The sequence below is a fragment of the Amphiprion ocellaris genome, chromosome 22 (genome assembly GCF_022539595.1).
Source record: "Amphiprion ocellaris isolate individual 3 ecotype Okinawa chromosome 22, ASM2253959v1, whole genome shotgun sequence".
Lineage (NCBI taxonomy): Eukaryota > Metazoa > Chordata > Actinopteri > Pomacentridae > Amphiprion > Amphiprion ocellaris.
Window position 1 is genome coordinate 6,971,842 of NC_072787.1, and position 121,896 is coordinate 7,093,737.

The window sequence follows — 121,896 nt, forward strand, 5'->3', positions numbered from 1 at the left end:
TGGTAAGATCTGCAGAATGATGGAAAGATAATGTATTTTTAGAGCAGGTCCATGATATTTCAAAATTCTAGCCATAATATTATAATTACTCAGGTAAATTTATATAATAAATACAATTGTACCTTAATATTTCAATTTGATAGGTAAATTGTAATGTTAATCTTATTTATATCTTCAAACACACTCTTCGTACTGTTTAAATCTGCTGTATGAATAACATAACTTCACTTGAACAAAAAAAAAACAGCAGTCTGTTATTTTTGAGGCACATCGCTAGAAACTTTTGTAAATGTGGATTTACGTTCATAGTTCATGTTTCTAAAGTGTTAACGAAGAGGCGGCCAGTGTCCATTATGTGAAAGTGAGTGAAGGTTTGCTGGGGTGGTCTCAGCCCTGAGACAACACCTCGACACCCAGGACATTGTCCCCTGTTTTGTAAGAAGGCCTCGCTGAATTAGCCCCTCGCAGCCCCCTCTGCTCCGTCACACCACCATGAATAGATCTCCATTGTCGCTCCATATAATGCAACAGTCTCATTATTACCTGATTGCAGCGGCTTGACTCACTAGCTAAACCCCAGCAAGGCGGCTGCAATGCTCATGCAGGCAGAAGGAAGGCGTCCAGGGGTGTGAGGATGTAGCGGTGGCCGGAGTCAGTGCAGCTTACCTCTGAAGGCTGTTCTATCAGCCTCCAATTAGATCTAATTGGATTGATAGTCACCCCTTAAATTAGCTTGCCTAATAAGGTTTCCTGCTGTCAGACAACTGTGTGCAAAATAATGAATAAATACTGTATTTGAGGTGTGAAGCTCTGTTGTTTCACACTCGGAAAAGCTCAACAGAAACACCAATTAAGCGGAAGCCTGGGCATCAGAGTCAACAGGAGAGAAGGGAAGAGAAAGAGAGAAAGAAAGCAGGGAGGCCGGGAAGCAACAAGACAAAGCCACAACTAAAGGTAAAGGAATGTAGCATTTGTCTTTCCGAGATTGAATATTTAACGAAGCGCATGGTTAAAAAGTAACACAATACTCAGGCGTTGACATTCCTATTAATTTTTAACCAGCTGAGCAGTGTATTCCGCGGTGTGTTCTCTGGAATTGGTTTTGCATATAGAATCAGGATGCAACATGAAAGCAGGAGATTTAAAAATTAATCACACGTCCAAATGGACATGTAGCACGAATCAACTAATGTTAAGCTGCAACAGTTACATTACAGCGTTTAGCAATAAGCAGTCAGCTGAGGGCATGTGTGTGTGTGTGTGTGTGTGTGTGTGTGTGTGTGTGTGTGTGTGTGTGTGTGTGTGTGTGTGTGTGTGTGTGTGTGTGAGTGAGTGAGTGTGAGTGACCCCAGCGGCCAGTGAACCAGAAGATATTCCACTGACCTCCACCCCTCCCTGGATGGATGTTTTGTCTTTACACACATTTGTGTTTTGACACGGTGAAGTAAAATGCCTCAAGCAGATGCAGTGAGATATGTGTCACAGGAAGCAGCAGCTGAAAAGCAGGTAGCCCACAGGGGAAGACGATTCAAACTGCTTCCCATTGGTCCCATTTCAAAATTCAATATAGGTTTAATTTTATTGGACATTTTTCAGGACACTACCGCGGCAATTGTGTGGAAATGTCTGCCCAGTTCCTCTCAAAATTCTATGCAGGAATAATTCAGAGAAAGAGGAAATAGTCATGCATTTAACAACTATTGTGCACGGACACGGAGGCTTAGTGCATGAGCTGTAGAACCCTCGGAGCCCGCGAGGACGTGCCATGCAAGCACAGCCTTTTCAATCAAATCAAATCTCCACGCACCATGGCAGGAAACTTTGGCCTTCACCACCGAGTGAGAATGTCGTATTCTGATAATTACGTTGGGATACAGAGATTGCATTGCCACAGGGCCGAAATACTCCCATCGCTGGAACTTCTCAGCGCTGCAGAAGAAGGATGGGTGAGCCTGGCGAAGCAGCTACAGTCTGACTGTGTTTGATCCTTGTAAAATAGGGGGGGAAAATTAAGCACAGGCATGAAGGGCTGAAATCCTCTTCAAGCTTTCATTGCTCGTGAGCTGGGAGAACATGTGTACATGTCAATGCATACGAAGGGGCTGCTTTAATTTAACTAAAGGCCACTGCAAAACCACTAGAAAGCACCCAGGGTGAAGGGAAAGTCTGGCTTCTGTAAATGTGAATAACTTTCTGATCAACTATTTAAAGAACACTGAAAAAATATTGTCTACATTCAACTGGGAAGCTGAAAGAGTGTAAATTAAAGCATATACAGCTTTATTTAGGTTTCCAATCTGAGTGAGATCAGCACTTTCTGGCAGTTTTAAAGCTCTAAACAGACCAGTGCAGGAGGTGCTACATGTGCCTGATGTTAACTGAATGTGAGACTGTCCTCTGTAGAGGTGAAATGTATCAGATAATCTGTTCATACAGGACAGCAGCATTAGCAAGACAATAGGTGATGTCTGCAGTGTCAAATGAGGTACGTCGTTAACACTGCCGCTAATCATTTGTTTGCACTAGCACTCAGTCAAGGAGGAGTGATAAGGTGACCATGTGATTCCTTCAATCTTGAGACACAGTTGAAATCAGCTTATCCTGATCTTGTTGCTTTTTTAAAGTCACATTTAAAGTATTTCAAAATAGAGAAACCCTAAATGAATAGGTAGATGTTTTTAGGAATAGAATGATAGCATTCAGTCAAAAAGACAAGTAATTTCTACAGTAATGTTCCTTCCAGGTTCATTCAGACATACTGAGTGATATAAAGAAACAGAGTCCATGCATGCTATTTGTTATACAGTTAAGAAGCGACAGAACATCAAGTGACAAAATGAATAACAAAGCACTCATTTAGAAACCAATACCCAGCTTATCAAACTGTCCAAACTCCTAATGACCATAGCTACAACCAATATTAGCCATTATGATTTCCTAAACACTGAAACCTCTATCCATGCATGATATAATCACAGAGCAACAACATGCAGTTCAGATTGTGTTGTGTCATGAACCAGGGTGTTCATTCAGACATGGAGTTGACACATTCAGGTGCCATCAGACTGGCAGAAAGGAGTGCATGTCTGAAAAGGACTCTATAGTTAAATCTGCAGGGAAAAAAACGCTTTGCTAGTAAGTCAGTGTAACAACATGATTCACTGGATGTTTCCCAATCTGGCTGTGATAAAGTATGTGAAAGGATTCCTGGGTAGATTTCTATTCAGGATGTTTTAAGTGGTGAGTTCTCCCTTGATAATGTCTCTGTATAACCAGCAGCTGATTAGCTTTGTTTAACATAACACTAGGATACAAAATATACTGGACACTTACTTTATGCATTGTATATTTGGTCTTACTCGTGTTAAGGAGTCACACACTTTTTCACACTGTTCAGACATTACAGTCAGAAGGTCTCCATCATGTCATTCAGAGGTCATTGTGTTGTTAGGTGAACCCCTGATTATAGACTGTATAGATGCATGTGTGGATCTGCAGTCTGAATGCAAGTCTGCAACTGTCCCAGTTTGTCCTCAAAAATGATGGAGGCTTCAACATCTTCAGACCCGTCCAGGAAGTCACTGCTCCCAACCAGAAACATTTCAGTGCACAACAGACTTTTTATCCACAACTTGTTCTTCCTCTTTGATTTTTGTGCTGATTAAACAAACAGGATACAACGCATTACTTAGAGAGCTTTAGAAGTCCTGCTAGATGGATTTTGTTGCTTTTGGACTGAGCCCAGCTATTTGTTTCCTCCTGCTCAGCTAAGCTAGCTGCTGATTGTAGCTTCATATTTACACACAGCAAGAAAATCTGCATATTTTCCAAAAAAGAAAATATCACTGAAGAGAAGTACAAATACAACACATGCACATTTCTTATTCTATAATTAGATTATATAAACCACCATCTACCTCTGCTTACAAACTTCATATTATATTGTTGTTTACACTCCTATGTCCACATGAACTGTAACCAGAAACCACCTGAAACTTTTCTGACTTTCATGTTACATTGTGAGAGGAAAATGGCTAGAATATCAAAATTTTAAGAAGAAAGAAAAAATGTTATATACATTTTATGACATGCTCTGGTTTGCACTGCGATAAAAGTAGTTGATTGGCAGGAGCCTTTACTTTTACTGTCCACTCCAGAGTCCACTAAAACTATTAAAGTGCCAATAACTGATGCTGCTGGACTAATATTATTCCCTGTTTGAGATAGCTGGAAACTTAACTAAAATATACACTACCATTCAAAAGTTTGGGGTCATCCAGGCAATTTCTTGTTTTCCATCAAAACTCACACTTTCATTCGTGTACTAACAGTATTGCACAAGGGTTTTCTAATCATTAATGAGCCTTTCAACACCATTAGCTAACACAATGTAGCATTAGAACACAGGAGTGATGGTTGCTGGAAATGTTCCTCTGTACCCCTATGGAGATATTCCATTAAAAACCAGCCATTTCCAGCTAGAATAGTCATTTACCACATTAACAATGTCTAGAATGTATTTCTGATTAATTTAAAGTTATCGTCATTGAAAAAAACTGCTTTTCTTTCAAAAATAAGGATGTTTTTAAGCGATCCCAAACTTTTGAATGGTAGTGTACCTCTTCAGCCTGGATTGTGGCTAATAAAGGTTCATAGACATCATTTACTAATTATTGCCTTATCTATCATCTGTGAAGTACTTTGAACTTCTCTAAACTGTATGAAAGGTGCTGTAGAAATAAAGTTTGACTGATTGATTGATTCTGGTTTGACCGTCTATTAGTCCACTGTGTAAAGGCAGTGTGTGTTTGCCGCCCAGGTCAGCGTTCATGTGTGATGTAGCCGCCTAATGAGGCATGGAGGCCCCAGGTTATGGGAACCCGGGATGTGGTTATACCCTGGAACTGTGGACAAACAGGAGGATGCATACAACAGGTGAGATCTGATCCCGGCCCCATTCACTCAGAAAGGCCAGAGGAGACGACATTACAGAGCAACGGAAACTTGACAGTCTTTGACCCTGATGACGCTTCCTCCTTACTTAAAAGTTCAAATTACCCTTACTTCCTCTGTGAACCTTGAGTAGCTAAACTGCTCTGGTATGATCCAACCCAAACCATTACATCCTTCTGTGTATCTTTTGGTTTCCTGAGAGGGAGTTTTGCTATTTCCCTTCCTGTCATGCCTCACTTTCCCATATAAACACCCAAAAGGAGAGAAAGAAAATATTGCAGCTTAAAAGTAGTTAATATCTCCATTCACTTAGGCAAAAACCACATCTTCTGTCAGTTTATACTCCGTCTGCAGCTCTGCCTGCTCTGGATCCCTGCCTCGGTGTCAGATTAGGAGCGAGTTGTTCATGAATATACAGCTGGTTACCCTCATTTCGTAACATTAGTCCCTGTTTGGCTTAGAGCCAGTACAGTAGGGTAAATAGAGTAAATACAGACAGGCCTTGCAGATGCTAATGTACTTAGCGTTAGCGGTAAACAAAATGAGATTACTGGGGAGGGAAGGCAAACTCTGAATTTGATTTACTCAGGCTTAGCGTAAACAGCTTGTCAAACTCCTGCTCTGCTGCTATGAAAAGGCTGCAGAATGTGTATTTGACTAACAAGCACAGTAAGTGTTTCTTGCTATTCATAAAATTACCACAGCAATTGTCACTGTAATTGGAAGTGAATGCGAAAGGAGAATATGTGGGCGCATCTCCCCAAAATATTGTTTGCTTTTTTTTTTCCCCTGCTTCAAATTGTTGCTGTGTTTTGAGTGATGGGGGATTACTGTGAATAGAGTTAGGGATCAATCTGTTCAGTTATTACAATAATGGAATCTGCATAATGCAAAATGAGAACAGATAGAGAAGTTTAGCACATAGGCACGTACAGCAGGGAGAGATCACCTAAATGTTCGTGTGTCCGTGTGTCTCTGCCACATTAACATAATCCACAGTATAATCCAGCAGCGGCAGCACATGCAGGCCTCTCCATAACGAAGCAGATAACGAGCGCAAGACACCACTCCTTATGGGAATAAAACTCAGCTAAATGAGATGGAACCAGGCTTGGTGCTCTTATTATGTGATAAATAGGATTTTCCAAGTTTGAATTTTCTGGCATGTTATATTTTTTTCTACACTTTCCTATTTTTTTTTTCGTTTCTGATGACTACAGCAGTCATATTATTTTTTCCCTCTCGCTGCAGGGAGAAAGTTCTGTCTGCCCACAAAAAAAAAAAAAAAAAAAAACGGCAGGCTAATTGCATGTCAATAATTCAATGCTTAATTTTAATGACCAGGAGAGTTCATTTATTCTCCATCGAGGCTGCCTGACGATGTGATTAATAGGGATGAAAGATAAAGCTCGCAGAGGGGAGAGAGGAGAAGGAGAAAGGCGAGAGGAGAGATAATGTTGGGATCTTCTATTCTCTTCTTTCCTCCACCCTTCCCAGATGGCAGAAAGGTCTCGCAGACTCCTGAGTCGACAGTTTGGAGGAGCGCGTGGGCTGCCGGGGCACATACCGAGGAGGAGGAGGAGGGAGGAAGTGGAGGAGGGACAGCGGGGGGTAAAAGTGACTCTGGATGCACTTGACGTCGATGAGACCAACCAGCTGGGATATACTCATTTAGAAAAGTGGCATATTAGCGCTTTATGTGGATCCACAGCACAGTTGTCTCAACACAGTGCAGGAAAAAAATAATTAAAAGTTTTGTTCTGTTAGAGCCAGGAAATCCACTGTTGAGCTTGCATAATCCAGAGCAGGATGCAACCTTTGTTTGTGCTAAAAGCTGGAGGTATTACAGGCACATTGTTATGAACTGAGCAGTAAAGGTGGAACAACCCCCCGAAGGTTTCTTCCCCACCCGCACTGGAGGGAGATGAAGGCATCGCAGACCACTCCTTACAATGGAAGCACTTCCTCCAGGCCTAATGGCCTCTGAGCCGCAGCTTTTGTCCCCTGATTAGCCGGCCTATTCAAGGCTCAGCCCCCTAATTGCGTAGCCTGTTTAGCTACCCGGCATTACAGTAAGAATTAATGAGACACAATTATTGCACCCAGGAAATCTCCCGTCCCAGCGACCACTCCGATCTGCAGAGGGACCTCACTGAATAAAACCTCCTTGAGCCTAGAATTCAACCTACTGTCAAAAAAATGTGGAGTACAAGGATTTTAGGCCCCCTTCACAGGAGAAGAAATACATGTATTTATTCGGAGCTATCTCATAATTAGGCCCTAGAGTGAATGAGTGAGTGAGTGAGTGAGTGAGTGAGTGAGGGAGGGAGGGAGGGAGGGAGGGAGGGAGGGAGAGCAGGGGAGGAGATGGGAGAAAGAGAGGGGTGTGGGGGTGGGAGAGAAAGCAGCATTCAATAGCAAAAAGGCCCACAGATACAAAAGGCAGAAGAATGACAGGCACAAGAGTGAAACCTGCTCAGAGAAACAAGGAGGAGGGAGATGGAAAAGATGGACGAGAGGGGGGAAGGGGAGACACAGATTCAAACCTACACTTTAGCTACAGATAGCATTTCATCACTGTGGCTTTGTGGGAGGCAGCCCGGGGTGAGCGGCTATGCTAATGGTGCACGGTGACACTTTAAAGCACCTTTGAGATGGGACCGCAGGCTCAGGGGTCCCCTTCAGCTGGGAGCCCAACGTTATTGCTCAGGGCCAATACAGGATCTGTGGGCACAAGCAAGGGACAGACCTTTCTACAGCCCTCTTCCAATTTTCCGATTTCAGTTTAGCCGGACGGGTTAAGGTCTGTGAAAATAATCAGCATAGGGTCCCCATTCGCAGCGTCCTCAGTGGACCATTTATGCAGCCACAGAAAGTACTGAAGCTGCCTGTTCAAAACTGTGAGCAGATTTTAGATTCACTGCCATGATTGGATATTCTGCCAGTCCATTTAAAGGCTGTTTCTTCTACCTGAGGCTGAGAGAAATACCTTTCTACAGCATAAAGAGAAGATGGATAAAGAGTAGCTGTAAATATTCAGCACTGGGACATCGAAAGTAAAGTTGTGGAGGTTCATATGCAGGTGGTTGGATGTGGTTACTTGTGGCTAACCATGACTCACACATACCAAATGAAAATTACTGTAGTTTTTGAAAGGGATTGTTTTCTTGAATTAGCTTCCTTGCTAAAACATATATGAAGCTACAGCATTAAGACTGCAAGCCAAAGGGACATAGCATGTTTGGCTTTGTCCAAAGGTTAAATAAATAAATAAATAAAATCACCTGTCAGTATCTCCAAATATTCTAAAAGTGCTCAGTTTAATTTGCACAGTAAACTAAGCCTGAAAGATGGCAATAACAAGACTCCAGAAAAAAGCACCTGGCCAAGAAATACTGTGACACAAAACCCTTCATAATCACAACTTGTGGTTTTTACAACATAGGGTTTTTTTTGTATGAAGTCATCAGATACAACCTTGTAATTAAGTTGTCACCTTTGGATGTCATCAGGCTGTCTGTTTACACTCTTCATGCTAAGCTAACTATCTGCTAGTTGCTCCAGTAGAGTGGCATCAGTTCAGAGCTCAAAAGTTAAAAAAAAATATAACTCCCAGCTTCTGCTCTAACAATTACCAAAAGTTTATATTCCTCTCCTAACTTTCCCCAAAGTTGTTTTTGTTACTTTAGCTTAATTTGTCCAGGTAAAAATGATATTCATTCTCTCTCCGTGTTTGCCTAACATAATTTTATTACATTAGAAATAGTTCATGTAAGTGGAAAGAAATTCTGCAAATGAGTTTTTATACTTACTTGAGGTGGTCATTGACTATTTTACCTGCCTTTTTAAAGCAGTCATTGCACATATTGTAAGTTGAAAACATCATTTTTGAATACGTTCTGATGTAGCGAACATTTATCTCATGACTGATCAGCTGTTTCTGCTTCTTTGTTGTCTTTGTCTACGGACAGCATGAAACATGTCTGATAACAGTGACATATAGAATAGTTACAACTTGCCAAACTGAAAAACAATTCTTGAAAACATCTATCCATTTTTCTATTGTAGATGGCCAAAGTGTTGTTTGTTTCTTCTTCATTTACGTTTTTAGCAGTTGGCAAACAACTAAGTTTGTTCTACTGTTACCAGACTGTTAGAATGGTATCAGTGTATGTTAATGTATATTATGTTTACAAGGTGCTTCTTTTTCTCTGACAGATAATTGTAAAGTTGCCATCCTTCCTTTCTTAAATCTTTTTGAATTTCACACTGTGGACAAACAGACTTTTTGGACTTTTGTGGACAAACTAGAACTCTGAGGCTTGGATCCAAGAACAGCTGAAACCTGACATTCTTGTCTGTTGGAGTGAGAGGAAACCAGAAAATCAAGTAACACAAACACACACATATACAGGGAGAATATGCTAACAGAAGACACAAAGGTGTCAGTTGGCCATGGTCACTTTGGAAGCCAAAGTGTTTTTGTGATGCGTTGCTAACTTTTCCCCTTTGGAGACATCTGCTCTTATCAGAATGACTCCATCAGCTGTATCTGCTGCAGCCATGCAGTCCTTAAACAAGAGCAGACCAGTCAGGTAGATGAGATAAGGTTAAATTTTTCCTGCTGCATTTAACATGGACGTCTGAGTCACTCATCACAGTCCGTCTGCAGCATTTTGCCGAAGCGGTGCTAATCAAACACAAAGTATATCGATTCCCTGCAAAGAGTCGTGTGGTCCACAAATGCTGTTTTGGAGTGAGCGAGCGTGGGGAGAGCTTTTCAAGTCCTCTTATGTGGTTTGTAAGTTCTGAATTTGCCCAAGATTAGCCTCCATAAAGAGGATTACTACTTTTGTATGGAATATTTTCAACACTAGCATAGTCATTTCAGGAATGTTCAGTGGGGCTTTCAGAGCATTGCGTTTACTCACCTGTCAGTCTGTTTTTCCTTTTCTTTCACTGATTGAAACAACACCCCCACCACCACCAACCCACTCCATCCCACCCCCGCCTCCCCCCTCGCTGTGGCTGAGTCTGGTGCCATTGACTGTGCAAATGCTAGTACATTAGCCTCAGTGTTATCTGTGCTGGGAGCCTGTCTGTCTCAGGCCAGCTGAGAGCGCTTTACCTGAATGGCCTTTGTTTCCCCGTGACCCCCCCTTAGAGCAGGTCGCAGCCTGAAGCCATTCCACCCTGGATCAGGCTCTCCTCAGGTTTCCCCGCTCTCAGAAAAATAGAAAAAAAAGGAGAGAAGGAGGGAGGAGAGGAGCCACAGAGATGTAAAAAGGGAGGTCAGAGGCTCAGGTGAGCTTAGCGTGTAGCCTGTCAATCAGACATCACACAGCATAGCTCAGGGGAGGCTCTCCCTTCCACTTCACTGCCCTCTCTCCTCAACCTCTGGTGCTCAGTTCACCTTTATGTCATTTTTTTCATGGCACATTAAAATGTACTCAGATTCATCCAGAGTTTTACTTTCTTTTATTTGCAATTGGCAGCAGGGATTTATTAGTTTTCATACTACATCCAGGCTGAGAATGACTGCTTAACATACATCTGAAGTCAAATATATGACTTTCTCCATAAATTCTTAGTCCTAAGATAATATCAGAGAATTTTAGTAGTTGTATGTCAAATATATCATACTAAGCCGCACGAACTCTGCACAAATCAGCTGGAGTTGCTAAAATGTCACAGATTAACTAAAGCTAATCATTAGCCAAAACAGCCAGCAGGTCACACAAAACAAGCCGCAAGGCCACACTATAATTTGTGTGAAATCTCAATAAGAATGTGGTCACAACCTTCGTGTTTATCCTTCCCGATTGTGCAATTAGCTTAGCAGCCCAGTAAGCACACATGCTTTGTCTGGAGATGCCAATCTAAATGGTGTCATTGGCTGATAAAGATGTCCTCAGTCTGTTTGAGGGGAGATAACATCAGCGGCTGGAGAGTCGAGGCATTAATATCCAGAGCCTTACCTGCCTGATGCAATCAGGGAAAATAAAACAAAGTACCCTCAAAGGAGCTCAGTCCAGTCCACTCACATCATTTCAGAAACACCATGGTTTCAATTGATCCAATTACCATTTGCTGGAGAAACAGCCCTCCTAATGTAGGAGGTGGAGGAGACTGTCAGGAGCTTTAATCTCCTGGTTTGGACATTACACAGTTAGATCGAAAGCACGACCATTACATCATGTAGGAACAATACATTAACTGTGTGCATTTCCTGCATGCAAAGGTTATCAGTCAGAAAAGCCACTGCCCTTAGTTAAAGAAAAGAATATAGAGAATCAATACACCTATGAAACAAACAGCATTACATTAAATATTTACCATCTGTGGTGATATAGCATCTTCTTTTCACTGACTCTGCTAGACCTCTGAATCATCGTCAACATCTTTTTGTTCGTTGAAGTTGTACACACTGACAGCTTCCTGCTTTGGTTAGAAAACAACTGACCAGTCAGAGCTTGTAGGTGAAATTATAAACAATGATCTAACTTCTTACACTCACAAAGAAATTTCAGTAGAAGAATAGCAACAAAGGAGGATTGTTGTGTCAATGTCTCATTAATTTTTGTTTTCTTTCTGCATTGCATATTGCTGTATGTAGGCAATACTGCCAGAAGAACTGTTTAAGAACAGCATAATGCTTTTTTGTGTAACCCTCAACTGAATAAAAGTCTGAAATGGTTGTGATAGTTTTGTAATTGTTGATAAATCTCATGAGATAGGTACAATTTAGACGCTTATGTCAAAAGTGTCACTCTGTTCAGGACAACCACCCAGATGAGACATCACACTGTGTCCATCCAGCCTTTAGTTTCCTTCTGTTGGCTGCAGGTTCTGGGTCAGTTCTCATTGTTTAGCAGTTGTTTCCAGAATCTTCAAAGTAGGTTTCATCCCTACAGTCTTTAAGCGTCTATAAAAGAGCGTCAACTAAATCTACAGCTCAACCTGAATCATACACACTTTAACAAATAAAAATATGTACAGATTTGATTTTATACTGTCTACATTTTTGACAATGACACAAAATGTTTGAAAACAAAATCAGCATAAAACATTTTCTGGTTGGTCAAAACTACTTGTTTGTATGTGGTTGAATGAAGGGGGAGGCTGTGCTGTTGAAAAGCATCTGCATGGGAACAATGACTGAAAAGAAATGTTTCCACTAAAAAAATTCTGTCGGAGAAGTAATAGTTACTAGGTGTAACTCCAATTCTGTAAAATCATGCAGAGCTCTTTAACCAGTTCCACTGTTAGTTGTGTGGAGTTTATGACCTTGGTTTCACCTCTGGTTATAAGTTGGCTTAGAGGACTAAACACTATTCAATTCACATAATTCTTCAGTGTGAAAATGTTAAGTTAACTGTTCCTAGCAGGTGTTTCCACAGCTTCTGTAACAATGAGGTTGGCAGGATGGATATGGAAACTTGTTATAAGACATCAGCTGACATTAACATTTTCAGCTATCAAATCATTATGATTTTCCTTTTCATGAACACAGAAAGACCCTAACTGCTTACATTTGCAACTGTGGGAAATGTATACTACCGTTCAACAGTTTAGGGTCACCCAGACAATTTCATGAAAACTCACACTTTTATTCATGTGCACAAGGGTTTTCTAATCATCAATGAGTCTTTCAACACTATTAGCTAACACAATGTAGCATTAGAACACAGGAGTGGTGGTTACTGGAAATGTTCCTCTGTACCCCTATGAAGATATTCCATTAAAAATCTGCTGTTTCTAGCTAGAAGAGTCATTTACCACATTAACAATGTCTACACTGTAATTCAATGTTATTTTCATTGAAAAAAAATGCTTTTCTTACAAAAATAAGGACATTTCTAAATGACCCCAAACTTTTGAACCGCAGTGTATGTCCATGACCCTATATATTGATGCTCCATTGTCAGAATCTATATTTATTATATTTACATCACGTGTTGGCAACATGACGAGACACCTCCATTCTTACCTTATTGATGTTGATGCACCTCACACCTACAGTGGAAAACAATCCGAGTATCTGTGACACAGTATGAGCACCTTACGAGGGTAACTATGTTGTTCGTTATCAACTCGTATTAATTATTTAGGTAGAAATGAGACGCCTGTCAGTGTTTATATGAAGGGGGTTGGTAAAGCTTGTCGACATGAGGAGGCGATCCACTCCATGGAGAGATGGAGGGGCGGGAAGCTTGTAGCAGATAAGGTCATCAATGTCCCACTATCTGGCCTTGGGGAGCCTGATTTTCCTCTCGCTGACACACATTTACACAAACACCACCCACCCAGGAGTCTCATCATGCCCCTAGCTTGACGCAGATGTTTGTCAGAGAGCTTCAAAAAATATTCCTTATGCCAAGAACTGTTCCCCAAATCAAATCTGTCTGACAGTATCCCATGTAAGCGCAGTGTGAAGGCTAGATTAATACTGTAAATACAGCCTGTGTTTACATAAATAAACATGTCTTAATCAGACTGCTAATGAGCAGTATGGGATGCCCAGGGTAGCTCACCAGGGGCATCGCTCAGCCTCTGATGTGCACAGCGAGAGCAATCGGGGGTTTGATCGGAGCCCGCCAAGAACGAGTCGCAAACTCCACAAGGTCGTTTGCGTTTTACACATCTGCTGCCTCTCTGCTTCTCCGTCTCTCACCTTCTGGATGTGGTTTCCCACTTCCCTACCTTGTCGTTTTCTGCCTCTCACTCTCTCCCTCCTTCTGTCTGGCGGTCATCCTTGCCCTCGCCATCTGTTTCCCAGCACGCCACACACAGAGACGCAGGGAGGCAGGGAGAGGGAGATGGTGCTACAGAGAGGACGAGTGAGGAAGGAAAACATAAAGGATGAACTGTACATGCCTCCATAGACATTTCTAGACCCTTTGGAGTCGTGCTCTGGGAGTGCTTTGACTGAGACTTCATATAGATGGATAAGTTTAACTGTGGCACAAAGTTAAGTCTGGACAGTATTTGACAATTTAGAAGAAACTTACTGAGAATTTTGGACAGTTGAAATAATTTGTGCTACAGGGTTGGCCGTTCTTCCTGCTTTCAGCTTTTATGCGAAGCTAAGCTGCTAGCTGCAGTTTTACATTTAGCAGATATCCAACTGCTTCATTCCAGCAGGAAATTCATACCATGTGGAGGACTGTTACATCCATATGGACAAGCTACTGCTGGTGATTAAAAACTAGCTACTTCCAGGGCAGCCTGCCAGCTAGCCAGACTATCTACCTGTCCATCTGCATACAATGGTTTGTTTGCACCAGTCAGCCATAGCATTAAAACCACTGACTGTTGAAATGAATGACATTGATTATCATGGTACAATGAAATGTTCTGCTGGCAAACCTTAGGTGCACCAGCAGCTTCCCTCAGCAGGACAGTGCACCCTGCTACACCACAAAAACTGCTCAGGAACAGTTCAAGGAACAGGACAAGGAGCCCAAGGTATCGATGAACAACTCTAAACAAGCCATATTCTAATCCAATCAAGCATCTGTGATATGCGCCAAAAAGTCAGACCCACAGAGGCCCTTCTCTGTTGACCAGAGAACCCAAAGGATCTGCTGCCAGTGTCTGGTGCCAGTCACCACAGAACACCCCAGAAGTATTGTGTTCATGTGCACATGGGTCAGAGCTATTTTGGTGGAATGATATTAAGCAGGCGGTTTTAGTGTTGTGGCCAATCGATGTCTATGCAGGTCTGCGGGTCACTGTAGATTTAGAATGTGAGCAAATGAAGATTTTATTCCATTTATAAGGTTGAAAGATGCTACAACCAGCTGCTGTTGAGTTCACTTGTGATTTTACGTATTTGTATGAACTTATATAGGTTTTAAATCCACCAGAACTGCTTAACATGTGTTTTATACACCATGACTCCTTCCCATTGGGGATTGTTACAATTTTATCTATATGATAAAAAAATTCTACATCTGACCAGGTACCCAAGAGTTTGTGGCAATACCTCTGCAAATACAAACATGGGGCCCAAAATTTGTGTCCTCAAATGACTAGAGTAGAGCAGCAGTGCTTGCACTCAATAATAGTGTGACTGCACAGGATTTGTATGTATAACGTATTGCATATGTATTTTATGGAGTCCTCCAAGTGGACTAGAAAAGTAGTGTAATTCAAAAAGTATGTGTCCTTTGTGTCCTCTGGTGTCTGTGTATTTGTAACAGAGTATAGTCGAGGTCTAACAGGACTCCAGCAGGACACCAAGAGGTCCTGTGTAATACGCTTCACACTGGCATCCATTTTGGCCAATCTACATCATACAGTAGGATTAAATGCATAACAGCACCTATAATTGAGCTCCTCACATACACACACCACTGTATTATACTCGAGCTTGCGCCAGACTAGGGCAAAATCTCTCAACAAAAAATGTCAGATGTCTGTGAAACGTTCAGGTTATGAGTTCAGGGACGTCGTACATACTAATGCCTCCATCATTGTGTTTAAACAGCAGAAATGCTCAATGATAGAGCTCAAGACACATTCCCAGAGTCCCAGCTGACAATGCAAGATCTTAAAGGGTTTTTAGCTCATAGCAGTTGACATGAAGAGACATTAATATCTTGAGAAGGGGTTGAAGGAGCACAGGTAAAGGTGGAATGGGATGTACTCAAAGACTGCATGAATAGTAATGAGACGAGTTAATTAGCAGGACTTGCTTTCTTTTTCCTCCCTGCAGAAATGAAGGCGGACACCTCGTGACCCCTCTGCAGTCTGGTCAGAGTCAGCCCTGAAGCAAGCAGGCCTGCCCATCCACAGTATCCCACCGCTGTGTGCTACAACAACAACGACAGGCAGTGTGGCGAGAAAATGAAATTAAGACCTACAGGATCGGAAGACAAGTGTTCCACCCCATGTGTTGGAACCAGATGGCAAGTCTACCTGCTTAAGGACCGTCCATGTGTCGTTTCAGGCACGCAGGCCTCGTCTCTCGTTACACGCAGGGTTTAAAAGAAATAGCTCCCGCTATTATATGGGTTAGCATGTGTGTGTGTGTTTCCTGAGCAAGACAACCCTCTGTGGGCTCACTTACCTTTCTGGACGGAGAGAACAAGTTGCACGCTGTTTTACAAGAGGGGAGATAAATCTGACAGGAGTGTCAAGTATCAGGCGTCATAGCAGCCAAAAGCAGACCTCTGCTGGCTGGCCAGATTCTCGCTGCATCGGATGGCTGAAAACTCCAAACAATCACACGATAACACACACACAGACACACACATTCACTCAGTCACTTGGCTCAGGGACAGCAGCCAACAACAGTGGGTTCTTTGGCTGCAGGAGAATGGTACAGAACCTCCTCATGGAGGCAATGTTGTTTTTTAATTAGTTGAGTAAGTGAAAAGTAGATCTGCTTTTCTTAGAATTTTAGACAACCACCCTACAGATGTTTGTGACAGTATGTAACTGATTCACATCATTGCTTAGCAACTTAATTTCACTGTTTATGTCAAACGAATAGTAGTTAGTATTAATAAAATGTATTTTTACAGGATTAAAGCTCCACCAAGCATGTCATTTACATAAAATATACAGTGTTATAATCAGCATTTAAGTGCTGGTTCACCTAAAATTGAACTATAAATTGTCCAGATTATGCCTGAGATTTCTGATTAGTACCTCCTGGATAAGTCCAGCTCTGAATTTCTTTCCCGGTACTTCCCTGGCTGCCGCCCAAAACAGGGGTTGTAAAGTGGAAGTTTTGGTGCCACTTTCTCAAAAGGCAACTTTACAAAGCATTTATATGGTGCAGTTTCTTTATCACTGGTTAATAAACAATTTACAACTATTTTGTAGCCCATTTATAGCCTGATAACTTCTGAATTGCCAGGGTGTAAAAAATTAGGCTTCGGTTGGTGTTTAGGATTTCCATGTGGTTATAATGTTACTGTCCTGCACAGACCACCAAGCATGAAATATCCCCTATCTAAATAAATTATAGTAATGGTTTATTATTCTTGAAGACCACCTCCAATTAAAACTTGTTTTTTTTTTTAAAAACCTTGTTAAGCTGTCTATATGGTGTTTTTTATATGCTGCGAAACATCATGACTGAAATAAGCAGTCAACTCTATTGCCGTAACAATGCATGCTGCTGATGACAGTCCATAAAAGACCAATTCAGACTTCCAGGGTTTCATATGTAACAAACGTTAAGAACTTATCTTACCAACTTCCTGGGTAGACATTTTTCTTAAATCATTGTCCTTCTTCAAAATGTATAGCTGAATTTCTCAAATACTATAGCAAGCTTTTGTGTAATGTAGAGTAGTTTTACAATATTTTGGTTGATGGTGAACTGGTGCGCTTGAGCTGTTGCAGGCAGAGGACTGGTGGGGTGAAAGAAGAAATAGCTTCATAGATGTGTGCATTCTAGATGAAGCAACAATGCTGATGCACATCTAAGTCATTCTAAGGCAACAAAAAGAATTGGGTTTTTTGGGGGGAAAAACCACAGAGATGAACAAGAACAGCAATTAGAGAATGCAGTACCCTGCCAGAGCTTCTCAGTCTTTGTATGATTTCCAACAAATGAAATCTTTAAAACATTTGTGATCTACAGCAGTCGATTTTTTTGTAGGATCGCAATCATGTGATCGTCAGCAGGCAGCTGATGTAGTGTTCACTTGTTGTCATGGTTACAGTGACCCCGTGTCGCTATCTCGCAGTGATAAAGAAGTCTAACAAATCCATGGATCCAGACTATAAGCCACATCACTGCCAAAATCTGATCAAATGGTCCTTGTGTCATTTCTGACCTTCCCTGTAAATTTCATCCAAATCCATTAGTTCATTTTTGAGTAATGTTGTACACAGACAAATAGACAAAGCAGCGCCGTTCATCACATAACTCCACCAAAGAACGTGGAGGAGTAATTATGAGGGGTTTAATCTACAACTACAGTGGGACTTTATTAGAGCAAATTTTACGAAAAAATAAGCAATTTTCAAGATACTTATTTTGCTTTGGACAGCAACAAAATATTTTTCATTTACAATTAATGTTTTCTAATGAGAGTTTAAATCTGCATCTGGAAATAACAAAAAAAAACCACATCTTTAGTAAATGTGTATATTGGTATTGACTCATATGAATTTGTCACAACCTGTTGACCCAAAAGATGTTATTACATATAATTGATAAATGAGAAGTATTTATAAGTATTTATTTATGACTAGCAAGCGACTAGATATAATAAATCTTTTATACACAAGGCACCATTAGAAAATTGGAGCACATTTTGTCTGTGGGGCATTAAAACATTAAAAAAGAGAATCAACACCAACATCTCTCTCTAAGATGAATAGGACCACGTTGTGATACGTCAGTAGAAAGTTGACACACTTCATTGTCTATAATTCTCCGACTCAGATGAGTTGGTTGATTATTTTGCCCAAATGAAATCTGGATTATTATGTGGGTATTTTTCATTCTCTTGCCTCTTTTACCCCTTTTGTCTCTGTTAGCAAGATGCAACCTAATCTGTTACAGCATGTAAACATAACTTCACTGTCATCAGGCGGCTCATGTCAAGTCCTGTGACCTCAAGGAAATGAAGTTCAGTTTTCACAAGAAGCTTCCTCTTGCTGTAATGAAAGTTGCCTTGTTAAGACAAGACTCGATTGTCCCACTTAGTTTGGAGTTGTCACTCTGCACCCACAGAGAGGGATAGTAGCTAGGGAAGGAAGGATTTACAGAGGCTGCCTGTCCTCCCAGCAGTAGGCTGATTGGAGGGGCCGGCTCTGTTTGTTAAGGTAATGGGCCCTAGGTGAGTTAATTCACAGGGTACACGCTGCACGCTCTGTCACCTCAGGACTACCCCGGTGGAAAAGGGGGTTGCTGGAGGGGGCTGGGACATAGAGGGGGAGGGAAGGTGTCCAACTCTCTCCAAAATCCCCTCAGCCTTGCTCCGTCTCCTCCAGCTCCACCTGAAAGTGATTACCAGGCCAGCCGTGAGCAAACAAGCCCCATATGGAGGGTCTATAGTGGGGCTGAGGCTGGAGCCTGGGGAGCCCTCTTTGGAGAGAAGAGGCCTGAGCAAACACAGCTAATGAAGTCTTAACAAGCAGCCCCGGGTTAGCGTGAGCCCGCTAAATGCCACCGAGGCTCTTGGAATTGTGTCCAGCAGATTGGCTAAATCTCCTCGAAGCTTTCCTTTACAAGATAAAGTTGCATTAGCATATCTCTGTCTCACCATCTCTGAGGTAAGGCCAGGATCTGGCACACACTCGCACTTGATGGGCTTCCTTTCTTCAGCGGCAGCACTTGATTCTGACAGAGTGGGGCTTTAAACTGAACACATTAACTCTGGATCTTGACATGATTGTGGATTTTATTCATTGGTTGCAGTGTTTCTCTAAGGCTCGGCTTGTGGAGATATTTTCTCACAGCTCTGCGTTGCAAACAGGAGATGAGTTGCACTTCCTCCGAGTAAATCATTATCTGTGTGCAGAAGAAACCCGGCGCCCTTTCTTGCCCTCATCTATCCTCCCTCTGCTCCCTCCATCACTCTCCTACACTGTGACCAGCACCTTACCCTCACTCCCTTTTTATTATGTGTCCTTTTTCACACGTCTCAGATTCCAGAGTTTATTATTGGGAAAATATCACACCGACCATCGTGTGCACAAACATACACTCACATACCTCCACGGCGCTGGCTGGCCCAAGTCTTGTTTCCTAATCAAAAGCAAACAGCCATTAACAGAGCTCCTTCCTTGTTATCTCACACCAGCGAGTCACTTAATCAATCTGGGTTCTCCTGATGCTCAGCTCACGCCGGCTTATTTTATTCTTTCAGTTGGTTGAGGCTGTTAAAAAAAGAAAGAAAAAGCTGCCTAACATGATAAAGACTTGGCTCCTCTCCAAACACAATACCACTAAACTTAAACTCCAACACCACCACACCCCGGCCCCCGCACACAGCGCTGCATTATGTTTGGATGGGAAACTGGGAGAAAGATGCTCTTTTTTTTCTTTTTTTTTTTTTTTTTTGGTATTGTGAGACCACACATTGGCTTTTTTGCACACTGCAGGAGCTGTGTGTGTGTGTGTGTGTGTGTGTGTGTGTGTGTGTGTGTGTGTGTGTGTGTGTGTGTGTGTGTGTGCGCGCGCGAGTGTGCACAGTAGAGAACAAAATGTCTATTCAAAAACACATCTCTCTTGTTGGTGAAATGACTATCGAGTTTCGAACAGATGTGCTGATCACATGTCTGCCCTTGCCTGTCTCGTTTTACCAGAAGCTGCGTGATTTTCCATCCAAGGAATAGTCTGTTGTAAATGATAATAATGACACAACAATTAAATCTCAATTGCACATCTGTTGAGTTTATTGGAGAATAAAAAAAAAAGAAAAGCTTTCTAAAGCCACAGACAAAGTAATCCTGAGCAGCATATTAGAATGAAGTGTGAATATCGCTCTGGGTTCTGTGGGAAATTACAAATATTCGTTATTGCTGTGTGAAATATGGGGAGACTATTTCTAGTAGGATGTTTTTGGAGATTTTAGCTCAAGTTCTGCTCTTGTATATAAAAGCTTTGGTATTTGTGTAGTATTTAAAGAAGGATTCCAGACGACTGCATCAGCTCCTCAAGTAAAAGCAGATAAGTATCAAGAGGAAAACGTCCTGAAGGTATCAAAAGTAAAACTACACATTATGCTGCAGAATGGCCCCCGAGCTATATTTTTATGTATATTTTATTATCGGATTTGATTACTTATGCATTAATGTGAGTGAGGCATTTTCATGTTGTAGCTGGTGGAGGTGAAGCTGAGTTTAACTAGCTTATACAGCCATCAGCCACAACATAAAAATCACTGACAGGTGAAGTAAAAAACAGATATTACCTTGTTACAAACCAGTGTTCTGCTGGCAAACCTTGGGACCTGGCATTCATGAGGATGCTAAACTAAACTTTACTGCAGACCAAGCAAACCTCCATCTGCTTTTATGTTGAGCATCTATGGGATCCACTGATGCTCCACCTGCATCCCACAGGACCCAAAGGATCCGGTGCCAGACACCACAGGACACCTCCAGAAGTCCTATGTCCATGATTTCATAGGTCAGAGCCGCTTTGGCAGTCAGTTTTAATGTTGTATATACTACTGGGAGCTTAGTCTCCAGTATTACATCATATTTCAGCCTGATATCATTAAAAATCATGTAAATTTCATGTGAAATCACTTCACACATTATCTTTTTTTTTGCATTTTGCGTGTCAGTGCACTGAATGCAGTACTAATAACTCCCTCCCCTTGACTTTACCATAACATTAACTATTCTGCATGTTATCTTAACACTGTAAAATGACACATAAAAGTTTAAAATGCCAAGATGTGTCACTCAAAATGTGCCTAAAGGTGTCATGATGTTTATATATAATCCCATGATATCATGTTACATTGCTGGGAAGCTCATCATATGTTTTGTATGTCAAGTTCAATTCTTGTGATTTTACATATTTGCTTGAACTTATATAGGTTTCAACTCGAACAGAACTGCTTAATGTGTTTTAAACACTGTGGCTCCTTCCATAGGACAGTGGAATTCTGTGCCTACAAGTCTGTATGATAAAAATTTCTTCATCTCCCCAGGTGCCCAAGAGTTTGTGCCAATACCTCTGAAAATGCATGCATGCAGCCCATAGTTTGTGTCACAGAATTTGTATATACAACGTATTGCATATGTATTTTAAGGAGTCCTCCAAGTGGACACCCATCGACTAGAAAAGTAGTGTAATTCAACAAGTATACATAAGCTTGAAAATGCCAAGACATGTCACTCAAAATGTGCCTGAAGTGTCATGATATTTATATATAATCCCATAATATCATGCTACATTGCTGGGAAGCTCATCATATGTTTTGTATGTCAAGTTTAATTCTTTAAGAATGGTGTTGTTGGACAAAATAACACCGCCTCTTTCTAAAATGTAATGGAGAAGATGCATAAATCAGCAGAAACGGACAAAAGTAAAGTACTTCACATTTTTACTGGAGTGAATGTATTTTGTTATACAATCAATGCAGAAGTGTACTCAGAGTATATACGCAACCAGTCAAAAGTCTGGAGTCACGCAGACAATTCCATGTTTTTTATTTATACTTTTATCCATGTGCAAACATAACTGCACAAGAGTTTTCTAATCATCAATGAGCCTTTCAACACCATTAGCTAACACAATGTAGCATTAGAACACAGGAGTGATGGTTGCTGGAAATGTTCCTCTGTACCCCTATGGAGATATTCCATTAAAAAAATCAGCTGTTTCCAGCTACAATAGTCATTTACCACATTAACAATGTCTAGACTGGATTTCTGATTCATTTGATGTTATCATCAGTGAAAAAAATGCTTTTCTTTAAAAAAAAGGACATTTCTAAGTGACCCTAGACTGTTAAACAGCAGTGTAGATACAAAGAATGTGATGTTACCTTCATTGAAAAACTGCTTTTCTTACAAAAATGAGGACATTTCTATGTGACCTCAAGCTTTTGAACGGTAGTGTACATATGAGCCCACAACCTAAGATCAGGTGTGTATAAAAGAGACACACAGTCATCTCTGAGGGTAGAACCGAGGATACAGTGAGTTTAATAAATACTCTCTGCAGCGAGTCTTTGTAGAGAAGTTAGAGAAGAGAAATAGTGGTGAAAAAAAGACATCTACTAAAATGAGATTACTGTCGCATCACTACTGAGATCCCCAGACAGCCGCTGTAAGCACGTTAACACTGATATGAGTTCTCTGCCACTGTCTCAGTGCGCTCTGCTGCTTGGTCTTTGCCTCGCGCAATTACGCCTCCCGCGGAGCTCTATGCAAGCGTTAAACGAAACATTAGCACCTCATTTAAAAAATAAAACAGCTTTTCACAAGGACAGACAGCTCCCTGGGTAGTCTTATCATGCGCAAATTAGCCAATTTACCAAACTGGCCTCTCTCTCACACACATACAGAAACAATCATCTGGAGCTGGAAGCATCTCTGCTCTGCCTGCTGTGTGCTGTGGTACCATTGTTGTGACACTATCAAAGATTGTGTGTTAAAGAAAGTTACAAGACAGTGAACACTGCAGAAGACGGTGAAAAGAGCATAAAATATTCCTGTTTACTGCATTTCTGGTGTAATTTGAATGATTGTGCTGTTAAAAAGAGTTGTTTCGAGACTTTTTTAAGACATAATGACAGCGTTATTACAGTTTATGAAAGCCACGAAGAGGCTGAGGGCATTATAGAAAGTCATAAATACAAAGTCTAAAGTCTGCACACTTGTATGATGTGCATATAAAAGCGCTGATTTCTTCTCAGTTTGTTGTTTCCAGCTGTGATCAGGTAGAAACTGTATTAAACATCTGCTTTTGCGCATCATCCACATCACCATCCTGGACCCCGCAGCAACATCAAGTGACAGAACCAGTGTGATCATGAGCTATATAACAAAACATTTAGGTGAAAAACTTGATTGACGGATGGGAAGCACCGCCCATGCCGCTCTGTGATTGGAGCAGCGGCTCCGGAGGCGTCTCCAGCCAGCCGCTGGTATATATCGGCACCGCTTCGTCTCCAAGCTGATGATTTGTATGGGAACCGGGACCGAGGTGGGACGAGCCGACTGAATGTAGTCGCTGTGTTTTGAAGAAAGAAAGGAGGCCCACATTTTCCCGTTTGTAGCGATCGGACAGCAGCACTTGGATTTTTGTTCTTTTTAAACAGACTGAGGACTGAGAGCAGCTTCCACAAGAAGCTGGATTCTCCTCTCAGCCATCTTGACTGCCGCTCGCCGCCCTGAAGGCTGTTTTCTCTCCTCCTCCTGCTCCTCTTCAGCTCAAAGTAAACACGGCTTGCACATTGCTTGCAACTCCGTGCAAGATCCCGAGAGAAGCGAGATGGGCTCGCCGCGCAGCGTCTAACCGGACTGGGGTCGAAAGCAGACGGCTGAGAGGATTTATTGCTGTTTGTATCAGAGCAGAAGAGAGGGGACACGACGCGCCGGAGAGATGGACCTGTTTGGGATTTACCTGCTCCTCTCACTCGCTCTCCTTCCCCGATCCAGCTGCACCACGGCCAAGGAGATCACCTGCCAGGAGATAGCCGTGCCCCTGTGCAAGGGGATCGGCTACAACTACACCTACATGCCCAACCAGTTTAACCACGACACGCAGGACGAAGCGGGACTGGAGGTGCACCAGTTCTGGCCTCTGGTCGAGATCCAGTGTTCCCCGGACCTGAAGTTCTTCCTGTGCAGCATGTACACACCGATCTGCTTGGAGGACTACAAAAAGCCTCTGCCGCCGTGCCGGAGCGTGTGTGAGAGAGCCCGGGCTGGCTGTGCGCCTCTCATGAGGCAGTACGGCTTCCCCTGGCCGGACAGGATGAAGTGTGACCTGCTGCCGGTGCAGGGCAACCCAGACACGCTGTGTATGGACTACAACAGAACCGACTCCACCACGGTCTCCCCGGTGCTCTCCAAACCCACCAACCACCCCGGTAAGGGTTACAACCCTCCTAAAAATAAGCCTGGCAGACCCGGCGCGCCTGGGAAATACAAGCCGCCTGCTGCTCCGTGTGAGCCGGGGTGCAAGTGTCTGGAGCCCATGGTGCCGGTGAACACGGACCGACACCCGCTTTACAACCGGGTCAAGACCGGACAGATCTCCAACTGCGCCATACCGTGCCACAACCCCTACTTTACGCACGACGAGAGAGCGTTCACCGCGTTTTGGATAGGACTTTGGTCCGTGTTGTGCTTCGTGTCAACTTTTGCCACCGTCGCCACTTTTCTCATCGACATGGAGCGTTTTAAGTACCCAGAGAGACCCATCATCTTCCTGTCAGCTTGTTACATGTTTGTTTCTATCGGCTACATTGTCAGACTGATCGCCGGTCACGAGAAAGTGGCGTGTAACCGGGAGTTCGACCTGGAGCACATCCACTACGAGACCACCGGCCCTGCGCTCTGCACCGTGGTCTTCCTGCTGATTTACTTTTTCGGCATGGCCAGCTCCATCTGGTGGGTCATCCTGTCTCTGACCTGGTTCCTCGCGGCCGGGATGAAGTGGGGCAACGAGGCGATCGCCAGCTACTCCCAGTACTTCCACCTGGCCGCCTGGCTCATCCCCAGCATGAAGTCCATCGCGGTGCTGGCGCTGAGCTCCGTGGACGGAGACTCCGTGGCCGGAATCTGCTACGTGGGGAACCAGAACCTGGACAATCTGCGGGGCTTCGTCCTCGCCCCTTTGGTGATTTATTTATTCATCGGCACTATGTTCCTCCTGGCGGGATTTGTGTCCCTCTTCAGGATTCGCAGCGTCATCAAGCAAGGTGGCACCAAGACTGACAAACTGGAGAAGCTCATGATCAGAATAGGGATTTTCACTGTTCTCTACACGGTGCCAGCCACTATTATAGTCGCGTGTTACTTTTACGAGCAGCACAACAGGCAGAGCTGGGAGATCACACACAACTGCTCCAACTGTCTGTTGGAGCGGGACCGCAGAGTTCCGGACTATGCAGTTTTTATGTTGAAGTACTTTATGTGCCTTCTCGTGGGCATCACGTCCGGGGTGTGGATCTGGTCTGGGAAAACTTTGGACTCTTGGAGGACTTTCTGCACCCGCTGCTGTTGGGGCAGTAAGGGCACCAGCGGCTCCATGTACAGCGACGTGAGCACCGGACTGACGTGGAGGTCGGGCACGGCCAGCTCCGTGTCTTGCCCCAAGCAGATGCCATTGTCCCAGGTTTGAATGGCAAAAAAAAGCAGCTTATGAGGACTGCTAATTGTTTGGGAGATAACCCATCACTCTGTGTCTCCAGCAATTTGCATAGTAATGAACTGCTGCTGAGGTGTCCCCCTCTCCACCCACACACACCTCTGTGGGGAGAACAGAAGTACCTGCATTCACACAGGTCATCTCCCCCCTCTGTCCTGTTTATATGTATTAGAGGTACAGACTGAGGCTTTTTACGCAAACTGGGCATTACTTGCTTAAAGGCAGAGACACAGTTTTTTGGATTTTATTACCATTTTATCTACATAGTGCCAGATAGCATTGTATAATTCAATCACGTCAAAGATGGTTTAAATTAAGCCTTAATAGTGCCCAAGTATTTTACGGGTCATTCATTTTTTTGTAATTTCAAATGTATTTATATAAAAGTTCCTGTAAAAACCTGTAAATTTGTGTATAAAAGAAAACTTTATAAGATATTGTAAATTTGTACAAAGTGTAGATGTCTCTTTTTGTGAGAAAGCAAATATGACCTCTATTTTGACAATAAAACATTTGATAAATCTGAAAGATCTGTGCAGTGTTTTCCCATTCAGGGACAGGGCTTATATGTTTTTCCCGTGTCCCAGCCTGTGCAGGCATATTTTGTGGTTCCTTGTGGTCACCGTGTCGAGGATGGCAGCGGCAATAGCAGCTTTTGAGAGTCCCGGCTAAAAAGGAAGCCCTTTTAACCATCAGAGACTGGTAATTAGAGGCAGGGGTTGAGTTGGAGCATCTCCATAATTGTTAAAGTCCTCTTCACATGCCTGCCGAAGCCTGCTTTCTTAATTTAGTAAAAGAGGGAGTGGGTGAATGGGGGTATAAATGCAGGGAACGGACCCTTTTCATCTGCAGAAACTTTGATCTTTCTTTTTTAGCAGCGTAGAATAAAGGTGGTGTGTATTAGGAGTGTCTGTCTGATGTGCCAAGGTTCCCTCTAAACGTCCCCATTTGGATGCTTTGATGGACGTCCTACAATTGAAAGAGCATTTTGGAACCCCTCGCTTTTTTTTCGGGGAGGTTTGTCAGAGCTGAAACCTGCCAGAGCCCCTGCGTCTTGTGTTTGGTTTTTTCGCCGGGGCCTGAATTGAAACATCTTCTCCCTCGGCTCAAGCTGTGTCAGCGAGTGCAGGGCCTTGACATGAATGATATTGAAATAGCAATGAAAGCCCCACAGGTGGTCTGTTCACATGATCTCACATCTTAGGGGCCCTTAATCGAGGCATTTTTTTGCTACAAATGTATCTGGTTTGGTCCCAATTAACCCAATGCGCTGGCATAAGATGATACACTGTAACCCAGCGTAGACATGCCTTTGATTTACTGGTCAATGGTGACAGTGGGCTTTGTAGTGACTGCTTTGTTCCTGCTTTATTCCTTTACACTCACACTGTAGATGTGAAGCCCAAAAAAACTCTTTTCAGTGCAGTGCAGACATGCATCTGCTGGCAGTGTAAATTACACATATAGTTCTTGCATCACTGCTGTCAGCGAGGCATTCAAGGCAGAAATAAGAACAAAAAAAAAAGCTTTCCTTACTTTTCTCTTTAGCATTATTCTTCCACATAGATAACCAGCAGTTCACTTTTAATGGTTTAGTCTCAAGTTTGAAAGAAGTTCGTGAAAAGTGTAAACATTGCACTCTTCTCTGTTTTCTCTTGCAATACACGCTCAGATTCTTTTTCTGTTATATTTCCATCAAATGGTTGCCTTCACTGCTGTGGCTTGTTTTTTCTGGTGTTTACCCCAAAAACCTCAGTGTGCAGCTGCAGCTTTCTCCTCTTGCCAGCTTCTCCTGCAAATGCCACTACTGTGCAGCCCCATCTAGTGGTGAAAGCAGCACCTCACCCCTCCAAGGGCCTCCACACAGGGGTGTCAAATTTGAAAGAATGCTGCTTCTAAAACCACGTCAAGGTGCTTCCAGATTTATTGCTCCGGCGGACCCGAGCAGCACAGGCAGAAGCAAAGAATGTGGAAAGTGTAGAGTGTGATTCCAAGTTGAGAACAAGAGCAGACTGTGATTCAGATTTTACAAACACGTACAAGTCACTGCAGTCTGCGTTTAAGAAACACTCAGATTGTGCAAAAAAGTCAGCTTCAGTTAAAGGTAAGTAGTACTTGGAACCATTTTTATGCATCTGCCTCTTCACACAAACCTAAAAGTGCCATTAACTGCTAAACACACACACTAAACTCACCATCCCAACTATATGGCCTCACAAACCAACTGTCCAAGCACTTAAAGCAGCATGTCCTGACACATGGGTTGTAATTATCAGCTAACTGCCTGTACCCTGCTCAGACTTCACCAACCCGTTTACCAGGAGAAAGTATGAGAGTGTTGTTGAGAGATGTTTCTCACAGAGCCCTCAGAGTGGTCAGGCATCCAAGCTAAATGTTTGCTTTTTATGCAGAAGTAATTCTGATCTTGTCAGGGCTCGCGCTCTCCATCCGTGTGGCATCACTGAGCTGCACCGGTGCAGAACGGTAACCAGGTTAAAACCGGTAAGACGCAAATCTCTGAAACGGTGCAGAAACCCAGCCACGCAGCTCCTCTCTCTGATTGAATTGTCTTGTTTCCTGATCACTCTCTGCAGCCAGGAGGAACATTCTGACTTGCTGCCTATCAAATATTAATGGCGGCGTTTGATGAAAGGCAGACAGAGGAGAGCGGAGGGGTGTTAACGCAGGTCACGCTTTTTAATACTATCGATCCCTCGGATTCACTTGGGTGAAGTTTTTCTTCGTTTAATCTCTTAATGCAGGAGAGGACGTGCTGCAGCTGTGGACGGCCTGCTGTGATCTGCATTAGTTGTTTTTGACAGACAAATCAGCCCATATTTATTTCTCCATTTGTTATATTTACTATAAAACTCCAGTTTAAAAGCAGATACACATGTGATTACAACAATGTAAACTCGGTTTCTATCATTTTTCCCTATTTTCCAGATTCCATTTGTCAGGGGAAGATGAACAATAGCAATAAAACCCCAGAGTTTCCATGGGTGTATTCTTCTATGCATAAAGCATAACAGTGACCTCAAGTTTCTGTGACCCATTTAGATTAATGTTGAAGCTTGTGACCTCCAGCTCAGGCACTTTATTCCCAGCTGGCCATTTGAGACGCCAGATGTTGGAAAATAAAGGGGCTCAGCGTTCTGAGGTCTGTCAGGCTGCAAGGTTATGGTTTCTAAGGGACGTGAGAGTCGTTAAAGTTGTTGCAGTTTGGTTTGCACATTTAAAAGTGAATTTAGGAAGATAGTTTAGGTCCGTTCTTATGGTCCTTTGCCCATATTTCTGTTGTCTTTGTGCAGGTTTTCTAAAAAACACACGGCCGGAATATATGCCAAGCAATGAAGGTCAAACAATAGTGATGTTAAAGTTAATCTTGTGTCAGCGGTGCAGCTTTAAACAATAAATGCATCATTTTGGGGTTTGCACTAGTTTAACAAAGATATCAGCAGTAATGGCTGGCTCCCCGTTGGCACGGCAACAATGCCTCTGTGGTTTAGTAGTCCTTACAGTGCACCCCTGCTGCCTCTTCCAATCCATGGACCCCCCACCTCCACACACACACACACACACACACACACACACACACACACACACACACACACACACACACACACACACACACACACACACACACACACACAGCAGGAGCAGAACACTGTGTTCCTTCAGTCCTTCACTGACTGACTGACATGTACACAAAAGGAAAACCTCTTTCATCTGAAGCGCCGAGTGTTTTCCCAGATTCGCTGAGGCTACGGGCAGGCTGGGAGAACCTCCAGCTAACAGTACCACACTCAGGGTCACGGTTCAGATGGTGGATAAATGTTGAGCAGAATAGTGAGAGAGATGACGTCAGCTTTGATGGCACCTGGAGATGGTCTCTGTGTGAAACAACGACTACAGAGATCTCTGCTTCTACAAGAATATGATACAAACTGTACAAAATATCCAACCAGTCTACACCCCTGTAACATTAACGGACATACAGTGGACAATTAAAAGCAACAAGTAAAAAAAAAAAACACTAAAGCAACAGAATCAAAGATATATAAACATCTGGTGCCTACATCACCCATGATGCAACTAGCCTTAAACAGGCCCAAAGAGCATGATATAAAGATCTGGTATGCTTACATACTCCTATATAGATTTTATTTAATTTTAAAGTTGTAGTTTTTAGACCCTGTTAACCTGCAGCAGCTCTACTGAGACTTTGTTTAAAATCTGTGCAGTTCCTCTTTAATACTAAAAGTCTGCTGAAATCCACACACAATACAGTGTCTGTTAGTATGTGTATCCCATTTACCAAAATGACAGTATACTCTACTTTTTATTACATCAATATAATCCAAATAAATGAATAAAATTAAAGTAATACATCACTATTTTAATGTAAATTCACTCATGAATCTTGCCTGTGCAACACTTACTCATAAACTTTAATCAATGCAGTACCCAGATCTGTACACTTGAGGGAGCCATCAAATAGATGTTGCTTTTTTTCTCCTGCAGATGGAGATGGACAGAAAAAAATATTTTTTAGTGTGTGTGTAAGACAATGTATCTTGTGGTGAATAGTACATGAACACAATGTATAACAAACTAAAGCTCACTAATTGTATTTAAAGATAAAAATGACTGGAAGTATTAATGCAACACAGTTTCTTTCACCCTGGCACTAACCTGTTGTAGCATGACTTTCTACAGTTTTTGAAACTCATGCCACAGTTTTACTTATTTGTTCTACATATTTATTCTCAGGTTTGTCTCTTCTTAGTGTGTTTCATCGTCAATAATGAAACACATAACCTATAATCTGAAATTCTCAAAAATTCTATTTAAAAAAAATAAATGGTTGCACAGAACAGTCCAGTGATGTATCCAGGGTATGTGCTGTTTTATCAGAAGTTGCTGGCTGCTTCTGACCATTCAGTAGATTTTCATCATAGATCATAGATCAGTTTCCTCTGTGTAACTACAGATTGTCCACCGTGTTGCCCTGAGCTGGACCTCCACACAGGATGTTTGGAAGACAAAGTGACTCAGTATCATGGTGTTGGGTTTGGTTGTCTAGGATGCTCAGGTCAGAGGAATTTTTGAGCTCCTTCAGCAGTCACCATGATGAGGAAATTCTTCATATAACCCAGACCCTCTTAGAGACACATGAAAGCACCTAAGATAATTTTTAAATCGGTCATACATCGTTTGTAAAATACAGTCTAGAGGGGTTTGGGGTCTCGTACCTGCAGTGAGGGTCAACAAACTTCCCCTGGTCATCCAGGAAGTTTTCAGGGTTGAATTCTTTCAGGAGTTTCTGCTGTTCCTCATCACTCAGCAACCAGCTCAGGTTTAAGATGATCGATGGAGGAAATGGAGAGAGCAGAGGGAGAAAAAAACATGCTCCAGTCCTTTGTAAGTTCATAGTTGAGCAGTAGCTGGGTAGAACAGTGGAACTGACTGGTTCCCTCATTCCATGGCTCAGGAATGTCCCATGAGCTTCATGTCCTTTGTTGTACAGTGGAAGACACTCAGAGGAAACTCTGGACTTCATCAGTCAAAGCCTGGATTAAAAGAGACTGGACTGAAGCTGTTTATGCTTTATCAGGCAGGGGAAGAAAGTTAGAATTCAGGCTTTGCAGGAAGTAAACTATAAAAAACAAAAACCTACTAAGCTTGTAGTATGAGAATCTTCCATGAAGATGCCAAATGTGTCAATTTAAACTAAGTAGAAAACTGAGTAAAACAAATCTGTATATTTTCATCTGAGGTGTTTCAGCAGTCAGTGAACCCTGATCTGCCAGAGAGTTGATAATGTTTTTTTGTGTTTTACTGAAATGTACAACGGTCATTCCAGGATTGGAGGACATTTAGGCTTCAAATTTTTTTTTAAAAATAAACCTTCTCTTTGACAGTTTTCTGCTACATATTCATCAATAATAGGTAATAAACTATCAAAGGCTTGATTGGCTCAGCTTACACATCAGCGGTACCATTTTTATTCCATGTTTTATTTGTTGTTTTCTAACCCTGTTCTAATCACAGTAACAGGGTTGCTAATCCATGCTAATGTTAGCTTTTTCTCAGGAGTAGAAGCTAGATATTTAGCTAGCTGTTAGTATCAGGACAACACTCGGGACAAGTACATTTACACAAAATTGCATGTTTTAGTATTTTGTTCATGGACTATTTTAAATTTGATGAGTGGGATGTAAAATATCTTCCAATTCTGGAATGACCCACAGTTCTGTCACACTTAAGTTTGCACAGCACACGCCTTATCCACATTGCTCAGAAGCATTGTGGTTTCAGGGATTCTGCTGTCTTTGTGCTCAGTAATCAGACAAGCTGCAAGGTTTTTGCAAGTGTGAGAAAGAAAACATGACAATGGCAATTAAAGCCCCTGTGTTCAGCATGAGAAAATGTTTGACTTTGGTGACTATCAGGGGGGTAAAAAAGACAGCAGAGCATGTGAATGACTCTATGAAAGAGAGTACATGAAGTGCTACAGGCCCAATGAAAATACCCATCTCGAAATTCTTAAAGGCCTTATGAAAGGTTCTGAATCAAGGGAAAGATAAACAGTTTTTTTTTTTTCAAATTGCATTCATTTTATGGTGGAAAAGATAGAAATGAGACAAACATTTGCTATCTCAAACAGAACCTGGCAGATGATGTTGGAGGCTGCATTGTGAAATAAAACTCAAGGACTCAAGGTTGTACCTGTGACTGTGACTGGAACACAGCACTGTGTAGAAGCTATGATTGTAAACAATCTGCTAACACTGCCCACTGTACACAGAGCAGCAGCCAATGCACCCACAGATGGAATACCAATGTTCTTCTCCAGTGTTTCCATTGTGCACTGCATTTCTCCCAGAATCCTTTGCTCCCGTACCAAAATACCTCGAGGTCATCCAAGTGAAGCCACGATGCTCCTTCCAGCTGGCTCTGTAATCTGCCAAAACCCTTCCAGTAATGGCTATGGACAAGGGCTTATGGTGCTTTGGCAGAGTATTTTAGAGCCAAGACAAATCTTTGGCGAACTGCAGTCACATGTGACATTTACAGCAGGCTAAATGCTGATCTGTGATTCTATTCTTTTTTATGTTTCTTTTTTACTCCATCTCTGCTACACTGGTTCTCGTTAAGATTGCTGACAAAAATCTTGTCCTTTTGGTGGTACAGCATAGCTTCTGTCATGACCTGGACCACATTGATAACTACTGCTGGACTGAGTCTAATGAAGAGACTGGGACATTTTGATAGCAGTTCTTCAGCTAACAAACAGATTGGCAACAAGCTCTTAATGCTATAAAAAGCCACTGCAAAGTGCAGCGAGATTTGCTTTTAATTCACAACAAAGGACACGATTTACTTTATTACTCCATCAAGGAATGTGGTGTAGTTATGTGACAATCGGCATTGGTCTGTCTGTCTGTCTGTCTGTCTGTCTGTTAGCAACATTACTCAAAAATGGACCAACAGATTTGGATGAAATTTTCAGGAAAGTTTAGAAATGGCAAAAGGACCAAGTGATTTGATTTTGGCAGTGATGCAGCTTACAGTCTGGATCTACAGACTGGTTAAGGATTTCCATATCACTACGAGATACAGCATCGCTGTAGCTATGACAACAACACTATGTCAGCTGCCTGCTGACGATCACATGATTGCGATCCTACTACAAATCCACCACTGCAGACCACAAATTGTTTAAAGATTTCATCCGTTGGAAATGATACAATGACCGAGCAGCCTTGGAGGAGTACTGCACTGCTGAGTGGTTTTCTTGTTATTTATACTACTACTGTACACACAGCAGAATATGATGGAATCACATGAAAATATTACAAACATTTACCATGAAGAAATTGCTGCTCTCAATCAGCCCCAGAATTTTTTTATTTTTTTTTAATCAGAAATCAATAAGTATCTTTTATAGTCACTGGAACCTTGAGGGGCTGCTGGGCTGGTCCTGTGATTCACAACCTTCATGATTTAATTCTGTAAAACTACACACCCTGGAAGTAACTCTGAGTTGAAGTGCGGCTCTTTTAACAAACACTGTATGTGCACTAGACAGCTCCCATGTATGAATGTTAAAAAAACAGCTGAATACTGTAACATTCAAAAATCGTAAAAATGTGAAAATAAAATGAAATATCTGTAAAATAACTGGGTGTTTTTAGCTGATTTAAATGCAGTAAAGCCATCATTTTAAGGTAACATATTGTAAAAGAACACATTACTATTTAAAATGCAGATTTTTGATGGTGACAGTAGGCACAGTTTTGGCTATTTCTTTGTTTCATTTTATCCTCTACATGTAAATGAATGCATTTTGTGTGGTTTTATGTGACATTATTTGTAACTTTACAAAGCAGGAAAAATCTATAAAATATGTTTTTAAAAACAATATTTTTAGTCTTTAATATAGATCATTTTTCTTTCATAATTTGCATAACTGCAAACATCTCATTTTGTTTTGTTAATTGAAATACAGTAAATAAAAAAAGAATGAAAAAGAAGAACTTAAACACTCCTCACTTTCCCATGAGCAAGTAGTTGATGACAGTTGGAAGCAATATTAGAGATGCAGATGGAAGAAGAAAACACAGATCCACTATAGAAAGACACAAACATAGTAGAATAGAAGGGGCAGATTTAAAGAGTCTTGTAGCTTAATTGACTTTAAGAGCATTGCTCCACTCTCAGAACTATTTCCTCTGGCTGTTCTAAATATAAATGAGCAAGCAGCCTATTGAGCACAATTCACTCATGCTGTTTTATTATCATGATTGGGAAACATCTCTATGAATATGTTGTTTAATAAAAGCATGTCATTATTGTTGGACCACTCACATTTGAAATATTTTATCTAAACAATGAAAAGTTTGGCCTTAAGGGTCAAAATTCATCATTACACACAAATGTGTACTTATGTATATTTGGGGGTGATGAGAGCAGCTCTTCTGCCTTGGAGCCTACAGGTGGATGTTGGGGTGGTGGAGGGGCCATAAGAGCTCATAGCAATGCAGGGAAACTACAGCACTGACATGTCAAAGATAGATCTATACATTTTGTGCAGCCTGAAAAAACAGCTAAATTGCAATGTTATGTATGGTAGAAACATACATCGAGTGTAGTGCAGCTCAATGTGACACCTATTGCAACTGAAACATGATTTATCTTCCTTCCTTTGGTTAAGTTTGGGCACTCAGGGGCTTGTTTAGGGGCTTTGTTGTTAGACAAAGATTGAGGTTTGGAACTAAAAAGGTTACAGTGATAAAGAAAAAGCAGGACACTGCAGGGGCTTGATTAGGCCAGACGGCTCATTTTAGCCCCAGGGCCTTTTGACAAATTAATCCCATCCTGTCTGTGACTCTGACTTGTAAGTCTGCATCAACAAAACAACTTTAGAACCCCTCAAAACTCTCTGTAATATCTTGCAAGTCATGGCTTATTCATTATTGAACTTCATATTTACTGTCAGTGACAACACTGTGAAATTAAGAAACTGAAATGATCTTTGCATGCAATAGATCATGATAAGTAACTTTGCATTTCCTGCTAAAGCCATTTCAGTGATGTTGAAGAATTCTGAAGCTCAGGAAATGCAGGAAAACCATATTACACATCAAAGTCCATCATCACAGTAGCAGAGAGAAGCTGATTTGAAGTGGTGGTTTAATATACGGCAGCATTTCACATTCTGTGTCACTGGAGGGCAGCATGATTTCACACTATAGTACTGGTGCATGGACTGCTACAGCACAACTGACTGGAGCGAGCAAGAAAAGCTACAATAAAGTGCTCTTTAGTGTTTTATATACTAGCATAGTGAATAAAACTCAGAATTGCTGATCAACAGTCAAATTTTACATTTGAGGCCACCCAGATAGCTCAGCTGGCTGAGCAGGTGACTCACAAACAGATGCGATAGTCCTCAATGCAGCGGTTATGGGTTTGAATCCAGCCCATGGCCATTTACTGTATGTCTTTCCCCCACTCTTCTACCCACGTTTCCTGTCTCTCTCTACTGTCTTACATATTACAAAGGCCAAAAAAATTATAATTTTACATTTGCGAGTCAACAAGTGAAACATAGAAAAATAAGAGATCAAACAAAAACTATGTATTTTCACTTTAAAAAGAAATCAACTTCACATTTAACAGTGTATGAAACTACATAAATTCATCTGATATTGTAGCAGTTGACAACATTAAAATGGAATTCAATGTTAACTGAGGACACAACATAGATCATTCAATATTAAAAAGTGGCACTTAGTGATATATGTTAGAAAGTAATTTTTTTACAGCTTCATTTTAGATTAAAAGTCAGTTGATCCAGACAACAGCTTTGGTAGAAGACATGTTTATCGTCCCTGCTTTGCTCTGATGAAAACCCCCTGTGGTCACCCATATGACAGTCAGGGTGCAGCACTCTGAGAGCAAGGTGAGATATGAGGCTGGAAGCTTTTGTTGTCATCTTCAAAAAGACCACAAGAAGACGAAGATCAAGAGCTATCCCTTTACACAGAGACCAGCCTCTCAGCCACAGGGCGACAGGTACAAGAGGGATGCCACTGATTTACTGTGGGAGACTCGCTGTCTCTGTGTGAGTTAGGCCACAAATTTTAAGAAACTACGCTGACAGGTTACACAGATTACAATGGACACATTTCAGCAAATGAACAAGTTATTATGGTGTTTTTGACTGGCATGAGCCAAAGTGGGACACTAATGTCTCACCCACATTAATCTGCTCTGCTGTGGCTTTGGTTTCACCTTGATCAAAGCTCAGAGTGCCGATATCCTGAAGGGCATCAGACAACACTTTGCACAGGGCTGCTGTGCTCTATTTCTAGTGTCAGTGTATGTTAAGGTTTGTATTCCTCCTAAGCTCCACGAGGCCCTGAAATAGAGTGACAAGCTGTCTCCATAAATACAGAGTCCCTATGGGGGAACATAATTGCTTTGTGATCCTGTGTCGGCTTTAGGGGCCTTCATAGTGTCCTTCACTTCTTAGGAGGAATCCAATTCCATTCGATGAGCCTGGTATGAGCACCTTCAGTGAGATTACTGCCTTTCATTCTGGACAAAGCCTCTCATTCTGAAAGGTCACCCAAACACCCGAGTGCACAACCCCAAGGCTGTCGATGTCCACTCTGACCCCAGTGACCTCCACACCAAAAGAAGAGCTCCATGTCGGTGTCATGTAGAGTAACTGTGGTGGGGGTGAGGGGTTTGTGTAGTTAGCACAGGTCAAGGCCTGCCTTTGTTTATGGACAGTGTGTTGGGGGAGGTAAAACAAACATGGGAGGAAACAGGTGGACTGCACTCTTTTAGATGTTTTTCAAGGTTGAGGTTTGCTTAAGGACGCTTAAGGCTTGAGTTTCTGTCATTCCTGAATTGTTTTGCTCAGAGGCTTTGTTGAAATCTTGTCACTTTGCATCGCTGGGCAAGTGCTGCTCAGAGGAGACGTGGTCAGATAGCCTGATAAAAATCACAGCAAATAGGATTATGCTTCATGAGTCTAAGGTGTCTGGTGAATGCATTGCCATTTTGGATTCTCCTCACGAGAGTGAGCAGCCTGCAGTGTAAAAAGAGGTAGAAGACATGGCAGAATGTCAGCCCCAGCAGCTGCTGTTTGCTTCACCTAACATTGTTCCCATATTTGCAACATTCTTATGTTGCCAAGTAAACTGGAAATAAAGCAATACAACCCTATCAGTCACACCCACTCTGATCTCTTATCCTGGCCATCATCGTTGCTCTGTAGCTCTGTGCAGCTGCCCAATTCAACCAACGTATACTGACCCACCCTCCGAGTACAGATTGCTGTTGCTGTGGAAACATTCCTGACTGGGGCTGCTGACACCCCAAGGGGCAGTCCAAGGTCCCGTCTGGGTGGAGGTGGGGGTTTGAGTCGGCTGCGTTTGCTAACACGAATGGACCTGGGTGTCCCCATGGGTTCCTGAGGGCAGAGAGCCACCTCACTGCCATCCCTGTCCGGAAGCTCCTCTTGGGAAACTGAGTAGTCATTGTTCCCGTTGGTGTTGCAGGCTGGAGGTCCTAGAGAGCGAGGCAAAGAGCAGCGCTCCAGAGAGGGAGGCTCCTGACCTGAATCAAGAGTTCCACCTGCACAAGAGCCCTTGCTGGCTCGCCTCTTCCTGAAACTCCCAACTTGACTAGATTGTACCTCTAGATCTGGCTGCACGAGGGAGGTGTTTGGGTCAGTCACCCTGGAGTCTCCTCCAGCTGAAAGGAAACACTGCTCTTCCTCAAATATTTTCTCCACCATCAACTTTCTTTTGCTCTTCTGCCTCACTGAGCGCTTGATGGCACAGATGAAATCCAGCACGTTTAGGAATAAGGACAGACCCGCCACACCAAGCATAAAGTTGAGCATCACAGTCTTCTCAGTGGGCCTGGAGATGTAGCAGTCCACCTGGGTGGTGCATGGTGGATTCTGGCACAGAAATCTTCTGGGGATGTAGAAACCAAACAGGTAATAGTGAGCTGCTCCAAAGCCTGCCTCCAGCAGCGTCCTGAACATCAGATGGAGCATATAGGCTCCGGTAAAGCACCGAGCCCATCCTGGCTGTTCAACCAGAGGCGTCTGGTTCACAGGCATCTTGTTGAAGGACTCCTGATGGATCTTGTACAGCTGAAAGGTTTTGATGTGTCCTGAGGAATTCAGGTCAACTGTGAGTGTGTTTGACACCTTATGGACCACGTAGATGACAAAGATGATGTAGGGGAGACACAAGGTGATGAGTTGCACCAGCCAGAAACGGAAGAGAGAGATGGGAGAAAACAGATCATAGCAGACATTTGCACAGCCCGGCTGAATAGTGTTACACACAAATCTCTCCTGTTCGTCCTGGTAGAGAGGATAACCAGCAAAGAGAAGGATCAGGATACGGAGGAAGATCATCACAATGAGCCACACTTTTCCTGTGAAGTGAAAAAAATGCAATAGTGGAATTTTATTGTGCTGATTTAACAATGACTCATGAATGACTATGAATGTGTGGCAAATTTAACAGACTTTAGGAAACCAAATTGACTGAGATTTCAATGCAAGGTTTTCAGTGCCATAGACAAGGCATCATATTTCATATAGAACTTATCTTTTAATTTACATTCAGTTAATCAAGCCAACTCACCCATCAAAGTGATGCTGTGATTGACAAAGATAAAGAGGACCTCTGAGGCACTTGATCCTGCCATGCCTGTTGTGCTCAAGGCCCTCTTCCAGAAGCTTCCCGTCCTCCAGTTCCAGTCCAGAGGGCAAAACCCTGAAGCCAGCACCTCACTGCCTATCCATCTACTTCTCGTCTTCTCCTCTTTCCATCTCCACCCTTTCTGTGAAGGCTCACAGCGGCCTCCAGCAGCACAGCAACCTCCAGGTGGACGGCAGGCAAACACTCCAGTCCTCTTGTAGAAGGAGCATGTGCTCGATCCCTTTAGGCAATATCCAGTCTGATCCACTTGAGTGACCCAGGTCTCTGAAAGACTGAATGAAGTAAAGCACGGAAATACTCCGTCTTCCCTCTTCTTCTGTCCCCTGCAGACAACCGTCTGTTCTCAGACAACAGAAGACGGGAGCGAGCCCCATTGTGGGTCTATTCTTAACACACTTCCAAAAGCATGTCGCCATCCTGGCATTGCAGAGATATTTTGGTGCTGCTGGTCGTCCTTACAGGAGAGAAACAAGCCTCCTGGCTTACTCATTCTAAATTGTTGTATTCAGTTCTCCAGCACAATGACAGGCGAGTTCAGACTGGCAGGTTCATAAAAATACAAGAACTTACTGATGCTTTGTTCAGTGATAAATCAAGATAACATGTAGCTATGCAGACTGCAGATTAGCTCTCATGAAACCTAAGTAGGTTGTAAACTGGATTTTCCCACAGCTGATGCCAGTTTATGACTGAAAAAGATTTACTGTATAGCCAAGTAGCATGGCTATAAAAATATAACAGTTTAATCATTAATCTGAGACGCAGCAGAAGTTTACATTATGATCAAGAAGCAAGCTTTAGATGCCTCAGATTAATCAAACAAGAGAGATTCTAAACTGAAAATATGGTTTAACAATTGCATATCATAATGAGATTATTTTCTGTGAGACAGTGAGATATTCTGATTTGTAATTTGTAAATTACAGATCAGATTCTTTTTCACAAGTTGCATCCACCCTCTCTCATGAACAGGTCTCTGGGGACACATGGCTACAGACATTTGGCTTGGCTCATAATCACTACAGATCAGCAGTCATTAGCACTTCCATGCTGGCTCACACTGAAAATCCCACATGCAACATTTACAATGGATGGTAGCCTCAGATTGGTACTATAGTTCATTCTGAACTATATAAAATGGTAAGGGACATTGAACTTGTCTTGAGGTAGAATAGGAAAAAGTATTACTTATTTACACCTGCAATGCATTTAAATGGGCGCTGTAATGCTCACACCTCACATAATGGTCAGGCTGTTTGGAATTGGGGCACCATGAAATGGATGATGAGAAATGCAACAGCTGAAGGCTGAGTTTTATTAGAAAAATTTATGATGAGGTGAAAACACAAACCCCAACAATGCTGCAGTAAAGGTGGCAGCTGAGACCCACAGCCTCAGTCAGATCTCTTCCCTCACTCCTGCTACAGAAGACAGAAGGCACCAGGTCAGACTCATTTAAACTGGGATGTACCATCTGCTCAGGTAGGCGCAGGGTGAGCTAAACAGGACCAAGCAACCTAAGAAAGCTCAATAACTTACAAAAGTATGGCATCTGAAACGGCCACATAATACAAAGGTAACTGTTACCACAAACACGCAGACCACTGGCTTCAGTGAAGGGAACATTTTTATCCTTTAGCTATCTGACAGTGTTCACTTCCTGCTTAAAGGATAATGATGCATAGCTGTTTTTATTTTCATTGGTTGTGCAGATTATCTGTTCCAGCATGAAAAAATTTATGTTCACACAGTACATATGTTGAGTTTTTTCCAAACACATTAGCTCCATTTAAACAGTAGGTAAAAAGTAGGATCTGGATAGATTTTATTCTTGATAAAACTGCTTTTCTGACAAGACAGGCTTGAAAAAGATGAACAAAGAACAAGGCATTTTTTCTCTTCAGTGTTCATTTGTTATTCACAGAGTGTGTTAATAATGCATGTGTGAATCTGTGTTTAATTTTCAAGGAGGAATGTATACCTTTGAGCACACTATTTTGCAATAATCGGTGCGTGACTGACCTTGTCGGCTGCGTTTGATTGCTGTATTGCCAGTGGTAGAAAGTAACCAGCTCATTTCCTCATGTACTATACTTAAGGAAACTCTTGAGGTACTTGTACTTTATGTTATACTTCCACTATTTTACTTTCTCCTGCATTATGTTTAGCTGATGCTTTAATTCTTTTTAAGATGATTTTACATAATGGATTATATTACGAGTTTTTAAACTAAAGCACATTGTTAAATTATTCTCAACTTTGTCTGTGTCTTCCAAAGAGCAGTGTGTAGTCAGGGTCATATGAGTGAAATCATTATTTTTCCTTTTTATTTCTCATATGGTTTAAGTTTAATAAATGTTCTAACAGTCCAATATCTCACCAAAAAGTCAACTATTAGTGAAAAAGTGCAAAAACTGAAAACAGATTTGTGTATCTGAACTTTTTCTTCTTCAACAGTATTATCTGCTGTCTTTATATAAAACTGGATATTAAATAGTTGAAAGTAGCTCCATCTGCAGCAGCTACAACATTAACAGGAACTCTTACTTTAATATCTAAACTACATTTTGCTGCTAATATTTCCTGTGTATTTTTTCTTAAACATGATTTTTACAGGGGCTGCACAGTGGTGTAGTGGTTAGCACTTTCGCCTTGCAGCAAGAAGGTCCCTGGTTCGCGTCCCGGCTTTCCTGGGATCTTTCTGCATGGAGTTTGCATGTTCTCCCTGTGCATGCGTGGGTTTTCTCCGGGTACTCCGGCTTCCTCCCGCAGTCCAAAAATATGCTGAGGTTAATTGATTACTCTAAATTGCCCGTAGGTGTGAATGTGTGAGTGCTTGTTTGTCTATATATGTAGCCCTGCGACAGACTGGTGACCTGTCCAGGGTGTCCCCTGCCTTCACCCGAGTCAGCTGGGATAGGCTCCAGCACCCCCCGCGACCCTAGTGAGGATTAAGCGGTGTATAGATAATGGATGGATGGATGATTTTTACAGAGGGATTTTACCTGTGATAGAGTATTTTTACATTGCTGTCATAGTACTTAAGAAATATTTGCTTCCATCACTGTACATTGGCAGAATTAGTGTTTTCCTAAGAAAACTTTCTCGTCCTTTTCCTTTTTGTTCTCGTTCCCAGCTTTGGCAGTCCGTACTTTTTCCATGCATATTAACCACCGTTCTAATTTCAAACTCTGCTGTTTCCCACCTGCCCAGCTACTTGGGAGACTTCCCGCCTCAGTCATTACCTGATCACCCACATGGTCCCGCAGCTGTTCCCCATTTTCATTAGCAATCAGGGAATTAGCATAATAATAAGACATTTCTGTGGAGAAAATGCACGGGTGGCACAAACTTTCACGTGTAGCTTCAAAGCCGAGCATAATGCAGCATAGGGCATGAAGACAACGCAGGATGACAACCTGGTGATCCAGTATTTTCTGACCGTGCATGATTTCATCAAAACAGGTTTAGAAAAAAACCCACTGGGACAAGAAAAGAAATAGTAATCACAGGTTTTAAAGGATGTGGGTAAAGGATCATCTGAAATGCTACAGTCTTAGTAGATCAGACTGTGTCTTCATCTTAAAGCTGCACTGGAAACTATTTTCATATAAACAAAGGATCAAATGACAATGCGCAATGTGATAGGAGGCAAACATACTGAGGAACCCTGGTGAGAATTTTCATCTGACTCTGCTGGTTCCTACACCTACAGAATATCTTTTATGTTATTGCTTTGGGTTCAGTCCAAGCAGAAACCTCCAGGGATGAAAAATGAAGCCACTGTGGAAGTTCGAAAATCTGCAGTTCTTCAAATGGCCACTTGAGGTTGGGACATGAAGGATCAATCAGACTTCTCTCTCATTAACCTTGTTTCCAGCTGTAAAACACAGTATTTTTTTTACCAGAGAAAAAGCTCAGATAAAACTTCTTTATACTATCTGCCTCACAGCAAACAGATCAAATATTTCCAGTGATTCAAGCATATTCCTTACATATTTAGTATCTCTAAAGTATTGAACAAAGCTAAACAACCACTTCTTATTCTGTATAATGGGCCGTGGCAGCTAGGCTCTGAAGCGATGCTTTCTCATGTTAGAGATCTAGCATATTTATAGTTTCTCCTCAGTTTTGTATGCGTTTTGTGCTTTTTTAAAAAATGCACTTTAACCTACTGTGCTAAGACTCCTACTCCGCCACTGCATTTGCACGTTTTTATGTTGTTTGCTTTCCAGAGAGCTCTATTTATGTATTTTTTAAATAATTTTTTTAACCTACTCTGGAGGATATTTAGTTTCTTTTGTGTGTACACAGGTGCACAGAGAAATGACAATTAAAACAAAAATTTTCAATCTTGCTTTTCTCTCTAACATAGAACATGGGGGGAACCACAAGATAAAAGCTGTTAAGAGAAATAATTGTTGCAGTTAACCATATGGGCTATTGCAAATAATAAATGGCCTTGAATTATGGTGCTTTATTGTGCATTAAAGTGAAATTTATCTATTTGGATACAATATTATGCCATGTATCAGGAACGTTTACCTTTATTTTTTACATCAGACATTCTGACATGAAACAGCTGGAAAGGCAATGGTGCATGAATAAATTCTACATTCCACTGAGCAAAGGCCCTGCTGATGTGCATACAGGTTTATCAACAAGCTTTAGTACAACACTTTAACGTTACTAATTCCACCTCTGCTTTTCCTGCTGTGACAAATCAAAATATCTGCTGTGAAAAAGGTTTCTTAATCCAAGGTGGGTGTATGCTGATGAATCCTCTGACTGACTCAGGACCAGATTGGTGAAGAATGACGTTGGACGTCCCTAATTTGTCAGAAAGTAAATAACCTGCCAGCAGAACAAAGAGGTGTAATCTCTATGTGTTTATCAGCCAAAGAGATGGGTTTCGTTGGTGAGTGTGTGGACTGTATACATTTCAGTGCTGATGTTTGATGCTTCACTCCAGATGTTAGACAGTTGCTTTCACTAAAGCTCACAGCACCTCTTCATTGGATTGAACTGACTTGGATAGCAATTACAAGAGCAGCGATTGAAATGCAAATGGAGGCTAATACAGAGGATTAAATGTGTCCCTCAGTGACAACATGGCAGAGTGTAATCTCTGTATTACCACTCGCTCTAAGCCATTTAAATGGGTCTTTCTGGGAGAAGAGACCCTGAGTCACATCAGTTGTACAATACAGTACGTATTGAAATATTGTCCTACCAAGTGGAAAGTACTTGTGATAACACCATGAATGATGAGTTGTGGTCTCAGTGTGTTGCCCTTATCTTTGAGGATACATCCACACTGCAGGCCTCGGTGCTCTGCTCTGATTTATTGCTCAACACAGATTATTTTTTGTGTGGCTGTTCACATTGCCAAAATCATACTAGAGTTTTTGAAGAAGTGAAAACTATGGCCTGGCCAAGAATGTCATCTGACTTCAATCCAGCACATCAACTTTGGGGTGTTTGAAAGACAAAGCAACCCAACAACTCCAGCAAAACGCAGGTGAAAGAAGAACATCTGGCAAAACATCTCTCTAGTAATCTGGGATCTTCCATACTATAGAGGATTAAGTCTGTCATCAAAAGTAAAGGTAAACATAAACACTGATAAAATCAAAAATGTAAATCTTCATACTTGAAGGTATATTGTCTTTTATAGTTTCTACTGTTCTACTGTGCCTGTATTTTTAAAATAGTAAATCTAGATGGTTGGTTTATAATTACACATAAGAGCAAATACCCAACAGTTTAACTTAGAAGTTATGTAATTTCTATAAGGTAATACAAGTTTGAATCATTTAACATCTAAGTGATATTGTACAGATGTACTCTCACCTCTCTCATAACACTCTCCAGCAAGACTCAGTTCAGGCAAGACCAGCATTAGAACTTTAAAGATTAGATTTCATGTGTTCACAATGCAATGAAAAACTTCCTTCTGTCACCTGTAAATGGGAAAGTTTATCAGATTTTCAATCTTCACCTACAGTCTGAATGTAGCTTTCGCAACATAAGAAAAGACACATTGTGTTTATTGCAAGTTTTTAAACTTTAATTCTTGCACAGGTTTTTTTTTCTAAACATTGCTTCAGAAGAGAAATGGGAGCAGTTCTTTAAATCATAGTTGAAAACATACAGAGAAAAAGAGTTTGGCAAACTGAGAACAGGAACAAAAGACCGACTCACTGGAAAGGAAAAAAATTCACTGACAGTAACAACAGAATACAGTACAACTTGTTGAAAACATCCATCGATGAAAAACAAAGAAAAGGTCACGGCTACAGCAGTTGACTGACGTTAGCACGGAAAATCGTCATGATCAAAGCTGAATTTGTCAAATCAAAAAACTGTCCTTATAGAGAGGAGGAAAAATCAAGAAAAAAGTAAAACTCTATGCAGAGGTAGAGTTCAGTGCACAAGGCTATGACACACACCTAGTAACCAGCCGACAGGACGCCACAGGCCCAAGGTCTTTGCTGTCGGAGTTGTACATTTTCCACCTCTGGAGTCTCCACAGCTGACCACAGCATCAACGCCGATTTCTGGGTGTAGGACACACGCGACTGGGCTGTATGCACACACACATACAATAAATAGGATATACAATCTTTGAATATCTCTAATGGTTCGAACTCACAACAGCAACTCCAGTAACTTTACTTCCCCTAAAGACACGTATTTTCCACTCATTCAAAGCACCATGCAGAACAACACCTCCCCTTCCAAGACCTTTTCATATACTTCATGTGCAAGTGGGCTGGGTCAGCGCAACACGTCCAACATGCTCGTCCTTCATTTCTCCATGACTTTGGTACAGTTCTGTCCCTTCTTACACCTGCAGTCAGGGTTGGACATCTGACCGACCTGACTGACCGACTGATTCTCTAGTGGCATGACAAACAACTTGAATCACAGTCATGGAAGTTGCTCATGAAATGCACAAAACAAGCTAAAGGCTAGTACACTGATGTCACATTTGAAATTCGACCTTTTTCTGACTTTTTAAAAAAAATTCTATGGAGAAAAATGCATTAAAAAATAAAAACAAACAAAAAAACCCCAGTCATTTCCAGGTTATGGCATGATATTTTTCAGCATACATGTATTTTATCTGTCTATTCAGTGATATAGTGGAGTAGGAATGTCCAGTTGGTCATAAGGCAAACAACCACTATTATCAAATTAATATATTAAAAGCATTACTTTTACTTTATTCAACCCATATCCTCATAAAACCAAAACAATGTAAACCAAATAAACTCAACTAATTTGCAGGTTTACCCTCTGCTATATCCCTGTATATTTCCTATTTTTGCTTTAAGAAAGGTCAAGAAAAAAAAGCAAATGAGAAAGTGACTGTTGATGAAGAATACTGTTTGACAGCTTTGCTTTTATCCAGTAAATACAAGAAACTATGACGCTCTGAAACTGACAAAATGGCATGAAAACTTATCAGATGATATAACTGAATACATCAGTCAATAATATTGTTGGTTTAGTAAAAAGAAATACAAAACTTCATACTTTTCCCATCATTTGGCAAAATATGTTAATCTTTTGATTAATCCATCAGATGATTTGTGGTAAAACAATCAAATTGAAATGACTGTGCTACTCATAAACTGTATATAAAATCTGTTTTCATATAACTGTCAAGTCAATTAGAAGTTAACTTCTGAAACGTGACAAAAATAGAAGAAGAAAAAAATACAAATTAGTCTTGTTTCCATGAGCTGCTTTGGAGCAAATAACTAGCAAACTAGGCTGCTTTGTGTCATCAGAGGATGCTACTATAGGCTACATTAGGCATGGCTGCAACAGTAGAAACAAAAAGTTGCTCACCAACTGTTAAAAAACCTAGAATAGGAAGAAGAAACAAATAAAACCATTGCTATCTACAACAAAAACATGGAGAAAAGTCTTTAGGCATTGTTGTCAACTGGGAAAGTTGTAATTGTCCTTTCAGAACAGCTGGTATTGACCAAGTTTCATACTTTCTGGAGACCAAGACAATGGAAGAAACAGAAATAGCTGAAAGTTAAATGTCAGAACCTGTTCAGAAAAGGTATTCACACCTCCCACTATGCACATTAACTCTTTAATGCAATACTTCAAAATGTGCACAAAATGAAGTTATGGAAATGTAGTTACGTTAGTTTGTGGACTACAATTTTGAAGCCTGGAGTCTGGAATTTGACCACTGCTGACTTGGTCTTTTGAAACCTGGATGTAACAAGCGAGTGGTGAATCTTCCACAGAATTTACGGACTCTATACACATCGATACAGCAGTGACGTATTAATCACAATGTAGCCACACCATAAAACACACCCTGCTTTATTGTCTATTTCGCTCTAGATGGGACCATAATATACAAAATGAACATGATTTTGTGTTAAAGGAGACTTAGAACTAGTGATTGAGACCATTAACTCATTCGAAAAATGTTCACCACCGAGGTAATAGATCATGTGAGAAGTAGGGTCATTTGTCATAGACTTCTATGCAATCAGAAGTTGTATTGCAACCGGAAGAGTCGCCCCCTGCTGGCCTTTTGAAAAAATACAAGTCACTTCCATGTCGCTTTTACTTTTCAGACCCCGAGGCTAAGTCCACCATCATATACACTGTGTGTTCCAGAATCCATACTACTCTACAATACAGCTTTCCACAAAAAGATTAAGCACATCCCAGTACACTGCATGTCAAGTGCAGTACGCTAAAAAACAGGAAGTCCTACTACACCCAGTTTAATATTGTAGTATGCAAGTCAGTATGCTTTTCTGGCCATTCTGGCCCACAATCCTCTGTGCAGCTGGAGACACTTCACATATGTCAAGGTGTCTCGCTGGAGTAACAAGACTGAGCAGCCAAGAGCCCATATGAAATTCATGGAATAGATACGTTTGTTTATGAAGACCAAAAAAGCAGGAAAATGCTGAGAACTGAAAAATGAATTCATCAACTAATTGAAGCTAAATGGAAAACTAGAAAGCCTTGAATGAAATAGTAATATTTATTGATGTATTTAGTCATATTTTTTGACTCACCTGATCACGTTTTACCACATTTTGTTGGTTTCAGAGCTCCATAAGTAACATGAGTCATCACTCAAATGAAAAACATAGAAATCTGGCAATGTTTCCATAAAGTGGGGATACAAAAAAATCAAAAAATGAGCCTGAATTGTCTTGCAGTATCTATATATCATTTACATTATGTAACGTAAAAAATTGGCCTTTTCTGCAGTGCGAAAACGTTGACAAGAAAACAGACAAACCTTAAGTGGTGTCTCCCATTTAAATCTTAATACTTCACCATTCTCTTTACTTGATTTGTCATAGGAACACAGAATCAGACATATTTACCGCCCCCATCATGTACAGTAAAAACTGATCCAATATAAATATTCTAACATCATTCTGTTTTTGTTTTTTTTTCTTCTTTACAATATGACCTACAGATTTTGCACAATGGCACTGTATTTACACTGTACAAAGACAACTTAGCAAAATTTATACAATCTATCATTTTGTAAGCAGTGTTTCCATCATCACTTAATGCTTTTTCATTCATTTGAGTCCTCTCCAGACCAACAAAAACAGCTCCGAGGAATCATGCGTTAAGTGGCTTTTAAATGTCAATATTTCTATTTGTGCTGTTTCTTTAGAAGCTGGAAGAACCATATAAAATGTTAAAGAAAAAAATACTTGAGCGTTATTTGTTCTGTTCCTCCAGTAGAAAGGGGAGAAGTGTTAAACTAGCTTATTACAGGCACCACAGGTCAGGACAATGGCAGTGAATAAAGTACAACACAAGCTCTACAGTATGTCTCGTATTTGTCTTCCAGTCAGTCCTCTCCCAAGTATGCACGCTTCATCATTATTAATCGCAACAACAAAGCGGTGCATGAATATTGCTTTATGTGAGTGCTGGCTGATGGCCTGGCTGTAAGAGATATTATTCTGCAGCTGTAAGTTTTAGATTTTGAATTCCCATTTCCTGTCAAAGTGCCTTCGAGCTAAAAACAGACATGCTTTCAAATTGTCGGTTCTCTGCATGAGAACCTCAGTTAATTGGCCACAATTTAAATGAAACTCAGTGGATTCTTTTTTTTTTTTGATGATGATATGTAATACGAATAAATGTATCAGCTGCACCCTCAAGTTAACAATGGAATGTACATGTCTTTCCTTTGTTTGAATCTGCAAACAGTGGGTTCAGCTGGATGGGAATGCAAAAGAACAGACAAACACCAACAAAACAAATTGAAGAATTGAGCATTTAAAATTTACCATGTGCCTATAACCTGTCAAAAGATCATCTCATGCTTCAGCTAAGGAACTGAGTGAACCAGAAGATTAAAATTAAAGGAATGTAGACAGTCTCCCTCAATCAAGTGTTCAATTCAGTTGAGCCTCGGAGGGAATCATGGAATGCTGTTGCTGCCGCTATGTCTTGTGTTTTCTTCTTTAAGCTTGTTCCTATTTTTATTTTCCAACTTCACAGTCTCTCAATTTCTGCATTTCCAATCGGCTGCTTTTCCTCTGCAGTTAAGGTCTTCATTCCGACAACTGTCACTCACACACTTCAGTTTGGTTCAGCTCAGCTCCGTTTGGTTCAGTGCAGGCAGCCAGTGGGACTTCTTTTATGTACAACAACCAGACAGGGTGCAATCACACTTGCAAAAGTGCTCGATTGTGTGAAAGTGTGTGTTTGTATGTGTGTATATTCCAGACAGACCCACTGACCCACAGGACTGCTGCCCACCTGGTTTGCCTGTTTGCCAGGCAGAAATAAGCTCACAGGTCTATCTATTCCTCTGCAGGTGACCAGTGTTAGGAAATGATGGCAGGGCACCACCGCACCACCGTCAGGTTGTCTGCGCTCACCGACCGCTTCTTGGCTAGTTTTTTCAAGTCCTTGTACTTGTCGTCACACAACCGAGAGATTGCCTGAAAGTTGAAACAAAGCACAGATGAAATGGAGATTAGCAGGACTCGCCGTAATTTTAGTAAAAAATGACTGAATGAGACCTTTGGCTGTGTGTGTGTGTGTGTGTGTCTGTGTGTACAAGAAATGAGTATATGGTGTTGTACAGTTGTCCCTTGTCATATCACGGTTCACTTTTTGTGGTCTCACTGTATTGCAGATTTTGAAATTGTTTATATCTAATTTTATATCGCGGATTTTTCGCTATATCGCGGAATTTTGGTGTAAATAGGTATTTTTATATATTAATTATTTTAATAATTTTTGCAGCTAAATTAAGCATTTTCTAGCCTAAAAAATTAAAACAATGTAAAAAATATATTAAAAAGAGTAATTAAGACATATTAAAAGAATATTAAATTGAAATAAAATGCGTAGCGTACAGCGCTGATTGGCTCAGCGACCGTAGCATCAGTCTCTTCTGTCTCCTGTGTGTAGCAGCGTTCAGCATCTCACCATGTCCATTTCACATCAACGTATTATCAGTGAGCATAGTGTTGCTCAGCGGTGTTTTGTTGTTGTGAAATTTTCATTAAAAAACGTATTTATTTCAAGCTCTATGATGTCGATCAAACGTTCTGCGCCTTCTAAGGTTTCTGGCACCGAACCCAAGCGCCAGAGGAAGATGCTTACCATTAATTACGTAAGTTTACGAGTGTAGAAAGAGCATAGGAAATGTTTATAAGAGTGTGGGGAGGGTTTCTAAAGCCTCAAAATATATATGAATAATAAAATAAATACATGGTCACTACTTTGTGGATTTTCACCTATCGCAGGGTGGGTCTGGAACGTAACCCCTGCAATAGATGAGGGACCACTGTATTGTGCATGCATTGAGGCTTTCACAGTCAGCAACACACAGGATGTATGAGCAGTTACTGTTCAGAGACTGTGTGACACCACAATGTCAACTGTGGGATGTTTGCTACACACATTTTTTGACCTCCGCTCCAAGGATTGCAAATTAGAGAAGAAACCATCAAATTTAGTTTCAATCAGCAGCAGTTTGGATGATCCAACCTTCATGAGATGGATTATTGCTGGTGATATGAGGTGGGTCTGTGGCTACGACTAAAATAAGATGACAAGAGCCTGTGACCCTGACAGTAACCCTGCACTGTCAAGATTGTAACATCCTGAGTTGGTTGAGGAACAAAAATTGGCACATCTAACCTCAACAATGGTGCACTGGCATGAGAGTGCCTGGTTACAGCACCGTTTCTTTGGCCACTAGATTTGGCACCCTGTGTCTTTGTCATCTTCCCCAAAATGAAATTTCAGTTGTTGGGTCACGCAGTGGAGGAGATTCAGCACTCATCACAAATTAGAGAGCAGATTCTGTTCTTGCTTTTAGGCGCAGTCTCACCTCTTTGTGTAGTCATTACTCTACAATGCTGTGATAGACTGTGTTTACACAACAAGCATGTTTGGGGCCATTTATCTAAGCTCTGCTCAGTACAGATAGAGACAAGTGAGCAGCAATGGTATGAAGTCTGAAGTGTCATTTTCTGTCACAAGGCTGACATACCATATATCTCAACAGCAAAGAAATAGCAATTAAACACAGGAAATATTTCCAAAAAAGAAAGCTTCCTGAGTTGACAAGTGTACGGTCATATAAAAGTTAGATAACAAGCTTTAAAGTCTCAGCATTTTGTCTGAAAATCACTCATCTGTTTATTCTAATTTTGTCCCGTCTTATATGACTACTGGCTTCTGTATTCTTTTAGTTTTCTGGGATATTTAATAGAGGTCCAGCCAGACTCGTTCTCAGCAATCTTTGGCTATTTTGAGATAACCCAGATGTTTTTGTTTATTCATTATTAGCATAAATGTGGGAAATAGTTGTACCAACAAACACTAAATAAGTAAATAAATAATTCCACTTGTTAATTGGAGACAGACCATCCTCACTTTTATCTCTTTTTAAAGCTTTAAAACTAAATGGATTACAAACATTATGAATGTGTTTAATCACAGCTGTGCTTTTCCTGCTGCAAAATGTCAAATTGTCTGCTGTGAAAAAGTTTTGGTGAAGCAGATCTTATGGGCAGAAAACAAATTAGACAAGGACAGCGGTGATATTTCAAACACTAACTAAAGTGAGGCTGCAGGGCAAGAAGGATGAGACAGATGTTGAGGCAGAGAAGCTAATTACACAGCAACACGGCTCCAAATCGTCCTTCACCCGGCAGAGGAGCTACAGTCTATTTTGTGCATGTGTGTTGAGCACAGGATCTTCAAAATACTTATTACCCAGATGGCCTCAGTGCATTGTATTTCACATCCTGAGGCCGCAATAAGTCGGCTTCAGATGTGATCAAAATGTTAGGATTTTTTCCCTCAGATATTTTTTTGCATGACCTGAATTCAAAATCGATGTTTGTTTTCACTCCTCACCTCTAGTTTCTGGGCTTTGTCCCTGCTGAGAGGTTCCAGGGGGAAGCTGAGGTTGTTGGCTTCGGCCAGAGAGCGCAGGTCAAAGTAATACTTGGCGTAGACGCTGGACGGCACGTTGATATTGAACTGCAGCAGCTCCAGGAACTGACGCTCCAGCTCATTCCTTTAACACAGACAGAAGAGAGATATGAGTCTTTGATAAGCTGGAAACATCAGATCTGATTAGAAATAAGACCTAGTTGAGATCGCAATAAAGTTAGTTAGTAGACGATTGAAATTCTTTGTCTACAAAGACATCCTGCATAGAGTAAGAGGAGACAAAGAGACTAGAGAGGAAGCGTTCGTCCACAGGAGACCTTCCTCCTAGCAAATCCAGCTATATAACGAACCAATACACATGCGCTGAGTAAATCCCCAGTACACCCACCGCACATAAGCCTTTCCTCATAATGAAAGGGAATGCTATCTAAGCAGGGAGCTCTGAGCATTATGTGTAAGAAAGAATATTAATCCCACATCCTGAAAATGCTATTGTCACGCACTGCCTCATGCTCGACAGCTCTGTGATCCCTTCTGCAGCATGGTGACTGCTGCTTTCATCTGTTTCTCTTCAGTCATGACCGATTCATTTTACATTGTAACTCTCCATCGCTTCTTCCCAGCCTTTGTTCCTCGCCCACGCACATTTACAGGCATGCAGCAACAGATGAGCTAAATTTAGATCCCAGGGTAGCCAAACTCTTCCTAATAATGCTGCTTCTTTTTTATCTTGCCGTGGCACTCATTCAGCTACTGCTTGTGTTTCGCTGCTCCTCCACATTCTTCCCAGACATCCCTGCTGTTATTTTACGGTCACTAGGCGGGAAGGGGAATTCAGCAGGCTATTTTTCCAGAGCAGGGATATGTTCAAATACTGAGTCACTGTCCGGTAAATTGCCATATGGGAGCACGGCAGAAGCACGTGCTGAGCTCCACTGACTGGGGAGAGTCCTAAACAGGTGGACTACAGACATCGCTCTGTGAATCTGAGCCCAGGGACAAGAATAGACAGCAACCAGTGCAGAGGAGTGTGAAAACAGCAGGGGTCAGAGGCGGCAGCAGAGGCAACACGTCTGCAGCATCGTGTTCCTCCTCAGGATAAGCCAGCCAAGATTCCTGTGGATTTGAGATGGATGTGGTATATAGGGCAGAGTGGTGTGTCCTTCATGCTCAAGATGCTTCCTCTCTGTCCAGCAGGGAGGTCAAGTATGACACACAGCAGTGTCAAATTGAATTGTTAATTAACTCTAAAGCCGAACCCTGAAAAATTAATTTCATATTGTTTCAGAGGTCTTCTTTGCCTAAGTGTGAGCTCTTAAATGAAAAATTGTGCATTTGTCATTGTCAGCTTGTTAGAAACTGATAAAGCAGTGTTGTTTTATGGGATGATGACACGATAGCACGTGGATTATTACTATTTATTCTGAGCGAAGTGATGCAAGAGTAATTGATAAAAGCTTTGATATGCGCTCATCTTTATCTCTAACATCTTCATCACTAATACAGGGTAGTCAGTACCTCATTAGAGTCTGCATCATGATACCTTTGATGCCGTTCCCTGGCTGAAGTCTTTAGAAGCCAAACCAAGCTCCACAACAGCGCAGTGTAATAAAATGTGCAGAGGTCACCCTGAGCATGTCCAGACCACCATGCATGTGACTCTCAACGCTTCTTGAACACACGCTGACCCCACAAACACTGGCTATTCTGAGCCTAGTCACACTCTGACTGTTGGCCACTAAATGGGCTGATGGCAGATACAGTAGCAAAGAGGACGTGTTAATAACAATCTGTCTGTTAAGACGTGACGTATCGACCTCCACACAATATCACTTCTCAGTTCAAGCCTCTACTGTGACGGCAGAAGCTCTGGTCTTTACAACATGCTGCATTGCTGTGTCCCATTTAGTTTAAAGATCTGAAATAAAAAACAACTATTTAGCATTCTACTGCTGTCCTTCTGGTGCATGCATTGCATGTCAGTGCGGGGCATATTGACTCAACAAGGCTGCTATATGGTGACACTTGTCTCCTGTGATTTTGGCACAACCCATCTTCAATGTGACCTATATCGAAAACAATTTAATCCTCAAACTCAAGCCACTATTATATTCATCCTATGTGGACACCTCGGAGACATAATTGTTGTTATTATAGTACTTTTCTAGTTCGTTTGGAGGATTTTGTTCCATATACACTAGTCAAAAGTTTCTCATTCAATTACTACAGAAGATTAACACTTTTTTGTTTACAACATAATTCCATTTGTATTATTTTACAGTTTTGATGTCTTCAGTATTAATCTACAGTGTATAAAACAATCAAATAAAAACCACTGAATGAGAAGGTGTGTCCAAACTTTTGACTGGTAGTGTACATGCAGTAAGTTGTATCTACATGTTACACACACACACTACTGCCCTTATAGTGTAGTGGAGACACATTTTGGGTGAAGGTTCTGTGTGTACTGTTACAAACTTGGGTAGATGACAAAATTTACATTGCATGGATCCTAGCATACCCACACAAAAATTTAACACTGGCCTACCGCTTCTAAAAGACACTGCCAGTGCTTTGTTTATATTACTCCAGAGATGCATCTGTAACTAGCTGGGGGGTGCCGACTGTTAAATGTTAACTAGCCTAACTTTACTTAGCCTGGCTGGTAAATATTTAGCTTTCTGTCTTTGTTGTTATCAAAGGTTATAGCAGTCCTGGACGTTTTTGCTTTCTTTATTCAGAAATATCTATCATTTTGCAGACAAAATCAATTATTCGAGACAATAATCTGCAGATTAATCGATAGTGAAATTCATTGTCTGTCCTTGCTTTAAAGCAGCTGAGTTCCAGAAATGTAACATGATCAAACCATGTGTAAAAGCTATGTGTCTCTGAGTGAAGGCCATCAGGCAGAAAAACTACATTTCAGTTCTGGCGCTACAGATGGTGTGTCATTCAACAGACACCTTGCAGGTTTGTTTGTATGCAAAACCCACGGTCCCTGCTCCCAACTGCTCCTTCTCTCTAAATGAACATTTAACAGTCTAAGAAAATATGTCACAGTATGTTCTCCTATGCTACTGATACATATTGAAACCATCATATGTTATACTCAGTCATGTGATTCTGCACCTCCCACTCAAGGACACTGGTTTGCTTTTTGCTTTTGAGAGAAGCTGTTGTGGTGGAACCAGTCCAGACTTTTCTCAGACATAAGATTATAGCTGTCCTGTGGGGCAGAACGCAGCTTCCACAGAAAAGGAAAAGGAGAAATTACAGCTCATTTCCATTTGTTCATCATCAGCTGATAATATATTTCTTTGAGCATCATCCAATTTGCAACTATTCACCTGCTGAGCTGCGGTATTCTGGCTATTTTTAAAAGTCTGTCCACCTGATGAGATGTTTTCTAAGGCCTTATAGTAATATTATTGGATAAAAGAGCTCTGTGTTTTTTATTGTGTGTTAACAGCTTTATCCACCCAGAGAATTATTGAGTCTTACACATGAACTTAACCAGCCAACAGTAAAGTTAATACATCAGCTGTAGCCAATTTATGGTGTTTTCAGTTTCTCTTTAGAATATGCAATGAAAATAAAAAGCTAGGTTATAAAAAGTTGGCCATGAAGGCTAAGCACGACTAACTGTGAGTAAAATTACATTTACAGCATAGAAATCACATATCTTCTGCTTTGAAAATAACACATAACTGCCCTTTTGTGTGCAAGTTGCATTTGTGAGTGCATTTCATTTTGTTTTTGTCGAAGAACTTTTTAGGTTTGTTTCCAGTGACTCACATGTCCTCCACAGTGATATCCTTGAGAATTTGGCAGTAGTCGACGTTCCACACCGCCTGGTCGTCCCAGACCTTAGAAGCAAGGAGAATGGCTCCCAACACGATACGCTTCCAGTTGGCTGGGCAAATATCAATCTCAGCGTAGGTCAGGAGCCTCTCCAGATACACCTGAGATGAAGAAATGTGTCACAAATAAGTGCATTAGAAGAACATTCTCTTGTTATCTTCTTTGAACAAATAAACATAATTGAGAAATTGAGAAAGTGTGTCTTTTTTCCCCCCATAGCTCCAACACAGAATGAGAAAAAATAAAAAGTAGATCTTACAATGAAACGAGAGATTGACAAACTAGCTCATGACTTATGACGCTCATTATAAATGTCAATCACACTGGGTGTAAAGGGTCAAATCACTAAACTGCTACCCTCTGTTTTTACGTCACCCCTCATGTGTTAACACCTGTTATTACTAAACAGGGAAACTCTGGTGTTTTTAGTTGATGCAAAATTCTAATTTCAGCACAACACACAAAAGCAAATGACACAATAACAATCACACCAATTGTTTCCTCATACTTCTTCTGTGCTTAATTACCTTCTGCTCTCACTGCCTTCATTCATTTGAAGAGTTACTTTGCTGCTTTATTGTTTCTCAGTCTGCTGCCTACTCCTCCTCCAAGATGTCAGAGGCTGATGAAATCCAGCTTCCCCGGAGCTCCCTCATAAAATATCCATGCCAATCGAACCCCTTTGTCTCTCTTTCCATTTCTCTCTGTCTCTCAGTAGCCAGAATTCCCACAGTCTAAACATCACACAGCGAACAGAAGCCGCAGGCACCTGATCCTTACAAGCTGGAATATTTGTACAAAAGATGACTCTTCAGATCCACTAATCATTTTGTTACAATCTGAGACAGAAAGTATTCTATTTGATTTCATAGCTTCAAGCACTGGAGCTGCAGTGACTTGCTGCATTGAGAAAACTAAAAATTTTGCTCAAGGAACTTACAGTGTATTTCACATACCCCAAAACACTCCTTCTCTGAAGTATTTAACAGGCACTTTTTGTTAAAAGTGCACAAGCACAAATTTGCCGTATTTAGTTTTAGCTTTCTTGTATGTATTTTAATTAGAATTTTACATTAGTTTTCAGTATAAACAGTTATGGTGCTTTTATTTCTGTAATTTCAATAAATATTTCATTATGTTGCTGCCGATTTCGGCTTTTGCATTTATGATAATTGCTGTACTTTAGGAACGACGGCAAACTTTCTGAAATAGGCATGGTGTTATTGGTTCCCATGGCTTTCTTGGCTCACTGGGGATTTTTCATTTTCCATAAATAATATTTATTGCAGACTCAACTGAATTCAGAAAAGTTAGAGTCGCTGAAAACTTCGAAATGTGTCATCTGTCAGATGACAAGTGTGACTCTGCAGAGATGCTGTATTTTTTATGGCAGACTGGAATATACTGTGCATTCCACTTATTTTAATTCTGTCTGAATGTGCTCAGTGGCAGAGCTGTCAGTGTAATGTGCCCTCAAGACCTGAACAGAATACTAGTAGACAGTTAATGGTCATCTGTTAGAGGTCTATTACCATCTACTTAACAAATAAGTTTAGCTTATTGTTTGGACAATTTTTATTTTTTAGGAATTGAACTTTTATTTTACCATGCAAGCTATTAACAACAAATTCATATTTACAATGGCAGCCTGGGGTTGACAGTGGAGAGGCAAAGAGAAGGATGTGAGGTTGTGAAAAGGAAACGAAAATATTCCTTCATCCCATTTTGCATCTGGGTTGGACTTGTGCACTCGAACAGCTCAGGTGGCTAATTGGTGATGTCATGCTGGGTTGGGCTTTGTGCCTGCAGGCGATGCTAGCTTATCTCTGCTGTGGCTCAGATCTGGCAGCAGGCAGCAGGCACTGAAGAAAGCCTGCATGAAATAAGAGCCAGACCACATGCTGGCACGCTCACTATACAAACAAGCACAGCACGGGATGTAGAGGCAGAGTTTGGCGACAGTAGCCCTGTTCAACCAGAATGACCCAAATTATTACATTTTGTGACTCCCAGGCTCATGTCACACACACACGTCTGACAAACAACCAGTCTTTCTTTTCCTTTTTAACCACCTACTTAGTAAAACACCTTTCTTGATGTTGATCTCGTTGGACCTTTATGATTTGTTTTCTGCTGAGATCATTCAGACTCATATTGCTAGTACACAGAGACTATTTCCTGCTCTTCAACTTGTTGTCATTCCAGTCTGCTGCTGCTAATGACTGGAATTTGTTACAAAAACACTTAAATTGAATAAATTCACCTCAGTTGCTGCGTTTAATAGTTTATTTATGGACATGTTTAGTGTTATCTGTAAATTAAACAAATCTTTTGAATTAATTAGTCACTTTTTTTTTTTGTTTTTGTTCCCTTCTCCTCTCCTTTTTTCCCTCAGTGACATGCGTCTTCTGGCCCTTGTCAGCCAGATGAATGCCATCTTCAAAATAATCAAATTACACTCTTAAAAAAAAAAAAACTTTATAAAATTGAATTAGCAGATCTTCAATGCTTCAACGGTCTTTTAATTAATCATGTGTGACATGACAATAGGCGTCAAAGGGTTAATGTAATGTCTGGTAAGACAAGATAAAATAATGCAGACACTAAGACTGACAAAGTATTTCAATGTAACTGCTTTCCAACAATTTTCTGGACAACAGGGCACATCCATCTGAACACATGCAGTTGACGCATTTGTGCATCTGTCAGGAAGTAGAGCAACTTAATACTAGGCCACGAGTATATAATAACCAAGCACTTTCCTGGACTCCAGGGACGCACGTGTCAGGCAGAGTGACAACGTGTGGTAAGAAATGTTTCTGGGCAGATGAGTGGGGACAGAGGGAGTTCATTACCAAATGAGCATGGCTAATACAATTTAGTAAAATATAGATAAGTAGAGAAATATATCAACTCTATCCCTTATTCACTTATGAGTGGATATAAATATTCTTCTTCATGAAATTAGTGTATTCTAAAACAGACCCTAATGCTAAACTCCATAAAAGATTAAAACTTGACAACATAATGCCATATTTTATATAAATCCTAATTTAGTATTTGTGTAATTACATTTAAATTTAAAGCTTAAAGACGGGAAAAAGTGCATGTAATATGCTACAGAGACTTAGTCAGTGGAGGACAGAGAGAGGCATGAGATGCACAGGTGAGCAACACAAGATGTCATTAGTCATGGAGAGAAGACCTAATGCACAGTAAAGCATCAATTATATACTAAGTAGATACTCGCTACAGGCACAGACGTACTTCACACCAAAGTCATTCTGAAAGAAAACTGCACAGATCAAACTAATATTGCCACAGATCTTCTGTTATCTTCCAATTTTCTGGTCTCTCTTGTGAAAATTAGTTCACTTTCCAACATTTTTTTGGGCACATTTGCCAGAGGGATATGCTGAACGTTTTATAAGATTCAAGAAGAGGAACTGAAGTCCAAAAATAAAGAGAGCACAATCTAAGGAAGGCAGGGGTAAGACGGCAGCACATGACAGCAGAGAACGCAAAAAAACTAAGAGACCCAGGAAGCAACACTCCCTCCTAGTGTCAGCACTGCAATACACACACATACACAAACACACAGACTTACCAAAGTGACGATGGCACACTCAGCAGTGAGCTGTGCAGCGCTAAACAGCGTCCTGACAAAGCGGTAGATCTGCTTCTGCTCAGGATCATGCTTGTCATAATCAGCAGGAACCTCAGACTTCTACAAGGAACACCAGATAAGAATAGGCGGAATCAAACACGATGGAAAAGCAGCCCATTTGATATGATTGTTTTCAAAAATGGAAACATAAACTGCTAGGTGAAACTTCTTAGATATATGTCTTATTTCGGAAGGGTGTGCTTTGTAAGTTTAGGATGATCAGCACCAAGTAAACTGGTTGCATACATTTCCAGAATGAAACTGTGTGTGTCAAGTAAATATATTCAACTGAAAATACGTCTGAATGAACCAGATGGCTGCTGAGATTACAGAACAGATTTCTACACTATTTGATGCATGTGAGCTTATTTGCTGTTCATCATCATGTGTGGTTTGTCTGGCTGATGAATCCTGACAGCTCTATAGCTTTCCCGTAATGAAAATTTATCCTCAGCTGAGGCCTTACTGAGAGTGGATGCAGTTTCTCATCGAAAATGTCTAACAACATTCTTCCGTCGACATCTCTGGAATGAAAGGAAGACAGGAAAAGTATCAGAGAGGGAAAAAAAACAGATGGCATAAGTCCATTTCAAATATGCCTGTTTGATAAATCATTTATGGGCATTTATTTGCAGTGCAAACAGCATGAGATTCCTACCAGTAACAGTGAATATAAACCACACAACACTAGACCTCAGGCAAGAACATCTTTATTCTCTAATTTAAAATCTGTTTTTTTTTCTGTCGTAAGTTCCAACTTGTCCTGGATAGACTTGTTACAAATTGCAACTTCATAGAGAGGTATGTATTCATGAGATCTGATCATTAGCATAATATGTTAATTCTATATGAGGCAGCCTGCTTTTCTTTGTGAGTGAAGTTTAATTCACAAAAATGCAATGTAGAAAGAACTAGGGCCAATGGAAGTTTTGCTGCTGTTGTTGGCTTCATGCTTGCACCTGTAATATTTTTCAGGCTTATTCTTTTGTATTTCTCTGTAATGTAGCACAGTGATAACAATGTTAGTCTACTTATAACATTTATCTTATAAAATTTTCTGGGACCCCCCAAAAATATATATTTAGCAGAATCATAAACATATGATGATTACTTGAGTAATGGCTTGGATAAACAAAGTAAGAATCAACTGGAACAATCTTGTGTCAGTGGCAACCCTAGAAAGAACCTCAGCACAGAGTTTCAATTTACACTGGCAGAAACTGTATTAGAGAAGGTAAAATACCCTTCAACTTTCTGGGCCAAAAGGGACAGTTTCTGTCCAGGTTTATCTTTGTCTGCTATAGATTCTTTGATACGTACCTGTTCTTTATGTGGTAGTATATTGCGAGGGCTACACTGTAAAGACAAAAAAAGAGACAGGAAAAACATTTCAAACAAAAATTTGCAGAAAGGGGCAAAAAGCCAAACCACTTCTTTAATACTAGATTAAATGTTACACAAGGTGTAATGTCAAATTTGGCACATACCATTTGATGGTGTATTTGAGGTTGGGCTGACTGACAGTGCTGTCATCAAGGAATATGGTGGAACATGAGCTGTACTTCCTTCTCACTGGGCCTGGATGATGCTGGAGTTCATGTATAGATACATACAAATAAACAGACATATACATGCGGGTCAGTCTCTATTTGTGTCATACTTGGATCAGTCAAAGGCCTACTACCAGCTATAGAAAGTAGGGCACCTGTAAACCCACAAACTAATTCTGTCTATCCTCTGTCATCGCCTGACATGGTTGCATGTGGGAATGGCATTTATGGTGGAGTGCATCTTTCGAGGGGTATCAAACTTCCATTCATGAACTTTCTTTTCATCAGCTCAATTGGTTGCAAATCATTTTCTCCTGGTGCACACTCATCCAGTGCTACTTTACTATTTAGACAGGCAATCGTTTTCTCATTTAAGAGTGGGACTGTATCTAACACAGCTCTGCCTCACAGGAATCGGACAATCGTAATAGTTTGTTTAAAAAAAGGCACATTGCAACATTTCCTCAGTTCCTTCTCTTGGGCCTGAGGGATTCACAAAGATGAACTGCACCATAATGTAATAAAATTGCTTCAATTACATATGTGCTAAATCTAAAAATGAAACTACATCTACTTTGTTTCTTAGGTTTTGAAACACTAAGTGGAATCTGTGGAGTTTAAAAAGGAAGGGACAATGATCAAAGGTTAAAGGGCCATTCTGAGGACTTTACCTTGTTCTCCGAAATGTGTGTAAACTTGCAAAAAAAATACAAGATATTAAAATTACTATCTGCACAGTAACAAATGCATAACACAACCAGAAAACTAAGCAAATTGTTTCACAGTTTCATTATCAAATAAACATGTGTTTTATGCTACTTGGGTACTTACATGATTGATGTAAAGGCTCTTCCGCTTTTCTCGGACTGAAAAGGAAGACAAAAGAACAGGCGTCACTTCAAGGTAAGCATCAGTGCAGTACACAACCCTCACAGACAGGGAGCAGCATTTATCCAGGGTTCAGAAGTCCCCTGTCAACATAGATTTTTAGAAAATAATACATAAACACCCTAATTTATCAACACCACACCGAACAAGGCAAAGCAGTTTCAGCAAACAGCATTTTTAATATAAAAAAAGGACATTTCAAAGCCTGTGAGTTTTTTTTCTCCCCTATTACACTGGCAAATATGTTTTAATGTGAGGGAAAGAGTGTGAGCTAATTAATGAATCCATTCATCATTTTGGCATGTATGGTTCCAAAGTAAATCAAGAACAGTGACAGGTTTACGTGCACACTGTCGTTTAAGCTGGTCTATTTTCATTTCTTTCTGTTCATACAAATCTGGTCATTTGCGATGCTAATTCTGTTTAATGGATGTTACGATTTGTTAGATTTAGAGAGACCACTTCATCCGCCGCTATGTTGTATCATTCTAAATACGGCATACACATACACAGCTGAGTCTGTTTGGATATCTGTGAGTGTCTACAATATGTGCATATATGTTCTCTGTGATTTAGCGGAACACACATGGGAAAAAAGGATCGCTAGCAAAGCAAACTGGAGCAGATGCAGAATCACACACAGTGTTGCAGTGCGCTGTCTCGCTTTTCTCATCTCAGTACTGTCTGTATCTTATCTCTCTGATACACAAACACACACCCTAATGCACATGTTTTTCCACTGCGCAGTCGTGACAGTGTGCGTTGCTTTCTAGCAAAAAGCAGCAGTCTCTTACGTCATAATTAGGACTGCATATTTTAATGAGAAAACAGCTAAAGCACAATCCTGACAGCAGTTTCTGAAAAGGATTCATGACACAGGCCACCCATTTTTACACATCAACATTTGATACTTTAAATTTTCTTCTAAGTAACATGTGATGCTCCTGTCAAATCAGTTTTACTGTTATGGTTTAATCCTAAGTTTGGTTTCATTTACATCTTCTCTTAAGATTCCTGATCCTCTGAACTCCAAAACCAGCTGGCAGGTATGAAAGGTGTATTTTCTGTTTTAAAATAAGTCACCAATATTCCATCATTTGTCAGAGCCAGAAAATGTAAAAACACAAAGACCATCTGAAAGAAGTTTCAGATGGTCCTTGAATAAACGAATCGTGTGGCGTGCAGTTTTGTCAGTCAGAACAACTACATCCAAGTCACTTTATTCTAAATAACTTAAAAATTTGCCAAAAAATGAATCATCTGCCCAAACCAAATTCAGTGAAAACCAAATATTCTGCACTCCTTGGTGCAACTGACCAGCACCAATTGACTCAGTTGTGAGCAACAGTCACATGACAAAAATTCAGGAAACACTTTGGCTGAACTGTGTTTACACAGAGCAGACGGACCAGTATAGACACAAATTAGAGAGATTTAGAGGAAAATAAAACATACTTAACCAATAAAATAAATACTGCATGGCTGAAAGATTACATACAAAGGAGAAAAGAATCAGCAAGACGTTGGAAAATCCGGTGAAATACCTTTATACACTTGATGTTCAGAGAGTAGTGTAAAAAGCATCTGGTTCATGGAGGTTGTAAACATGTAAGTAGTAAAATCTCTTCGTATATAGTGCCAGTATTTTTCCATAGTATTGGTATTGCCTATGCACAATACATGTTTATTCTATTTTTGGAAAATAAATAATCAAAAAATTCAACTTTCATATTTTTTAATAATTTATGGCATTTTTTAAATGGCATTTATTTGCCCCTATTGCCTTTATTTGACAGAAATAGTAGAGGAGAGACAAGTAAGGGCAGAACAGAGAGAGGCGTAACATCGAGCAGTTGAGCTGGAATTGAACCCCAGCTGCTGCAACAAGCACTCTGGCCCTGGTACATGGAGCGCCTACTCAACCAGGTGGACCATCAGGGCACAATGATTCATGGCATTTAACTTTTTTTATCTCTACCAATAACCAGGGTTTTGCTGTTTTCCTAATCGTACTTGACTGAATATTGTATCAAAAAAGTAGCCCACAGTAAGTAAAAATATCACAGGAGCAATAAACACCCAGAAAGTCATTGGGATTCAGAGGGTTAAACCCGGCAGATATGAAACACACATTAAGTCGACGTGTGTCATTTCAACACCACAACACATTTTTATGGTTAAGGCCATGCAACCATACTTATAATGTGCAATGGAAAAAACACACAGAATGATATCAGCTCAGCAGCGAAGGCATGTAACCTGCTAACAGAAGACAACACTGATAGTAGAAGAATACAGTACAGTTTGAGGTCACATGAAGGGGCCATTCTCTAACAAGAGTAAAGCCCAAACACACAGTAAGCATAATGGTACCTGTCTACTGAGACCGGACATATACAAGCTTACCTTTCTTGTTGGGCACAGCAACTGAAAAACAAAAGTCCAAGTTGTCTCTATGGTTGTTTCTGACACAGATACTCAGAATAGGCTTCATTAAGCTATTAAGTGTGCCATTAACTCATACAAATTCCGTTGTATATGAAAGTGTGCAATGACTAATAAAGATTGATTGATTGATTGATACATGATGGAGTGATATCAAAAGGAGAACAGTTACTGTAAGCTTTTAAAGGAGGCATATTCATTTGTCAAATGTTTTAGATCCAGATCTTCTTCCCACTTACTTAATTGAGTATTTCACTCCTGTAATGGTATTGTGGCATGTACACTATGTTGAGAACAAAGTCCAGCAGACAATCACATGCAAGCCCAATTAGAGCTAATAAAAGAGCATGGTGCATCAGAACCTGATCAATATATCAGCCCTCAGGGTACACACTGCTTAGCTGAATCAAAAGCTCATCATCAAAGTAAAAAGATTAGAAGAAAGAGAAGTCTAAATGGAGGAATAATCTACAAAAATAACTTCAAATTTGAGTTTATTATATAATATTAATTATTCTGGAGGCTCTACTGACTCCACAAATCTGATGTAAAGGCCGCAGGTTTAAAGTTTTCACAGGATCCTGTCAGAAGCTTTTATGCTGAATAAAAGGATGTTGGTTAATGTTAACTTTGTACAACTCCACATCTGAAATCTCTGCATCAATGAAACAGCTTGCTTCCCCACTGAGTAAGCATATGTGATTGTTTCACTTGCTTGAGTTTGAAACATAAAGATACTATGAAAACAGTTTATCAAGCTGCCGCATCACTTGATGTGCAATCTGCCACATATGGCAACACGGCTAAGTGAATGATTCTTGTCAACAGGTGGTGCCACATTATGAGGATTAGTAGCAACTGATAAAACATCCATATGCTTGGTCACGGTGACTGGAGTATGTTCAGTATGTCTACTATAATTTAGAGGTGTTCAAAAACTTCAAGTAGTTTGATGTGCACCAAAGTAGCTATATTTACTTTTTTAGTGCCAAACTGACTGCAAGCAATTACATCATTGACCTACATTAATCTACAACAGCAAACACTGTGTCATTACTGTCTGCTTCAACGGTTAAATGTTAATCCACACTTTCCAACCACTCATAATCCAGAATTTTATGTGGCCTTAATCAGCCAATCAAGCAGTTCTCACAACAAATATGTTGTTCAAATTCAACCACTACAATAATACGGGATATTTCTTCACTTCATATTATATTCCACTGACCCACTCCTTGCAGGTCTAATGTCCACCTGACACTGACTGCAACAAAGAGGTGCTAAACAGTCTACACTTCAAACTGTCCTTGTCTCATTTGTAGGCAAGGAGTGATGGCATTTCAAAGGTAGAATGAAGAGAAATGAAATGTGGCAAGAGAATAGAGCAGAACTCACCATCAGTTTGTGATTTGCTGAGGAAGATGGTACTGGCCCGAGGATGATCTGAGGGATTGTATTCCATGGGTAGATCTGAAAGTAGACAACAGAAAATGTAAGTTTTACAGCACAAACACCTGGCCACGCTGAACAGAAATATGATCTTCTTGGTGCATTTTCAGCAGCAGATGACTGTGGGGTATAAAAAGAGACAATGACAGTGACTGCTGTCAGGATGAACTAATTGTTTAAGTTTTTGGACATCTTAATATTTCTTCTAACAAAATGATATTCCAATGATTATAATCATCCTGTCGTGATGCTTGACCAGTACAACTAAAACATTTCATTTTGGCTTTAGGGGTTAACCACATCTCTTGTAATAGTCTAAATGGAAAAACAATCTGTCAGCTGACAGTTTGCAGCACCAGTACCATGTAAACGGTGGTTTGTAAATCAATACGCTAAGCAAACACAGTAGAATGCTATAGATTTGTTTTAAATCACTGTCTGCACATGTGCCACCGAGAATGAACTCTTAGATCAGAGATTAGCTGGCAAGAAAAACAGCAATTAATGACAGCCGAGCGGTTAAGGTACAGACCACATGTATGGAAATGCCGTCAGCAGTGAGTCACCTGTTCGATTACCAGCTGGCCAGACCTTCATTGCATGTCATTCTCCTGCTGTCTTTCCCCAACATTTCCTGTCATTCTCCACTGTCGCTATCTAATAAAGGCAAAAATGCCAGACCTTTCAGCACCGCACAGCTGATGAAGTCAGCTGCTGACAGCGGACTTATACAATATCAATCTTCTGAGTGCATCACTGACTGCTATGAGTACAGCTAGCTGCTACAGTGTGCCTGAAGATCTTCTCTCTGATTTTGTGACTCATTAAAACAAGTTAAAACTAACTGGAGGACTGCAATCCTAACAACTGAAAGAACATGAAAATGAAAGTTGAAAAAGAAAATGAAAGGTACATCTATTATGTAAAAGAGGATCTGAAATGATGTCTTAACTTGAATTTCATATCAAGTAAAGTTTTAAGTTTTTTTAATTCACAAGATCACATTTCTGTACTATATTACAGACACAATGAAAAAAACTAGCTTTGTTATCAAGAAAGAAAATGCTTTGACAGATTAAAACTCACCAAACCAGCACAGGTGATTTTTTTGTGATTAATGCTATTTTAAACTTGTAATGACTCAAGAACATTAACTAAGAATTATGGTTGTTTTACATTCCCCTGCTATTTTTAGATAAAATTTAAAAATCAAACATTTGAAGAGTCAGAAGCAGAAAATAACTGGCAGTTTTGCTTCTGAAATAACCTAAAATATTAATTAAGTGTGAAATGACTAATTAATTTGGAAACTACTTGTGTGTTTACAAACTAAAAAGGATAATCTGAGGCTACAAGAAAATGTCAGCTAATATAAGACCCCGCTCATCTTATGCTTTAGTATGCTGTCAACATGCACAAGTCAAATCATTTCAATATGTTAAGTAACTAAGCCATGCAATATGTAATTCTCTCTTTCTAGGCCACTTCTGCTTTTTATTGTCCCACCAAAGATGGCCACTGCGTCATCCAGCTACCCCTCAAGAGACAAATAAAAAGAATGAATAGAGCTAGTGTTTCAGATAATACCTTTCTGTTTGTATTTGATTGATTCTTTTGCTGTAAACATATTGCCTTCCCTTGTCAGATGTATATGTGTCAAGCAAAACCAGCTACAGACTGCTGCCTTGGCAGATGGCTGCTGTATGAAACCACTGAATATATCAGTATCAATTTAGTGTCCTAGTTCTTTGCCCTGATTAAATCCCACCAGCCAAAACATGCTGAAACATGACTTTTTACTGTTAAATTATAAACAAGACATTTATAAAGAAAGCATATTCTGCAATTGGAAACACTATGTTCATATCAGTGGTTAGTGAAACAGAAAAAACACTGTTGCTTGAGAGGTGGATTGCTATTATATATCCTAGATTGATTTTATTGTTGAATTTTATGACGGCCTGCTGAGGTGGTTTAATAACCTGAACAACCTTAATGTTATGATCATTATTGCGTTCCGTCAAGGTTAAACATTAACGAAAACTATGCTACTAACGCCTAAATCTCACGACAACTCCAGGGGAAAAAAATTCCAATATTACACACATGTAACATTACAAGCAAATGTTAACTTTAGAGGAAACAAAAGTAAAAGGTGGTGACTCCATTAGCTGCTTCCTGATTTCTTGGATGATGTCAGTGAAACAGGAAGGGTCAGAAAGACCAACACCCAGACAGACTAATAGAGAGAAAGAGCAACAGATGCCAGGAGACAGACAGAGAGAGAGAGGTGGGCTGGTAATGAGAGAAAAGGGCAAAGCAGAGGGCAAGAGAGTGGAAAATGAAGTGATGAGAATGACAGATCTGAAAAATGACTGACAGAGAGACAGGAGACAGCAGGGGAAAAGAGAGAAAATGATAAAAGACTGAAGGTGGCTGCAGGGGAGAGGATATGAGGAAAAAATAGAAGAGAAGAGCATGGGGGAAGAGGGGTAATGAAAGAGAAGAAGAGGAAGGAGCAGAGGTCGGTTTGCCACCAGATTGCATAGGCCTCGTTGATGCAAAGCTCTGCTTTCTATGTGCCATTAAACACACCATGTGATGATAACTACAGAGCATACCTGAGATCACACAGCCTCTTTCAGTGCACTGCAGGTTACGCATGCTGGCCACTGCTATTGTGTCCAAACTCTTTTGAACTACTGTCTTTTTGTGCTGGAGAGCCACTTAAAGAGCCTCAAAGGACACTGGCACACACACATACACTGCCGTAATGTAGGAGGAAGTGGCACACGGTGTTGAATAAAAGATGGGTGTGTGGGAAGAGGCAAAGAGCACTGAAGGAGAACTGAAGGTAGTTAATGAAGCTGCACAGTGTCAGTGATGTATATACACTCAGTGCACTCACAAACATCTGCAGCACATCAGTTACACATAAATGCATGAAAAATCACTCAAAGTAAAACTGATGTCATGATTCCTGATAATATAACGTTTTAGGACAGGAAGATGACTCTCTCCACAGACCCGGGTGTGTCCTCCCTCTGGTGTCAGTGACCTCTGCTGTGGTTCCACCCTCTCCAAGTTCTCTCCCCCATTTCTCCAACCTGGGGGAGACGAAAGCACTCAATTTCCTGTGTTTCAGGAAGCGGAGAGGAAATGAAGCAAGGGGTGGTGGTTCCACATTGTTAGGGAGGTAGACTGAACAAAGAGTGGAGGGAATAGGTCAGAGTGTGGATTTAAGCCAGGCTTGTATAAAGTTACACCACGTACGCTCCTACAGAACCCTTACAGAACACTCCTAGAATATGGACAGACAAAGGACGAAGCCAGAAGAAAAAGGGCATGAACAAAGCCACTGCTCCTCCTCCTGTATTCGTCTTTGATAAATGAATACACTTCTGCCAGTTTCCCTCATGCTAGCTAAAGAGCCTTTCCAGTGGTCCATTCAAAGCAAAGCAAATCTATTATCTGGGCATTGTCCTGTCAGTGACAGCGGTGCAAGGCAGCACAATCAGACAATAACAAATAGAGGGCAGGATTAGGTGATGTGATCGTATATATCACAAGATATATAATGGATGCTTTTTACTGAGGAAACATCTCCAGGTGATGTATAGGTAAAAAATATGTTTCATTATTTCATATGAACATGTAACTTGGTACACTTGCACACTTTCTCAGCAATTACAGAAATGGAGCCATCAGAAAAACACCTCATGGTGACAAGGACAGTCATTCTACTATGTCCTTAGTCAAACATGAAAACACAGAAATTGTGATATCTGCCCATACTTTTGATAAACAGACATTACATGATACCATTTAACATCATCATTAGTGGTCGAGGTGAACAGTTAAAGGTGAATTCAGTGGCGTGAGAAGAAAATCACAGTATCCAGGAACCTAGGCTAACTTTCATATTATCATATCTGTTACATGCATATGTAGAGCTATAACAGCTTAAGTGGTTTGTTCATTAACCCTCACAATACAGTTTCTGTAAAGATATTATGTTAGAGACACATCTGGTTGTTTTGTTGTTGTTAAATCTATTCTTCACTGTCTCCTTAACAGTGTCCATATTGCCACTGCTGCCACAAGGCTCCATTTCTGAAAATGCTCAGGGCTCCAGACTGTACAAGTGTTTCAGACTTCACGCTTTAATGAAAAAGTACAAACATATCACCTCAAATTTGGCATATATCACCTGGACTGATATGTATTAGACCACTGTGTGTAACGGTACAAGTAATGAATACAACCGGTCAATATCTCAACAACTATTGGGGAGATTGTTGAAATTGTGGCCTTTACTAATTGAAAGAAATAAATCAAAGTTAGTAGTGTGCAGCTTTCTAAAGTCTGTCTACGAGCCCGCTAGGTGTGTGTTTTTACTCTATTTTTAAACGACATTTGGTCCAGATACAGGATGGCATTTGTAGTTTTAATTAAAAAGGCTTAACGTTGTTCTCAAAGCAGTGGCTTCTTAGAAATGATTTTCTGGATCGATGTGATAAAGTACCTTAATTTGTCGGGTACTAGATTTACCAAAAACAAACATTCCTATTACTATCACTGTATACTTTCACACACTTCTTCATTGCTCTGTCTGTAACTAGTACCCTCAGACATCAACCTTGGTTATATTTAACTATAAATCACATATTATATCCAACAAAAACTATAAGTAAATCTTTGCTGTATCTTCTTCAGAAAATAAAATCAAAAATTCATACAAAAGTTTACTTTCACTTCCACTGAATCCTTCTTAGTATTTTACTTCCTTGTATATTCTGATTCAGAGTCAAGAGAAAAGGGAGGATCATTTGTAGTCTGTGACATCTGTGTACGAACAGGCAGTGGTTTAAATTTTCTTTCTATGCAAAAATATAGTCAAAGTACAGTAAATCAAAGAAGAAAGCCATCTGTGCCCTATTTTGAACCAGGAAAAACCTTCAAAATGCACACAGTTGCAACCACCTGCAGAGAAAAAGATTCCTTAAATGCTGCTGTCATGCTGTGAACGGGAGTATCTGTACACACAGTGTATGTATTACGGTTGTTAGCAGTAAGTTGGCACTCTGCTCCCCATATGCTCTTTGAGTCTGCCATGAGGGTGGCTTCAGGTTGCAACTTCAGCCCAGACACGGGGGCCCTTTGCTGATTTTTGGCTGCCCTGCTGAGGTGGCAGCCAGAGGGGATCCAGATGGCGCAGCATGCCACTGTCCAGCTGTCAACAGCATGCTCTCTAACAGTACGCCCACATTGTTAAGATATCAGGCACACAGGACATCTTGTAATGGAGTGTTTGAGAAAAGAGCACAAGATGTAGCTGGGTGGGATTTGAAAATAGATGTGTTAAAAGGCACAGCGTTGCACGGTTATAGTTAGTGTCACACTGGAGGCTATTTTTGTAACGTCAATTCAGACTGTTTTGTTGTTGTATAGGATTATGCAATCTGTCTTGAAAACTTGTATGTGATGATGTGGCTTATTAAAATCACACAATCTGTCTTATTCAATATTTTCTCGGTAGGTTTCTCTAAACAGTGGGCTTGTAAAGCAACCTTATACAATCTAAGGCACCCATTGCACTCTTTCTCTCTCATCTCCCCATCTTATCCATCTGCTTTCTGGTGTAGAACGACCTCTTGAGTACAATTTGGAGCAGCAAAGCAAAACAGCTTTTATCTGATCGTTATCACAGCACAAACTTGAGGACCGTTGCACCACATGATACTGTGAGTTGGCCCTGATAACAGTGCAAGAAATCAAAAGAGCGAACACAGCCATCGACACACTCAGTGAGCATTGTTAGTGAATAACTTATAGGTTGTGAATGTGCGACAGAGGGCACATCTCTACAGTTAAGTGTGTCTCACCTTTGGATAACAAAACATTTGACAGAGAGCAGAGAAGACATGCACTGAAAGTTATTAGAAGCGTGGCTGTGGCTTAAACCCTGCATTTCTGTGAAAGTATGCCACCTGTGTTGTGGCATTTACCATTCAGTCATGTTATGATACCGTTGATGTGTTTCAAGAGCTTGTGTGATAGGAAGGAGCAGGTCAGAGTTAAGGCTCGCCAGCAGGGAAACACCCTAATAGTGTTATTTCATCTGCCACAGTTGGAAATTCTTCTCGGTGGTGAGGAAAGTTTGTATCAAAACAACCAGTCTTTCACTACCTAAATCCTTTCCACACACTTAGAATTATAGGTTTAATTAACTTTTTAAATTTGTGCAGTGCACTGGCAAAAATCTGTGTTCAAACAGAGTAAAAGGTAAGTAGAGAGACTATATGAATGGGAAACAAAGTGAATGGAAGACGAAAGCTCAATGACTCAACCTCCTTTTAGATTTCTCTACACACACAGACATGAAGGCACACACAGCAATGGAACAAACCCCCAGCAGCACCATTACAGCTCTGTGTAACAGTCTAAACCACCCCTGAGTTTGTATCATTGATCCCCGACATCTGCCAAACTCTGTGCAGTGATGCAGACTCATCAGAACAAAAGAGCTGAGCTTTTATCAAAGAAAAGCCAACAGGGGCAAGAAGATGGAGGGGAATGAGTTGGGAAAACTTCACTTGTACTCAACAGAAAGCATATCCCTACTCCCACTTCAAGCAAGACACACACAGCAGTTTAAAGGCTTGAAAACACACACTAAGTGTTTCTTTTCACTTACATATGTACAAAATATTATAAGAATTTAAAAGCAGATAAATGCAGTTGCTGTGTCACTTGACTGAATTATCTGATGGAAAATAATTACTAAGAAACAGTCCTTTCATTTCTCCTCCATTGTTATGTGAAAGTGTAAGAGAACACTGCATCAAGCCAGATGGAAGGCATAAAAATCATCTGTAAGCAGAACAAAAATACCACTTACTGAGAGAAAGAGAAGTCCTCGTGAGGTTGTGACTGGGTTAAAAAAGCTTCCACTTTCACCTTTGGTCAGCTTGTGACCAAACACATTTGTTTTTAGAAGATGTAAGAGTCTATATCCAACCAACTGCTTTGTGGGTCAATACTTGGACACTGTGAGCATGGAGACAATGCCAGCATGCTGATATTTAGCAGGAATAATGTGTTCCATGCTCACCAACTTAGTTGATACTGTCTGCATACTAGAAGATGATGATTAGTACTGAACACAAAGACAGATGAGGTTTAGAGGAGTGCCATTTGTTTTGCAAGAACTTGGTCATACAGCAAAGTGTGGGACAAATTAAAATTTGGGCCTAATAATGGAGCTACATGGAAAATGATGGGGTCACTGAAAATGTTCTCAATAACCTAGAAAAGGAACGGAATGTCATTAGATTTCATGCTAATTCATGCAAATGCTGAGAAGCTTAAGCTTGGATCACAGTGAGGGCTCATCATCAATGCTTGCCAAAGGCAAGTGAAATGTTCCATGCAGTTGTCCGACTGGGCAAGTGACAAGTAATGTGGTGTCTTTATCCATCTCTGTGTTGAAAACTCTTATAGTTGTTGTTGGTCATCCACTAGCCATCCATGATGACTCAGGTTGAGTCTGTTAACCAGTCAGAAGATGTTTTTGCCACTTGCCAACTAATCAGAGGCTTTACTTGTCACTGGTCAGTCACAGAAGTACATTCATATGGAGGACTTTAATAAAAAAAACACTCTACTTGTCCAAGGACATAAACATTTATATCCATGTGAAACATTTATCATGGGACAATATAAAAAGAAATGAATAGCCAGAAACTGCATCTCTCCAACTACTTCATATATTTGTGCACACATTTTTTCAGTGGAAGGTAGAAGCTTCTTAATTAACTGGTTGATTATTTCCTCAAATAATTGATGTTTGTTCTTTTAAATGTGTGAAAATGTTGAAAAATGTCAATCTGTGCTTCATTAATTTTATTGTTTACTGAGCCCAAAAATGTCCAAATATCAAAGCTGTAATCAGAGAATTTAGATTATTCTCTTAACAAATTACTCCAAAAAATGAATCGGTGCAGCTATGGTCAGGAGAAAGGAAGACATCCTATACTATTACATAACTAACACATATCGCGAGGAGCTAAAATAAAGTATAATTTTGCACTAGATTAACCCTTTCATGCATGAATTATGATAACCTCAGTCATGATTTTTTTTTTTTTTTTTTACCAACTGTTTATATTCATCTTTAGGCATGAAAAACAAGGTTTGAAATTCATTTTTTTTCCAACCCATTTTTCTAAAAATATATTTACATGTCCACTGAGATGGACACCATGCATTTTGCTCTAGAAATATGGATTTAACAAACAAATGAATAAAATGATATACAGTGTGTTGAACTGTGAAATGTGATGTGAACTATAAAATAATATAATTTATGCATAAATAATCAAAACACCATGTACCTGTATAGATTTCCACGCCTCTTGCTCATTATCCATCGACTGTCAGCCATAGCAGGGTGCACTGCCTCAGCACTAACTTACACTGAATGTTTTTATGGCTAGCTTTACTGCAAGGAAACTATTATAAACTTTGCAAGCACTTCAAAATCAAACTAAAATCCGTTTTATTAGCCAGGTCATAACACAAAGAGTATACACACCACTGAAACAAAATTGGATCTGTCTCTGAACTGAGGATAGCATGACACTAATAATATTATCTTGGGATAATATCTTGTGATGCATCCTCAGCCTCAACTCCCTCACCATCATTTGCATCCTCAGCTCTCTCAGCCTCCTCTCAGCATCCTTTCCGACTCATTGTCCTCAGCTCCACTGCCACTACTACTACTATTTACTAATCCTTCCCTTTCTGGCAGCCATTCCTCCTCACTTCTACTAGCATCATTCTTCTCACTTGACTGTGATAACTCCTCCTGTAGGTCTATCTATTATGCCCTGCTCCTGAGCCCTACGAAATATAAATATATACGAAAACTTGAAGTTACACTCTAAAAACATTCAGTTTATTTACAGCCAAATAAAGTTCCTGCATATGAAGTATTTTCAAGAACAGCAGTAGTAATAGCCTAATTGTAGCCTGTGAATTGGAGTTGAAATATAGCTTGTGATGCATGATTAATCACAATTTCCTCCCAATATAAAATCAATACTTGGAAAATTTTGCAATTGCATGACTCCTTAGATGTTGCTTGAAGTCACCATATTTTTCTTACCTGCAAGGGTCTCTTTTTATGGAAGGTTTGAACAAAAGAAAATGAGCAACTTGATGTTTCTGGCTGCCTGTTGGCCATCTGGGTTTGGCTCTTTTTTATTAATTTGCAATGACTAGCCAATCACTAGCAGTGCATGAAATGATGCAAAAGGATCTACTGTAGTGGCTGATGTGCAACTATGCCATCAAAACTCATGCACATACAAAAAAACAGCTTTTGAATAGCTGTACGCTGCAGTGACCTCTATGCATGAAAGGGTTAATGCATCGAAACAGTCCACCACTGTGATTTGTTACAGTTATATTGCCTGGCAGTCTACCTGGCCATATACTGATGTGTCAAATGCACAACACTGCAGTTACAGTTGACAGACTGCTGTAATTAGGTGAGGCTAAAATGAAACAGTATGGTCAAGGCAAGAAATAAAGAGATTGGAAAACTGTTCCCCAAGACAGCAACAAAAAAAAAGCTCCATAAAAACTGTTGTACAAAAGTCATATTTTCTGTATAAATCTCCCACAAGGTATGTTGGTATTCCAAGGGGACAAAGGAGGCAGCAGTAAGTGGTGCTGCAAGGACAGGCAGATGGATATTAAAATAAAAAACGTTGCAAAGGCAAGGAGAGAGTGGCTACACTCCAAATTGTTATCAACATTTCACTTAACAAGGCCAGTGACTCATATTTTTTCCAGCCATTTAAGCACAAGAGTCAGGTTTAATGTAATGGCAATGCATTATCAGTTATTATATGTCTATCTGTTTATTGAGGCTATGTATATAAACTGAAGTATTATTGATGGCACAGAGGCTTAAAATTGCCTACTGCCTAACATACAATACTGCTGTAACGTGACACATATGATCAGATTTTTAAGTAATCCAAGAAGCTAAATCACATGATATGTTTTCAGGTGATGCATTAAAACTCAAATCCATATGCTCAATCCCTTTGTTAATAAAAATAAAACAAAAAACTGCTAAACACCACATTCAAAACTCTGAGGTGCAAGGACAGAGCAGAACATTAGCCTTTCACAAAGCATAATCACCAAGATGTAAAAGCCATATAACTTGGACAAAAACTGACTTTACAGAATGTAGGACATCAGCAGATGAGAGCTGTAAATATTAGAGGACATAATGTCACATCACATATCAAAAGAGGTTGTAAACAGCATTTGTGACTTCAACCAACCTCCAAACTAGATGACTGTGAAACGAGGGAGATTGTTTTATTTTTCAATGTGTTCTGTCTGTGTGGGCCAAATTGAGATACAGAAGCAAGTGATGGGTGTTAGGGGTTGAGGAGTCCATGGACAGGGAGAGGACTCATTTACTCTGCACCCAGCTGAGAGATAGAAACCCAACCTCCCTGTTTCACTCCCCTCCCAACCCTTGCATCCTCTGCTTGCTGTAACTAGGCAACGCTAGCTTGAAACGATTCAGATGGTAGAGGCAGGCCCATCAAAGGCAAAGACAGACAGCCAGGCCTGCTGTCTTTTTCTTCCTTTCTATTGCTGTATCTCTCTCTGCCTCAACCACCTGCTTGTACGCTGTAACGCATTAATTGCTGCTAAGTCTTATTGTACTTACAGATACTGCACAAGGCAGCGCATAAGTACAAAATCCAATGCGTTGCCTTTTTACACTGATTGCACACCTTCACATAGTGACAGAAACAAAAAGTAATTTTTCTTGACAGGTTGTGAATGACGGTGAGGGTAAAAACAGTGTCTCATGTTGTACTGTTGGAATCTATTTGAACAAAGACAGAAATTCTCAAAAACAGAGTACAAGTGCAACAAAAATGCATGTCAGTATTACAATCTAATGGCAGAATTTCTGTTGTCAGGAGAGACATATGGGGGAAGACAGGTCACTTTAACATCTAGAAAATCCCACAATGATCACTGAAAAAGCTCTACTGCACTGCCCCGGGGTCAGGGTTTGTGTTGACACCAACAGTTTCGTAAAGTAGGACACCGCCGAGCTGGAAGTAAAGAATCAACTCAAGTAAGGAGATAAAAAGAAACAAGCAAGCCTAGATGTCTGTGACAACTTTAAAACATTAAATGTGTCTTTATGAACAGACATGTTTATAAGGGTAATAAAAGGATAGCAATAGCTGCCAGCAATAGACATCAATAACAGTAAGACAAGTGTCTGATAAATGCTTAAGATGCAAACAAAAATGCAAAGTGTGGTTGCATAAACAACCCCCAGCTTGCTTCCTTCCTCTATAATAAACAGCCTAACATATCCCTTAATAGTAGAGCCCCTTTGTCCTCTACAACCACAACCCTGTGAACCCCAGCACTTCCATTTAGCAACAAACTCTCAGGGGCCTGTTCCAAGGACTGACAGGGTAGATGTCGGGGTGTGCACAGCAGTCTGTGTGGGTCTTTGTTGGTGATATCCGGTCCAAGCCAACCATTGGGCACCTTAACCTTAGTACGATGTGGCAGTTTCACCCTAGCTGTGCTACATGCAAACAGGGGTTGTATTTGCTGTAAGCTGTTTTTTCTTATTTATGTACACTACCAGTCAAAAGTTTAGACACACTTTCTCATCTGAATGAGAAAGTGTGTCCAAACTTTAGACTGGTACTGTATGTACATTTATTTATTTGTGTTTTCAATGTTGTGATAGTCTGACTCACTGGGTGTAGGCTGTGAGGATAAGCCTGCCATTGGCTGCTCATTTCTAGGCGCTGTCCTGCCCTTGTGCTATCTGCATGTTACCATTTTCAAAATCCATTTGGACACAGGAATCAACAAGAACAATGCCAGGGCAGCAACCTATCACACCAAAAGTTTCACCAAGAATTTGAAATATGTAGTAAGGTTGCCCTGATACATTTTATTCCAATGGATTATCTATTTTAATGACAGTGCTCACATCCGTGCGTGTATTTGATAGAATCCCAAAACTGCATCCTTTGATTAGCCCCGTCCAAGATGACTGTTATTGTTTAAGAAATGCGAACAAGCTGTTTATTGCCCCTAGCAGGCTAGTCATGAAGTGAATCCACACCATTAAATTCTACAGAAGGAGCTGGCTAAGTGAGACTATCACTGCGATAACATTAAAATTGTTACCTGTGTAACTTGATAAACAGGCTAAAGCAGGAAAATTAAAACCTAGACCAAGTTACTGCTGGTCTTTGTGAAAAAGGTCATTCAAATTATTAATAATTATCAATATACAGAGCACTAAAATGTAACATCTTAAAAAATATTTTTTAGATCTGTACCAGTTCTAACATGTAGCCAGATACTCATGTGCATAAACCCACACACACAGAGCAGAGGTGTGAATGTGCTGAAGCATTTTCACTACTGACAACTGAAGCAGAGATGGCCAATTAGGGGAAAGAGGACTGGAGGAATGTTAAAAAACAGAAAGTTGACAGTGAGAATATAGTGCTAAATGTAGTTTTTCAAAAGGTTGAATTAAATTAGGTCCCTTTCTGGACATTATATTTACATCTGAAAAAATAGTCTGAAAATATAACTGCGTCTGAAGGCAACAGAATGGATAAATGTATTGTACAGGTGCCATGATACTGCAGGGTAATGTACACAAGCAACCTCAGCTGCATGTATTTCAGGCCAAATTGCAATAGTAGAGGAATCAAACCATGGAAATTACCACAATACAGCAGCTAATACCTAACAGCCAATCACACAACACATCTTAGTCTGACTATGTATCGTCTTGTTCTTTCGTCCTGACACTACAGCCATTCTGAATCAAGATGCCTCGATACCTGTTGTCAAAAAAGTGTGGCTTTTGCCCTCAAGGTTGAATACATAAATATTACATAAGTGTTTGCTGGACCAGTGACAGCCGCTCAAGTGTGATGCATTTGCCTGCCACCACTCCATGCTCCTCTCACAGGTCCTTGTTTAATCCAAACTGCTGTCTCTGTCTCTCTGTGAGGTTTATCCAGTGTCAAGCTGTGGCAGGAGCTGGGGATGACAGGAAGGCCATCTGTGCCAAGCTCTGTCATTCTCCGCCTGTGTTGACAATTCCCCGTGACACATGCATGCAGAAACATTTTGGCATCAAATCATACACATACCCACATGCAAGATTTGCAAACATGTACAAATGAACACAAACACGCCAGAATAACAAGGGCTTTTCAGTAATACACACACAAAGACGTTGGCACAGACAGAGACGTAGATATGTGGCTTGTTGAAACAGACTGTCCACGCTTCTTGCATAATGTGTGCTGAGACAGGTGACCACGATCTGCAGAAGCAGTTTAGAAAACTGCTCAGTGGAACTCAAGAATTAGAATTTGAGATTGGTTAAAACTCAAAAGGCAATTTTAAAAAAGACAATGACCCTTTCATTATAAAATAAACAGATGGCAAATTAGCTGTACTATAATCACACTACAATGACCCATTATGCTCAGTCAAGCTATCAATTGCCTGTCAGGTGCTGCCGCCACAAACTGCAGGCCAAGGGCAACTTCCCACAGCCAATCAGCAGTATGTAATAACCTCCACCTGCTCACCAAACCATCACCAACAACTCCAGTGGTCCCATCTGATGGCTGTGTGCTCAGTCAGCCCGTTAAATCAGTCCACCAGAGTCACCGCAAACAACAAGGCTTCATTCACTACTTCTACCCGGCTCCATCGCAATATTCTGATGTCTTCTTCTATTGGGGAGGGTCATATGATTGTGAGCATCATTACAAGGAAGTCACATGAAATGCACATGGTTGAAAAAATGCCTGTATGAAATTTTAAACAACAGACATAAATGAAAACATCCGCTGCTAGCGTACTGATAGTTATTCCTATTTCTACATTTGAGACTTACCTGCATTAAGCTATAGCATTTCAGTTAATATGCTTCCAGTTATATTTCATAGTTTCTAAGTTGAAGCTCTCACTTGATTTATAAATACTGGTATTTATTATGAGATTAAATCAAAATGGGTATTACTCTGCTGTGCCGCAGGGGGACTCTACTGTCAATCAATTTAATCTGCGAATTACAACTTACTGGTTAAGCAAGGAAATTACTTTTAGAGGGAAAAAATATGCTACTTCATACAGCAACTCTAACAGCAGCAGCTGGAGGGCTGATGTCATGTTATAAGAATGAATATGTGAATCTGTGCTTTTTCTCCTTGGATTCCCTTTCCTTGAGTCAGTATGGCCCTTCAGTGCTGGAAAAAGTACTGCAAACAATTCCCCTTTTCTTGAGTGAGGCTTATGTTTAAATGCCTGCAGGAAATAGAGTTCACCTTCATCTTTTCCTGGTAGTAAAACCTTTTTCTTCTTCTTGTATAAATGCAATGTCTTATCCATTAACCACTGTTTGGTTTCACAGGGGCACATTAGAGGTTAACTGCACTGCTAGAGGGAATTTCAACAATAGATAATGAGGCAGGTAAAGCATTGATAATTTATTAGGCCAACAATTTTTTGTACAACTGAAACAATGTGGTGAACAAAAAATGATAAGATAATGTAGACCGCTGGCTGGAGCTTATCAATAGTAATTCATTTTAACAATCCACGTGTCTCTTAAGGACCTGAGGTAACGCCTGGATTCACTCCGTCTCTTTCACTTGTTCAGAATAGGGCATGGAGAAATAAATGCAAATCTCTCCTCTAAATCCTACTGTGAAGAGCTTAGTAAGGTCAAACATGGCCACAAGACTAACCCTGTATGCAGGATGTGTAGAATCTGGGTGTTTCTGTCATCATTGGTCGATGCAATACAAGCAGATTCCATTTTATCTCCGCAAATTTGCAAGTAATGCAAGTGGCCTGCTGACAGCTGTGCCCAAATGATCACTTAAGCTCCCAAACACCACTTCTAATTGCCACTGAGTCTCATTCCCAAGCGTGCATGTCGCTGAAAGCACCACTTCAGTAAGCAAACAGACAGATTGCATTATTCAAGCTGATTTCTGATTATACCATTTGAGAGCACTGATGAGAATCTACTCAGACACTCAACCATCGGCATTCCCTTTATTTTTTTTATCCTGCTTACAAGAAGCACACACTCTTGACAATTTGGATTTGGAGAATACACTGCAAACGATAAAATGAAGACTTGGATTGCAGAGGCTATTGGCATTCCCACGCTTCACTACCCGGCCATCTTCCAAAAGCCTGAGCTTAACACTTTGACAATACAAACCAAAACAGAGGTTGAGCAAATTCAGTGTGCAAATCCTTGAGGTTGTTTTTTCTCTCAAGCAATATCAGCTTGCGCCAATCAAAATATTCAGAGCAGCCAAGAAGGGAAACCCATTTTCAAGCTCCTAGTAGTCCCAGAGGAGCATCAGGGCAGACTCAAAATGCCTATTAATAGCTCTGTGTCAACATGGTTGGACCTCGACGACTTTAACAGGTCTTCTGGCCCTTAGGCTTTATAAATGTTGATATTCCATATACACGTCTGGCATTTGCCTGTGTCATCCTTTTTTCTTTCCATTAGGTAAGGATGATTTCATTAAACCTGGGATTTTATTTTGCTTTCCAACTCATAATTTTCTCTCCCTTTTCAGTTCATAAAACTATCCATCAAGTCTAATTTAATATCCATCTTAAAAATGTCAATGTTAAATCAATTTGAAGGAAAAATGGCATTTCCATGACTACAGTGCATTTGTGAATTTTGCAAAGCATTTTAGTATAATTATTCCTTTGTCTGGTATAACTCCAGAAAGCCAAGTCCAGAGAAAATTGGAGTGAAGTTTCAAATTGTACACACGTCATTCTTATTGTGTAAATATAGACTGCAATTTTTTGAGCCTTAGCGTGAAGTACTAAGCTACATGCACCACTATACATGGAAGCGTTTCACAGGATTTCATACTTTGGCTATAAAAAGTGCGACAGCTGTCACAACTCAGGAACACTGAAAATGCAATTTAGTTTGCACAGACACATTCTCCTATTATAATGTGATCCCAAGTGTTCCCCATTAGTGATCCACAAGCTTCCTCCCATCTTTTTATCAGAACTGGCAGAAGACCATTACAATGTCAATTTCTCCGGAGACAGCAGCACTGTGAGTGAACACACGAGCAGGTAATTTGTGGGCAGTAGATGCATCTTCCCACGCGTAGGCCAAGCCAAGCCAAACAAGACACCAGAATGAGATTGTCACAGGCAATTGCATTTTCATTAACACTCTGTGAATCAGTTAATTTGTTTTTAAAATGGAAACTGTTCTCTCTGAAATGATTAGTTATTCCTTTAGGGAAATTGCAGGCCATTGCTAGCAAAAAATAAGAAGTAGTCAAGTAGATAAATAGTTTCTGTAAGGTAGTGATTGTGAGTTGTTTAAGCAGACATGATTCAGACTCTCCCAACCAACCACAACCATGTGTGTCTTGGCCGGTTGATGCAGCTCTTATGCTTAATAGGTTGACAGCCAAGAGCATGCTTCCAGTTTGTCTATTTTAACTGCTGAGGCTGTCCTGCTAGTGTAGAGACAACACAAATGCAGGTCTTTCAGTCTGATAGATGCACAAAGACACCCATGTCCACAAAAATGAATGGAGATTTGTGGCCAGAAACATTACATCAGAAATTATTCCATTTCTCAACAACTTCCACCATGTTCCATATTACTGAGTCTTTTAAACCACAACTTCTTCGGCTGTAAGGCCTGGTGAGGTTTCACAGGTAAGCTGTCAGAAGTCAGCATGTGTCTGAGCTTTCTGAACATGAGGCAAGGCCTACCTGTGACGCAACGCTTTCCATTTGTCTTTCACCCATTATTCCCAGATAAACAAAGTTTAATACAATTGTGCTGATAAGATAACTGCACTGACTGATGATTACGGCAATCGCAAAGGGAGAAGAAAACCCAGCGTAAAGTCTGGGATAGTATTAGATGGTGCTCTCAGCAGGCCAGAGAAACATCTGAGACTCAGCAAAACATTTTATCTGTGGTACAGACAAGTCAATATTGATAGCATGCTATTGGCAGAATAGACGTTATAGGGCAGCCAAATGGGCTTTACACTGCCAATATTTGACACACTGTGAAAACAGCTTTATTCCATGAGAAATCTTAAAACAGCTGTCAAATTAACAGCAAAATTATGGTAATGTTTATGGTCTTTTAATTTTGTTAACAATACAGTGAGTGTAAAACATTCTGCATGTGTTTGTACTAAGACAAACCAGATGAACTAATCCAGCTTCTTCTTTCTCAAGACAGATGATGTTTCCGGTCAATGATCTGTATCTGCTAGTACTGATTACTGGTTAGATATTAGTGCTGTTTCTACACCAACCTGTATGAAACTCTGTAGGGACAGTTTTATATATTGCAGTAATAGGAATAATAATAAACTAGAACATGGACAGGTCATAACTGGCCAGGAGCCGAGATCAATGTCTGCACAGATACAGTGTATTAAAGCAGTAAATCAGCCAGCGTGGTTGGAGAAATACCCAATATTGATAGTGCCTTGAAGAAACAACGCCATTTTTAACAATCACAACTGCAAACAGTGAAGCAGCAAAGTACTGACACTAAGAAGTGTTAGTGACACATCCCTAAACACAAGATAGTTTAACATTCTCAGGTGCTGCTGCTGTTGCATTGTGAGCAAAATTCAAACATGCCTGTCCTCACTTTTCATGATTCCAAATCTATTTCCAAAGTGTTTAGACATATTTAAAATTACTTTTAAGACTTGAACTCATTTTCCAACTACCCTGCTGGTGATCTGTGACAAAATATACACTCCTTTTGTAAATCCATTGGCTGTTAATATCTTACATTTCCCACAATACCTTTCAACAATCAACCCCATTTGTATGAGACTGTATGGGTGGAGAGGGGAATAGTGACGGCATTGGTGACACAATGTTGAAAAAGGTACACTTAACAAAGTAAGACAAAGTGAGAATTAAATCTCCCTCATAAAACCAGGACTGTTGTTGCTGCCTCTTTTATGACTGATTCCTTAATAAATACATTTCTAAATAATTGTTGAGAATGTTTGTATAAATGCATGTATGAAACTAATCTGAGGTTTTCTGAATCTGATGCCAAAATGTAACATTTGCTGTTTAGGTTGTGACAGCCCAGACATGCAGAAACTCTGCAAACACATCCACCATTAGTTCTACTCTTTAGCCAAACCTAGTGCTTAATGCCTTATGCATTAAAAAAAATAATCCACAGAGTCTGCTATTAACTCTGGTCTGCCAAGATCAATGTGTTTTCTCAGATAATGACACTAAGTGAAACTTTTTCAAACTTTTTAACACAAATTATGAACATGCTACAATAGAAATTTGACAGTTTTTGCATGATGAAATTCAGCCTGTAAGGACTCTAGTTAAACAGGTGAATGAATATTGAATAAAATATGTATAACATTTTTTGCATGTTAACATACTTCCAGGAACTGTGCATCTTCCTTAATCAACAGAACATCTAATAATTGTTATTTTTTAAGGAAAAATACCTAATATTAGAGACAACGGGCAATTTGAAAATGTCTGAGCTTTGCATTGTTTCAGCATTTTCTTAGACAATTTGTGCCTACTTTTGCCCATTTATTCAGTTCAGCAAGAAAACAACTGTTAACAGATGAAATACAGTTTTAGTTGCAGGTCTAGTTCACATTTTTGCTAAAACTTGGTAAAATAAACATGAAAATTAGATATAATTATTGAAATGGAGGGAATCTGTAGCTATTCCAAAAAGATTTGCAGGAACACATTAATCCTTAGATTGTCTTATCTTCAACCACAACTCAAGTATTGATTATTTTTGCTCAAAGATGTGTTTATAGCTCATGGCTCTCACATAGTTTTTAAAAATACTCATTTAAAATTACGATCATCTTCAAATACAAAATTGTACATTAATGTTCTGACTATAGGTGACATTGGTAAGGAAAAATGTTAGCTAAAAGTAAATATAAAAGTGTACATATTAAATATTAAAAACCTACAACAATTAGCAGTTTTTCATCCCACCCACAATCAAAACAAAACCTTATCATACAGTATGGATCTAGGTCAATTCGTCTGGAACTCGTAGTTAGGAGACTCCCCAGGCTCATCAACTAGGCATGAATAATCCATGTCCAGATTTCAATTAGCCTGCAAGCAAGACTCATCAATATGTGTGTGTATGCTCCAGAAATAACTAACTTTTACACCGATGAGACAGAGACGAATGCTGGGCCAGGATCCATTGCTCATTTACAGATGTCTGTGGTAAGTAAAACCCAAACAGGGCGAGAGATCCATCTGTTTCATTTTCCACATTTCTTTCGTTTCTCTCGTATTTCTGAGACATCACAAGTGTCCTAATTTTACCTTTGCTTAGAGCTGCTGGGTAGCAATACAACATTACAATGCTCTGATCAAATTAGACTAATAATAGCTCAGCTGTTGAGTTGGAGCACCTAGAATTGACAAAAAATGTCCCTCTCTGTTTTAGGCACTGCAACAGAGACAACCTTAAGCATGATCTACAGTCCTGTGTTGAATATCTGCAGAGCCTATGCTGTAGCATATGCAAGTTGTGAGTATTTCCTGGTGCACTAGTGTCTCTGTATTGCTTTGTAATTGCACACTAGAACACTCTGTGTTATTGGTTGGGTTTCTATTCCGCTGTGTTACGTTTCTTGGTGCACTTCAAACAACAGCGACTGAAACAGAGCAGATCATTTTGGAGCTGGAGCTAAAAATGTTGAACAGCAGTGATTTTTACCTAAATTACTGCAAAACAGGAAAAAAAAGAGAAGATATCAGAACTACTTAAGTTCATGAAAACAAGAAATCACCATATGGCTACATTGGTAAAGTACTAGCTCTTACATATGAACAAGCCAGATACAATTGCAACCTACAATACATTACAGTTTGTTTCACAGAAGCATTGTATTTGCAGAAATCAATATTCATTTTACATGACATGTTGCTATCAAGTAGACAAAGCGGACAAATCACAGCTGTTGTGGTTTGCATTACCACAGCATGTAACTTCCTCTCATTTTCTTCATCTAGGGCAACCTTCTTGTTATGCATACTGAAAAACACCTCAATTTTAGCAACTAGTTGGATTTTCAGCTAAAAAAGAGCACTCATACAGTTTCACTTGCTATTGAAAAAAGAAATAAAAAAATAAATTAAAAAAAGAAAAACGAAACACATTTTCAAATGTAAAAATGTGACCCTGATAAATGAGAAAATGTTTTTAGACTTTATTTCCTGTATACTAGCAGTCAAAGTAAGTTCAAGTACAGTGTCATTCAAATAATGATTGTCTACGGTATTAAAAATCATGAAGAGAAAAGCGCAAAGAAATATTTTAAGGTGTGTGAAGCCATGCTGATAAAGCCTTTATACCCACATCACTGCTGCTGGCTGACAACATTCAATATCCTGTTGGACTTTAGAAAACACATCCTTTTTTTAACTACTAATGCATTTTTCATATTAAGAGCATTCAGACTGGAAAGCATGTTGACTATGAAATCTGCTCAGTGACCAGTGGAGTCACCGGTCGAACAATACTAGCTGGAGAGTGAGAGCATTTCACGAATGATTTCCTTCCCTTGGGAATCAATTACTTAACCTCTGTGTTGCAACCATAAAATTTAACTACCCTTTTAGTCCTGTGTGTCTGTAGTAGTCAACATGTCTTTATCACGAACAAACACAGGCGATGGGCTTGACCCTGAGAGGCCTATGCCACCACATGAGCATGGCTATATTTAATGTAACAAAATACCTTTGTGGCATGTCAGACTGAACACAAACAGGCTTAAATTGAGACAAATAAGTATCACAAGAAACCTGAATCTCCAGCCTCTCTATCTGTGAAAGCTGTGTAAGTTATGATGAAAACAAAGAGAGGAATGTATAGACAGTGAGCAATTACTCAGGCAAATCAGATTACGCTGCTGTTTTGTCAAAGGGGCCACATGAGAGACCCTTTCATACATATAAGGAGGCTGTTCAGTGGGAACTGTACGTGTTTTGTTTGTGCACATGCAATGTTGTGCGCATGTGTCGTCATCACTGTCAGCAGTTTTCATGGCTGATTTATTTATTTTTTTGGAATCACAAGCTCAATGCAGCCAGGGTTGCACAAAGAAACACACCACACAAACAGGTAGAAATGCAGGCAAAATTACTGCACATTATTTGTTCTGATAAGACTAAATATCAAGCAAAAGAGTTAGATTACCATCATACATCATCTCCACCTAACTCCCTCATAAAAGAGATATGTAATCTCCTTGCATCACGCAATCTCCTTCCAAGTTTTCATATTTACTCTTCACACTGTACTCAAGATTACACTATAACCAGGCTTTGGCAAGAAGACCTACAGTACATGTGACTTTCCCATGCATTCATTTTGTTGGACAAAGCTGTGGTTCTCCACAGGATACAAACAGGAGTCTTCTGGCTGTGGAATGCTATTAGAGGTCCAGTGACAGGGTCAAGGGGTCATTACCTAAAGACTAGTGTAAACAGCTTAGGACAAACACTAACAGCCAGTTTGAAACCTGTTCTTACTTTTCCCTTCCAAGCTATTCTAAAAGGTACAAACCAAAGCTTTGTTTGGGGTTTGTCTGTCTTTTTTGTCTGTCTCTTGTCAGATAGTTGTTTCCATACCAAGGGAATTTGAAGCGAACCTTTGAGATGTCAGAAAAAAATTTGGAAAAATGAAATGCAAATCAGTCTTGTTTCTATTTACTGCTTTGGAATGAATAAACCAGGTTGCAGTGTCATCAGAAGTAATGGCTGTAATAAACAGAGCAGACAAGAGTAAGACGGCAAAAGAAGTGGAAGAAACAAACATTTAACACACATGACTGATCAACCAAGTCAGAACCTATTCAGAAAAGGTGTTTGCATCAGTGACTGTGTGCATTAACTCTTTTTCTCAAAGAGAAAAACTCAGGTGAGCAAAAAAATGTGTTTGCCTAATTGGATACGTTTTTTTCAAATATTGCCATTTCCATCCATTTTTTCTCCAAAGCCATACTTCAAAATGAGCAGAAAAATACTTTAAGGAAATACAGCTAGTGACTAAAACATAATACGCTAACTATCCATGAGACTGACCTCCAGTGGTCGCCGCCAGGCAACATGTTTACATCTAGTAGGGTTACACACATATTGGGATAAGATTGTGCAAGCTCCAGACATCATTCATCATTGATTCATCTTCTGATTATAGTATCAGTTAATTATTTATTGGATGATTAGACAGGGCTGCACAGTGGCTCGGTCGTTAGCACCATCGCATTGCAGCTAGATGTCCCCGGTTTGCCTCCTGGCCAGGGCCTGAGATCTTTCTGCATGGAGTTTATATGTTCTCCCTGTGCATGCATGTGTTTTCTCCAGGTTCTCCAGCTTCCTCTCACAGTCCAAAAATATGCTGAGGTTAATTGATGATTCTAAATTGTCCGTAGGTGTGAATGTGAGTGTGATTGTTTGTCTCTATATGTAGCCCTGTGATAGACTGATGACCTGTCCAGATGTCCCCTACCTTCACCCTCAGTCAGTTGCGATAGACTCGAGCCCCCTGCAACCCTAATGTGAATTAAGCGGTGTATAGATAATGGATGGATGGATGGATGATTAGACATGCCTTAGTTAAACTCTATAAACAGTCCTAATTCTACAGCATCTCTTCTACAGTCCTTTTACAGTTTACTTTTTCCACAACCAGTTCATTAATATGTAGCTGCTGAAGTGCTAAACCATTCCAAAAACTCCTTAGTCAAGGGGTGAAAGGGGACATTTTCTGTACTGTCTCATAGTGATCAAAATCTTGGCTTTATCATACATTATACATTATTTCTGACATTAAAATGCTAAAAATTAAGTACTAATAGTAGGATCACTGTCTCAACATTGGATAATGAGTAGCAATGAGATTGCAGGTACAAGCAATCAAACCTGAGTGTCCCTCACAAGGTGTCTGAGCTCACCCAGACAAGCCTGAGGAGCTGGTAAAGGTGATTAGGATGCCCCTCACACACCTTCCTGTGGAGGTATTCCAGACACGTCCAAGTAAGAGAACACCCCTGGACAGACCCAAAGGGTATACAGTATATCAGTATATCTCATCTGAGCTGGGGATGCCTTGAAATCCCCAAGAGGAGCTAAAAGAAGTAAGTAGCGAGAGAAGATGTCTGGCTTACTTTACTTAGCCCGTTACCACCAAAATCCTTTCCTTGAAACGGGTCGATATCAGCAAAGAAATCTCTCTCCAGTCTAGAATCACAGTGAAACCATCCAAATAGTTATTAAAAAACCATAGAAGTCAACTCATCAGACCCACTGCCTGTGTGTTCCATTATTTACAAAGTTGTTAAAGAAGGCACAGTTCAGAGCCTGAGGGTTGTTTGATTGCTAACTCCAGGAATCCCAGTCCTCACTGGGAGGAGCACAGCGAGGTCGACTGGCCTTTTCCACAGCACATTATTTAGACTGAGCAATATAGCTTCAGGAAGAAACCTGCCATGACAGAGAAACTGAGACGGGCATAGTGCCGAGTGGCATTTTGACCTGTTTTTTGGCTGACATCAAACCAGCCTGTGACGGGGTGTGTGTGCTGTTTGTCTTCACTATGCTCTGTGCTGTGTGACAAGGCTATGACCTTGACTCAATTTGAGAACTGAGACGATGTGATGTCACATTGGGAGCTGTACTATGGCTTGCATTGAGTTTTCTCGAGCAACTGGTGTTAGGGCTGATTCCTGCACATTTTCTGGTAACTGCACATCTCCTCAAGCATAATTTCCTTACTGCGGTGGCATGCTGGGATGATTTCCTCCCCCTCCTTCACATTCCCTTACTAATCACTGGAGTTTCTTTTTTTTTTTTTTTTTTTTGCTACATCAAGGATCCTTGAATAGACCTCATTAGAGTCAGAGGATTCCATAAACTTGTCATCACTGTGGCCTATAGGTCTGTACATGTACATAATCGATCTTTTGTCTCCAACAGCTGTGTGAATTTCTAAATGTCTTGCTGCTCTCAAATGTACAGTAGTGTGTGACTGCTGGTGTTAATGAGAGCTGAAAAGTGTTGCTCTACTCAGCTCGCCAACAGAAGTAAGTGGACACCCCACCTTATTCACTGTCCATCATTACCACATAACCTCCCACATCCTTCAACACACCACACCAACCTTACACATGCCCTCACACACGGCCACATGGTGAAAATGGTATAAGATTAAGTGTCCAAGTCAGCAGACTCATTCAGTGTGCCTTCTGGACTTGGTAGGGAGAGCTTTATTAATGTCTGCATGTAATAACAATGGAAGATAACGGAAACTGGCTGGTTTTCCCTCGTTTGGAAATTTGTTATACAGTATGTCTGATTTACAGCATGCTGGAAGCCCAGTGGGAGAGAAGCCCACAGAATTGTCGTTATTGATATAATGGGTGGGTGGCATTTTTACACAGAGGGTGCAAGCTCTCATTATCTGTTAATACCACAGCCTAAATCTGCAGAGAGGTGGGTATTTACAGAATAACAATCACTCACCACAACTATTTTCAAAACAACGGCATGATAATAAAATTCAAATGGGTGATAATAAGAAAGGGAGAATATATGTGAGCCGTTTGCTTCCTGTACTGTGCTGTTTAGATGTTATTCAGAGCATTCATCCTGCATCTCACCGTCTATGTTCTCTCTGTCGCTGATGTGCTGGAGGTTGCAGCCCGTGTCCTCTCGGCTCAGCTCGGGCTCCGGCCGGTAGGGCTCCAGCCTGGAGTGGTTGCTCCTCCGGTGTTTGGGGCTCGACGACACGCAGCAGGAGGTTGTATTCCCCATGGTGTCCGCAGGTTCTTCTCAACACCCAACGCGGTACCTTCAGGGTTCTTCTCACTGAGCTGTACTACCGGAGAAAAAACGGGGCGGTAACGCGGATGGACAGACCTGGTGCAAACTACAAACTGGCCCCGGTATCCGTTAGCGTTACACGCCCTTCTCTGGCGTCTAAAACGCGCTTAGCTGGACAGGAGTAGCCATTAAAGCTGATAAAAACGCCAAAGGTAGGCTAATAAATCTGAGGAGCAGCCCAGCGTCCCTTCCACAGCTCCAGGCGAGGGCAGATAGTGCCTCTGTATTACAGGCTTCGCTTTCACTGTCGACTCCCTCGCCTCGTAATTCCTGTCCGAGCGTCCAGGTATCTTCAGAAACACATTTTCATGTTGTGTTGCTTTATGTCGACACGAATAAAGAGGAGAACATGGTAGTTTATCTCGTCGGGGGGGTTATTTTTGCTCTCAGTGCTACATGGTTGCCAGTGTACTGTAGATTACTGCTGCTGCTACATCCGCTGCCGTGGTGCCTTCAGGTGCCCACTGTCCAGTCGGAGTTTCAACAACGAAGTTTGATTGCCACACTTAAACACATTCCGTAAGGCGAACTATCCACAGAAAAGCCCGAAAACTATTATAAAAACAAAAACTATATTTTAACACTATAACGTGCAAATTGATATGAGGTGATCATTATTTAACTTGTTTGTGCTTTTGATTTATTATTATTGTCCTTTTTTGTTGTTTCATTTTAACATGTGTTTAAACCATTTTCGAAGAAAATGCACAGTATTAGAGCTCCTTTACTTTTAATTGTTCGCTATTGCTTGCTGTTCATTTGTATGTGTGTTCTTTTCTCTTGTTATAGGATATTAAATACCTTAGAAATTCCAACTTTTTCGGCGGCATTTAAACGTTTCTTAAAAACCTACAGCGCTGTGGCTGTGATGGAAAAGGTTCCGGTTCAAGTGGGTGGTCACAACTGTGTAATAAATGGACAATTATGACAGTCTCCAGGGGGATACAATAAATCAAGAAACACATAGAATAGAATAGAATAGAATAGAATAGAATAGAATAGAATAGAATAGAATAGAATCAAGGAATCGGGTTGTTTACTGATGGGGTCACTGATTTGTTCATTTTCAATCTTTATTATTTGTTCATTGTTGTTTATTAAGCAGAATAAACAAAGAATATATAACAACTTCTACTTATTTATGCTGAAACAGGTGGATGAGCTCCCCTGTACCTCTGGTTATGATGTTATGAACACAAACATGGACACCTGCCGCAACCTTCTTACCCGTATATGTGTGTTAGTTAATTGTTTGATCTTGACCTATGACTGTCAAATCCAAAAGGGCTTTGCTCTGCCTGTGACAGAGTAAAAATGGCTTCTCATGCTAAATCTCTCAGTGGGATTAAGTGGGATTTGTAGAAGTTAATGTAAACAAAGTGGACTCCTGAGGAAAAGCTCAATCCATTAAGATGTCACTTTGACATGCAAGACAGTATGACTGTATCTGATGCCTCAGGCTATAACTGGTGCCAAAGACAGAGGGATGTACAGTATGAGGAAATAGAGGGCTTTCTGAATGAGTGTGTTGGTTGAAGTGATCAGATGTGGTGCTGTAGTGTAGCCTGCTGGTGCTGCAGCTGCACTACATGTTGAAAGCACACATTATAGGCTGTCTTGAGTGATCTGAAAGATGTTCCTGAACCTACCACACGAGGGGTACACTCTCTTCTCATTTTCAAATTTGTCTTAAAGCTTTATAAAAGTAGTTGTTTCAAATTATACAAACCAATATCACAAACTGGTTCTGCCTTTCACCCAGTGTCAACTAGGATAGACTTCAGTCCCTCTGTGACCCACAATAGGATATAGCAGGGATAGAAAACAGATGGAAGATCACAAACTAAAAATACGCTGCATGGGTATAACATGTGAAAGCATTTTTCTGATGAGCAGTAGCTTTATTAAGAACTATGGCATCTTTAAATTGCAATAAACCTATGATGCATCAATGGAAACTATTTCATCTGGTTCCACTAGTGTAGCAGTGATTAAATTCTTATGTAGTCCATGCTAACAAATGTATCATTTAACCTCAAACCAAGCATATTTCCTGTTCCCAAACGCTGCATTCCACAGTGCAGTTTTGTCTCTACCAGGGTGGAAGTTGCCTGTGTTTTGTTATATACTGGACAGGAATAAGGTTTCACAATAGGCCCAGGTGCAAGACAAGTCTCAGAGGTATTGGATTCTTTCCGCTGTTGTTTTGCTTCCATGTCTCTACCCCAAACTAGACATGCTAGTGACACAGACACACTGCATTCTAGCAGTAAATTTCCCATCATTGCTATTAGCTTTTTTTTTTTTTTTTTTTTTTTTTTTTGTGGTCATTCTTATTAAAGCAGGATCGCACTTGTTCCCTTGTGGAAATGCGTTAATTTCAGACAGGATAAAATACATGATTTCCCTTTAAAACAAATTTTGTACGTAGTAAGAAAATGTCATTACTACAAATCTACTAAAACCAAAAAAAAGGGAAGTATTTCCTTCCTCTTAGCATATGTTTCTCGTTTATGGACGATATGTTCAAATACTCATCCTAATTTCATTTCTTTCAGTATGTCCTGCATAAAAAACTCTTCCACAATGAGACTATCATCTATAGAAACCACGAAAAGATATGGAAGAAGAGCAATGGTTTCACTTTGTTGGTGACAGTCACCAGAAATTAAGTCGAGTCATCTGTAGAAGGACAGCACATCATGTTCTGTGCAGAAACCCAAGGTTGAGACCGATAAAAGCTCTATCATATACTCATAATGAAGCTTCAACACATAAATGCTCTGACATCTTTCTCCTTATTATCTCCTCTGTGCTAACACCAAACACCAACTGCAACATATGTAAGAACAACACACAGAGTTCAAACAAGAACTTTACTGAAGCAAAAACATTTACAAAATATTAAGGAAACCTCAAAGTTGGTATGGCCATAACAAGACAACAACTGAAATGTCACAGAGAAATAAAATACCAACTGTGAGTGACAAAGGTGGATTTCAGCAACAAATTTGCCATCAAAATAAATGACAAATCAATAAAATTCTAAATTAATCCGTATATACTGAAATAAAGGACACAAAAAAACTAAACCCAACAGTAAGTTCATTTCCACAATCTCCACAAATCTGTACTTGTTAACTGAATATACAACCAACTGTGTGGCAGTAGGTCAAAAATATAAATAGGGCACAAATAAAATGAAAAAAAAAGCCACTGATGCACAACACATCCTGACAGGCCTCTGCATTAAAAATGGAGGATGAATAAGACTAATGAGCCCTTGGAGTATGCTTGCATTATGATTTGTGAAGTAAATTAAAAATCAAACACAAACTACGTGACACCCTTGTGATTGAACATTTGGTTTCTGGCAGCATTTTCCCTGAACAAACCTCCATACCATCACAAAGACTTTCAATTAATACAGTATTCTAAAAGAGCCAAATCCTGAAACTGGATTGCAAGGAATGTGAAATGCGGTGCAGTTAAAGTGATGGCAGCATAGGCATAAGTGACCGATCTTTTTTTTTGTTAGTTTAACCTCATCATCTGGTCCTGCAGCTTCTGGTTTTCAGTCTCCTGTAAGGCGTTGTGAGTCTGCAGGTGTCCACACATACTGCTTCCTCCTCTTCCTTCTTGCTCTGGAAGGCTGCCTGGGCCAAAAGTTCTTCATAGTGCTCACTGATAAGTCTGACCTGAAACAAGGTTCTTGTTTTTGCTGGTGGTGCATGGATAATTCTGAGCCTGAAACACTGACATCATCGTGTAAACACATTTAATAGCAAGGACAAGGAGTGTTTTGTGTGAGATCAGCACAGTCTACACAATCCCAGTTTCTCGTCTGGTCGGACAAATCACTCGACTTTGTGGATGTCTTTTAAGGCTCTCAGCTCCTCCATCAGAGACTTGCTTTGATTTTCGAGCACAACCACTCGTTGTTCGAGGCATCTGATATACTCCTTCTTCTTTCGTCGACACTCCCGGGCAGCTTCCCTGAAAGGAACAACAACAGTTATAGAGAGAAAAGAAGCCGGAACACCTTGGCTTCGCTCCCAGATTTAAGAGAAAACTTATTGCAGCTATGAATCACAAAAAATATTACAAAAGGGATTTTTCATGTGGGCACAGAATGTTAACATGATTATGAAGATGTTACCAATAGCTACCTTCAGGGCAGGACCTCACATTATAGAGTCAACTAAAGGAGGAGGATGTTGTACAATGCAGGCAAGATCATGTGGCTAGACAAAAAACATTAAAAACACAACTAAGACAAGTAGAACTCAGAGCTAGGAGTGACACAAAAGTAGCTAAAAGCCTCCTACAGACAGCAAAAAAAACCAAAAAAAAAACCATGTTAAAGGGCATATCTATACATATGCAAAGTCCTGGCCCTTGGTGATATGAGCCAGTTCACTGCTCACTCCAAACAGAGTGGGTAACAGGCAGACAACCAAAGAATTAGCAGATAAACACCCTGGGCTGATTATAGGCTTTGAATCTTATCATTACATGACCTTATTGTCATTGAGATGTTTGTATATTACACAGCTGGCACAGCAGGGAGGGGGTTAAAGATGTCATCCATGGATAAACAGTGAATATATCCAGTGGAGCCTGGCCCATCATTGGATTATTTTCATACTAATATTGATATAGCCATAAGGTAATATTGGCTGATTAGATCAATATGACTGCTTTATCACCCTGTCTATAATGTCCAGTTTCATGAAAACAACCGGTCCTTTCTACCTGTTCTTCATTAAGCGGAGCTCCCTCTTCTCTAAGGGTTTTTCTATAGGTTTCTGGGAGCTGTGAGCACTGTCTTCTGCTGAACACTGGGGGACGCTGGAGGTGGGGTTATGCAGCTGGTAGCTTGCCAAATCACTTGTACAGCCTGAGGAGACACAAAAATGCATGTCAAAATTCTTGGAGTGGGTTTCAGCAGCTATTTGACAGGACTTTAAACACACACTTAACAATAGATTAATAAGGTTCAAGTGATTTTATCCATGGGGTTGTCTGTGTAGATTCTCAGTCATGCGTGCCGTATTAATCCTTTGAGCTCTAGTAAAAAGCAACAGGACTTCTCATTGTGGTTCTTGAATACGTTTCACACCGTGAGGCATGTGAAACGTAATTCATAGAGCACTAGCCATGGGTGTGTGGGGTGACAGTACATATCTGGGACTCCCAATCAGCCAGGTAAAGCTAAAGAAGTCTTTTTGATGAGAGATGAAACATCTGCTGGAACCTACAGTAGATGTCCAGTTGTTTTTTCTTAACTGAAGCTTAATTCACCTGCTTGCACAACTAAAACAAACAAAAAAAATCTTTGAGTTACAACTCAACCATGGAAACAAGAAAGCTCTATAGTTACAAGCTGTAACAATATCTGCCAAAAATCACAGTTTTCAGGGTCTAAGTCATATATTAAACTTTACTGCAAATTATTTGCAAAGGTAGGTTTTACTTTATCTCAGCTATGCATACAAGATGCAACTAATTCTTATTTATATTACCAAATAAGTAATGTTTTTTTTTATGAATGTGCAACTCATTTTGTCAAGAAAATGATGTGTTAGAATTTCCCAGAGTCACAGGTGATGTGTATGATGTTTTGCTATTTGTGCTTATAAGGTGACTGAAACAAGTAATCAATCATCAAAGTAATTGCAGATTAATCTGTCATGAGCTGGCTAATCAATTCATTTATCATTTACATGTATTCACTATTTTAACTCTATGGAGAAATGTGTGTTTCAGAGTTAGCAGTATTCACATAGTGTAGATAGTCGGGGAGAATATCTGAATATGTAATAACTAACAGTACTAACAGAATTTGGTAATTAAGGCTAATGTTGGTCACACAACATTTTGTAATTTGAAATACACACACACACACACACACGCACACACACACAAATTAAAAAAAATGTAATTTTAGGTAAAGTGCTATGTTTATTGAAATGCCATTACTTTTTCCACAGATGAAATCTATAATATACAGATTTTGGATGTATATATCTGTATATTTTGTTAACTCTTTGTCAAGTGGTTGAGTAACTACACAAGAGTTATTGGGTATAAATAAGTAATCTCTGTAAGAAATGTGGAGTACAGAAGTGTTGTGTGGTGCACCCTGTTTTACTTTAGTGATGAGCTGGTTATCACTATTATATTCATCATATAATAATCATGCTATAACACAGTCTACATAATGCTGTAACTATTTACAACCTTTTACAAGCAAGTTCAAGCAAAAGCTCCTGCAAATTCAGTGTAGCTGAAAATGATTTGATTTGATCACTTGTTCAGTCAGTGTAGTACACTGTTGAATATTGTTGAAGCAATAGTAACAAATAGAAATAATTAGAGAGTCTGAGCGACTAAACCAAACATATTTTGATCTGAAGGTCCATGATTTAAAATGTTCTCAAACAGGTGTGTGACACTGTAAAAGAAATAAATCCACAGTGAGAGATGGTGCCATTCTTATCTACTTCTCCTTCTGTTGTTTACACAGTGTCAGTATTTCATATCATAATATGTTGCTGATTAATTTGGCGATATGCTGGAACTGCAAAAGCAGTGGCATGTAATCACAGTGTGGCCGACAGCTGACATCAATGTACATCTTATTCACTGGTTCACATTTACATGTCGCTGCTGGGGGCCTGTTCCAGGAAAAGCAGTGACGTCAGCCACTGCTGCTATGTGCTCTGAGTGGGCAGAGCACTGAAGCATTTCATGGAGACAGGGACAGGGAGAAGGAGCAGGAGAGAGAGAGAGAGAGAGAGAGAGAGAGAGAGAGAGAGTGGCAAACAGAGAGAGGAGATAAGCAGAGCCTGTGAAAATGTGTCTTACTGGAGTAAGCTTGTTGCAGCTGACTGTGGAAAATGAGACTAATATTTCAACCCATCACTTGGTGCTTATTTAAAGGAGCTACTTGTGATATTGTTTGTTGAAATTATTAAGCTTTCTCAAGCTGGTTTGGGAAAAATCCCTAAAAAATATAAACAACTGTGTAACACCTAAAATGCCAGTCTCACAACAATTGTAATTTTTCCATGTCAACAGTGGTTGACTTACTGTAACTGAATTTTCTTACTCATCACAGACTGTCACTTAAGAGATTTTTAAATTAATGTTTGATCTGAACGGCAATGTTAAAAAAAAATAAATAAATAAACTTTTAGATCTGACAGAAAAAGAGACATACCTGTTTCTGTCTCATCCCCAGTTACAGCCATACTGTATCTACTCCCAGGTTTTCCAAGAGAATCTTCCTCCTCCAGTGTCTTCTCTCTCAGTGAAATATTACCACAGCCAACAGCGGGACTGTGTGTGCAATTTACAATTAGAGGCACTGACATCACCATGACATCACTGGCCTCCTGATGTCAACAGTATGGTTTGCTCCCCCCCAAAACAGTGCTGCTATGAGTCAGGGGCTCTGCTGTTTGTCTTTGGAAGGGAATTTTCTTCAGCTAGACTGAAGCTCTTCTTCTGCTCTGAAGGATACGGCTTTTTGTCAGTGAAGGCTGAGATTATTTGGACTTGAATAAACACACACAAATCCCGTTTTCAGTAATTAATGTTTCCTTTTTGCGTCCCAGAAATAACACTTAATATGGTCATTATTCCAAAACAAAATGGTGTATCTGGTTAAAGGCACTGTAAATAAAAAGAGACTGCATCACGTGACTAAAGGAACAGAAACATACATTTTCAGAGCAGAACAAAACTCCTACAGCATGTGAAAGCAGCGGGTGTCAAACATTAATGTGAATACCTTTATCCAAATAACGTCTAAAAATTAAAGTCAGGTTACTAATACAGCCTGTTATAGGTTACTTATGAAGTTATTGTGGGTATGAATGTGTAACTTCTGTCACAACAGCACTGAATGATTTACCTCATACTCAAAGCTAAAGGAGCTGGCTCCCTCTGCTGGCACTACAGAGGTATATCAAGGACTGAAGTTTCATCACGGAAGCATGACGTCCTATGTTTAATCGTTGTAATTTGCAAAATAATTTCTCAACCATTTGACCAGGCAGTAAGTCAGATCCTTCAGACTAATAAGTGAAAGTCACGCAATTACGAGCCAGAGTTAAAGTATATGTAATTATATTTTACCTTAGTTTAGCTGAAGTATCACATGTCCCCTGTGAGTTTACTGTGAGTACAATATTAGATTTAGCATCATTATATGATTATTCAAGAAGTTGTGTACATAACAGCATGTTGTAGTTAGTCAGGGTAGATATATATAGATATTTCTCACTGTCGTCTTAACTGTTATTTAAGGTTATTCAGTGATTAAAAATGCATTTATTTTAAAATATAATAAGTTCTGTATGTAAAATTCAGTCTAAATTTGTAATAGCAATAAGTTAATGCGGCTGTCAAATATATGCATTGGTATAAACAGTAGGGCTGATTTTTTTTTGGTTGATTATTTTTTTTGAATAAATTTAGTGTAGTTGTTTGGCTATAGGATGTCAGAAAATGGTGAAAATGTGGATATATTTTTTTCCAAACCCTAAAATGACATCCTCAAACACCTTGTTTTGTCCACAACTCTAACATCCTAAGACCCGAGCTTTGGTTGGACTTGTATTTTAAATTTCTTCTAGTTATTTTCGCGGTTCATTATCTGTACAAAACGTACAGAATTTAGACTTTCATTCCTTAAAAAAATGCTCAAATTGATTAACTGATTATGAAATTTGTTAGTGTTCAGCGTAACAGTTGACAACTAATCAATTAATCAATTGTCAATTTACTTTAAAGGGACATTTTAAACAAACTAAAAATTCTTCAATAAACTCACACACCTCCCTGATGAAGAACCTGTGAGGCCAAAATCAGACAATGTATCCACCAAAAAATCAAACAATTTATACCTTGTTTTACCTTTTGTGTAGTTTTGCAAGAACCTGATTCTATTTATGTGTGCTGCTTTTGTTACTATTGTTGTTTTCTACCCATCCTAACTATATACTAGCTCAAATATAGATATCAGAGGCTACCTGGTAGTGTTGGCTGAACATACTCCTTTGGGGCAAACAGAGAACCACCACTCTCCTGGGTTCTTGGTGGAGGCTCTGTTGTTTGCAAGTTGGACAAGGCCATAGATGGTGAGGTCTGTGGCACCTCTGGCAGGAACTGGAGGGAACCACCTTGAAAAAAATCTAGACAGTTGGATAAAAACATCATGATAACACAGGGGAAAATGACTCAGCTTTTCTAGCCACCCAAGTCCACCCAATATACAGTTTTTATCTCGTTTTTATTGCATATAGTACATTTAATGGGATATTATTTATCACAACTTCTGGATTGGTTATGAATAATAACAGGCACCGTTACCCATAGGCCCCATGCATCTTAAATGCCTGTGTTTGTAATTGCATTTGTTGTGACATTTCAAAAATACACATAAGCCTGTGAAAATAAGGTGCTACCTGGGAATGAGGGCATATAATAGTGCTGCATGGAAGTGAGCGTCTCCCCCAAGCACAGAAAACTACTTCTTGATGGAGGCTGAGGTATTTGTGTGCTGGTCATCACTATAGGCGGCAGGTTCTGTGTCCCCTGAAGCGGGAACATGATGGGATATCCCTGAGAAAACCTAACTGGGAGGGTAAAAATGTAAAAAGGATTAGTAAATATTAATAGATTGAGCAAACCATTGCAAACACCCCTTAAAAGTGGTTTAAGATATGGGCCTAAAGTCCTTACAATAAGCAGTGTCTGGCAAATCCATATACAGTATTGTGATAGAACCATTATACTCAGCCCTGCTTTTGTCAAGTTGGGGCTACTGTTTTGATGCATGCTGTCTGATTTTCTGGGCACTTTAAAACTTTTCCCTTTGCATAGTAAAGTATTTAGCAGGATCTGAACAACAAACACAAAAATCTAACCTGGTTGGTAACACTTTTGAACACCAAGCAAGGCCTCTGTGTGAGTTGGTAAAGACCAAAATGGACATAAAAGAAGATACAGCCACAGGAACTTTGGATAGAATGCGGTATTTATATAAAACAGCGCTGGTAAATGTGCTTTTAGGAGCGCTTGCAGAACTGGCAGTGGCTGGTGACCAGGTGACCACGAGTTTGAATGCTGGACTCACTTTCACCTAGCTACAATTTGTGGTTGTCTTCATATGGTTGCATTCTGACAGACACTGACTTAAGCTACTGGCTGAGGTGTTTATTCTAATTTCACTTCAGTGGTAAGAGGGAGATTAGGACTTTCATGTGTAAGTAAACAGTGGAGATGAAAAACAATGTTAGGCACAGTAATAAAACTAAACAGGAGTTGCTTTTGTGCTACAGTATCTGCACGGTCACAGCTCCTGCTAGTATCAGTCAGACGTTTGTCCTTTCATTTCTTGACTATTGAAATACGCGCTTGATCCAATCAGTTCCTGGAGATTGTGAGACAATTCTGTATTCTGCATCAGTATGTCCATGTATAATTATGCAGCTTCCTAACCTTAATTTAAAAATCAAAGTTAGTTTGCATATGCAGGAATTGTAGGCCTTTAATCTTAATATTCTATCAGGAGAATGTGTATTTCAAATTATGTTGTGGGGTTATATCCATAATATTTAAATGACTCTGGCAAATTTACATGATAAATAATATTTGAGTCTTAACCTCAATATTTCAACATGGTGGGTTAATTTGTTTTATATATATATAGACAGTGTTACAGATACAACTGATAAAACTGAATGGAAGAAGTAGACTACAAATACTTGTCTTGGATATGTCCCTTTGCTAAGAAAGTCAAGAAATGGAAGTTTTCTCTCAAATTTCTGAGTAGGTCAGTTTGACTAAAACTAGCAGTGCCAACAGCTTGCTAACAAATGTAAATAAAGCAAATTATTATTTAGAAAATGTAGACGTTGGTCAAGCTAGCTGATAGCTAACCGACATTTTAGCAACCGTTACTGTTCAAAGCCAGTCTACGCTTCATATTAACTAGCTTGTTAAATTTAAATAACGTGTTTGTAATAAAAATAAAAAGCTGTACTGTAATGCCAATGTACTCACGTCCTAAAACGCAGTTCTTGTGTAAATGAGCACAAATGATGATCAGACAAAACTTACCTTATGTTAATGGTGAACTGATAAAGTGGTAGACAATTCTGATTGGTTGTTTTTTCTATTCTGCCAAGGAACGTTATGATTCGCATTACTTATTTTTTCGGCTCCCAACCTCCTCGATTTAAAAATGAAAGACATCGCACTGACCGTTAATAACAGAGGCTTTAAATACAGTAAATAAAAACATTAATAAATACATTAATTAATTTATTTCAAAAATCCCACAGCCGTTAAGTTTATTTCGATTTAATAGTCGAAAACAGCATAGGGGGTATAAACCACCTGCTTGGTGATTCACTGTAGATATATGCGAGAAGTACACATGAACCTTTTCTAATCAGCAAAGTAAAAAAAAGACATTATAACCTAGTCAACGTCTAATGTTAATACGCAATTCCTAAGGGGTTTCCGTAGTTTTCGGCGATACCATAGTAGTGTGGGTGTTCTTGTTACTACAATTCGTTTGCGTTTGGTCTTTTTCTTCTCGACAATAACAGATTGTGTAATTTTTAAAAAAAAACTGAATATCTACCAACGACATTTTATCTCGTTAGAAATCAAATATGTATTTTCCGACCAAATTAGACCTCTTTATGCACTTCCCCATTTAACACAATGGTATAACCCAAGAGGTAGGGAAGACCTGTAAGTGAGACAAATCAAGGCTGTGACAGCGGAGAAACCTGACTTTTATAACAAGTAATTACTGTACAGAGGTATGTACTATTTAAAAGTCCTTGCTTGACCTCAGTAACCTGTTTTGCTTAACAGTAGCACAATGTTTTGCCGAGCTGTCAGTGTGAATGTAGGGACATTGCAAAGAAGATGACAATTTGCTAGCGATAGCTGAGCTATCGTTAGCTCCCTGCTAGCCGACTAGCTGGTAGCTGATGCCTCCAAACAGTGCGGACTTGAGCAGGAAGAAGTAGCATGCTAGCTGGAAGCTAGTTAGCCGTTTAGCTCGCCATCCTATTTTGGGATTGGCATTCCGCTAGCTAGTAACCTTAACTTAGTTACATTTATCATGACTGCAAGAAGACTGTTTATTGAGGAACAGTAACGTCTATTTATGGAAGACGAACGTTATAAAATGTAAAGTGCCGAGCAAGAAAAACTGCATGATGATGTTGCAATGTTTTCTGTGACGTGAAATCAACTGGTTTGAATGACGAGAAACAACACAGGGCCTAGTTTCCCCTACTTGGAATGTAATCTATGATTCTTCTGGCACAGACCCAGAAGTTGGTATTAATAATAATTAATACATGTGAAGGTGTCGTCCGGTAAATTTGACGTTATTGTTACTGGTTGATGTTTACCCCGATTCGTTCACAGTTGGTGAACGTTTGTATTAACCCCATGAACTTGACTACAATGTTGAGCTCATCTGTTGCTATCATAGTAATTTGAGCAGATGTTTTCATGCAGGGTAGTTATCGTTCCAGTAGTTTCTGCTGACGTGCATGCACATTTTGCCATATATCTTGACAAATGTGCAGTTTAGGTACTCTTAAATAATGTTATTTTAAAATCTTTATAAAGAGAAATAATATTTGACATTATATTTTAATTAAAAAACACGAGGCTAGGACTTAATTTTGTGATTATTATATATTCAATTAAAAAAAGTCATAAAAATGATTCTTCAAATAAATTTTTGTCACTTTATTGGTTTCTCACCATCCTAAGATGTTTTTCATTTTTGTTGCCACTGTAAACATAGTCTGGCCACATATGTCTGGCTCAATATCTTTAAACAAGCCAAACTGTAGTACTGAATGGTGAATGGTTACACCGTTAATAAAGAAACTGAATGCAAGATCTAAGCAGTTCCCTTTTTAATCCCTTTACTCACTCCTGTATATGTGTGTGTCTTTGTATTGTCAGGCTGAAAGCGAAACTGTACAATGTCCTTAAAGCCGCGGGTGGTGGACTTTGACGAGACATGGAACAAGTTACTGACGACAATCAAGGCTGTTGTGATGCTCGACTATGTGGAGAGAGCCACGTGGAATGATCGGTTCTCGTATCCTTACCAACAGGTTCCATTGAAATATAAACTGCACTACAAGATTTTGGTTTAGGTTTCAAAGCAGAGTTTATGGAGATTACATCACACAGCTGCTCAGTAGAGTAAAGCAGTTTCATGCTTTGTGTAAAGCTGAATGTGTTTGACTTTAAAAAACAAATATTAGTAATTCAGTGAGACACTAATAGTTTGGAAGCATTTTTGCAAGCAGGTACAATGCTTAATGTGTAATGAGCTTTTCATTCAGACAGAACCTGAGAATATAACCATCACTTACTGATACAACTAATGTTATATTTAGTGCATACTACACCTTTATTAACTGTATACATACATGTGTACACAATGAAACAATGTTCATCCTTGTGATTTATCCTTGAACTTTGACACCAGTGACATCTATGCCTTGTGCGTTGCATACCCAGAGCCTCTGGGTGAAAGATTATACACAGAGACCAAGGTCTTTCTTGAGAATCATGTTCGGCAGTTATACAAGGTAAACACTCAAAAAAGCTCTCTAGTGGTTGCAAAAAAGTGCATTTTCTTGTACTCCAGCGTAACCCTGCTTTCCATAATACCTGCAATGTTTGTGTGTATTTTAGAAAGTTCTGGACTCAGAGGAGAAGGTTTTGGTGATGTACCACAGATACTGGGACGAGTACAGCAAAGGAGCTGACTACATGGATTGCTTGTACAGGTAATCCTGCTGCTTTTTATGTCTTTTGTTTCCACTTGATATGCTTATATAGCACTTGTTAACAGTGAGTGGCCTTTTTTTTTCTCCACCTTTATTTTTTTGTAAACACAAGATCACGCAAGTGGAAAAGCAAAAATCTGAACTTCCAGTTTTAATCACATATATTTTTAGTTTGTATTTTAAGTACAAGGTCAGACTTTTTCCTTAAATGGCAAAATGCTGATTGTTTTGTATTACAATGTAGCTGAAGTACTATTGAAGGCTACCAGGTCCAGAGTGAACATAACATGTCTGCAGTCAGCTGGCTGTATTTACTGTTGTGCATTCAAGTAAGGTACGAGCTGATCCATTTGTCCATCTCTGTCAGGTCTTAATTCTTTGAAGCTGGCTCAATGTGTCAGGGTCCTTAGATGCAGAGTGTGCTAATTTTATTCCCTCACAAGCTCCAATAATCCTTCCTACAGTTTATCCACACTTAAAATATTACCTTGAAAAGCATAGTGTGAGGTGCCAACAGGAATTTGGTGTGTCCTGATTTATTCTAAATCAATACTCCCTTGGAGAGCTTTGAGATCTATTTTTATGTGTACTTCCCACCAGACTGGCAGCGCGTACATATGCCTTTGTAATTTATTATGTCAGTGCGAGCAAGAGAGAAAGTAAGTCTCTTGGCTTTAGTAGTGACAGCAGTATTCAGTCCTTATTATAGAAGAGAATTGCATATTGTCCCTTATAAAGCTATTTATGAGATATATTTGTAAGTTCGGGGCCTGTCAGACACTAATCATCATACATTAGAGGTGGACTGATGTCCCAACTGAATCAAAGCATCCCATGAAGACCTTCAATAACAGTTCTTAAGGTTTCATCGCTAGTGTTACTCAACATTAGTTGTTTGATTAGCAGTCTTTTAGCACTTCATGCTGCTGTTTCATGCTTGTAAAAGTTTGATTTTGAGAGAGAAATCAGGCATGTGATAGCTATACCGTGGATAGAGACAGTTGACACAGCTGTGAAAACTACAGGCCATTTAAGACGGACTGGATCAGCTTGATGATGAGTGTTAGTCTGTCTGGAAGTAGATCTGCTGGTAACTTGCTCTTTGCATATTTTTGACAAATACAAGAGCTAATGAAACACACTTACAGTAGATGCATTTCAGCATTAGAGTATCCACCGTATGAACTGGTGACAGTACAAAATGAATCTGCTTCATTGCAATACTAAAGCTTTTCCAATGAGAGCTGCAATAGCTCTGTTCTGTTAGCTCTGCTAACTGTTAACCATGCGCACCAGCTGGCAAAATCTCATTGTGTGTCTACCGTTTGGTGCCACGCAGGTAGTGCACGGTGGTATTATCAGAGCTTTTTGCTGATTCCTACAGGGGGTTGATGACAGCAGTGAGACACAAACAAGCAGTAAATGTGTGGGCTGTGAAAACAAAACAGTGTGCTAAAATACTCTGTAGAGCTGCATGCTTCAGTAAAAGAAGTAATTTTAACACTTCCAAAGAGGAACTGTGCTCTGACCACCACCAAAAAAATTAACAACTCGAAGATTAGGAAGGGTTACTTCATTCATATATTAAGTTAGTATTATACAATTTTATATGTGTTTGACAATTGTTAATAAGCCATTTGTAATCTTTAAGACAGACATGAATTGCTTGTGTACATTAGTACCAGTTAATGATAGCAGTTATTAGCAGTTATTAATACTAATGTCTGCATTTGGGTAACCATTTCATGTCAACACAGCCATTGATTTGGCTGGAAGGAGTATGTAGTTAAAGATAAGAAAAGAAGATAAGAAAGCTCTATTGTCATTATACACAGTGTACAATGAAATTCCGGAAATTAAACCTCTTCAATAAAATATAACTGGAATATTGATTAATCTCTGATTTCCTGAAATGCTAGACATAAATTCTTATAGCCTTCCTCTGTAGGGAACATAACTCTGCGAAGTAGTAAACAGTGTTTCTGGAATATTATTCATGTATTGAATGTTTTCTGAAAATGCTTTGGTTGGTAGTGCATCACACAGCAGCAATTGGTGAGCATCAGTTGTAGCTTCATATTGCTAACTCCAATTGACAAAAACTTGTAGCAAGTTGCTGTTTCGCTGTTAGTTTGAATACACCATTAGTGTGTCAAAAGAATGACAGTCTAACAAAGCCTCCATGAGTGACTGAACTTAGTAACTGGAGGCCCAAAGGCATTCTTGTAGTATTAGTGTTCCTTGACACATACATGAGACATGAGATTACTCCTACTTCAAGTCCTTGAGATGCAGTTGATGTCTTAACATCTTAACCTCCCCTTGTCACATTGTTTAGGTATCTCAACACTCAGTTCATCAAGAAGAACAAACTAACAGAAGCAGACCTGCAGTACGGCTATGGAGGAGTGGACATGAATGAGCCACTCATGGAGATCGGAGAGGTACTGACTCATTTTCTCACTTGGGCATAAAAAAAATTTCCTGCACACCTACACTGATCGACCACAACATTAAAACCACTGACATGTGAAGTGCACGGCATTGATTATGTTGTTACAATACAACATTTTTCTGAGAAACCTCGTGTCCTGACATTGTGGATGTTACTTCGACACATACCACCTACCTACACATTGTTGCAGTCCTTGTACAACTCATCATGTCAGCAGCACTCACCTGTGCCAGTGACCTCCCTCAGCAAGACGGTGCAACTGCGCAACTCCAGAAACTGCTTAGTTATGGCTTGAGGAACACAACAAAGAGCCCAACATGAACAAGCCTCCAAACTCCCTAGATCCCAATCTGACTGAACACCTGTGGATGCACCAAAACAACTCCAACCCAGAGAGGGCCTAACCCACAACTCAAAGGACATAAAAGATCCACTGTCAATGTCTTAGACACCTCATGCCCCAACCTGTTTTAACAGTACAAGGGAGACCTATACAATATTATGCAGGTGGTTTTAATATGGTGGCTGGGTGGTGCATATTTTTACACCCACTAGGGTAAACATAGATACAAATAAAAACAGTACACACACAGAATGATGGAGAGGTTAGTGGGGTTCAACATCTGTGATTCATACTCATGTATATATATTTTTTTTACACTGTCTCTCCCAAATAACCTTTCTGCGTTTTGCTAATAAATTGTCTTTTCATTTGTCATTGCAGTTGGCGCTAGACATGTGGAGGAAGTTAATGATCGAGCCCCTTCAGGCTGTCCTCATCCGGATGTTGCTAAATGAAATCAAAAAGTACGTTTCTCATGCACACCGAGCTATAATGAGTATTACCTCATTCTGCACTATGATTTTTTTTATCTTGGCATTCCTATTTGGGAGATATTTTACTCATCTATATTCCACTTTTTTTTCTTTGATTCTCTATTACCTATTTCCTAGGGCTCCATATTGGTAATGTCTGTACTAGAGATATCGTTATACCAAAAATCTGGCAGTAGGAGCCAACACCATTGAAATTTTATGATTCAGAAACCGAATGTAATACAAAAACCAAAAATCAAGTAAAATTAATATATTTTGAAATAGACTCTTTGGTTTAAAGAAACTGCAGTGAACACACTGTGCACAAAATTATATTTTGACAGCTGAATAATAATGACGGTAGCTTACTAAAGGTATGAGCAACACCCAACTTACCTTATAACTTATTGATCCTTTAGCCTAAGCAAGATAAAATTCACCTTACACTGTTTTCTATATACAGATCTGGACACCTGTTTTTGACAAGACACAACGAATCGATAATGAAATTCGTTGCCAACGATTTTTATTATCGATTTTTATCGATTCGTTATTGCAGCCCTACATCAAACAATCTCCATTAGGCCAAGTGCAATATATTCGTAATTTATCAAACGATTAAAGCCAGCAGTTCAGTTGTAGACGTGCACAACGTAACACCACATTTCACTGTTAGTAGCAGCACTGAGGACATAGCCATCTTGTTTGAAAAGGCTTTACTGGGATTGTCACTGGACAGCACATAGAGTGGGCTTGGTGTTCATTGTGAGCACTTCATGACGTTCTGTTTATTGATCTGTACATTGTGAGCAGAGAAGTTGAAGTTGATTCTGGCTTGGCAGGAATGCCAACAGAAACATGTAGTGTGAGTTAACACGTTACATGTTTGAAAAAAATGGTATAGCACAATGTGTGTCCAGCTTTTAAGGCTACCTTGCTGGCATGCTACAGCTGATGGCAACAACCACTGCAGTGCCAAAACACTACAGGTGGAACATAGGCATAAGAGTTTTTGTTGTGGGAATGAGCACATTGACAAAAATAGACTTACGACAGTAATTGTTTGGATCATGGGGTTTAACCAAACACTGCAGACCCAACAATTTAGGACAAATACACATACTGTTGCGCTCCTGTTGTTTGCCAGTATCTCCAATACATAAATCAGCTACAGTATCTTTGGTAAGTACGGTGCTTTTGGAAAGACACGTTTCATAATGCTTTAAGAGTTTTGGCATTGACTTGGTCCTATCAGTTGTTAAGGCACCCCTGGTCTGGACACATGGTCTAATTTTGTGTATTTAAAAAAACCAGCTTTTTCACCAAAGTAACAATTCCAGTACCCTGCAATTCTGTCAAACCATAAGACCTTAAAACAAATTCATCATGTCTTACAGTGATCGTTGTGGCGAGAATCCCAACCAGAAGGTAATCCATGGGGTCATCAACTCCTTTGTTCATGTTGAACAGTACAAGAAGAAGTTTCCACTAAAGGTGAGACATCACATAACTCTGTCACAGTTTTTACAGTAGTTATATGTACACTGCTGTTCAAAAGTTTGGGGTCACCCAGGCAATTTCATGTTTTCTATGAAAACTCGCACTTTCATTCATGTGCCAACATATTTGTACAAGGGTTTTCTAATTATCAATAAGCCTTTCAACACAATTAGCTAACACAATGTAGCATTGGAACACAGAAGTGATGGTTGCTGGAAATGTTCCTCTGTACCCCTATGGCGATATTCCATTAAAAATTAGCCGTTTCCAGCTAAAAGAGTCATTTACCACATTAACAATGTCAAGACTGGAATTCTGATTCATTTAATGTCATCTTCATTTTAAAAAGCTGCTTTTCTTTCAAAAATAAGGACATTTCTAAGTGACCCCAAACTTTTGAACAGTAGTGTATTTAAAGGAGTTATTTTGCATTATCCACAAAAATACAGTAGCCACCTGTGTATAAGCCTGTATACAGCATTGTGTGCCATATTTTCTTTCTGTGTTGCAGTTTTATCAGGAAATCTTTGAAGGGCCATTTCTGACAAAAACAGGAGAGTATTACAAACAGGAAGCCTCCAATCTACTGCAGGAATCCAACTGCTCACAGTATATGGAGAAGGTAGGAGAGATGGAGAGATAATGAAAGTATGTGAATGCTGGATAGGTTCAAGTTGCCATGTACAATCTCCTGCAGTTAGCACGTTTTACGTTTGTTGTCGTTTTTTAGTTGTCTGTGTTCTGCATGGATTTAAAAACCTAAAATGTAGCTCAGTTGGTTTGGGTATAATCAGTGTTGGATTTCTGATTACTATGCATGTGTTTGCATTCACTTAAGGCCTATGTGTGTGAACTGTCAGGTCATGTCAGTGTGGTGACATAAGGGTTTTAATCTAAGTCTTAGCTCGAGCATTGACCCACTAAGACTGATATCATAGTCCCCCGGGCAACTTCAGCTGCCACAACTTCCCTCTCTCACTCTCTCCCTTTCTTTATTTCTCTCTGACATTTATTCAGTCTGGCATTAATCAGAATTATCTGATACATTTATCCCTCCAGCCTATAAACAGGATCATCATTAAAGCTTTAAGAGGCATTAGGACAGCATGCCTTACTCTCCTGTTTGATCTATCAGTGTGTTGTCAAGTTAATATGAAGATTGATCCGTGATATGACTGTTAAAGAGCGCCACCGTCTCTATAGCTCTCTACAGTACCCTCCTGTCTGGACAAGCTCCGTCACAATCACACATTTATCTGATCCAGTTTAAAACTGGAGATGCATACTTTTTGCTCCTTCCTTATTGATTTTTTGCATGCTACATGTATCAGACAAGTTTGTACTTAACGCTACATAAAGAGACTTTACGTAAAAACCTCAACTGTCCTTTCACCCAAGAGCTTTGCGGCCAAAGTATTTTGTAGAGAATGCCAGTTTTAGGATATCTGTGTGTCTTGAAAGGTTTAAAAGTTACAGTCAAGTGCAGTGTTTCATAATGAGTTGTTATGGAGTGTGTGGTTTACTATATAATTTCCCTGGATACATCTGTAAAATTAGCTGTGCACACTGCTACTGATACACAGAGAAGACACGGACAGATGATTTATTTTGCATGACAGACTGCTATGGATATCTGAGCAAGAGCGCAAGACTTCCTGCCTTAAGTCAAAACTTAAGGCAGGAAGTAGTATGTCCTAATTGAATGCATGTTATATGCAATATTCTGCACTTTCTTAGAGAAACTGCAGTATGTAGTGTGAAAGGAAAAAGAAAAAAGTATGCAATATACAACACAGGATTAGTTATGATACAAAAATGATGTATATATTTTTCTAGTCTTTGTTAAAAATTAACCCACAGATACATTGTTCTGTATTTTATTTAAATGAAACCAAACCACCTAAACTAAATGATCTGCCCCTGCCTTTGCATTGTTTTCTGCCTCCAGGTGTTGGCGCGGTTGAAAGACGAAGAGGTGAGATGTCGGAAGTACCTGCACCCCAGCTCCTATGCCAAAGTCATCCACGAATGCCAGCAGAGGATGGTGGCAGATCATTTGCAGTTCCTGCATGGGGAATGCCAGAGCATTATTCGGCAGGAGAAGAGAGAAGGTCAGTTCACTCTTTTCTTTTATGTCCTATTCAGGGCTCCAGACTAACTTTTTCACTGGTAGCACCAGTGCAGCCAACTTCCTCATTGGGTTGTACCTCTCACCTTGTTACAGGCAAAACACATCACTTGCCGAACATTTTCTTATCGATAGACACTACAATTCACGAATGTTCCCTAAATGCCCCTCATTGCAGGCTGCAGTAGCTGCTGCTTGGTAGCTGCAGTGCTCAGATAGGTGTGTGACCAAAAATTATTTTTGAAAAGAGTTAAACTAGGGCATTGTAATGTCAGATTTGTCCCAGATGAAACAGAGTGATTTTTTTCTACATGCTGTTTTTTCTATGAGCGGAAAAAACAGCACATGTTGGTGCACTACTCATTTCACGAGAAGAACGCATTTTTAAATGTAAATACCAAAGTTATAAAAGTACTACTTTCCAACACTTTGGTTAATGCAGTAGCTGCCTGTGCCAGTTAGAGTGACACCAGTACAGCTTAATTATCATCATGCCCTCGCACAATGTGACCGCTTGACATTTTAACTCGCGCACTCTCAAAAAAAGGTCTCAAAAGTGACCATTTTGGTCGCAGTCTGGAGCCCTGGTCCTAATGCTTGTTTTCCTGATAGGCAATTCCAGAGATCCCTCTGAGAGAACAACTACACCTTTTCACAACTTTGAAGTCACCCGACTTAATGCAGACTGCTTGGTCTAAATGATATATTGTTTAAGCTGATTTTTTAATGTTTATTTAGAGGAAGCTCCAGACTAAATGACAGTGTGTCAAACAAGACGTCTGTCTGGCTGCATTTTGTTAAAACAGATTCCCGAGAGGTTGAGCGTAAACTTTTCAAACAGCAGTGTGCATAACACAGCTCAACAGTAGGCTAGCTTGTCTGTGTTGAATTCCTCAGTAGTTCTTGTGCTGATGATTAGAAGTTGATCAAGTTTGTTCTTTGAAATCATATGAGTATGGGCAGGTGCACACTGGTCAGGTCTGAGCCTGTTGTTACTTTTTCAGTAAAATAACCCATTTCAAATGATTTAATGTGCTGCAAATACTAGCTTTTTATATTTACTTCTAATTAATTTCTGCTAATAAGGCTAACTGGTAGAGTGCACTCACTGGACTGTGGACCATTTAGTTCATGTAGAGCTACTCTGTTGATTTTTGGTTGAAGAGTAGGTACAATTTTGTTTGGTTAACTATAGCCCTATTTTTCATAAAGCATATTCATTTATATATGCTGCTACACAGTACACACATTGCACTGGGTAACTGAGATCAAACTGTGTATCTTGTTGTTTTGTTTTGTCTAGACATGGCCAACATGTACACCCTGTTACGGGCTGTGTCCAATGGTTTGCCTCACATGATCCAGGAGCTGCAGGTCCATATTCACAATGAGGGCATCCGAGGCACCAGTAACCTCTCTCAGGAAAATGTGAGTAATGCAGCAGTGTGCGTGCATATGCACATCTCCATCTGTGCACACTGCAGAATTACAGGGTCCCCTTGAAATAGCATTGGAAGGTTTATTCTTCATTTCTCAATTGTTTTGCATTTAACACAGGTTGTTGCACTGCTAAAACTTGAAAAATAGCCTAATTTGACAGATATGACAAAACACTGCATGCTAAACCTTGATCCTAACTTTGTTCTGTCTTTTGTGAGGTATAATTAGAGCATTGCCATTTCAGTTTTCTTCTGAGAGCTGTGTCTTTAGCTGTCTTTTGTTTAAATGCAGGTGTTAATATTTTTTATTATTATTAATATTATTATTATTGTTATTGTTGTTGTTATTATTTTGACTCTCAGAAATGTCCTAACTAATCGATCTTTGTCTCTCCGACTCCTCCAGATGCCGACCCTGTTTGTGGAGTCAGTGCTGGAGGTTCACAGTAAATTTGTTCAGCTCATTAACACAGTTCTAAATGGAGATCAGCACTTCATGAGTGCACTCGATAAGGTATTAAACTCCAGACTCGAATAGCTGATGCCTCATTGAAAACATAAAGTTGTATCCGTCATTAGATGAAAAGAGTGAGGTTTTTGACAAGTTCTTTTTGCCAGTATACATTCTGTAACTGCTAAATTACACTTATATATGTGTTAAATGTATAATTATGTGAATGTATTAATGCTTGTTTCGCAATTCAAATGGTTTGACTGAATGTGTTTATTTGATGTCTGTCAGGCTTTGACGTCTGTGGTGAACTTCAGGGAGCCCAAGTCCATCTGCAAAGCCCCTGAGCTCGTAAGTACACAGCACAGGCATACACACACACACACACACACACACACACACACACACGCGCGCACACACACACACACACAGGGTATTATATACACAGTGCTTTGATCAGGTCATGTCCCTCCTGGTGTCTCTGTCCAGCTGGCGAAATACTGTGACAATCTGCTGAAAAAGTCTGCAAAGGGAATGACCGAAAATGAGGTGGAGGATAAGCTGACCAGCTTCATCACAGTGTTCAAGTACATAGATGACAAGGACATCTTTCAAAAGGTAATGAGAAGGCCTCTTATGCTGGAGCATAGCAAAAACTGTTTTTTGTGGGATAATATATTGTCACATTTTGATGAACCAGTCACACATCTGAGTGGTTTTTAGCTTAAAATAGTTCAAAAAGTTTTTGTCTCATCGTGTGTCCATATTTAGTATCTTCAACAGTCCCAAAATACTCATCGTCTCCTCTGTTTTCTGCAGTTTTACGCCAGAATGTTAGCAAAGCGGTTAATACACGGTTTATCATTGTCAATGGATTCAGAAGAAGCCATGATCAACAAACTAAAGGTAAATCACAGCTGGACGTTATTAACGAAGATGTTTGATGTGACGGTGCCTGTGTCTCCTTTATGATGCACCAAGATTGTGTTTTTTTCCCCCACTTTTCTCATTTTTGTTTACTGTTTTTCATCTTCTTCATCACTCTGTTCATACGCTCTCTGTCCTCCTCCTTAACCTTACAGCAAGCTTGTGGCTATGAGTTTACCAGCAAACTACACAGAATGTACACAGACATGAGCGTTAGCGCCGACCTCAACAACAAGTTCAACAATTTCATCAAGACACAGGAGACGGTGGTGGACCTGGGGATCAGCTTCCAGATCTATGTATTACAGGTCTGTAAGGAGAACTCTGATATGACTTTCATACCAGCTGGCATAGGATTTAAGATAAAGTCTTGTTTGGGAGTTTTGGTCTTGTTATCTCCACCTTCACATGCGGGTTTAAAAATGACAGTATTATGAGCATTGCTGCATATTTTAGTTTCTAGCCCCATCACTATATTTTCCCTGACTTCAGCTGTTTAGTTCTACCAGTTGCTGATTGTGTGTCACATTTTCAGTATAAATAGATAATGTTGTGGTATATGCTATTGCTTCGCAGGCTGGAGCTTGGCCTCTCACACATGTTCCCTCCTCCACATTCGCCATCCCTCAAGAACTAGAGAAGAGCGTGCAGATGGTGAGCGCTCTGCTGAATTTAAAAAGAATGAAACTAATCAGGACCACATTGTGGGGTAACCTTTCCTTTTACCTTCCTTTACAGTTTGAGTTGTTCTATAATCAGCACTTCAGTGGGAGGAAGTTGACCTGGCTGCACTATCTCTGCACAGGTAACACAAATATGCAAGGATTATGTAAGATTTAAGATAATCATGTACCATTTTCAGCACAGACCTGGATGTGTGACTGCAGCAGAGGAGTAGTTGTGTATAGCTGTGCATGGCAACACTATGGGGTGTTTCTGTTTAGTTTCCTTAGTTTATTTGTTGCACTTATTTTTCCTAGATATCCTAAATTGCACAGTGGCGACTTGTTTTCTTGCATGTTGACTTACATATTTGTGGAAGTGACAATAAAACTCAGTTTGAACAGTCAAATTGGTGAATCCACAGAGATGCTCAAATGTACCAGTCACAAACATATCAGTGTCACAACCAATTGGGATTATTTGTATGACAAAAACACAGTGGTCCCTCGCCTTGCAGTCTCACTGTATCGCGGATTTTGAAATTACATTTGGTATCGTGGATTTTTCACTATATCATTGGATTTTGCGGTATATAGGTATTGAAGAACAACGCTGGAGAAAGGATATCTACTTTTTATGCACTCTGCATATGACAGATGATTTTATGTTTACACACAGAGAGATCAGCACTGTAGAAAATGTGCAGGAAGTCATCAAACACGCTACACTTCACACTCACGGTCCTGACAACAAAACACTTTACCAAACTAACCAGGCTGGCTAAACCACAAAAACACAACAAAACACAAACACTTAATAACACTGCAACCCTAACATAAACCACAATAATGACATTTAAACCCCCAACACCTCAAACTCCCATGATGCATTGTAGCACAACAGTTCAGTCATAGCGACCAACTCTGCGATCGCTACATTATTTCAGTTATTTTTGTGGTAAAATAAACATTTCCTAGCCTAAAAAATTGAAAACAATATTACAAGACAAGAATAAAATAAAAATAATAATTAAAACATATTAAAAGAATATTTAATGTACGGTAAATAAAATGCGTAGCGTACAGTGCTGAGCTGTGATTGGCTCAGAGACTGTAGCATCAGTCTCCTCTGTCTCCTGTGTGTAGCAGCATTCAGCATCTGGCCTTGTGTGATCGCTGCGCATAGTGTTGCTCTGCAGTGTTGTGTGGTGTGTGGGGAGGGTTTATAAAGCCTTCAAATATATATAAATAATAAATATGGTCACTGCTTCTCAGATTTTCGTCTATCTGGGGTCTGGAACGTAACCCCCGCGATAGACAAAGGACCACTGTACATCCACTATATCATTATGCAGTTAATAGCTGGATAAATACAATTTAGCAGGGTTTACAAGTTAAGGTGTTTAATGGGGTAAGCTATGTGTCATCATACATAAATCCAAGCAAAAAATAGCGATAGAGATCTCACCACTATAGTTGAATTTTTACAACAACTCCAGTGGACACTCCTTAATGAATGACAATAAGTGGCAAATTATTTTCTTGTTGTGTAAATGCAGTGAAGTGGAGTTTTCAAACCAGCAAGGTCTGACGTTGTATGTTGGTTTTGTTTCCCCTCGTCACACAGGTGAGGTGAAGATGAACTACCTGTCCAAGCCCTACGTTGCCATGGTGACCACCTACCAGATGGCCGTACTGCTGGCCTTCAACAACAGCCAGACGGTGACCTACAAGGAGCTGCAGGACGGCACCCAGATGAACGAGAAGGAGCTACAGAAGACCATCAAGTCTCTGCTGGACGTCAAGATGCTCAACCACGACTCACAAAAGGTTAGCTGCCATGTGGAATATAACACTGAAGGGGTGGCTGGGTAGTCTGCAGACCACTAACCTTATTCCAGACGTGAAAAGGAATGCCGATTGTTTGAAGACAGAATGCTTTCCCCTTTGTTCACAGGAGGAGATTGAGGTCGAGTCCACATTTTCACTAAATATGAGTTTCACCAGTAAAAGGACAAAATTCAAGATCACAACATCAATGCAGAAAGACACACCACAGGTCAGACAATCTATCTCTCTCAGTCTTTTCTCAAGTAATCTGCAGTATATTTGTGTAGTCTCTTAAGACTCGCCACATGTCTGTCTCATGTTTAGGAAATGGAGCAGACGAGGAGCGCTGTAGACGAAGACCGCAAAATGTATTTACAAGCTGCTATAGTGAGAATCATGAAAGCTCGCAAGGTGCTCCGACACAATGCCCTCATCCAGGAGGTGAGTGGAAACCATCTCACTTCAAGACATTTTCTGAATCCACTTGAACTAGATTGATGGAAACGAACAGGGAAATAGCTTGTACATACATGCCACTCAAAGAACAAGCTTTTCATTGAGGTAGATGTCAAAGAGATTTACAGGGAATTTGGTCATATGAGGAGGGATTAAGTTTGTAATGAAGGGTTGCTGGAAGTCAGAGCAGTAAAACAGGTTGTACACTTTTAATAGACATACAAAGTAACATGTCATCAGATGTTTAGGTAGAGGAAAGAAATATGCATGTGCCCCACAGAATGTATGTGTGCTGCAGCATGTATGTGAGTGGTAAATTCTTTGTGGTGAGGTAACGTTATGATAAAGCGATCTGTTTGGAATGACATTCTAAGCCTTTGGGATCATGTCGGAGCACATCTGCAGTGAAAATAACACGTCTGTCAGCTGACACCAACAACAACACACTATAGATGCAGATTTACATTTGCTAAGTTGGGTAACGCATAGCTTGATTACCATGTCCCCGCTTCACTCCTGCCTTCTACTTGTTGTGGACTAGAGTTTAGATAACTTTCAAGAATTCTCTCTGCACTGAGGAATACAAAATGATTATATTAGAAGCATCTGAACTGCATCTAATGTCTCCATTATCAGTTGAGCCCTTTTTTCCCATAATTATTAAATAATTATTCTGTCTGAAAATCTCAGGAGACAGTGAACATTACTACATATCTCCTTTACAGCAAATCCCCCCATTTGACAAGCTAGAACCAGCATGATATTTAAGTTATACATACTACCAGAGAGAGGTTCAAGGGATAGAAATGTTGGCCTGTCTCGGCATAGATTTGATAGATTGTCATGAGTTTTTACATTCATGGTGCCTGAAGGATAAATCTATTCACTTTGGTGTTCCTACTTGACAGATATCAGCTTGTTGGTGGCAGGTGGTTATTTAGTGTCTAAAAATTTCTATGTGATGGATGTCACTGATGTTCATAGCCCCTTTTAAGAGGAATAATATTTCTTTAACTTTCCCATTCGTCTCAGCTGTACTTTGCCTTCAGTGCTGAACAGGAAATGTTAGCATGCTAGCATTTAGATCTGAAGTCCTCTCTGCATGGAGCTAGAATTACATGGGGATCTCATGTGATTTACAATTTAACCCCCTATATCGACACTACCATTCAATAGTCTGGGGTCACCCAGACAATTTCATGTTTTCCATGAAAACTCACACTTTTATTCATGTGCTAACATAACTGCACAAGAGTTTTCGAATCATCAATTAGCCTTTCAACACCAGCTAAAAAAAAGTAGCATTAGAACACAGGAGTGATGGTTGTTGGAAATGTTCCTCTGTACCCCTATGGAGATATTCCATTAGAAATAGGTCGTTTCCAGCTAGAATAGTCATTTACCACATTAACAATGTCTAGATCCTGGATTTCTGATTAATTTAATGTTATCTTCATTGAAAAAAACTGTTTTTCTTTCAAAAATAAGGATTTTTATAAGGTCCCCAAACTTTTGAACACTAGTGTGTTTCCTGTAATGCATTCTCATAGAATAAGTAATTTCTGTGTTTCACTTACATGTACTAACATTGTCCACAGATATGTCAATAGACTGCCAGTAACTGTTTAGCGTGTGGAATGTATGTTGCATGTTTTCCATCTAAATATCCTTTGTTTTCGCTCTTCTGATGGATTTAAACTTTCTGAGTCTTCAAGAAAGTTTAGCTGACAGTTAATCTTTAAACAAATAGTCAAAATGAACAATTTAATAGCCTTTTTCTGTTTTGTTTTTTTTACATCACCATTAGTTTTAGATTATTGCCATTGATATTTCACTGCCACCTTTTTGCTGTACATCACACAAATTTCCCTCTCCCAGTTATTGTACTCTCCAGGGCTGAACAATTGATCCAAATATTATCCAGTTGCAATATGTACAAGTGCAATATACAGATCACGAGCAGAAATTATTTGGTAAATATAAAATGTGTGCTACAAGTAATGTGGCATTACAGAAAACTTATTCTACAGTTGTAATGAATCCTGGTGGTTTGGTTGAGACCGCTGCAAAAATCATAACACCAGAAAAAAAAAATCAGTGGAAAAGAAATGAAAAAAACATTACCCTTCCCAATAGCAATGTAACTCACATAACAACTGCAATATCTTCAACGATAATCACTAGATGATTTTCTTTTGCATGTTTTTCAGCCTTAGTGTTCTCCGTTTCCATTTGGCTTAGATGCTTGTCAATATCCAGTTTACTGAATATTTCAAGTTAATGGCCTTGATATAAACAGTTGGTGCCATTAAGCCACAGTAGAAGAGGGGGCCACAAACAGTGGAAAAAGATATGGAGATAGTGATGGAAATATGACTGTTCTGTTCGCATCATCCAGCTGTTGTCAGGGGAAGGGAAATTATTCTAACAATTATGCATACTGCGGGGTCACCTCAATTAGCTGAGATCAGGCAATTATGTAATAACTGTGACAGGCCTAGTTAGATGCTTAATTTATCTGAAAAAGTAATTTGTTAAGAATGAAAAATGTACATTCTGCAGATATTATTTCAGCAGTGGCAGACCTGTGTGGCAGTACTCTTCTTTCTGTTTGTAATATTTGAGTAACTTCTGCATCATTTCTCAATCATTCCTGTGTGCAGGTCATCAATCAGTCCAAAGCCAGGTTCAACCCCAGTATCAGCATGATCAAGAAGTGCATCGAGGTGCTCATCGACAAGCAGTACATTGAGCGAAGCCAGACCTCGGCAGACGAATACAGCTACGTCGCATAGGCAGAGGAGCCGAGCCAGGGAGCGCTTCCACACAGGACATTAACCCGTGTGACTGACTGGCAGATACAGGTTTAAAACGTGAAGCAAACAACAAAACAGACTCATTCATCCATTTAGGTTTTTGGACTGTTGCTGTCCGCTGTGATCCCGTGCGGTGACTGAAGCAGGACTGGTGCCTCCGTCTTTGAAAACAAGAGAGGTCATCGCGTCACATCAGACAGACAGCTGACACCACCACCCATACGGCCCTCCTCCCGACCCCACCCACGTTCTGATTTTTAAGCTGTTTACAACATCACCAGTGCCACGCACCTGTGCGTCAATTAAGATAAAGAAAAATGCCTATAGCTGTTTGAGAGGAAAGAGCTGATAAACATACTAGTCGACAGAAAATACGTGGAAAAAAGAAAACCGGGGAAAGAATTAGTTGTGACATCAATGACACATTGGTGGCTACACATAAAAAAAAAAAAAAACATGCTTTCTTTTCTCACATTTGCAGTTGTTGTGTGTTTATTTTTTCTTTGTTAAATGTACTGAAGTTAGGAAAAATATTGTAATAAAACTGGTATACTGACTATTGTATCTACTTTCAAATGTAAAGAAAAAATGAGGTGACAAACATGATCCTGCTGCTTGTCAAATAAATAAATAAAAACACTGAAGGGTTTTATGTAAACATTTGTCAAGTGTATCCATTTGAGAAATTTGGAGATTGTTTGTCATTGAATGTATGCTCCATTAATGAAGTTTCATTATTACAGATTTTGCAGGTGTAACGTCTACTGGCAGTGTTGGCTCATTTCCTCATCATTGATGTGTTTTATCAGTAAGCTGATCGATCAAACGACTGATTTACTGCATCCAGATCTAATCTGATTAAACACATGAATTGATGATTGCATCCCTGACAAAAGGTGGCTGTGGAGAGAAGAAAACAGTTCCCTTAAAAAGATTTTTTTCTGTGAGTCTGCACATTTTAATATTCTAGTGTAAATGGTAGAATAATCGTGCATATTAAATATTTGAGTGCACATGGCAAAATAATCGTGCATATATTACATATTCTAGTGGAAATAGTAAAATTATTGAGCACATTAAATTATGTCGTGTAAGTGGTGAATAACTGTAAATGTATCTGAGGGTAGTAATAACTGAAGCG

General features: G+C 40.0%; 5 protein-coding genes across 10 annotated transcripts; 2 read left to right on the forward strand and 3 right to left on the reverse strand.

Moving 5' to 3' along the window:
- The first annotated feature begins 23,562 nt into the window (after positions 1–23,562).
- On the forward strand, positions 23,563–26,293 carry fzd8a (frizzled class receptor 8a). Its single transcript, XM_023287056.3, has one exon. It carries the CDS (start codon positions 23,993–23,995, stop codon positions 25,736–25,738), a length of 1,746 nt encoding a protein of 581 aa, XP_023142824.1. The 5' UTR covers positions 23,563–23,992; the 3' UTR covers positions 25,739–26,293.
- Positions 26,294–33,798: 7,505 nt separating this feature from the next.
- Positions 33,799–39,557, reverse strand: gjd4 (gap junction protein delta 4). The gene is made up of 2 exons (XM_023262676.3): positions 38,953–39,557; positions 33,799–38,740 (listed from the first exon to the last, which is right to left on the reverse strand). Exons 1-2 carry the CDS (start codon positions 39,014–39,016, stop codon positions 37,515–37,517), a joined length of 1,290 nt encoding a protein of 429 aa, XP_023118444.2. The 5' UTR covers positions 39,017–39,557; the 3' UTR covers positions 33,799–37,514.
- Positions 39,558–48,050: 8,493 nt separating this feature from the next.
- On the reverse strand, positions 48,051–91,871 carry ccny (cyclin Y). Of its 4 annotated transcripts, XM_023262649.3 has the most exons (12): positions 91,197–91,871; positions 66,289–66,363; positions 64,855–64,875; positions 62,392–62,426; positions 62,232–62,255; positions 61,498–61,598; positions 61,331–61,366; positions 60,477–60,534; positions 59,951–60,070; positions 56,278–56,444; positions 52,441–52,603; positions 48,051–50,003 (listed from the first exon to the last, which is right to left on the reverse strand). In XM_023262649.3, the coding sequence occupies exons 1-12, from the start codon at positions 91,348–91,350 to the stop codon at positions 49,887–49,889; spliced, it is 1,071 nt and encodes a 356-aa protein (XP_023118417.1). In that variant the 5' UTR covers positions 91,351–91,871; the 3' UTR covers positions 48,051–49,886. The 4 variants fall into 4 exon arrangements, with proteins under 4 accessions (XP_023118417.1, XP_023118418.1, XP_035800537.1 ...); XM_023262650.3 differs by lacking the exon at positions 64,855–64,875; XM_035944644.2 differs by lacking the exon at positions 62,232–62,255.
- Positions 91,872–94,281: 2,410 nt separating this feature from the next.
- On the reverse strand, positions 94,282–102,873 carry LOC111563541 (cAMP-responsive element modulator-like). 3 transcript variants are annotated; one of them, XM_023262655.3, is made up of 5 exons: positions 102,553–102,873; positions 100,896–101,066; positions 100,461–100,610; positions 96,175–96,319; positions 94,282–95,415 (listed from the first exon to the last, which is right to left on the reverse strand). In XM_023262655.3, the coding sequence occupies exons 2-5, from the start codon at positions 101,038–101,040 to the stop codon at positions 95,277–95,279; spliced, it is 579 nt and encodes a 192-aa protein (XP_023118423.1). In that variant the 5' UTR covers positions 101,041–101,066; positions 102,553–102,873; the 3' UTR covers positions 94,282–95,276. The 3 variants fall into 3 exon arrangements, with proteins under 3 accessions (XP_023118423.1, XP_023118421.1, XP_023118424.1); XM_023262653.3 differs by having other exon boundaries at positions 100,461–100,622; positions 102,553–102,866; XM_023262656.3 differs by lacking the exons at positions 100,461–100,610; positions 100,896–101,066; positions 102,553–102,873 and adding an exon at positions 98,645–98,755.
- Positions 102,874–103,115: 242 nt separating this feature from the next.
- Positions 103,116–121,413, forward strand: cul2 (cullin 2). The gene is made up of 21 exons (XM_023262644.3): positions 103,116–103,265; positions 104,437–104,575; positions 104,972–105,074; positions 105,181–105,275; positions 107,614–107,719; positions 108,455–108,537; positions 109,944–110,040; positions 110,558–110,668; positions 111,995–112,157; positions 113,478–113,602; positions 114,020–114,127; positions 114,356–114,415; positions 114,554–114,682; positions 114,884–114,970; positions 115,147–115,299; positions 115,568–115,645; positions 115,730–115,796; positions 117,281–117,483; positions 117,611–117,712; positions 117,808–117,924; positions 120,603–121,413. The coding sequence occupies exons 2-21, from the start codon at positions 104,457–104,459 to the stop codon at positions 120,732–120,734; spliced, it is 2,238 nt and encodes a 745-aa protein (XP_023118412.1). The 5' UTR covers positions 103,116–103,265; positions 104,437–104,456; the 3' UTR covers positions 120,735–121,413.
- Positions 121,414–121,896: the final 483 nt, after the last annotated feature.

Excerpts from the sequence above, each read along its gene's own strand:
- cul2 (XM_023262644.3), top strand. The coding sequence starts at position 104,457 with ATGTCCTTAAAGCCGCGGGTGGTGGACTTTGACGAGACATGGAACAAG. Across the intron at positions 112,158-113,477 it reads TCGGCAGGAGAAGAGAGAAG|ACATGGCCAACATGTACACC; the intron begins GTCAGTTCACTC and ends TGTTTTGTCTAG. Across the intron at positions 115,797-117,280 it reads GCTGCACTATCTCTGCACAG|GTGAGGTGAAGATGAACTAC; the intron begins GTAACACAAATA and ends CTCGTCACACAG.
- ccny (XM_023262649.3), bottom strand. The coding sequence starts at position 91,350 with ATGGGGAATACAACCTCCTGCTGCGTGTCGTCGAGCCCCAAACACCGG. Across the intron at positions 60,535-61,330 it reads TACTACCACATAAAGAACAG|AGATGTCGACGGAAGAATGT; the intron begins GTACGTATCAAA and ends CTTTCATTCCAG. Across the intron at positions 60,071-60,476 it reads AGAAACTGCATCCACTCTCA|AAGTCTGAGGTTCCTGCTGA; the intron begins GTAAGGCCTCAG and ends TGTTCCTTGTAG.
- LOC111563541 (XM_023262653.3), bottom strand. The coding sequence starts at position 101,040 with ATGTTCCCGCTTCAGGGGACACAGAACCTGCCGCCTATAGTGATGACC. Across the intron at positions 96,320-100,460 it reads TGTTCAGCCAACACTACCAG|GCTGTACAAGTGATTTGGCA; the intron begins GTAGCCTCTGAT and ends GTGTCTCCTCAG. Across the intron at positions 95,416-96,174 it reads CTCCGCTTAATGAAGAACAG|GGAAGCTGCCCGGGAGTGTC; the intron begins GTAGAAAGGACC and ends TGTTCCTTTCAG.
- fzd8a (XM_023287056.3), top strand. The coding sequence starts at position 23,993 with ATGGACCTGTTTGGGATTTACCTGCTCCTCTCACTCGCTCTCCTTCCC.
- gjd4 (XM_023262676.3), bottom strand. The coding sequence starts at position 39,016 with ATGGCAGGATCAAGTGCCTCAGAGGTCCTCTTTATCTTTGTCAATCAC. Across the intron at positions 38,741-38,952 it reads TCACAGCATCACTTTGATGG|GAAAAGTGTGGCTCATTGTG; the intron begins GTGAGTTGGCTT and ends TTCACTTCACAG.